The 144179-nt window shown below is 42.6% G+C and overlaps 3 protein-coding genes and 2 long non-coding RNA genes across 9 annotated transcripts; 2 read left to right on the plus strand and 3 right to left on the minus strand.

Moving 5' to 3' along the window:
- Window positions 1–5543: 5543 nt before the first annotated feature.
- On the minus strand, window positions 5544–9004 carry LOC145554817 (uncharacterized). The gene is made up of 2 exons (XR_014090826.1): window positions 8895–9004; window positions 5544–7997 (listed from the first exon to the last, which is right to left on the minus strand). It is a non-coding gene; the product is annotated as an uncharacterized LOC145554817 (long non-coding RNA).
- Window positions 9005–9006: 2 nt separating this feature from the next.
- Window positions 9007–48498, plus strand: larp1 (La ribonucleoprotein 1, translational regulator). 4 transcript variants are annotated; one of them, XM_081615417.1, is made up of 21 exons: window positions 9007–9705; window positions 23081–23145; window positions 23998–24063; window positions 28595–28666; window positions 31782–31932; window positions 33649–33783; window positions 33869–34021; window positions 34784–34946; window positions 36714–36858; window positions 39450–39618; window positions 40472–40638; window positions 41913–42008; window positions 42270–42596; window positions 43678–43801; window positions 44043–44248; window positions 44318–44424; window positions 45127–45284; window positions 45364–45508; window positions 45574–45683; window positions 46185–46312; window positions 47462–48498. In XM_081615417.1, the coding sequence occupies exons 1-21, from the start codon at window positions 9336–9338 to the stop codon at window positions 47681–47683; spliced, it is 3279 nt and encodes a 1092-aa protein (XP_081471543.1). In that variant the 5' UTR covers window positions 9007–9335; the 3' UTR covers window positions 47684–48498. The 4 variants fall into 4 exon arrangements, with proteins under 4 accessions (XP_081471543.1, XP_081471545.1, XP_081471542.1 ...); XM_081615416.1 differs by having other exon boundaries at window positions 9008–9705; window positions 23078–23145; XM_081615419.1 differs by lacking the exon at window positions 28595–28666.
- Window positions 48499–49888: 1390 nt separating this feature from the next.
- faxdc2 (fatty acid hydroxylase domain containing 2) lies at window positions 49889–63369 on the minus strand. Its single transcript, XM_008401950.2, has 9 exons — window positions 63210–63369; window positions 62247–62290; window positions 59678–59775; window positions 55915–56018; window positions 54248–54369; window positions 52103–52308; window positions 51610–51715; window positions 50752–50918; window positions 49889–50360 (listed from the first exon to the last, which is right to left on the minus strand). The coding sequence occupies exons 1-9, from the start codon at window positions 63226–63228 to the stop codon at window positions 50204–50206; spliced, it is 1023 nt and encodes a 340-aa protein (XP_008400172.1). The 5' UTR covers window positions 63229–63369; the 3' UTR covers window positions 49889–50203.
- Window positions 63370–64578: 1209 nt separating this feature from the next.
- Window positions 64579–78475, minus strand: LOC145554819 (uncharacterized). Its single transcript, XR_014090828.1, has 3 exons — window positions 78331–78475; window positions 64872–64934; window positions 64579–64788 (listed from the first exon to the last, which is right to left on the minus strand). It is a non-coding gene; the product is annotated as an uncharacterized LOC145554819 (long non-coding RNA).
- Window positions 70907–97755, plus strand: macroh2a1 (macroH2A.1 histone). Of its 2 annotated transcripts, none has more exons than XM_081615432.1 (9): window positions 70907–71070; window positions 73352–73552; window positions 75081–75187; window positions 75280–75471; window positions 80577–80681; window positions 84705–84795; window positions 86746–86835; window positions 95808–95982; window positions 96421–97755. In XM_081615432.1, exons 2-9 carry the CDS (start codon window positions 73381–73383, stop codon window positions 96584–96586), a joined length of 1098 nt encoding a protein of 365 aa, XP_081471558.1. In that variant the 5' UTR covers window positions 70907–71070; window positions 73352–73380; the 3' UTR covers window positions 96587–97755. The 2 variants fall into 2 exon arrangements, with proteins under 2 accessions (XP_081471558.1, XP_081471557.1); XM_081615431.1 differs by lacking the exon at window positions 84705–84795 and adding an exon at window positions 82083–82182 and having other exon boundaries at window positions 70909–71070.
- Window positions 97756–144179: the final 46424 nt, after the last annotated feature.

Here is a 144179-nt window from a genome sequence, read left to right on the forward strand (position 1 = left end):
ATTGACATGGAATCATAATTTGATTTGGTGTCAAACTCCATAAAGTTTCCTTCATTTTCAATATTTAAATACTAAGTATTACAAAAAACCAGGAGAAAATCCCAACCTGTGTGTGATTGGCTATAATAACATCAAAATGTTATTGATTTTATGTGAAACGCCAACAGATGATAACAGATAAAAAGAAATGAGAACATGTGCTGCATCTGTATCTACCTGCTCTGATCGATAACATTGATACCAAAGTATCGGTATCAGGTTGATACTAGCATGGTAAAATCAATAGTTTAGTATTTTTCAATTTTGTTTGATTTTTGTTTTGTAGTTTTTCAAATCTACCTCAAAAATGTTTTGTTCCTATTTGCTCTCAGTGACATTTTTTGCACTTTATTTAGGAAAAAAGCCCATAAATCATATTAAAGTATTATTTGTAGACATCTATAACTTTATTCCAATTGTGTTCAAGGTTTGAAGAAAATAATTCAAAGAAAAACCACAGAACCAGCTGAAGGTCAGAAGTTTGATGATACATCTAATTTAAATAAAAAGGATTAATATGGACATTAAAATTAACTTTTATCATAACTTTACTGCAAAATTACAACGTATTTTTGTTTGTTTGAGTATCTGAATTCACTGGAAATAAGATGAAACTAAATTATAAAAACTTGTTTTAATTCTTTAATATTGATTTAAAAAGTTCCAATTCTACAGTCAGGTTATTTCACGCCGTTGCCTAGCAACCCCAGCCAGGCCCAGCCCGTTGCCTAGCAACCCAGTTCCAGTTCTACTGGCAGGTTATTTCCGTTAAAACTCGGGGAAAATGTTTTGTTCCAGCTGAAATAATGTGCCAGTGGAACTGGAACCGTTGATTTAAAACGGGCTGTAAAGTCGTTTATAAGTCAGTTTTTCCTTGTTTTAAGTGAACTGGGACATTTGGAGTAGAACTTAGTAGATGTAATGTGTTTTTGCAGTGCGTTTGTGAGCTGATAATGTGACAGATGTTTAATCTGTGAACCAAAATAAAAAAGGAAAAGAAACAAACTGAAGGTAAAAACTCAGTTCATCTATAAATGTGTTTTTACAGTGAAATTTACAATCCAGCAGATATTCATCTGTTGCTGAAGCTGCTGCTTTTTATTTATTTTTTCTTTAAAGTGGGAATCCTCACATGAAATATCATAATCACTCTTCTTTTTTTAACTTTGTGACTAAATTTGTGACGCCATAAATCAGTAAAGCTGCGAGTCACTTCCTCATGTGTATCTGCTATGAAACAAAAGTGAGAATCTTTGAGCTCATGATGTTCAAACCGTTTCTGCATTTCTGAGACGAATCCTGAATGTGAACTTTGACCTCTGGTTCCTGATGAAAATGAGGCCTGCACAAAGGCCCGGCGCGTCCCGCTTACGCTGCAGATCCACCGTTTAACGGCTTTCAGCCGCGATTTGCTGACCAGCTGCTGATCCGTGTTTTCTGGGTTCTGCTAAAGAGCCGAACAAAACACCACAAACAATCAGCTGAGCACGTTTACAGCGGCAGGGAGGGGTGTGTGTGTGTGTGTGTGTGTGTGTGTGTGTGTGTGTGTGTGTGTGTGTGTGTGTGTGTGTGGGTGTGTGTGTGGGCGTGTGATGGCTATAATAAAAGACTGTAGCGATGTAATTCAGATAACAAATGGTTACTGTCCCACAAGTCAAGCTCCAAACCACGAAGCTAAGACCAGCAGGGATGCCCAAAGTGCGGCTCGGGGGCCATTTATGGCCCTTTGAAGGATTTTGTGTGGCCCTCCTGACCTCGATTCCAGAATTAAATAAATCTGATACACAAGTTGCTGCAGATCATTTTTCATCTTTTAGGGAAAAAGCTTTGACAGATAAATGAAATAAAAATAGATTCCCAATGATTAACGATGTTTCTGTTTTCGCTTTGAAGAAACCAGAATCACAAACATCGACTTTTACTCAAACATAAATCATCTACAGGCCAAATAAGAAAATATGTAACAATGATTCACAGATCTGTTTTCAACAAAAATCAGAATATTTTGTTGATTTACATCAAATGTTACGTTTTTAGATTATTATTGAGCAGATGAAGTTATAACAAGAGAAAGGTAGCATAGCTAGCATCAGTGTAGCTATAAAGCTTATTATAAGATAAAATCTCTTAGGAATATCAAAGGAGCTTATTAAAAATGTCTTTCATAGTTTATTTTGAAATGAATCTTAATTTAGACCAAATTTCTAGCTAGCTACACACTAAGGTAGCCTTGGTCAAATTAATTTTGAAATTAAGATTAATTTAGTGTAAACCTGCCAGGAAAAATTAAACTTTCTCAACCTTGACTCAGTTACTGAAATACACCTGAAATAAGCCACTGGCTAATGTCAGGCTACATGCTAACGGCTTCTCACAACAGCAATAAGCTAAAACTCATCTGAATGTTTCAGCTCATTTTCAAATGAAGTTACATTCAGAGTGAATCTGAACAGAATCTACCTCACAACCCAAACATTCACTGCAGCTTATAAAAGTAAAAACTAGCTAGCTGCGTTCTGATCAACAGATGTCAAACTGATAAAGATCTCTGTGTTTTTGGCTTCTTTGTTTATTTAGAGGAAATATTTTACTTTATCACACAAGTCTGGTTCAGTTGCTTCATAACAACATTAAAACTAGCTACTAGTTAGCCTAGCTGTAGCCAGCCACTGGCAGCATGCTACAAGCTAACAGCATACCCTCATTAGCTTAAAAATGAGGGTATGCTCATTTTTAAGCTAATTTCACCAGATTATTTTAACGTCAGAGTTTGTTGGGAACCTGAGGAATTAAAAAAATGATTTAGAAATGCTGAGAATTTTACTTTTGAAAGTCTAAATTAATGAAGAGCAAATAAAATAGCAGAAAAACAAAATGTTTATGCAGATAACCTTCAAATGTCCTGCAGTTTTTAAGTCATGGTTGATACAGAAAAATATTTTTGGGTTTTGTACTGAAAAGGAAGCAGAAAGTTTTCAGAGCCGATGTTAAATAAATCAGCTCTGATGGGATTTGGAGATTTGCCTGATTGGTGTGACGGTCAGCTGAGGTGGCAAAGGTCAGCATGAGGACGGCTGTCAGCCTGTTTAGGATCCCAGTGTCTGAGGAACGCTGCAGGTAACGTGTGGAGCGAGACGTTCTGGTCTGACTGGTTCTGCTGGTTCTGACCCAGCTGGTTCTGGTCTGGCTGGTTCTGGACTGGCTGGTTCTGACCTGGCTGGTTCTGACCCGGCTGGTTCTGCTGGTTCTGACCTGGCTGGTTCTGGTGGTTCTGACCTGGCTGGTTCTGGCCTGGCTGGTTCTGACCTGGCTGGTTCTGATCTGGCTGGTTCTGACCTGGCTGGTTCTGGTGGTTCTGACCTGGCTGGTTCTGGCCTGGCTGGTTCTGGTCTGGCTGGTTCTGACCTGGCTGGTTCTGGTGGTTCTGACCCGGCTGGTTCTGACCTGGCTGGTTCTGACCTGGCTGGTTCTGACCTGGCTGGTTCTGACCTGGCTGGTTCTGACCTGGCTGGTTCTGACCTGGCTGGTTCTGGTCTGGCTGGTTCTGACCTGGCTGGTTCTGGTCTGGCTGGTTCTGGTCTGGCTGGTTCTGACCCGGCTGGTTCTGACCCGGCTGGTTCTGACCCGAGGTCAGCTCAGGTTTTGCTGTGCTGGTGAACTGATTGTGTTTCGGCTCTATAGAAAAAGAAATCCTGCGCTGACCTGGAAAGCGACCCGGTTCTGCTGCAGCCGAGTCGTCCAGGTGGATCAGCGGCTGATCACACTGAACATTATGAGGATGTTCTCATGCAGGAAGAGATGAAACGTTTATGACGGAACTTTGCTAAGAAAATAAAACTAATAAAGTTGAAATAACATGAGGAGAAAGTCGCAGTATTTTGAGAATATAGTTTCAATATTATATTAAAATCATATAAATAAAGTCTGTATAAAAATGTGTCGCACAGTGGTGCAGTGGGTAGAGCTGTTGCCTTGCAGCAAGAAGGTTCTGGGTTTGATTCCCAGTCTTTCTGCATGGAGTCTCCATGTTCTCCCTGTGCATGGTGGGTTTTCTCCAGGTACTCTGGTTTCCTCCCACAGTCCAGAAACATGTCAGGTTAACTGGTCTGTCTAAATTCTCCCTAGGTGTGAGTGTGTGTGTGTCTCTGTGTTGCCCTGCGACAGACTGGTGACCCGTCCAGGTGACCCGTCCAGGTGATCCGTCCAGGTGACCCCGCCTCTCGCCCAGAACGTCAGCTGGAGAGGCAGCAGCTCCTCCTGACCCACTGAGGGTCCAGGTGTTAGAAGATGGATGGATAAAAATGTGTCGATGTATTAATTTATATACTATATTAATAAAACCATATTAATATTCTGTCATAATGTTTCAACTTAACTTTCTGTAAATCCAAAGTGTCAGAATGATCCAAATCTTGTCAAAATTCTTTTGTATTTTCTTTCTGATCGTTTCTATGGAAGACCAAAACTGACATAATTAAAATAAAAGCAGAAATCTATTAATGTTGCAGTAAAAAATAAATATACTTAAATGCTCCAGTTAATTTAGAAAAGCAGAACTTTTCGTCGCTTAGTGATTTAATGTTGGTCCATCTTGGCTCTCTATGGAAACCCAAACCGTGTTTGTCTGCAGATGAAGCCCAGCAGAGGATCCAGAGTGTTTCTGTAGCTGCAGCGCCCCGTGATCAGGAGAGCAACAGCAGCCGGAGCTCGGCGGCCGGCGGTTGGAGCTCGGCGGTCGGAGCTCAGAGGTCGGAGCTCGGCAGCCGGTCCCGTCTTGTCCGCTTCGCCCCGTTCGCCTGCCGGATCGTCGTCCTCCAACTGTTGAAGTCTCACAAACTTTCTCACCTTTTTCTCAGGTTTGTTGCTGAAATGATTTCTCTGCAGTTTCTTCTGTGATCCACCGGAGCGTTCCTGTAGATGGGAATGTTTCTTCACAAGCTCCTCGCAGCTCTTTAAAGGTGACCCGTTATGCTTCTTTTAACCGCCTGCGGTCTAAACAAAACCTGCTCATCACATTTTTACACTGAATTATTCTTAGATAATGAGATTTCAGTCAAGCTTCTGCTGGAAAATGAAAATGGCTGCAAACAGACGCACAACTATACAACTGTACATGATTGAAAAGCATTAGCGGAGCCTCCTGCACAACCAATCAGAATGCAGCAAGTGGTTTCTGGATACTCCAGTCTTTTCCAGCAGCTGAAGGTGTTGGAGCTTTTCTTTGGTTGCTAGGTAACGGGCCGGGCTCAGCACAGGTCGCTGGTGTGTTTTTAAAAGCAGCTGAGACCCAAATGGAAGAACAAAAACCTTCAAAATGTGAATTTTGCAGATCAACAGATCAACTTTACAGTGCATGTCAGAAAATGAAATTAGGCTTCAGATTCATTCAGACGTTAAATTTTACTTCTGAATGAGATGAGATCACCTTAGATGATCTCATCTAACAGCTGATGGCAAACTAAATTCAGCTTCTCAAGAAAATTATCTAAAAAAATGGATACAAATATTTTTATAAACCTTTAATGTTATTTGTGCTGTATGATGCTCTGCTACATCATGTTATGCTATGCTAAGTTATGCTATGTTGTGCTATCTAATGCTATGAGCTATGTTATGACATACACAATCATAGGTGAGTCTGTAATACACTTTTTCCTTCCACTCAACTTTCTGTTATATGTGATAACAAGTCAACTAAAGCAAGTAAAACATATTTCAAAAAGCAAAAATCAGTTCCAAGGACAAATTATTTATCCCCATTATGCTGAAAAACAATAAAACTAAAACTTTAAAAAATTCATTGGTCTGAATGAAGTTTGTCAAACTTAAGTTGATTAATTGTGGAAAATAATAATACAAAAATATATTTCACCTGTTCCCCTGTGAACAGGTGAAATATGGACAGAGATGTGGACAGGGCACCAAACTGTCCCCAGCCCAGGGCCCACATCCTTGTAAATCCGGCCCTGGGTAGAGTGAGTGACCTGGGCAGGAAAAGGAGACAGAAATAAAAAACAGACATCGGAATATAGAAAACAATTTGAGAATAAAGTGCAGCAGTTGTGAAAATAATAGTTTAAAAAGAACAATGTTGTAAAGAACATTGAGTCAAATAATAATATGAGACTTTTAGAAAACTGAGTTAATGCAGCTGAGGGTGGAAAACTGTATTTATTATTATTATTATTATTATTATTATGATGATTCTTGGTGTAAAAGACGTAACAATGACTCTAATCTTAGAAACTCACGCTGGCTTAACGTAACGAAAGGTTCAGTTTCTCACCTGGTGGCAGCAGATTCCTCTGAAATATGCAGAAACATGTTTGTTTTAAATACATAATGCGTGAAGATGACTCTTCTGGTAAACTTGCTAAACATCCAACAGAACTGACGGCTCAGAAAAACACAAAGTCTGGCCAGGTATTTATTCTCTAAACGTCTCAAATAAAACACAAATAGTCGCTTTTCAGCTTTAGGTCAACAAGTCCTTGATATTAGAAATCCTGCTTCACTGGCAGATGTGTCCATGTAAGTAAAATAATCTGCTTTTTAAACAAACATTAATAAATCATTGACTTAAAATAAGCTCGTATATTTTGCTGAAAGCTATTTAATTCAGATGCTCTGAGATATTTTCAGATAAAAAACCCTACATGGTAGGATTTTGTGTTTTTACAGTGCAGCTCTTAAAGTCGCCACATTGGATCAGGAGAAGCAGATTTGCTGCTTGTGCAAACATGGCCGCCGTGTTTTGCAAGAGCTGAGCCAACCTGCGGTCCAAATGTAACGACTGGGTCTTCACCAGGTTTAATTTGATAATCCCAGCATTGAGCAAAAGTATTGAATCATCATGCAATTTTGTTTCCAAGCAGCCAGGCGGCCTTAAAGTTTTAGTTCCTGGTGGAGATGCTGACGTCACCGTTTGGCTTTTAATTCAGAGTAAACATAAATAATTGACTTTAACTTTGGTCTTTCCAGACAGACGGGATGATCTCTAAACTCTGAAAACATACCAGCTGCTTTAACACGAAACCTCACACACAGGAAGCTCTCTGCAAGTTGGGGCTCCACGCGTGACGAGGCACGTGCAACTTATGTATGGACTCGTGGAGTTTTAGGAAGGGGGTCATTTTTGTTTCCCCACCTGATATTTAAAGAGACAGCAGCACTAAGACACGGAAGCTAACTGCTAACTGACATACATGATGCTGCGGGAAAAAGCGTTTTCTGACCACATGTTCATGAACTGACGGTTCAACTGGCTGAGGCCTACGTCACACAAGGATCTACGGTGCGTTCACGGTCATCAGAACATTTCAAAACCAGAATGTGAAACCGTTCTACCCATAGACATAATATAAGGATAGACGCCTCATGGCCGCTCTCGCCTATTGTCGCTGACGAGATTTAGGGCGGCCATCTTGGAGAGGTCCACCACTCCACTCAGCGTTATGTGTTTAGCAGCACAATGACGTATCAGCGCATTGAATCAATCATAACAGCTGTTTTGTTACTGGAAACCATATTCAATCATCTATCAAAGCTACATTTATAAACAATTGTATTATTTAGTATGTTTTTAATACATAGTTCAGCATATTTAAATATGCTTAGTGGCTATAACAATAGAATAGGAATGGAATATTCTGATATTGATGAATGATGAGCAGATTACAAAGCACACAGCCGTTCATCATTTAATACATTATTTAGGAATATGAATACATATTTATATAACTATACAAACAAATAATGATTAATACTGAATAATATATATTGGATACATGTTGTATATACATACATATATATAAATATCTATGTTTTCCAGCCGATGAGTTCTATCTTCAGAGATTCAGCAGCTGAGATTGAGTCTAAACTCCGATGTGAGATTCATCAGTGAATCCGTCTCTTTATAGATTCTCCCTCTTCTTCCTCACATCGTGTCTTTAGGAAACCTTCAAAACAAAAATGGAAGATTTGGGATGTATCTTACTAGTGAAAGAATTACATATAAATAATAGTCTTTACCACCTGTGTAAACTTTGCTGGTGAATGTTATAACACATAATATAAGTTTTATAATATGTGTTAATTGTTTTTGCAGGCACAAATGGACACAGTCGTGGTGAAACTGATCCATCTAATCTAAATTTCTCCAAGATCTGAGACGTTCAGGTTATTTACTGAAAAAACATTTTCAGAGCAGTTATTAAGCCAAAACTGTACAAAATATATATCCATTTTGCATTTAAGATAACAACACATTTGTCTTTAAATATGTTTTAGCCAAAACTCCTCAAGTGGCATTAGCTTCACCCAGTTCAGATTTATTAATGCTGTAGTTTTGCATTTTAGACAATAAAATTTTTATAGGAATTTAATTATTTATTTGCATCTTTTCATGTATTTTTAGTATTATCTACAAAGGCATAAATTAAAAATATCCCTCAAGGACCATAAGACCCCAACAAATGAATGTGTTCTTTTTAATTCATATATGACAGAGAAATTAGGGCCACACAATGAAATGTAATTTATTCTTGCAATTGTAAAATTACAAGAATAAAGTCATAATATTACAGAAATAAAGGCAAAATATTATGACTTTAATTATGTTATATTTTCACCTTATTCTCAAAATACTACGGTCTTTAACCTCATATTAAAATCATAATATTTTGAGAATAAAGGTTTAATATTACGACTTTATTATCATATTATTTCGACTTTATTCTAACAATATTATGAATTTATTATCGTAATTTTATGACTTTATCGTTTTATTTTCTCTTATACGACGAAACTTTTTATTTCATCGCAGTGGTGGAAATGTGTTTAGTTTCCGACATCACCTGAATGCACCATCCCGACCTGAACCCTGGAACGCGCTCCCGACGTTTACGTGGCTACTCCTCCTCATCTACACCGTACGTGCGCGCACCCGTCTGTCGCGTGGTGGGGATCATCCATATTGCTGCTAGTGGAGCTGATAAGGTTGTAATCCTGAGAGGCCGTCGGGCGCGTTTCTTCACGGTTTCCCCCGTGTTTTTCCCCGGTGTTGACCGCTCCGCATCCCGGGCCGAAGCGCCTTGGCTCTCGGAGCGACAGAGCAGCGGCAGACCCCGCGGAGCAACTTCACACTTCCCCGAAATTGAAGGCGGATTCGGACTAGCGAGGGAGAGAGAGAGAGAGAGAGAGAGAGAGAGAGAGAGAGAGAGAGAGAGAGGGGTGGGGGGAGAAGGAAGGGGCCGTTAAATCCTGAGAAGGGGGCAAAGAAAGACGGCGGAGGGGAAATGGCCACTCAGGTGGAGGCCCTCCTACCCGGCAACCCGCTCGCCAAGGCGGAGGAGCACGGGAAAGTGATCCGCGGCGAGCCGGTAGAGGTGGGAGAGGAGGAGGAAGAGGAGCAGCAGCGGGCCAAGCGGCAGCGAGGTGCCGCCGACAGCAGCGCCGAGATGGGAGGGACCACCGGCGGCGAGGAGCAGACCTCCACACGGGCGGCGGAGTTCCAGGAGGACGGCTGTGACAGCGAGGACAAGCCGGGAGAGGAAGGGGTTAAAGGCAGGAAGGAGTTTACGGACGCTCCCCCGCCCAAGGTGAACCCGTGGACCCGGAAAATGAACGCGGTGACCGTGGTCAGCGTGAACGGACAGCCACACGCAGGTAGGTACCGCTCCAGCACCGGCCTGTCAGTGCTCCGGTACCGGCCTGTCAGTGCTCCGGCACCGGGCTGGCACCGCTCCGTTACCGGCCTGTCAGTGCTCCGGCACCGGGCTGGTACCGCTCCGGCACCGGCCTGTCAGTGCTCCGGTACCGGCCTGTCAGTGCTCCGGCACCGGGCTGGCACCGCTCCGTTACCGGCCTGTCAGTGCTCCGGTACCGGCCTGTCAGTGCTCCGGCACCGGGCTGGTACCGCTCCGGCACCGGCCTGTCAGTGCTCCGGCACCGGCAGCTCCGTTACCGGCCTGTCACCGCTCCGTTACCGGCCTGTCAGTGCTCCGGCACCGGCCTGTCAGTGCTCCGGCACCGGCAGCTCCAGTACCGGCCTGTCACCGCTCCAGTACCGGCCTGTCAGTGCTCCAGTACCCGCCCGGCACCGCTCTGCTGCGGCTGCCTTAGCATTTCTAAAACCACCGGGGACAACCGGGACCGTCAGGCTGGTTGTATTTGGACCCAGCCCCTCCGTGTGCTGCAGGCTATTATTAGGCATCGTGGGTGCCGGTGCCCCAGTGGACCCACCCTTTAAAACACTTAAAATGCTCGATCCGTTCATGCTCATGTAAACAGATGGTTCTGCGTGATTTACGCTCTTAATCACATCTCAGACCTACAATTTAGTGGTTTGGCTCTAAAACTGTCTTTTTGTCTTGTGTCGTTAGAAAAACTGGCTTCACTTTGATCCATAACTATAAAAACATATGTATTTTTAGCCGTTTCTCTTTTTGCAGTGTCACCACTGCAGTCAGGCTGCAAACTTTCTTTCACACCATGTTTTGCAGTCTGATCAGACGCATTCTGTGGACTTGCCAAACATTTAAAGCAGTCTCTGTTTTTGTTTTCATGTTTGTGTTTTGGGTCGGCCAGCCACGCCGAGCGTTATGCCCGTCTCTGCATCAGTACGGCGGAATAAAAGCCGGGCTGTGGCTGGCTGTAGCAGCTTAGCCGGGGCTAACAATAGCACACACTCCCCTTGGGGCCTAGTCAGCCTGCCGAGCCCGCCCCATTAGCCCGGCTCTGCCGTGGTTCCTGCTCACGTCCTTTCGGGTTCTCCATCGAGAAACATTGGCCACCATGAAAGCAAGAGCTTTAAATCGCTAAAAAAGCGCAGGTTTGTTATGAGACGTCACGTGTTCTCTCCACGTGTTCCCCGAGAGAAAAAGCATGGCGGCTAGCAGGCTAGCTGGCTAGGTTAGCAGCCTGTCTGCGGTATTTTAGCGGATAAATATCAGCTCCGGGCGTCCAGGGTGTCCAGGCCCGGGTCACTGGCCACCAGGGGTCCGGTTGTCTTGTACTGTGTTTGCTGTCAGAGCCAGGAAAGCTTCCGCATGGCTGTTCGCCCTGGCTAGCTGCTGTTAGCATGTAGCTCTGAAGCTAATCATCACTGCAGGTTCTAACAGGTGATAGGAGTCCAATCTGTGTCTCAACGTTTTAAAAGTCCTTTAGTTTTTAATACAAAATATTCAAATTGCAGTATTTTAATTAAATATCTTATTATTTTACATTCCAAGTTGTTTTATTTGCTAGCTAGTGGAACATTAGCATTGGTTTGAACAGCCATATTTACAGCCACATTACAACAATGAAAGATCATGGAGATGGGATGGAAATTAATAATATTGCTGTATTTTAAAATGTGACCCAGAGTTGCCATGTGGTTGAAGCGTCTGCACTCCTGCAGATTTTGGTGTAATGTTTTGGATCAAGCTACATTTAATCAGTGAATTTAAAGAGCAGTTTCAGATGAGCATTAATGTTTATAATGGAGAAGGAACTATCCAAACCAAATGGGTCTTATGGAATAAGAGACGAGTAATTGCCCCCTTGTTTCACCTGTGCGGGCAACAAACACCATCATGTATTAGTGATGAGAAATTAAGGCTCACTTTCCTGTTCTAAATTGTTTTAATCCAGCCATATTGAGAGTTTTTTATTTAAAACCTGCCTGTAAAATGTCCTGCTGAAACATCTCAGTTGGATTAAGGTCTGAACTTTGGCTGCTCCAAAACCTTCATCCATTTATTATGAGTTTTCTTTTTGAGCTGTTCAGAGGTGGTTCCGGTGGACTGGCTCTTAGCAGTCAGTCGCTCCACCACCGTGTTTGGTTTTAATTACAAACGGCTGCATTTGTTTTGGACGCTCAGCTTCTAATCAGACCCTGAAGTGTTGAGTCATCAAAATGGGTTTTTATTGTCAAACGTGAGATTGGCCTTTTTGTTTTATTTTATAATCCACGCTGGTGTTGGCCCTCAAACTTTCATGTAGAATAAATATCCAGCTTGGTTTGGAGAGCTTTTTTCTGCTTTTATGAGTTCAATCTTCATTTAAATGACTTTTTTAGATTTATTCAAGTTTTCTTTGATTTTAAAATCAACTTCATCTCGAATATTGAAGTGTGACAGAAAAATCCCAGAATAAATGTTAAAGTGAGTGAAACTTTTCCGCCTCAGACTGATGTGGAATAATTTGTTGGTGTCTGTGACGGAGCGGCGGTGGAATCATGATCAGGTCTGTCACTCGCAAATATTACTGGATGAAAATTATTGATAAGTTATAACACTGTCACTTTGACACCCTGGTCAACTAAAACAATAATAATAATGGCATACTAATGCAAGTACATATTTAAAACTGGATATTGACTATTCTGACGATTAATTACCGTATTTTCTGGACTATAAGAGACACTGGATTATAAGGCGCACTCTCAATTATGGCGTCCATTTCTGTATTTAACTCGTACGTAAGGCGCACTGGATTATAAGACGCAGGCTAAAACATACGGTCAACAAAACAAAGGGAACAGAAACAAAGCAGTAAGTTCAGTTGAACTTTATCCGACTATGTAACAAAACACTCACGTTATTTTTATTCTTCTTCCTAAAATCTTCCTCCTCTGTGTCTGAACTGAACCTCAGACATGCCCGGTTCCCCCTCATCGTTGTCGGAGTCGTTTCCAGGTTCAGCTACGATGCGGCTTCAGCGAAGCTCTGCTAACAGTGAGGCAGATCCATCAGCCCAGGCATCCAGTCCATCCACACCTGGCGGCGTAACTCGCCCGGCGCCGCCGCCCCGTCTCAGTAAACGTGTGTTCAGTCTGTCGTCCATCGCTCCCTCGCAGCGTCTGTTTACACCGATGTCCAGCGGTTGGAGTTTTTTGTTAATCCTCCCGGAATGACGGCAAACATTAGTTTGCTTCACTTCCTTTCCCACAGCAGCAGTGAGATCAGCGGCATGGAGTCTCAGATGAAGAGAGACGGTGATGATGGAAAAACCTGTCTGGTTTTTACCGAGGCTGCAGAACTCGGACAACAATCCTCTGATCGGTTCATCGCTGCCAGCGAACTGCTGAACACGTTACGTCCTGCTGTACACGTTACGTCTCTGTCGGGGACAGATGTTGGATTTCAGTCCACACATCAGGAGCACCGGGTTATAAGACGCACTGCTGATGTTTGAGAACATTTAAGGCTTTTAGGCCCCTTATAGTCCGGAAAATACGGTAATTGGTTAAAAAATGGCAGATTTTTAACAACTTAGTAATTTTTGTACAGTATTAGAAATACATAAAACAATGCAAATAAATAATGAATGTTTTAATCAAGAAAATACAAATTTTATTCCCTACAATACAATACAATAGCTTTCCGTTAGCAAATCTGAATTATGCCACTAAAATAAAAGGCATTTACAGACAAAGGTGTTTTCACCTTAAATGTACAATCTAAATGTTTTTGTACAGCTTTAAATAATGTTTCTTGATCCAGTATTTTTTATTGTTTTTTATACAATAAAATCTCTTTGGCTTGTTTCATTACATGCATCAGCAACATTAAAACAATAAGAACACGATCTACTGAGCACTAAAATAAAAAGGCCTTCTGTGTCCAAGTACCTCAGTTAACGGTTAGCCTAAATGGCTAAGTGATTAAACACGATTAATCGTTTCCGCCCCACACTGGGACTGGAAGACATTTGAAATATCTACAATAAATAAGCAAAAGAACATTATGAAGTTTTTTTTAACCAAAGTTGCATTTTAAATATTTTAATGAAAACTGAAGTACCAGTTGGGATTTTTGTAAAATAAATAAAGTGCAGACGAACAAGCTGGAACTTTGTGTCAAAAGTGTTTTTAGCAATATTAGAAGGAAGAAACTGGTTAGTGATTGTCTAAATGGAAAATATTTAGCTAATTTTAATTTATCGATTGATGCTTTGCTTATTTTACATCCATCGCTTCAGAGTTCGCTGACAACGACTGAAAAGGGTGGACGGTTTCCGTGGGGTGGACGGTTTCCAGGGGGTGGACGGTTTCCAGGGGGTGGACGGTTTCCGTGGGGTGGACGGTTTCCGTGGGGTGGACGGTTTCCAGGGGGTTGACGGTTTCCAGGGGGTGACGGTTTCCAGGGGGGTTGACGGTTTCCAGGGGGTGGACGGTTTCCGTGAGGTTGACATTTTCAGGGGGGGTTGACGTTTTCAGGGGGGGTTGACGTTATCAGGGGGTGGACGTTATCAGGTGGTGGACGGTTTCCAGGGGGTGGACGGTTTTCAGGGGGTTGACGGTTTCCATGGTGGGTTGACGGTTTCCATGGGGTGTTGACGGTTTCCATGGGGGGTTGACGGTTTCCATGGGGGGTTGACGGTTTCCGTGGGGGTGACGGTTTCCGTGGGGGTGACGATTTCCATGGGGGTTTGACGGTTTCCATGGGGGTTTGACGGTTTCCATGGGGGTTTGACGGTTTCCATGGGGGTTTGACGGTTTCCATGGGGGTTTGACGGTTTCCATGGGGGTTTGACGGTTTCCATGGGGGTTTGACGGTTTCCATGGGGGTTTGACGGTTTCCATGGGGGTTTGACGGTTTCCAGGGGGTTGACGGTTTCCAGGGGGTTGACGGTTTCCAGGGGGTTGACGGTTTCCAGGGGGTTGACGGTTTCCGTGGGGTTGACGTTTTCAGGGGGTGGACGGTTTCCGTGAGGTTGACGGTTTCCAGGGGGTTGACGGTTTCCAGGGGGTTGACGGTTTCCAGGGGGTGGACGGTTTCCGTGGGGTTGACGTTTTCGTGGGGTTGACGTTTTCGTGGGGTTGACGTTTTCGTGGGGTTGACGGTTTCAGGGGGGGTTGACGGTTATCAGGGGGTGGACGTTATCAGGGGGTGGACGGTTTTCAGGGGGTTGACGGTTTCCATGGGGGGTTGACGGTTTCCGTGGGGGTGACGGTTTCCGTGGGGGTGACGGTTTCCATGGGGGGTTGACGGTTTCCGTGGGGGTGACGGTTTCCATGGGGGGTTGACGGTTTCCGTGGGGTTGACGGTTTCCAGGGGGGTGGACGGTTTTCAGGGGATTGACGGTTTCCATGGGGGGTTGACGGTTTCCAGGGGGTTGACGGTTTCCGTGGGGTTGACGGTTTCCGTGGGGTTGACGGTTTCCATGGGGGGTTGACGGTTTCCAGGGGGTTGACGGTTTCCAGGGGGTTGACGGTTTCCGTGGGGTTGACGTTTTCAGGGGGTGGACGGTTTCCGTGAGGTTGACGGTTTCCAGGGGGTTGACGGTTTCCAGGGGGTGGACGGTTTCCGTGGGGTTGACGTTTCCGTGGGGTTGACGTTTTCGTGGGGTTGACGTTTTCGTGGGGTTGACGTTTTCGTGGGGTTGACGTTATCAGGGGGTGGACGGTTTCCATGGGGGGTTGACGGTTTCCGTGGGGGTGACGGTTTCCATGGGGGGTTGACGGTTTCCGTGGGGGTGACGGTTTCCAGGGGGGTGGACGGTTTTCAGGGGATTGACGGTTTCCATGGGGGGTTGACGGTTTCCAGGGGGTTGACGGTTTCCGTGGGGTTGACGGTTTCCATGGGGGGTTGACGGTTTCCATGGGGGGTTGACGGTTTCCAGGGGGTTGACGGTTTCCTTGGGGTTGACGGTTTCCGGGGGGTTGACGGTTTCCATGGGGGGTTGACGGTTTCCAGGGGGTTGACGGTTTCCGTGGGGTTGACGGTTTCCAGGGGGGTGGACGGTTTTCAGGGGGTTGACGGTTTCCAGGGGGGTGGACGGTTTCCAGGGGGTTGACGGTTTCCAGGGGGTTGACGGTTTCCAGGGGGTTGACGGTTTCCGTGGGGGGTTGACGGTTTCCGTGGGGTTTGACGGTTTCCAGGGGGGGTTGACGGTTTCCAGGGGGTGGACGGTTTCCAGGGAGCTGGTTGTTGCCTCCCAGGCTTGTCTGATCCCGGCCCGGTCTGCGTGCTTTGTGTGAACCGGCTGCTGGTTTGGTTGCGCTGCTGCTGAACGTGTTTATTGGTGTTTTAGCAGCTTTGGGGCCGTGGCGCGTACCCAGCATCAGAACCGAGCCGTGTGTCCGGCTCGCCATGTGTCCGGCTCGCCGTCAGAACCAAAGAGCTTCAGAGTTTCCAGGTGAAATGCAGACGCTCGCTCAGCCTGCTGTCGGCTTTGCACTGCTTTAGTTTTCTTCCAGTAAACCTGAACGTTTCCTGCTGTAAGGCCCGAGTGGACCAGGACAGAAAACGGGTCGCTAACAGAGAGGAACTCGGATTAACTCCCGTTTTTATTAACATTCTTTAATCACTAAAATCATTTTATCTTAAATGTCAAAGTTTATTTAAATAGCAGATTTACGGCAACCTCTCCTGGCCAACAGCTTCACAGCGAGATAAATGATGAAACAAGAAATAAAGTTTGATTAAAAATAATAAATTGGATAAAAGCGGATTAAACAGGGCTGGTGTGAATCTACCATAAATGCCCTTACAATCTTAATTGTGTTTTTAAATATGTGTATAAATTTGAGATTATGCTAATTTATTCCTCACCAGTAATTTATTTTAAAAAAGTCATACAATTATTCTTTACAAGCTCTTATATATTGTTTTGTTGTATTGAATTTTTTTGCACTTTTTCAGTTCATCTTAAATTTGTCCAAATATTTACATGCATGGAAAATGTTTAAAAAAGGCGCCGTAACATTTCTACATTTCTGTTTGATGCAACACAAACTGAATGCAGAAACTCTGTAAATAATTTTATGGGAGATGAAATGTGAAGCGTCTGCAGGGCCGAGTTTACCAGCAGGAGTGAAGCGGGGCCGACAGACACGACTTCTGACTGATTGTTTTACCGTAACGCCGCAGAAAGAGGATAAAAGCAGCATTTCAAATTGAACCTGAACTCACCGTGTCTGTCCCTTTAAAGTCCAGTCATGACTGAGTCACAGGAAGTGATGTAATTTGGTGCTGCTGCCGTTGAGCCGTAGCCGTAACGTGTGTCTGTGTGAAATCTGATAGCGGCCATTTTGTTCCTGCTGGTCGCCCCTCATTGGTGACTTCTGGGTTTTTGTTTCTCACAACGTGACAAACTCTGAGTTTTCTGAGCTCTTTTTCATAACATGAAATTTTAAACAAAAATCCTCCAAAACAAACTGCAGAGGAACATTTATAGTGGCCTAGTCAAAGTTCGGGAGTGGATCCAGTCTACATGCTTTGACATGAGGTGGGCGATGTGGACTTAGAGTTTTACCTCATTACTTTATGTTACTACTGTGATGATGATTGTAACTGAGGATGTTAGAATATGATTAAATGTTAAATGCAGTTAATTTTTTCAGTGCAGTGATATTAATCCCACTTTAAGAAAGTTAAGACAGATTTAAATGGGAATGTTTTTCTAAAGCTTTAGTGTCTGAGGGGCCATGAATGCTGATTTTTACTGATATTTTCTGATTTTTATTGATGCTATTGTGGAACAAACTGGAGAAAAATGTGAAAAATTACATTTATGATGCGAGTTTTTTTTTTAAATTAAAGTTTAGTAAAGATGTGCCGATCAGGTTTTTTTCCTGCCGATACCGATCACCCATGAGGGCCGATCACCGATACCGATCACATAATTATTATTATTATTATTATATATTATTATTATTTTAATGAAGAACTGAAAGGTTCTTCATTAACTTCCTCTGATGGAAATAAACACAAACACTGAACTTCCTCACAGCTGCTGCTTCTGCAGGAGTCTGGGGTTAAAGTCTGGCTATTCTAGCCATTCAGGTTATTTTAGACATTTTGAAGAAAAATAACCGCCAGAGAATCTACATTTGTTTGAAATACTTGCTCCTTTTATTTGCATGTAGAGTTAGTCCCGTGTTTCTGTGCTTTTCTTTTACCCGGATGCTCCAGTTTTATCCCACTACATGATGCCGGATGTTCATTAATTTATCAAATTAATGAACAGAGCAGAGTGTTGCTTTACAAAACCCACCAGACGTGATCGTGGATTTCCTGATGAATTAAAGTCAAATTAAAGATTTTATGTTAAATTTGTAGTAAATAAATGATTTTAACAGCCAGTGTTTATGGCTGCAGAGCCGACGTGGCACAGAGTTTATTTATAGAGCGGCAGCTTTTAAAGCACCCTGGGAATTTCCTTTCTTCTGACTGTGTGTGTGTGTGTGTGTGTGTGTGTGTGTGTGTGTGTGTGTGTGTGTGTGTGTGTGTGTGTGTCAGGTTTTCTGATTAAAGACACAAACTGGAGTTGAAGCTGCAGCTTGTGCTGGATTACCTGGAGAGTTTAGAGAGGAAAAGGTTCAATGTTTGATTTTAAATCTATAAACTGAGAACTGATGATGGTTCTGAGTTTCTACTGGACGACGCTCAAAGCAGCAATTTAAGGTTTAATAAAATAATGGCTTTAAAATTATCTCACCATTCTTGCTTTCCAAGCAGAATGACTGCTGATCTATTCGTTATAGTTCTAGTTCTGCTGCCAATGATTATTTTGGTGATCAGATTAGAAGACGGACTCGTTCTGTTTTCAATTGATCCATTTTTAAGAATATTAGAAATGCATGAATAGCTGTGGAGGTGCAGCGGTTGGGCACGGCCCATAGCTGGAGGCCTTGGTCCTCGACGCGGCCGTCGCTGGTTCGATTCCCGGCCTGGTGACCTTTGCCTCATGTCTCCCTCATTACCCCATTTCCTGTCAGTTCACCATCGATCAAAGGCCACTAGAGCCAATAAAACAAACAAAATGTACATTAAAAGATGCAAATAATTCTGTCCCTTCTGTTAAATGAGAAAATCCACCTGGGTTGATTATTTGATTTACCAATTAATGGGAACAGAAAACGTGATGAATTATTTTTTCTTTGCAGAATTTGAACCAAAACCAGGAAATTTTAGTGCAACATATTTACAGAGATGTTCTTCAGTGGAAAATATTTATTTCTGTTAGTTTTTGATTAATTGCTGCTCCAAGTTGTTCTTTTAGCACATTGTTTTTTGAGTTTAAACATTCCAGTTATTCATTGATTACATAAATATTTTACTATTATTTCAATAATCGATTAATAACTTCATGCCTAAATATTGTCTGAATTTCTTTTATTTTTTAAATTGGATTCATGTATTGGTGCAGATGCAGTGGATGAGTCCAATTTCTGCTTATATTGGAATGAGAACACCTGAATGTGTTGGTTAAATATTGGTATAGTGGCATATTTATGGTGGATCGCTCCGTTTGAATTTCTCTCGTTACGTTTCCCCCACAGCCTGCTGCTGTAAATATGATACAAATCATTTCTCTGCTGTTTTCCGTTCTGTTCTTCTTAAATACGCACCTTATTTGTCCTCTGGTTATTTTTAGAGAAAGTTATCAGAGCTTCTGTACATTTGGACACAAAGTGCTCAGATAAGAGCCAGCGTGTTTCAGTCACAACGTTTTGGGTATTTTGTGATTACAGAGCTTTCAGAGAAATACTCACTACAAAAATAGGAAAAGAAAGCTGGCGGTTTGTTAGCGCGTTAGCAGGCGGTTTGTCTGCGCGTTAGCAGGCGGTTTGTCTGCGCGTTAGCAGGCGGTTTGTCTGCGCGTTAGCAGGCGGTTTGTCTGCGCGTTAGCAGGCGGTTTGTCTGCGCGTTAGCAGGCGGTTTGTCTGCGCGTTAGCAGGCGGTTTGTCTGCGCGTTAGCAGGCGGTTTGTCTGCGCGTTAGCAGGCGGTTTGTCTGCGCGTTAGCAGGCGGTTTGTTAGCGTGTTAGCAGCCGGTTTGTTAGCGTGTTAGCAGCCGGTTTGTCAGCGCGTTAGCAGGCGGTTTGTCAGCGCGTTAGCAGGCGGTTTGTCGGTGCGTTAGCAGGCGGTTTGTTAGCGGGTTAGCGGGCGGTTTGTCGGCGCGTTAGCGGGCGGTTTGTCGGCGCGTTAGCGGGCGGTTTGTCGGCGCGTTAGCGGGCGGTTTGTCGGCGCGTTAGCGGGCGGTTTGTCGGCGCGTTAGCGGGCGGTTTGTCGGCGCGTTAGCGGGCGGTTTGTCGGCGCGTTAGCGGGCGGTTTGTCGGCGCGTTAGCGGGCGGTTTGTCGGCGCGTTAGCGGGCGGTTTGTCGGCGCGTTAGCGGCCGGTTTGTCGGCCCGTTAGCGGCCGGTTTGTCGGCCCGTTAGCGGCCGGTTTGTCGGCCCGTTAGCGGGCGGTTCGTCGGCGCGTTAGCGGGCGGTTTGTCGGCGCGTTACTGCTGACTTTCAGGCCTCTCTCCTCAGTCTCTCCGCTGACCTTTAGCTCATCATCTGATAAAGACAAACACTGAGGAGCCGTGTTTGCGATGCCATGGTGGACGACTCAGCTGATGGTTGCAACATGGCTCTACAAACCTGCTCTTGATCCTGGAACAACAGCTGATTGTCCGTTTGTTGGGCTGTAAAATGTAGTTACCTCTCAGTTGCAGTAGCAAGAAGTGATTTTTAATGCAGCTGGAGTTTTTATAACTTAAAGTTTCTGCCTCACAACCTGAATTATGACTTTCTGTTTCTCTGCCATAAAACATCTGATGTAGGGCTGAAACAATTAATCAGGTTAATTGATAATAATTGATCAATTGTCAATTAGTTGTTAACTGGTTACAAGTTAAAAGGCCATTTGCTAAATAATATATGAAATATGGGAAGGTTTAATATTTATTGGTATAAATTAATTGATTACTAAATTAAAGTATATTCAGCTCAGTTCAATGAGCTAATTATTGTCTCAGTAATTGATTGATCAGAAATAAAACGATTAATCGTGATTGAAGCTGCAGTCATCGGACTGGTTTGGTTTGTAAATCATTTAAAATAATTAAATGTAACTGTTGGATCGACACTTTCAGCCTCAGTGGTGAATCTGATGACGACGCCGTAGCAGGAAGCTGCTGTTGCTGCGTCGTCATGGCGACCTGATGGCGTTCCTGGATCCGCCTGTTGTTCCCAAACGAAGCCAATCGGTTAGAGATGTTGGGTCGGATCAGCGTTTGAGTTGATTTCCGAGGTGATTAGAGTTAAAGCGGCTGGAATGTGTTTTACGTTCCTCTGCTGCTCATCTTGGTTTGTTTTTGACTTTCAGTGTGGAAAGTTGGAGGAATTAAATAAAAACGCTCGCTGGTGACGTGGGAAGTTGCTGAGATTCTGACTTTGCTGCATAATTTCATCTGAGACGATTCCAAGTGATAATGGATGGATTTCACAGTAAATTAAAGGAAGAGTAGAGATCAGATTACATTCGTTCTGTAACTCCATCCATCCATCCATCTTCTTACACCTGGTCCCTCAGTGGGTCGGGAGGGTTGCTGGTTCATCTCCAGCTGGCGTACCGGGCGAGAGGTGGGGTCACCTGGACGGGTCACCTGGACAGGTCGCCAGTCTGTCGCAGGGCAACACAGAGACACACAGAGACACACAACCATGCACACACACACTCACACCTAGGGGCAATTTAGAGAAACCAATTAACCTGACAGTCATGTTTCTGGACTGTGGGAGGAAACCGGAGTACCTGGAGAAAACCCACCATACAGGGAGAACATGGAGACTCCATGCAGAAAGACCTGGAATCGAACCCAGAACCTTCTTGCTGCAAGGCAACAGCTCTACCCACTGCTCCACTGTGCAGCATTATTTCTGTAACTTCAAAATGAAATCTGACAATAAACAGTTGTGTGTCTCTTTTATCTGTGTTAGCTAGTTGCAAAGCTAAAGGAAATGACGTGTTGGGAAACGTCTCCAAGCTGAAGGACGTGAGGGACGGAAACTTTAGTTTGAAGCCATTTTGTCCTGCTGGCTCCTAAAGGGGGATGAGAAGTGGCCCCGCTGTGTTTCGCTGTTGATGGACACCGACTCTTCTTCTGCTGGACGCATCAAGAACTCGGCATGCAGACGGTTAAACCTGATGGAGCTGAAGCTAACTTCATATTTCAGTCATGAACCAGTTTACACCAGGGCTGCAGCTAACAATGTGATATAAAAACATTTACACAATATTAGAAATACAAGATTCAAATAAACTTATTTTTTAATTTAAAAAATACACATTTTGTTGCCTAACATGCAACAACAGAGAAACTCTTTACGAGCTCCTGAAAATTAAACTTGCACATTATTTAATTTTACCTGAGAGAAAAGTTAAAGGGCATCAAAAGGAGAATATTATAATATTATTTACAGAAGTTTGAAAAAACTAAATGAAGCAACTGCAAGTTTCCAGCATCGGGAGTTGATTCCCCTTTACTCCATTTCTCAATGCTGAGCCGCTTAGAGTTCAAAGGTCAAGCAAATGCTGCAGCCTGCAGAAACGCTGCTTCGCTGCAGCCGAGGCAGAAAATGTCCCGAGTTCAGATTCCTGAAATTCAACCAGATTAACACGGATTACGTCAGTTTAACCAGGATTCACCTGAGAGAATCCACACAGTGGGAACGAGCCGTTGTTGATGACTGGATTCACTCCGTTAAGGAAATAAATACGTCTTACCTACGGTGAAACTCTGAGTCAATCAAGAACAAATCAAAATGCATTGTGATGATTATTAAGGTAAGATGGAGGCCCAGGCAGGGCTGGGAGCAGCATCCCACCAGCTCCAGTTACCTCACAGCTCTGGTATTTGACCTGCAGACCCTGGATGGTTCAAACCCAGTTCAGAAATACTGGTTTTCTTCTGTACAATGGCTGCAGGAAAACGGAAGAATTTAGTTGTTGCTGCATTCTGGTTGGCTGTGCAGGAGGCTCCACTAATGCTTTTCAAAGATATGGACGGTTGTATAATGGTGCATCTGTTTGCAGCCATTTTGTTGTGAGTGTAAATGTTTGGATTTAAAGTGACTGAGCATGATTTGAATAGGCCGATCCGAACCTGTTACAAACTGAATCGCCTTTGAGTTTCTAACAAAAGAAAAACTGAGGTTTCTAAACAAATGTGTGTTTGGTGACTAATTCTTATTTTCTTTCTTTTGCGTTTGGATTTTGTTTTGGAAAGCAGAAATCCTGTGGATCCCGTTTTAATGTCGGCCATCTTTTGTTTTCCAGCAGAGCCGAGCGGCCCGGCCAAAGTGGTGAGAGCGGGGAATCCACCCAAAGCCAGGCGAGGAGGAAAGGTAACGTGTTTAGAGCTGAGAGGCAGGACAAATATATGAGAAACGCCTCAGGAATGGAGCTGCAGCTCCTCTGGTTGTCTGACCTCTGACCCTGCAGCCCAGTCTGACCGCCGTCAGGCTCTGGAAACGGCCTGGAAACCTCTGGAAGCCAGAGGTTTGGTTCCAGGAAGCAAACAATATCTGCTGCTCCACTTCCTGTTTCTCTTCCTGTTTCACTTGCTGCTCCACTTCCTGTTTCACTTCCTGCTCCACTTCCTGTTTCACCTTGTTTCACTTCCTGCTCCACTTCCTGTTTCTCTTCCTATTCCACTTCCTGCTCCACTTCCTGTTTCTCTTCCTGCTCCACTTCCTGCTCCACTTCCTGTTTCTCTTGCTGCTCCACTTCCTGTTTCACTTGCTGCTTCACTTCCTGTTTCTCTTCCTGTTCCACTTTGTTTCACTTCCTGCTCCACTTGCTGCTCCACTTCCTGTTTCTCTTCCTGCTCCACTTCCTGCTCCACTTCCTGTTTCACTTGCTGCTCCACTTCCTGTTTCACTTGCTGTTCCACATAGAAGTCGTATATATTGTAGGGTTAGTCTAATGTTTTCATGTTTTCACCAGAATAAAGTTAAACTATCAGAACGAAGGAGTAATTTTATGAAAATGATTTTCCTGTCGTAAATATTTAGATGTTTTTCTGGTAAAATTGCATTTTTATTCTAATATTCTGACTCTGTTCTCGTATTTGAACTCAATGAATCTCAGAATAAAAGCCACTTTTTAAAATATTTTATGTCACTTTTATTTGTGTTTTATTGTAGATTTGTACATTTTCTGATATTTAAAATATTTCTCTCTTGTTTTTGTTTCAGGTTGGAGATTTTGGCGACACCAACAGCTGGCCGACTCCAGGAGAGATCGCAACAAAAGACATGCAGGTAACGCATGCTGGGGATGAAGGGGCGGGGCTACAGAGGGGGCGGGGCTACAGAGGGGGCGGGGCTATAGACCCCCTGCTGACAGTGAGCCGTTGGGCCGTTTGTTGTTTTGAATTTTAACTTGGTTTGTTTAGATGAGAATAAGAATAAATTTCAATAGAAACTCGGATTAAAGTTTCTGGTTTCTTGACTCGTCAATTCGAGTTTGTGTCGACTTGGCTGCCCTCTGATTGGCCGCCGCCGGTCGGCCGGCCCTCTGATTGGCCGCCGCCGGTCGGCCGGCCCTCTGATTGGCCGCCGCCGGCCGGTCGTCCTCTGATTGGCCGCCGGTCGTCCCTCTGATTGGCCGCCGGTCGTCCCTCTGATTGGCCGCCGCCGGCTGGTCGGCCTTCTGATTGGCCGGTCGTCCCTCTGATTGGCCGCCGCCGGCCGGTCGTCCTCTGATTGGCCGCCGGTCGTCCCTCTGATTGGCCGCCGGTCGTCCCTCTGATTGGCCGCCGCCGGCTGGTCGGCCTTCTGATTGGCCGGTCGTCCCTCTGATTGGCCGCCGCCAGCCTGTCGTCCTCTGATTGGCCGGCGGCTCTTTCTGCAGTCAGAGATGTGTCAGATGAACAGAAATGAAAGAAAAGTTAAAATCTGAGCCGTTCAGAAATGATTTTTCAGGTTATTTCTGCAGATGAGTATCCGACCTGCTGCCAGTCAGAGCCCTGCAGTGAAAACATGAGTTGTGTGTCATTAAGCAAATGGTGTAATTATTTGGCAGCTGGTGAGGACGAAGCCTGAGAAACGTGTCGTGCTGGTTAGCTTCTTGCTTTAGCATTCGCTGCAAAAACAACTATTTCTGTCCAGTTTCTCCTGAGAACATCATGAGATGAAACCAGCTGAAGCAGAGGTGGGGAGTAACTTTTCCTTTAGGAACTTTCTGGACAAAATGTACTTCCAGGAGTTTTTTCACTCCACTGTATCTTTTGTAAACTCAAACTGTCTCATTGAAAAACGTGAGTTTTTATGTGTTTTCCTGCCTGCGGTTTGTGTGATTACTGGGCTAACAGACGCTAGCTGCTGGGATTCTCCTTCATTTCTTCCTCTGAGTTTCATTTACTCTGAGCAGCGCCGCGTGTTGCCACGGTAACCGGCTCTATTCTGGGCGGCCCGGTGGCGCTAACAGGCCGGATCAAGTCGTCGGTCCCAGGAATAACCTCCAGGTCCGGTGGCAGAACGGAGCGGTCCGAGGCAGGATGTCCTTCTAGGGCCACCGTAGGGAACCGGCCGGTCCGAGCCGCTGCTATTCTTAGTGCTGCCGGGCCGCGGCGTCCGTCACGCCGTAAATCAGAGCCCGGCGGCGGCGAGCCGACGCGCTGACAGACGCTCAGAGGAACCCGGAGTTGCTCCTGCCTGTCTGGGGTCACGGCTGACCTTTTACTGCACATTTAGACATTTTCTCAGGTTGTTTCAAAAAAGAATCGAGGTGGTTCTGGTTCCTCAGTCCAATTCATCAGAATATTTCAGCAACGCAAACGGCTTCACACAGTAACCAGTCATGAAATGAGCAATGGATGATCAATATTTAATTTATTATTAACCAAGGCAGCTCCAACCAGTGGGGTATTAAGTCTGGATTTACAGGAACTCGGTGTTTCGGCTGTGTTTCAGTTTTCTGGGCGTTTGCTCCAGATCTGTGGATCATAGAAGCTGAAAGCTTCATTTTGTGAAGACGCTGCTGCAGGAATCGATTTCTGTGATCTGAGACTTTAGTCTGAAATGTTCTGCAGCTGCTAGAAGGAAAACTGTGGAACCGGAGGGTCAGAGGTCAGAGGTCAGCCTGATCTCTAGTTTACAGCAGGAAGAACTGAAGTAGTGCTGACTCTAGATCTATAGCTCTAGATTGTTCCTCGTTAGGTGAAAACATAACATTTTTGTTTCTCTGGAGAGAAAATGAAAACTTTCTGAACTTCTGCTTGGACCTTTGACCTCTTCCACCCAGCGGAGCCATGAAAGCTAAACTCGCTACATGCTAACGAAGCGTTAGCGTTCATCATCTTCACTTTCAACAGAGGTGATTGTTTTCCTTTAATCGACAAAATAAAGTTCAAACGGCAGATAAACCTCAGTATGGAAACGTTCAGCAGAACATCGAGGCTCATCTCCACTGTGGGCTGCAGCCAATCAGTGGCAAGGAAAGCAAGTCCTGCTCCTGGATTGGCTATTCTGCAAACACCATCCAGTCGCATCGCAGCTTCCAAAGATTAATTTACTTTAGATTATTTTAGATGAGCTCTGTTAAAACAATCAGAGTCTGACTGTAAACATAAACTACACGAATGAAAAACACGTTTTATAAGTCATGAAGTTTGAACTTTCTATTTAGTCGGATGTATTTCTGACACTAGAGTTAAAATAAAAAAGGAAAAACAGGAAAAATGTGTGTATATTTGATCACAGCTGTTTCTGCTGACAGCAGAAAATGATCCCAGCAGAATAATATAATATAAAGTGTTTTTATGATCAAATCCGTCACAAAAACTCGTTACCAGATCATGAATTGACCCAGAAGTTATGATAAAACGAGGCTCCGCTCCATGACTCAGCAAAACGAGGCTCCTCTCTCTGTGACTCGGCAAAACGAGGCTCCTGTCTGCGTGACTCGGCAAAACGAGGCTCCGCTCTCTGTGACTCAGCAAAACGAGGCTCCGCTCTCTGTGACTCGGCAAAACGAGGCTCCTGTCTGCGTGACTCGGCAAAACGAGGCTCCGCTCTCTGTGACTCTGCAAAACGAGGCTCCGCTCTGCGTGACTCGGCAAAACGAGGCTCCGCTCTCAGTGACTCGGCAAAACGAGGCTCCGCTCTCTGTGACTCGGCAAAACGAGGCTCCGCTCTGCGTGACTCTGCAAAACGAGGCTCCGCTCTGCGTGACTCGGCAAAACGAGGCTCCGCTCTGCGTGACTCGGCAAAACGAGGCTCCTCTCTCTGTGACTCGGCAAAACGAGGCTCCTCTCTCTGTGACTCGGCAAAACGAGGCTCCGCTCTGCGTTTTCTTTTCTCTGTTAAATTCAGAGAAGCCGACTGGAGGCGACCGGCTCTGATTCGGTTTAGGAACGTCTAGTTGTTTCCTCTGGGGGATTTTAACCGTTACGCCGGCAGACGCTTCGGCTCCCTGTTATGGAAATTTCACTCATCAAAGAATGAGAATCCGTTTCCATGATGAGGGAAAGATGAATCTTTGTCTTTAAGTTTCTTCATTCAAAGGTTGAAGACCCGTCTCACTGAGCGCAGTCAGGAGAAGAGCCCTGAACATCACATACAGGAAAACACCCAAAGTCTGATGGACCACAAGACCATCCTGACCTCCTCGTGATCCGTCCCTCGCCTCTTGCAGGCATGATTTATGGCAGGAAAGGGAGCCCATATGATCTCAGGAGAAACTTGTAACTCTTAGTCATGGTGTCAAATCAGGGGACAAACTACATTCCACATGTTGGTCCGTTTAATTTCCAGGTTAAAGTTTTACTCTTCTGCCATCACAGCTGCAGAAACATCTAAACATTTTCTGGAATCGTCTTTGATGGACAGACATGTTGCACAAATACAAAAACACAGCAGATATAATCCGTAAATAAATGGTAAAAAGTGTCATCAGTTCCATCAAAGATTAAATTAAAACTACATTTTCTATTGCATCTGGTAGCTTCTGTAACTCTGACGTGGCGTTTTGGAGGAAATGTAACTCCGAGACTCGCAGCAGCTTGGTGTGTGTGTGTGTGTGTGTGTGTGTGTGTGTGTGTCTCTGTGTCTCTCTCTGTGTGTGTGTGTGTCTCTGTGTGTCTCTCTGTCTCTCTGTGTGTCTCTGTGTCTCTCTGTGTGTGTGTGTGTGTCTCTGTGTCTCTCTGTGTGTGTGTGTGTCTCTCTGTGTGTGTGTGTCTCTGTGTCTCTCTCTCTCTCTGTGTGTGTGTGTGTCTCTGTGTGTCTCTCTGTCTCTCTGTGTCTCTCTGTGTCTCTCTGTGTGTGTCTCTGTGTCTCTCTGTGTCTCTCTGTGTGTGTCTCTCTGTCTCTCTGTGTGTCTCTGTGTCTCTGTGTCTCTCTGTGTGTGTGTCTCTGTGTGTGTGTGTGTGTGTCTCTGTGTCTCTCTCTGTGTGTGTGTGTGTCTCTGTGTGTCTCTCTGTCTCTCTGTGTGTCTCTGTGTCTCTCTGTGTGTGTCTGTGTGTGTCTCTGTGTCTCTCTGTGTGTCTCTGTGTCTCTCTCTCTCTCTGTGTGTGTGTGTGTCTCTGTGTCTCTCTCTGTGTGTGTGTGTGTCTCTGTCTCTCTCTCTGTCTCTCTGTGTGTCTCTGTGTCTCTCTCTCTGTCTCTCTGTGTGTCTCTCTGTCTCTCTCTCTGTGTCTCTGTGTCTCTCTCTCTGTCTCTCTGTCTCTCTCTGTGTGTCTCTGTCTCTCTCTCTCTCTGTCTCTGTCTCTCTCTGTGTCTCTGTCTCTCTGTGTCTCTGTGTCTCTCTCTCTCTGTGATCCTGTCTAAACTGCTCTTCCCTCCCTGTGTCCAGATGGAGGCAGTGGGACAGAGCGCGTCCGGCCCGCCGCCTGTCAGGCAGGTCAGAGACTCGTGGAGAATCGCTGTAAGTTCAGCTTCTTGACTCACCATGAGGCCAGGAAAGAAAAACCCTCCAGGCAGGAGGAGAAGCTGCTGCTTTCCCCTGATTGTGCAACACTTGACACACATGTTGAACTAACAGAGAAATCGATTCAGGGAACGTTGCTGTTGGCAGAGCACCGACCCAAAGAGCCCGGCAGATAAAACCCGTTTCAGGCCAAAGGTTCACATGCAGGCTGTTTAAATCATTCACTCTGAAATGTCTGACTCCATTTTTAGATCTTCACAGACCTGCTTCTTTGGAAACGGTTTGTTTCAAATCATTTTCATTAAATCTCTTTCTTCTAGAAACCTTAAAATCCAGATTTTATAGTTTCCAGCTGGTTGGACTTTAGTATTTGTGACCCTTTAAAGGAGATCTGTAATGAAAAATTCATATTTTTCACATTTTGGTCCATTTGAGTCTCAGCAGAACAAACATTTTAAATAATACCCAGAGGTTTTTGGGCAATAAGGTCATGATTGTTGGTTCTGGAAAAACGGCTGCTTTAAAAAAAAACAAAACAGAAAAACTGCGCTGTTGCCTAGCAACCCCAGCTGATCTCCAGCGTTTGGTCAGCTGGTTGTTGTGCTCTGTACAACGGCTGCTGGAAAAAACAAGAGTTTAGTTGTTGACTTGCTGCATTGTGGTTGGTTGTGCAGGAGGCTCCACTAATGCTTTTCAAGATACGGATGTGTAATTGTTCGTCTCTTTGCAGCTGTTTTGTTGAGTGTAAACGCTGAGTTGGGGGCGTGGCCAGCAGCAGCTCGTTTGCATTTAAAGTGACAGAGACCCTGAAACAGCTCAGACTGAATTATCTGAGAACAGAGGAAAGAATATAATGAACAGGCTTTGATTAGGCCACATGCTGCTGTTTTAACTTTACAACTGTAATATTATTTATAGGGACTTTAATTTATACAAATAATAAAACAGGAAAAGATAAAAAATATTTAAGCAGCTTGATTTTATTGCACATAATTTTTAACAGCAGTTTAATTTGTCTACAGCTTGTTATGAATTAAAGGTTAACATGTGAGGGAATTTAAAATAAAAACATGTTGTCCTTCTACCCTCAGTGGTTTGGCTGCTGAAATAAGATTCAAATATATTCATCTTTAGTTTTTTGACTGTAAAACAAATAGGAGATCATTTTATTTGAAAACAAAGATTATTCAGACTTTTGGTCCCTCAATATGAAAAATGTCTTTAAAAACTGGTAAAGTTGTTTGTTCAAACATTTCAGATTCAGAAAGTCAACAAATCTGAAGGTTGAATATTTAATCTGCTCTCGGCAGATTTTGTGTTCAGCTTCATTTTCAATTATCTTGTAAACAATTAAATCAAAAGGCCGAAACTGACGGAGGATCAGATAGCAGGTAAAGCAGCACAGCTACAAACACTCACCCGGATTAGCATGACGGTCAGAAAGCTAAACAAATAAAATGATTTAAGTCTTGGAGCTGCGATGTAAGACGCTGGTTCTGCTCTCGCTGTTGAACCGCTGCTACGCTACAGGTAGTAATATTTCACAGACGGAGCGCCGCTTCTGCTCCACCTGGTAGTGACTCTCACACCGAACCTCAGCTTAAAGCTGCAGCATCTAACCTAAAAAATACATTTTACATACGTATTAAAACTTTCGCTGTCCTAACATGAGACAGATAATCTCTAAAAAATAATCGATCTCCTCCCTGCTCTGCATAATTACTCCGCTCAGTCAGAAACAGCCACTCAGAACTAGCAGTAATCAGCTAGCCGCCATGCTAACAGGAAGTTTTCATTCAGTAACTCTGTTTATTGTAATGGATCCTGTTTTTGCCTTTGAATGTTAAGTTTTATACTTTAATCTTTTGGCAATGTTGAGGTTTTATTTTGGCTCTTTGCATCATTTAGCCTCTTCAGAGCCTCCATATGTTATCAGTCTGTTAAAGATAGTTTTACTGATAGCAGGACAATTTGCACAATGTCTGTTTTGTTTAGTTTTCTTCTTGGAAAAAGTTGTTAAAAACAAGTTTTTGTCTAAATTGAGGTGAATTCATGGTTCCTTTTTCCACATAATGTAACCGGTAGTGTTTATGATAAAAAACATAATAATAATGTGATCAGTATCGGTGATCGGCCCTCATGGGTGATCGGTATCGGCAGGAAAAAACCTGATCAGCACATCTCTAGTTTACAGTTTTCCCTTTTGCTGTGAGTTTTTCCAGCTGGTTCTCGACTCGTTCTTGGATGCGGCGCATGAATCCAAAGCGTTCTGGGTGTGTGTGTGTGTGTGTGTGTGTGGGTGTGTGTGTGTGTGTGTGTGTGTGTGTGACCTGAGACGCCGCACCGTTTTACGGTCGCCATGTTTTGCTCAGCTGCAGCCAAATGTTCTGAACTCATGTAAATCCTCCTCTGTCCGACTTTAACGAAACATTTAATTCACTTTCTGCTCATTTGGCTCCATATTTGGTCCGTATGACACAGGAAGGTCGTACTACTGATTTCCTTTGTGTGTATTTGTGGAGTATTTAGTCTGTAGAAACTGACTCTTAAATGAAATACCTCTGTATTTTATTTTTCATAGGCAGATTTTACCTGGAGTTGCTGCTGATTGTTTTAGCTGCTGATTCTCTGGAAAGATTTTCTTTGTTTTATGGGAACAAAACCAGCAGCTTGTAAATCTTATTCAAATAAACTCCAGAAAATGTCAGTAAATCCGTTTCTACCGCTGCTCTGCTCGGCGATGGCTTCTCCATGGCTGTTCTGGACAGACGGTGGGACCTTCAGAAAAGATTAAACTAAATAATAAAAAGCAACATTTTGGATGATTGCAGTGGAGTTTAGTTCTGAACCCAAAGTTTAACCTTTTTTCCGCTTCTTCATCTGGTTTATCTGCGTTGCTGTAATCGTTGCTTGGTTTGGATGTTTGCATGTGGATGAACAAAACGAGCTTTGAGTTGCTGCTGTTATTAACGCTGAAGCTTCACTTTGGCATGGAGGAAAGCTGCTGCATCGTTCGGCTCTCTGCTCTCGACACGTTTCGGCTCTAAGGTTTGGATCCCGGATCCCAGCCGTTCAACACAAACTAATTCTGCACACGGTTTCTGTTTTTCAGGGTCCCAAAAGGTCGGCGGCCAAGAAGGAGTCGAAGGACAAGAGGGAGAGCAACGAGGAGAGCAAGGAGAACCTGAAGGCCAAATCTGACGACTCGGGAGAGGAGAAGAACGGAGACGACGACCCGCAGAAAAACGGGCCGAAGAAAAAAGGTGAAAGGCTTCAAATACTCGACTCGGAACCAAAAAAGACTTTAAAATGTTAGCTGAAGCTAGAATCTTCACATCGATTCTCGCGCTCGGAGAAGAAAAATCCATTAAAAGCTAAAACCCAGCTGAAGTATGGTGGTGGCAGCATCATGCTGTGGGGGTGCGCGCTGCCCTTTATAAATTAGATGACATGAGGAACGAACACGATGTCGACGTGAACCAGGAAGTTAAATTTGTTCTTCCAGATGAACAAAAACAAAGTTCTTCAGATTAATCTCATTTTTAAGATCCAATTTCTGGAATGAACTCTTTGGGTTTCCGTAGTTCAGAGTGATGTCATCGCAGCAAGAGCCACCATCTTGTTTCCATTTATTAGGCCCAGATTCTGATTGTTTTTGTTTACAATGTTAGGAGAATAAAGCAGACATAGAAATTATGTTTTAACACAAACTTCACTTTATTATCAGCAGGTCTGGAAATGTTTGAACATGAACTGAATCAGTTTGGACAGAATCACATGAACTGAACTGATCATGTCTGAATACTGAGAATCTTAGGAAGAAAACTGAAAAACATTTAAGAAAAAATTTAATGCAATTTTACCAAACTTCTGTTATTCTGACGTTCTGTAAATAAAAATAATTCAGGAAAAGTTTTGGCTCAAACGAACATTTTCTCTTTTCTGCGCCGTCCTTTTTCTTCTGTTTTTCATCTTTTTAATTCAACTTCCAGCGGCTCTCTGCTGCGCCCTGCTGGCCAGCTGAGGTACTGCAGCAGCATTCTGCATTTGAGTTTTTCCTGAAATCTGATCCAGAAACTGATTCTCCTCCTCAGAGAACCCGCTCTGAGTTTTTCAGAGTTTAGGATATTGGGAAGAAAAGTGTTGTAAACCTGAACTTGAACCAATCAATCAATTAATTAATTAATAGCTAACTGGAGTTTAAAGAAAAAAGACCACAGGATGATGAAACACTGCCAAGCCAAGTTTATTTATCTAGCACTTTAAAACAGTTCCACTGACCAAAGTGCTGCACAGCCACAGAATTAAAACAAGTGAAATAAAAATTAAAAGCACACTAACACCAAAAATACAATCACTTAAAATGAAGACACACAATGCAATACAAGAACATACCCAAATATGCAGTCATAATAAATATCACAATAAGTAATCTAAAAAAACAATAAAAGTAACTAAAAGTAACAGCAGCTCAAACTGAATCAAAGGCCAGCCGAGTCTTGAGAGCAGATTTAAAAGTTGCCAGAGAAGTGGCCTGTTTTTCCGACATTGGTTCCAAAGTTTAGCAGCTGCCACAGCAGACGCCCTGTCCCCTCTGAGCTCCCTCAAAGTCCTCGGCACCTGGGGGCAGGAAGTCGGCTCCAACATCTTTAATCTTAAATAAAAACCTTTATCTGTAAATCTGCTCCACCCAGAACTCCTCTGGTTCAAATTCTGCAAGATAAATCTATAATTAGTCACCTTTTATTAATTGGTTAATTGAAAACATGTCGTCTGCGTTGATGTTCAGATTCTTGTTTGGCTCCAGATGGTCAAACGTTTCACTAAAGGGTCGTTTAATAAAATGTCTTTTATAACAAATGGGATGTTTATTATTGACGTATTTCTAATATTGTATGAAAAGATGAAAGTTCTGCAGGATGTGATTCATTTATTACTTGCTGATTCGTCGTCGCATTAACTCCACGTTCCCCCAACAGGAAACAAGCAGAAGTGGCTTCCTCTGATGATCGACGTGAAGCCTGAAGGGCCGCGGGAACGCTCGGCGTCCCGCAACAACAGCCGGCAGAACGAGCAGCCGCGGCTGGCGCCCAACGCCCGGAACGACCTCAGAGGTCAGCCGGACCGCTCGGCCGGCTCTCGTGGCCAGGAGAGGTCAAAGGTCACCACTGATGCGGCTGGTTTGCGTTTGTCCGGCAGATTGGCACAGTCAGAAGTACGAGCGGGAGTGGCGCGACGACCACGACGAGGTTTCCAGCGTGAAGAGCGAGGGGGCGCCGTTCCGCGGAGGGTTCAGAGGTCGCGGGCGTGGCAGAGGAAGGGGGCGGGGCCGAGGCCGAGGCGGCGGCAGAGGTACAAACACACATTATTCAGTTTTATCCTTCAGTCTGAGTCTCTGCTGCTTCTGAACATGGAAACATTCAGACGTTTTTCTGCATCGGTTTGTTTATGCTGACTTTAAAACTCCTGCAGGGTTCGGGTTGGGATTTGACCTTCGGGTTGGGATTTGACCTTCGGGTTGGGATTTGACCTTCGGGTTGGGATTTGACCTTCGGGTTGGGATTTGACCTGCTGTGGGTCCAATAACCTACATAACCATAAACAATCAGGATGTGTCTGGATGTATCCAGTTCAATCAACCAAACTTCAGCAGGTTTTACCAGTTTAGCTTGATGGCCGTATGTAAACTTCTGAGCCTTTTTTCCTCGTTTGGTGGGGCAGAAAAAGAACGTGGGATCTAATCGGGTCACAATAAATAATTAAAATGAGCTCAAATATTTCCACTTCAGTTGTTACAGAAATATCTTTAAAAAGTTGGAAAAACTAAACACCATCTGGCCACTAGCTTTATTTTTTATGACCTAATGTGTTAAATGTTGCAGAGAATTAATTATTTTGAATATTTAAGATGTTTCCAGATCCAGGATTAAATGTTTTTTCAAGCTTTTATCTTTTGAGGCTGTGCGTCAATTAATTATTTTATTATTATTAGCTGGCTGGGTTTAAAACAGAAGTATTATCATTTATTGTAATAATTTCTGGAACTATATTTCTGCGCTGCACATCACTTCCTGTTCAGACCAGTGGGAATAAGCCCCGCCCCTGTCTCTGCAGGTCACCATGACTACCACTACGGCTACAAGGCGTTCGACGGGAAAGACGCGCCGTACGGCCAGAAGTTCAGCAACACGGTCACATATTACTACGACAACCTGAGCAGCAGCGAGCTGTACGCCGCCGACCAGGAGCTGCTCAAGGACTACATCAAGAGGCAGATGTAAGCACACGACCAGCGACTGATGACGATTAACGATGATTATTAACGATTAATGATGATTATTAACGATTAATGATGATTATTAATGTTTAATAATGGTTATTAATGATTAATTATGGTTATTAATGTTTAATGATGGTTATTAATGATTAATGATGATTATTAACTATTAATGATGATTATTAAGGATAATAAGGATTATTAAGGATTAATGATGATTATTAATGTTTAATAATGGTTATTAACGATTAATGATGATTATTAACGATTAATGATGGTTATTAACGATTAATGATGGTTATTAACGATTAATGATGGTTATTAACGATTAATGATGGTTATTAACGATTAATGATGAATATTAATGATTAATGATGATTATTAATGATTAATGATGATTATTAGCTATTAATGATTATTATTAAGGATTAATGTTAACGATTACTGATGATTAAGGATTAATGATGATTATTAACTATTAATGATGATTATTAACGATTAATGATGATTATTAACGATTAATGATTATTAATGATTATTATTAAGGATTAATGTTTATTAACTATTACTGATGATTATTAAGGATTAATGATGATCTCATCGCTGTTAATACTGTGAGCGAGGTAGAGATATGAAACGCAGGAATATCGGAGAAGACAAATAGTCCTCTCATACGCTTCAAATGGTTTTCAAATACGTGTCACGGTTCCCGAACGGGAAGGAGTTGTTCAAAGTGCTGTTTTGGTTAGAAAACTGGCTGGTTTGAAGAGGATTTTCCCACATTTTGGCTGCCACAGCTGCAGGGGATTCATTAATTACCATAGCAACCGAACACAGAGCCTGGATAATTACCATAGCAACAGCTTTGAGCTAATTGTTGTACTTATTAACCATGTTTTCTATATTCAATGGACTAAGTCAATGACAGACAACATGCTAGTGATGCCAAACATGCTACTGATAGCAATCATGCTAAGATTAGCATTTGGGCTAATTTCACCTTATGCATTAATTTTAACAAAAGTAATGGTCCAAGTACAGCTTCGTCAACATGTTTCTGACTCTCCACAGGGTTTTGACTACAATTTAGCTCAGTTTAGCATTGATGCTAATGCTGAGCATCAGAACGCTTTTCTTACTTATTAGCAATGTTTCATATACTGAATGGAGTAAGTAATGACCGACATCATGCTAGTGATGCTCCACATGCTGATAGCATTCATGCTAAGATTAGCATTTTGGCTTATTTTACCTTATGCAACAAACACAATGGTACAAGTACAGCTTAGTGAACATGCTTCTGTCTCCCCGCAGGTTATTGGCTACTTTGCAGCTTTCTTTAGCATTATTGCTCATTTGTAGCATCAGAACGCTTTATTAAAAATCCTTTGGCAGGCCCCATAAACTTTCTGCAGGAATTTTCTAGTTAAATGTTTTTTAGCTCTTTAATTCAAAGTCTTCAAAGAGTTATTATTGTTTATGTGAAGAATCTACATTTGATGTGAACTGAAGTCGGGTTTCTTGCCGTTTTGTGTAAAAATGGTTCTGCAGAAACACTTTAAGTCTCAGGCTGGCGGATCTGAGAGAATCAGGTCTTTAAAAGCTGAAACGCTGGACCTGCAGGTCCAGTTTGAGTCAAAACGGAGATCAAACATCAACCCGACCAAATGGATCATAAGGAAACTGCTGATTATTGTGATTCAGGTTGATTCTGATCCAGATGTTGTTGGTGAAGCTGACAGCAGATCAACGTTTTGTCTCCTGCAGAGAATATTACTTCAGCCTGGAAAACCTGCAGCGGGACTTCTTCCTGCGCAGGAAGATGGACGCCGGCGGCTTCCTTCCTGTCGGACTCATCGCCGGCTTCCACAGAGTCCAGGCGCTCACCACCGACGTCGCGCTCATCCTGGAGGTCAGACTCACATGTTCACACCACAAAACGGACAAATTAGTCTGAGAGCAGCTCAAAACCAAACATTTCTACTGATTAAAACTGTGAAACTAGCCCGTTTATGACATAAAATCATTCATATGGGTCTGTTCTGAGTGAGTTCAGGTTTAGGGGCCTCATGCATAAAGCGACGTGCGCAAGAAAAGGTGCAGCGCCATATTTTATGCACAAGTCGGCATGTATAAAAATTAACTTTGCGTCAAGGTTTGCATAAATACACACATTTTTTCACTGGGTGAAAATGTGCAGCAGCCAAAAAACGTTTTCTGTGGACAATATGAAACTACAAAACTCACATAGATGCACTGAAGTCTGACTACATTCAGTTATTCAGACCAAGACGCACCAAACCCAGAATATTAAAATGATTTTAATATTTTATTACTTAAACGATGAAACTGAACCAGACAATGAGCCAACTTAACGCTAAATAAAGAAAATAATGTAAATGATAATGTAAATAATAGTTTTCCTCAGTTTTGGTCTCTCGTTGATCTGTGAGCCGAATCTTTGGGGTAATTTAATTCTCACTGAAGGAATAAAACGGGGATGGATGAGCAGATTAACTCCAGATTATTTCTAAGTGTGTATAATCACAGCAGCTGATCCAGGTGAGCAGCTACCTGTGGAGCTTCGGCTCTGATGGAGAACAACGTCACTGGGAGGATTGATCACAGAGCATATTGATCTGCTGGTTTATTGGTGTTTAGATTCATCCAGACGGATCATCCTGGATCTCTGAGCAGAACTGAAGGAGCCGGGCGGTACCGGTACCGGTACCGGTCCAGCTGCAGCCATCCTTCAGTGGAGCCGCCAGCTTTGTGAATTATGGACATAAAGCATCTTTATTCTGTAAATGTACAACTTATGCACGTGATTCTACTATTGATAAACGTCCAGTTTCCCCCAGAGACCCTCTGACTCTCTGTCTGCCCTGCTGAAGGTTCAGACATTTATTCATTTGTTTTTTCTTTAAAATTTATTATTTTTATTTTTGTGAAGTGACCTTATGTGTCCTGAAAGCACCTTTTAAATAAAATATATAATTATTATTATAAATGCTATTCTGCTACAAACAAGGCCGTTGCCATGGTTACTGCTTCTCCTGGCGACAGACTTCCAGGTATTTATGCTAATTTACATTAATATGTATTTATGGAGGCGACGGGCGGAGCAGCAGCTGCTCTGCTCACTGCTAATTGGGATTAATAAAGGAAAGGTGCGCAGCCACCTGCGGCTTTATACACTTTAATTTCTTTGACTGCCGCACTTTTCTAAAATGTTCTATACGCCAAGTTTTAGTTTGAAAACTGAGCAGCGTTTTCTGCATGAGGCCCCTGAGCTTTAGGGGAGAAAACTGAGATTAATGCATATTAGGGCTGTTGTAAACGATTATTTTAGTAATCGAGTAATCTATAATCTTACGATTAATCGAGTAATCGGATAAAAACAATTATGAAATAAAATATTGGTGAATCTTCCATAACACCAGTGTTACTATCGGATATCAACATCAGTCTATTTTTTCCACCTTTGAGCTTCCCTACCAGTTACTGTTTTGTAGACCGGGGGAGCAACACGGGATATTTACGGCTCCTCCGTTCAGAAACTCATCTACCAGCCATGTTCCGCCTCCCGTTTGTTCAGACCGGGATGATATAAGTTTATTGTGCGGTTCGTCCGTAAAGCTGCTCTGACCCTGTAAGCATCAACCCTCAGCCGCCCGCCGTGTTCAGTCTCTCCGCTCACCTGTAGAAATCCTCCTCAGCTTCTTCCCGCCGTTCAACCAGCAGCTCCGGAGCAGAAAGGCTGCCGAACTCCCGGCATCGCGCCGGTCATTTTAAGGATGTTTATTGGTCCCACAAAAACGATGAAAACCCGGAATTATCACCAATCAGTAAAATCCCCGCGGGCCGAACCTGAAGATTGGACGTTATGCCGCTAACACGTAGCTTCCGTCAACAACTCAGAGGCGGAAGTCAGAGCTCCGCGCAACGCAGATAATGTTCCGGCTGAAACACGGTGCGCTAAATGATAAAACATAAACTAACGAAGCTTCGAGGCAGGTCAATTTTCTTCGAGGGATTTTAATAATCGAGGTTCTCGAATCACTCGAGGAATCGTTTCAGCCCTGATACATATTTCTTCGAGATTTTTATAACTAAACATTTGATGATTTGACAAGAGAACTTATATTTTATTTCACATTTAGCTTGAAGTTGAAAAGCATCAACATTTTTCCTCTGATTATCGGCAAGAGTTTAGAGAAATGGAAAAATGTTTTTCTGCCTCTTTATGTGAACTAAGTTTATTGTAAACCATTAAATTAATCTTCTTGTTTTCACTGTTTTAACTCCACTACTGATTTATTGCTTTTTGTTTCATCTATAAAACATTACATTTACATTTTGTTGTGCTTCTGTGATTAAATGATTTTGATTCTGATTTCAGTTCCGGGATAAAAAGTGTGAATCTAATCAAATCGATGTTTGTTCATGTTCAGCTGAATTAGCAGCAGAAACTGATTCCAGATCTTTATGTTCTGTCTAAAGGCTCTGAAGGACAGTAAAGAAGTGGAGGTGATCGACATGAAAATTCGCCGGAAGGAAGATCCCGGGAAGTGGCCTCTTCCGGGCCTGATGGCGCAGAACCACACGGACTTTTCCCAGCTCATCAACTGTCCTGAGTTTGTTCCCAGGCAGATGGCGGAGGAGTTCAGAGGTCAGCAGAAAAAGATTCATCCAGCATCTTCTTTCTCCTTTGGTCAGATTTCTGTGGAGATATAAACCTGAGATTTCATTCATGGTGGCCTTAAAAAGTCTTTAATTCATTAAAAACAGAAAGTTGGCCTTAAAAACGTTTATCTGTCTTTATTTATTTATTATTTATTCATGCTCTTTAACTGCAGGCGCTAACTAGCTGCTAATATACCCTTGCTAACTAGCTAGCTAGTTTTATTGCGTCTGTCATGGTTATGTGTTAGTTTGACTCGTGGCTGGACCAAAGCTCTTACATTTCTGTGGAGATATAGGTCTTAAATTAATTCATAAAAGTCTTAAAGGTCTTAAAAAGTTTAAATTTTATGTATCTAAAATGTCTTCAAATGTCTTAAACTCATTAAAACTTTGCCTGAATATGTCTTAATCTGTGTCTGCAGGATTTAGTCTCATATTCTATGTAGTTTATTTTCCTGTGGCTCATTTCTGTCGGGCGAAAGTTTGAGTCGCACGCAGATGCTAACTAGCAGCTAACATAGCTAGCTTTTCTTGTGTGGTCTCGTATATTTAATGTAGTTTGGTTTTCTTTGGGGTTTTTTTGTTCTGTGGCTCAAGGCAGTTGAGGCTATCGCTAACTAGCTGCTAAAATGCCCATGCTAACTAGCTAGCTATGGACACAATAAAGCTAACTAGCTAGCTAGCTAGCTCTTTTTGTCCATAAGTATAAATTTATTGCCGGCTGGATAAAGTTTGATTTGGGGAAACCTCCAGGAGTTGTTAGTTTATAAAGTATTTGATGAAAATGTTCATGATGTGATATTTAAACAATAATGAACCTGACTGTGTTTCTGCTGCAGGATCCTCCAGATCTTCCACTCCGGTGCACCAGCAGAGCAAACCTGACGGAGACGTGTCCAACCTGAAGACGATGCCCAAAGGTCTCTCAGCCAGCCTGCCCGACCTCGACTCCGAGTCCTGGATCGAGGTGAAGAAGAGACCCAGACCTTCGCCGGCCAGACCCAAGGTAATAGACATGATGGGCTCCTCCTTAACGAGCTCCTTAACGGGCTCCTCCTTAACGAGCTCCTCCTTAACGGGCTCCTCCTTAACGAGCTCCTCCTTAACGAGCTCCTTAACGGGCTCCTCCTTAACGGGCTCCTCCTTAACGAGCTCCTCCTCAACGAGCTCCTCCTTAACGAGCTCCTTAACGGGCTCCTCCTTAACGGGCTCCTCCTTAACGAGCTCCTCCTCAACGAGCTCCTTAACGGGCTCCTCCTTAACGAGCTCCTTAACGAGCTCCTCCTTAACGAGCTCCTCAACGAGCTCCTCCTTAAGGAGCTCCTTAAAGGGCTCTTTCTTAATGAGCTCCACCTCAACGAGCTCCTCCTTAATGAGCTCCTCCTTAACGAGCTCCTCCTCAAAGATCTCCTCCTCAACGAGCTCCTCCATAACGAGCTCCTTAACGGGCTCCTCCTTAACGAGCTCCTTAACGAGCTCCTTAACGAGCTCCTTAACGGGCTCCTCCTTAACGAGCTCCTTAACGAGCTCCTCCATAAGGAGCTCCTTAAAGGGCTCCTTCTTAACGAGCTCCTCCTCAACGAGCTCCTCCTTAATGAGCTCCTCCTTAACGAGCTCCTCCTCAAAGATCTCCTCCTCAACGAGCTCCTCCTTAACGAGCTCCTCCTTAACGAGCTCCTCCTTAACGAGCTCCTCCTTAACGAGCTCCTCCTTAACGAGCTCCTTAACGGGCTCCTCCTTAACGAGCTCCTCCTTAACGAGCTCCTCCTTAACGGGCTCCTCCTTAACGGGCTCCTCCTTAACGAGCTCCTCCTCAACGAGCTCCTCCTTAATGAGCTCCTCCTTAACGAGCTCCTCCTCAACGAGCTCCTCCTTAACGAGCTCCTCCTTAACGAGCTCCTTAACGAGCTCCTCCTTAACGAGCTCCTCCTTAACGAGCTCCTCCTCAACGAGCTCCTCCTCAACGAGCTCCTCCTCAACGAGCTCCTCCTTAACGAGCTCCTCCTTAACGAGCTCCTCCTTAACGAGCTCCTCCTTAACGAGCTCCTCCTCAACGAGCTCCTCAACGGGCTCCTCCTTAACGAGCTCCTCCATAACAAGCTCCTTAACGGGCTCTTTCTTAACGAGCTCCTCCTTAACGAGCTCCAGGACTCTCATGCTCTAATCACATCTATCTATCTCTTAAAGAGTGAACTCAAATCCTCCCATGTGTTATTTGTCATTGTTTTCCATAAATCCAGGTGAGTTTTTGTCCTTCATCTCGTCTCCTCCATGTTTCAGGCTCCCTCGCTGCAGCAGAGGGAAAAAGACGATTCGCTGCGATCGCCGCTGCCGCCGTCCGGCTCCTCGCCGGCGCCGCTGACCGCTGGAACCAAGGTGGGAAATTAATAACTAGCAACTGGTTTTAATGGCTGACCACTGGGAGGCGACGACGTGAAATCGGACAGAAAAGATTTCTCATTTTCTGAAAAAGTTTGTAAAAAAGAAAAAGATTTTTCCAGATTCCCAGACAAACATTGCTCGACGACTCTCTTTTCCTCTTTGTCTCTTTCTGTTTTTTCACATTAACCTGAAATGTATTAAAATGTGAAAACGCGTTGTGAGCATTCCGGATGTTTCCTGCTGGTCCCGCATCAGGACGGCGCTGAGCCGGACGAGCCGGAGGAGCTGGACTTCATGTTCGACGAGGAGATGGAGCAGATGGACGGCCGGCGCAACACCTTCACCGACTGGTCGGACGAGGACTCGGACTGCGAGCTGGACGACCACGACGTCAACAAGATCCTGATCGTCACGCAGACGCCGCCGTACCTGCGGAAGCACCCGGGCGGCGACCGCACCGGCCACCACACGTCGCGCGCCAAGCTGACCAGCGAGCTGGCCAAGGTCATCAACGACGGCCTCTTCTACTACGAGCAGGACCTGTGGGACGACACGTACGAGCCGGAGTACGCCACCATCAAGGTCAGCGCCGCTGCCCGCAGCCGGGCCTGCGTTCTAGAACTGAGACGTAGACGAGGTTCCTTCATTACAGGTTTACTGATCCATTTGTTCAGCCTGGCGGGAAACTGATCTGCATTCTCATTAGGTTTATATAATCAATACTTTCACATTTTCTGCTCCTAAAAATGAACCAAAATATGAAAAACCAAAACTACTAAACTAAACTAAACTAAACTAAACTAAACCATGCTTAACTAATAAAGAAAACAAACTAAACGAAATACAACTAAACTGTGAACTGGTGAGCAATTAGTTAAACTGATTAATCACATTTTTATTTTTGAAGGTTTAATTTTTGGAAAATGTGCATTTTTTTCCTGGGTTTCCATAGATACAAGTGATGTCACACCCAGGGCGGCCATCTTGTTTGTTTGGACTGCATGCGGGTCAGAATCTGATTATTTTTATTTAATTTTCCAGAAAAAGTCTCAACAATAAAGTCAGAGAATATTTCATGTCCTCATTCAGGACAAACCTGAAATCAGGAGAATAAACTTTACATGAAAAATAATCGTAAGCATCTTGTGAAGTTTTATAAATAATTAATGCTTTTTAGACATAATTCATCTAAACACGTCAAATTATCAGCAGCAGGAAATGATTGAGTCTGTTTGTGACATCACATCCTGGTAAGCGTTTCTCTAATATGATGTTTTCATGATCGGATGTTTCCTGCAGCCGTAACGCTGACTGAGCGGAAACACAAACCAGGTTCAGGGATTCCTGCCGTTTGAAATTCCCCTTTTAGAAACGAGAGAGAAAGCAGAAAGTCTTTTATTTTGAAGCTGTTCTGTGTGGAGGCGTTTCTGCCGCGGCCCAGATGACTCTGTGGATGACTGGCTGAAACCCGGAGCGCTGCTTAGTTCTGCTTTGTTGGCCCATTGTGTGTCCGCCACGTGTTCCCGCCGTACGTCCAGCGCCCCACGGACCAGAGGTTTATAAGCCGCCTGTGCGGCCCGGAGGCAGGCCGTTCAGCCGGGTCGGGTCGGGTACCAGCTGATGATCCTGTCTGAAATTCATTTTTTGTGTCGTATTTTTGCAGCAAGAGGTTGAAAACTTCAAGAAGGTTCATCTGATCAGCCGCGAACAGTTCGACTGCCTGACCCCTGAACCCCCGGTTGACCCCAACCAGGAAGTGCCGCCGGGGCCGCCCCGCCCCCAGCAGAGTAAGAACCCGACTGCCCGGGTTTGGGCTCATTCACTTTTCATATTGTTTATAACATTTTAGGACAATAAATTCCGACTTTTTGTTGGATTTTTCTGTCGGAATTCCAATGTTTTTCCTGAGAATTGGGACTTCTTGGAATTTATTTTTTTTTAGAATTTGGATTTTATTTCCCAGAATTAACCATTGAATTCAGACTCGTTTTTCCAGTGACCTCACTTCCTGTTCCTCTCCGTTTCCAGTCCCCACAGACGCTCTGGCAAACAAACTGTTCGGCGTTCCCGATCCGTCCTCCACGGCGCGTTCGCTGCCCACCACCGTGCCCGAGTCTCCCAACTACCGCAGCGCCCGGACGCCCCGCACGCCGCGCACGCCCCACAGGAAGGACGCCGCCATGACGCCGCGCTTCTACCCGGTGGTGAAGGAGAGCCGGCCGGTCGACGCCAAGGCAAGACGAAGAAACTCGGAGTTTGACGAGGAAACGTGATCCGAGTCTCACGGGTTTGGTCTGTTTCAGACGCCGAGGAAGAGGAAGACCCGGCACAGCTCCAACCCTCCTCTGGAGTGCCACGTGGGCTGGGTGATGGACTCCAGGGAGCACCGCTCCCGCACCGCCTCCGTCAGGTGAGACTCACGCCTGCTCAGGTACGCAGGAAGTGCCGGCTTTACAGAGAGGAAACCAAAGCTGTTAGGTTTCCATGGAAACGAGTCAAAATCCTGCAGACTGGAGTTTAAAGCTCAGAAAATATGGCTGTGAACGAAACTCAGTCTTTCTGTGGTTTGTGTTGCTGGCTGTTGCCCCATTCCTGTTGTTGCCCCACCCCCGTGTTGTTGCCCCACCCCCGTTGTGTTGCCCTGCCCCTGGTGTTGACGGCTGTTGCCCCGCCCCCCGTTGTGTTGCCCCATCCCCGTTGTTACCCCTCCCCCGTTGTGTTACCCCGCCCCCTGGTGTTGACGGCTGTTGCCCCACCCCCGTTGTGTTGCCCCACCCCCGTTGTTACCCCTCCCCCGTTGTGTTGCCCTGCCCCTGGTGTTGACGGCTGTTGCCCCGCCCCCCGTTGTGTTGCCCCATCCCCGTTGTTACCCCTCCCCCGTTGTGTTACCCCGCCCCCTGGTGTTGACGGCTGTTGCCCCACCCCCGTTGTGTTGCCCCACCCCCGTTGTTGCCCCACCCCCGTTGTGTTGCCCTGCCCCTGGTGTTGACGGCTGTTGCCCCGCCCCCCGTTGTGTTGCCCCATCCCCATTGTTGCCCCATCCCCGTTGTTACCCCTCCCCCATTGTGTTGCCCCGCCCCTGGTGTTGACGGCTGTTGCCCCGCCCCTCCAGCTCCAACGCCAGCCCGTCTGAGGGGACGCCGGCCCTCGGCGGCGTTGGCTGCACGCCGCAGTCTCTGCCGAAGTTCCAGCATCCGTCACACGAGCTGCTGAAGGAGAACGGCTTCACGCAACACGTCTACCACAAGTACCGCCGGCGCTGCCTGAACGGTGAGCCTCCCTCGCCGCCTCCCTCGGCGTCGCCGCCGCCGCCTGGCGATTAGCGACCTGAACGCTGTTTTCTTCGCAGAGAGGAAGCGGCTGGGAATCGGCCAATCGCAGGAGATGAACACGCTGTTCCGGTTCTGGTCGTTCTTCCTGCGGGATCACTTCAACAGGAAGATGTACGAGGAGTTCAGGCAGCTGGTGGTGGAGGACGGCAAGGAGGGCTACAGGTAGCGGTCGCTCCGCAGCGCCTCATTGGCTGGCGCGGCGCGTTCTGATTGGCTGTGTGCTGCAGGTACGGCTTGGAGTGCCTGTTCCGGTACTACAGCTACGGCCTGGAGAGGAAGTTCAGACCCGATATCTTCAAGGACTTCCAGGAGGAAACCATGAAAGATTACGAAGCAGGTCAGGAAACGATTAATCGCGATTAATCGATTGATTTAGTTATGGATTAATCATTAACTGGGGCAGAAATAAAAACATTTTGCATTAAAAATGAAAAAAATCTTTGTAAAGATTTTCCACCAAAAACTCTTCAAATGACAAATTTATCTTCATTTGGATCAAATTGTGATTAAAATAAATCTTTTAATCCAATAAATAATCCCAGATAATTTCTCCACTGGACTCTCGTTTTCTCAGGTGGAAATATTTTTAGGTTCATCTTTTGCTACAAACATTCACTAAATGAATATGTGTATTTTATCAAATAAAAAGTTTTATATTGTATAAAATAATTAAATGCTGTTAAATCTGCTAATGTGACCATTTCTAATCAGATTGATCGATTGGTGGAATAACTGTTCAGAACAATTAAAAAACACGTATCGTTTTCAGCGTCGCATTAAATCCCATGAAATGAATTTATCTAACGGGTTGTGGACTCTGTCCTCTGCCGGGTCGCAGGTCAGCTGTACGGGCTGGAGAAGTTCTGGGCTTTCCTCAAATACTCCAAAGCCAAGAACCTGGAGATCGAACCCAAACTGCAGGAATGTCTGAGAAAGTTCAAACGCCTGGAGGACTTCAGGATCGACGTGAGTTAACGGCAGCAGCAGCAGCAGAAGAAGAAGAAGGCCAGCGCTGCGCCTGTGATGGAGGGAAATTAGTTTAATATCATGCAGATCAAAAAGAGCAATGATGGAAATGTTTTCATCTTAAAGAAGGAATTTAATAATTTACCGACATCCTCTCATCCTTTGCTAGCATAACTGGCTACTAGAGAATGTATCCAGTTAATCCCCAGAATAATCCAGAGAATACAATTAATCACCAGAATAATCCAGAGAATACTCCATCAGCTTGTCTCTGCATCCTGGAAAAGTATTAAATTCATGAATTTAAAATGGAGGCCTTAAAAAGTCTTAAATTCATTTTCAAGTTGTCCTTAAATAAATTAATCACAGGTCTTAAACTTTGTCATGGCAGAACTATTACTGAAGTATTACTATAGTATTACTGTAGTATTACTGCAGTATTACTGTAGTATCACTACAGTAATACTGCAGCTATTGCTAGCTATTTGTATTGTCTTGCTAGCTATTGCTAGCTATTTCTATAGTGTTCTGGATAAATAATTTCATGTGTGTAATGAGCTGTTTTGTAGATTTCTGTTGTGATTTGGGTCTTAAGTTTCATTCAGTCTTAAATATTATGTTTTATGTTTGTAAATTAAGGCCTTGAAAGGCCTTAAATTAAGAATAAAAAAGATAAGTTGGCCTTAAATACATGAATTACAGGTCTTAAATTTTGAGATGGCAGCACTGAGGTCTCCAGCATTTTTTGACTGATAGCAACTAGCTGATATAGCCCCGCTAGCTAGCATTTTTACATTTCCTGCTAACTAGTTTTATATATATATTTATTTGTAGATTTGTTGTGATGCGCGTGTCTTTAAAAGTCTTAAATTCATGTTGATAAAGGTCAAAACCTTCATCACAGGTCTTAAATTTGGTCAGGATTATTTAATCTCTCAAGTATTTATTTATTTTCTTTGTCTTCAGGTAATAAAGGCTACTGTTAGCATCCTGCTTGCTAGCTAGCTTTATATACATCTGCTATTTTGTACAGGTCTTGAATTTAATTAAAAATGCTGTTAAGTGTCAGATTTGAGTTGCTGAAGGCGGCAGAAACCCTGAATCCTGAGTCTTTTCTTCACTTCCTGAAGCGTTTCTGTCCTCTTCCAGCCTCCGATGGACGACAGCGGACGCAGGAGACACCCGTCCAGCGGAGACGGCCGGCGCCGCCACCCCTCCCAGCCCTCCAGCCGGCCCCACAGCCAGGCCAACGCCGCCGCCCCTCCCACACCCGTTGCTGCTGCTGCTGGCTCCTCAGCCAAGGACGTTGCCAAACCCACCAACCAGAACCAGAGAGGCGCTTCAGAACCGGACGCCAAAACACTGAAGTAACTGTGGCGCGGTTCTACAGGGACCGAGCCGAGCGGGTCCGCCTGGCGCCGGAGGGGAGGGGCGCTTCATTCGTTCACCTGATCAGTTTCAGAACAAAAACCGTTGATTTTGATTTCTCTCTAGAGGTTTAAATTTGTGGATAAATCACTGAAGAACGAGTTTCCCCCCCGCCGCTCCGTCTGGACTGTTCTGTCTCCTCGTCCCGGTTCGGACCGGACCGGACCGGACTGGTTCCTCAGCCTGAGATGAATCTGATTCACGGCCAGATAAAAGCAGAGACTCGCTGCGCCAGGCTGTGAACGTTGCCTTATTTTGATGGTTTTTCTGTCGCCTCCTCGCTGTTACCATGGTTACCACGGTGGCCTGTTCCAGCAGCAGCCACCAGGTGGTGCTGCCGGGTTTCCCATCCGTCTGAACCGTCTTCCTTCTGTTACTGAGGTTTAAAGATGGCCGCCTTCTGGCTCCTCCTCCTTCCATCCGTCAGCAACGCTAAGCCACCGGAACCAGAACCGGAACCAGAACCGGATCTGATGTCGTCGTCGTGTAAATGTGAACAGATGACCATCAGCAGATTCTTTATTTTCCGTGTCTTTGAGTCTTTAGTTTAAATTTCTTTTGTTTAATTTGCTCTGCTTTGGTTAGAACTGAGGAACTTTAACACAAAAGGGAAAATCGACTTTTCGTGATCAAATCTGATTATTTTAAGTTAAAACCTCCAAATGGGTACAAAAGTAGCAGCAAGACAGACTAATTATTAGATCTGCAGATCATTTGTTTGGTAAATTCTTTAAAAAATAAAGAAGTTGAGGTATGAATTAGATTTGTACATTTTTGTGAGAAACATAAAATGTTGACAAAAGGAGCAAATTAATAAATTAGAATATGATCTTTAATGTGATTCTAAAAGTCCAGATTCATTACATGCAGTGACACGTTTTAACTTTTTGTGGCTCAGAAAATTTAAAGATTATATTGGAGCTATTTAAAAAAGAACATTTTTAATTTTTATGTGAATTTTGTCTCCGTTTACCGAATCAACAGTCCAGACTCCTCAAACTGCAAAGGATAAATATAAATTTACATCCCAATCAAAAGACGATTCTCCACAATTCTCTGAAATTATTTTTAAAAATCTGCTGCACTTTTTCCTTCCCCATGACTTTCCATTAACATGCTTGCTTACAGCAATCAGAATCGTTTTTTGTTTTTTTACTATTTAAATTTCCTGAGAAGCTGAATTTTTGAATAATTTGTTTTTGGCTGTGACCTTTGACATCAACCGGATTAAACTGCTGAATTTCCCCGTTTGTGTTGAATCTGGCAAAAGCAGAGACTCTGTCCTGATTGGCTGATTCCTGGTGATGAAGGTCATTCTGAAGGTCACGTTCTGTTCTACCGTCGATGTTTTTTTTTTCAGTCTCTGTTGGACGTAAAATGGGAAACCTTCCTCTTCCTCCCAGCTCCTCTTCCTCAGAGCCTCCCACTAATGTGGCGAGAAGAATCCATCTGCTGCTAGCCGCCCGCCGGACACCAGGGGGCGCCGCCCGCCGGACACCAGGGGGCGCCGGACACCAGGGGGCGCCGCCCGCCCGCCGGACACCAGGGGGCGCCGCCGCCCACCAGCTCAGTCGGTGTGAGAACAAAGACTGGAGATCCAGACAGAAAACTTGGCTGCTTATGAGACTGAAAAGGACAAAAGTTTCCATGAAGCCATATGAATAAGAACTACCTGAACCATCTATTATTTCCTTCGGCTTGTTATGAGGAAAAAAATATGAAAACGAGGATAAAAGGAACAAAAAAAATATATAAAGTGGAAAAAAATGTAAAATACTTGAATGAGAGCTTGTATTATAACATTTAATATTCATAATATCTGCTTTGTAGGCTGACGTGATTCGCTATTAGTGTTATTTGTAATTTGTAGTAATTATGCTTTATCCTTTAATAAAGAAAAAAAAAACTGAAAACGGACAAAAAAACCCTGAAAGCGGCTCAGGAGTGATTTCTGACGGAGCAGGAAGTTCCTGCTGCTTCCTGCTGATGAATCCACATCACTGCTGCGTCTTAGATTTAAAAAGTTCACAGATGAACTTTGAACTCTGCCTCAGGCCGAGATGATTCCTCTTCAGTTATGACTATAAAGTCGTACAATATGCAAAATGACACAAAGTTAATATAACCAGAAAACACAGAAAGTGGCACTGAAACCGAAATAACGTGTTTATTACCTGCATTATTTTAAACCTGTTGTTTCAGCCGCTTACAGATTAAAATTCTCCACTAAACGTCTGAAACGTTTTAATGTTTTACTGAAAACATCTGGATCCGAAATGCAAAACGAGACGAAGTTCTGCTGGAACCGATTTACTGGATTCATGACCAAGATGGTCGACGTTTCCTTCATCAAATGATCAACATGTTAACAAATCAAAGCGCTGCAGCAGCTGCTGACGCCGGGGTCAAAGGTCAAGGCTCCCACGATGACCGGGCCCTGCTGAGAGGGGAGGTCGGAGGTCGTCACTGGCCCTTCTTGTGGTTTTCGGGGATGCTGTGGGTGAGCGGGGTCAGGCTGGTGAGCAAGGTGTGCCGCTCGTACTGCTTCGTCTGCCGGAACCGGGAGTCGGTGCCGTGCAGCCGGTCCAGAACGCCGAACACGCCGAAGCACTGGTTGAACCTGGAACCAGGAGAGGCAGGGATCAACTACCGGCCCGGGGGCCGGACACGGCCCGCCACAGACATCCATGTGGCCCTCCAGACTATCAACCAACACTGAGTTTATTCCAGATTTTCTCTAGAAACGGTCAAAAGCGTTAAGTGATGCTAACTCCCACCAGCAGGGGGCAGCACTACTGCTGTCTGAGCCTGAACTCCCCTATCCTCACAAATATAGCAAAATGTTGCCAATATTTCTAAATTATCTTCACAGAAACAGATTTTGATTAAATCCTGGAGCGACCAACATGAAGAGATGCTCCTGAGGCGGACGTTAACGTTTCATCCCTGCCATGACTGAGTGAAGGGAACCGTATGGGTCGGCCTGTCGGGGTGGGCGGAGTCAAACTGACCGCAGGTGGTGGAAGTCGTGGAACTCGGGCGAAGGCAGGAAGGGCAGGTGGTAGCCGCAGTGGGAGATGGTGGTGCTGACCAGAGCCAGGCAGTACCACACGCTGGTGGTGGTGATGTGGGACCCCAGCAGGACGGGTCCGATCACCACCGGCAGCATGTTGGAGATCTGATGGAGACACAAGCAGAAGCTGCTGTTGGCATGGTCCGGCCGACCCGGTTCCACTGGGACCAGAACATCTGCTCCACCTCCAGCTGCTGTGGTTCTGAGTCGGAGCAACGCATCGTGTTTCCATATCGATGTTCATGTTTTAAATATCTGGAATCTTCTCAAACTGGTTTTCACTTCCTGCTGGTTATTGAACAGGTTGTTGCTAGGCAACCAAAGAGCAAAAGCTCAAGCGGCTAAAGTCTTTCCCTAAATCTCCCAGAATGCTTTGTGGTTCTGGATCGGAGCTCAGTTCAAAACTCTATCAGATGTATTTCCTATTGATCATGGATCTATCCTGTATTATTGATTATTTCTCCAGTCTTAGCATGTTAGCCTAGCGCTAGCAGCAGAAATGGCTCCTGGTCTTTAGCCTAAAGAGAAATCCTCCAACCGCTAAAATCCTCCATCTTGTTTCCATCTGGTGAAGAAGGAAGTTGCTCTCAGTGTCTTCAGAGGTTTTTGTGTCGTTTCCTTCAGTGGTTCTTGGTGCAGCGCCCCCACAGGCCAGGAGGGGAACAGGTTGGTTTGACTCAGAGCAGCTGGAGGTGGAGCAGATGTTCTGGGTCCAGTAGAACCGGGTCGACTGACTGAAGGAGGGAAACGTCCTGAGTGAATCCACAGCAGTAAACAGAGAAAATGGCGGCTGTACCACGTGCTCCAGAGGATGAGCGTAGATGGAGACGACGCCGATGGGAGCCGTCCACTCATGGTGCTGCTTGTGGAAATGCTTGTAGAGGCTGGGATGGTGGAACAACCTGAGGATGGACAGACAGATCAGCAAACGTCCCGCTGTGTCCCAGTACGTCCCAGTATGTCCCAGTGTGTCTCAGTGTGTCCCGCTGTGTGTCCCAGTACGTCCCTGTGTGTCCCCATACGTCCCAGTGCGTCCCTGTGTGTCCCAGTATGTTCCGCTGGGTCCCAGTGCGTCCCTGTGTGTCCCGCTGTGTCCCGCTGGGTCCCAGTGCGTCCCTGTGTGTCCCGCTGTGTCCCGCTGGGTCCCAGTGCGTCCCTGTGTGTCCCAGTGTGTCCCGCTGGGTCTCAGTGTGTCCCGCTGTGTCTCAGTGTGTCCCAGTACGTCCCAGTATGTCCCGCTGTGTCCCAGTGCGTCCCGCTGTGTCCCAGTGTGTCCCGCTGGGTCCTGCCTGTGTGAGTAGTAGAACAGGATCTCCTCCAGCATGGAGAACAGGGCGAGCTCCATCAGGCCTCGGTGGAAGGTGGGCAGCTCGGGGCCGCAGGGCCGGCCGGTCCAGCCGGTCAGCAGGTAGACCAGAACCACCATGGGCCCGGAGATCAGCACCTGGTTGAACAGGACGGTCCGGACCGCCTGCCGCAGCTTGGCCGGGTCCACCTGCAGGAACGGACACGGTACCTGAGGCTGCTACAGACTGGAACGCTGGAACAGCGCCACCAGCTGGCCAAACATGTCAAAACTTTAATCTGAGCAGAAACTGAAGCAAACTTTAATTATTCAGTTAAAATAAAAAGTACAATAAGAACAGAACGTAGAACTAGACAGAGTAGATCTGCACCAATATAGATATCGACATATTAGATCAGTGAACATTTTAAATGTTTCACGATTTTCTGCTTAATGCAGATTTTTCTACTTTTATTCACATTCAAAATCATTTTCTATGTAATGAAACGATTCTATTAAAATAAATTGGTCTCAGCATCAAGAATAATCTGGATTATTTTTCTTAAACTGTTTTACTGCATCGACTGATTGTGACGTAAAATCAGATCCGTTGGTGAATTTCAGTCGGAATCATTTTATTTCACTTAAAAACCTGAATTAAAGTAACAATTAGTTAAATGGAGTCGAGTTTCTCACTAATCTGATCAAAACTTATTCTGATCATGTCACCATTAAATAAACTAAATTAAAATCACATAAATCGTTACAGAAACACAGCAGCATCATCACTTCCTGTCTTCTTCTTCGTCTCCAGCACAAGTAACTTCCTGTTGATGTGAAATTGTTCGGTGTCTAAAACCTTTTTATTGAAAAACTTGACTTTTTTAAATTTAATTCAGGAAATGTGAACCTGCAGACCAATCAGGTGACAGGAAACGCAGCAGCAGACATTTTGTTTTCTCCGTGGCTGTAAATATAGAACCTGCAGCTGGAATCGGCATGTTCTGGATCTGATCGCTGATCAATAATCATTAAAGTTTTTATATCTGTGAGTCGGACTTTGCTCAGAGGCAGAGCGACGAACCGACGCCACGCTCGGCCCCGATGTCCTTTCTGATCATCTGAGAACGTTCTAAGATTATCGTTTGATCCAATCTAGAATCTGAAATCTAGAATGGTGATTGTTCAGCCATGTTGGATCGTCTTGGATTATCACATCCTACGGTTTTTCCCCGGCAGGAGTGAGAGAGCGCCGCCTGCTGGATGTGACAGGCAGCCAATCAGGAAGCGCCGTAACGTAAACGCAGAGCTGTTACCATGGTAACCCAGAGTGCGGCAGAGATCGGAGACCATCAGCGGAAACGAGTTGATATCCAGCTTCATTAGCGGACGGTAACCATGGTAACCAGGTTACCGTCCGCTGACTTTGCTGTTTGTAGATAAATTTAATTAATTTTACGCTCAAGTTGCTAAATGTTTTCATGAGAGAGAAAAATCTTAGTTTTATTTTACATTTTCAGTTTAAGAAATAAAGTTTAAAGCAGTGGAGCCCAGAGCGGGTCCTGGAGGTCCGCCATGTTTTATTCTAGAAACAACCTGCTCAGCAGGTCCATGCTCCTCTTAGGCCTCCAATTGGATCCAGATCCAGATCCAGGTGCGTTGAACCAGAACTAAAACATGCAGGATGCCGGGCCCGGTTTAAACTCTGGTTTAAACTGTTGGAAGCTGCAGTCACAGGGCCGCACAAGTTCATCCAAGGGCCACAGACGGACCGCGGGCCGCACTTTGAGCCCCCCGAGTTGGACTGTAGCTCTGACTGGTAAAACTGCTGTTTGGGTCAAACGGTTTAAACTGTATCTGTCATTTTGTGCTCGTTCATTTCAGTGGAATCAGAAAAACTTGAATCATAATTAAATGTGGAACAAATGAAAATAATTTCACTTCAACAGATCGACTCTCATCTCGTCCCGTCGCTCTTCAGTCCAGAACTTTCTCTTAAATGAATCAAACCGTCGGCCATCTTTGTTTAGACGCTGCTGAGTGAAACTGGTTGGTGCGGCTGGACGCCTAAACGGACGGCTCTGGTTGTTTCGTGGGATTCTGTGCGGTCCAGTCCAGAATCTGAAACGGGCCTTAGAGAGGAACCTACCGGATCATTCCTGCCCTCCTGGATCCGGTACCGAGTGATGAAGGACGGTTTCCCAGACGTGTCCACCAGCAGCAGCAGGCCGTTCAGCATCCAGAACACCGAGGTCGGGGCCAGCATGGTTCCTGAAACGGACCGGGTCCAAACGTCAGAACCGGGTCCAGACGTCAGAACCCAAACTGGGTCCAGATGTCAGAACCAAACATAACTTAAACATAAATCAGTTTGTAGAATTTGATTTAAACCAAATATCAGGTTTGGTTGAAAACAGGTCAGTGAATCATTGTAGATATTATTATTATTGTTATTATTATTATTATTGTTATTATTATTATTATTGTTATTATTATTATTGTTATTATTATTATTATTATTGTTATTATTATTATTATTGTTATTATTATTGTTATTATTATTATTGTTATTATTATTGTTATTATTATTATTGTTATTATTATTATTATTGTTATTATTATTATTATTGTTATTATTATTATTGTTATTATTATCTTACAGTTTCAAACTGATTATTTTCTGATGTTGCCTGGAGATGTTTGATGTTTGATGTTCTAGTTTCTCTAATAAAACTGAATTATTGGGAATTTATTTTTCCCTCATTTTTATTTCGTTTATTTCCCTAAAAGATGGAAAATGATCCACATGCAGCATCTTGTCCTCCAGACTAGAGCTGAGGTCAGGGGTCAGGAGGGCCGCATAACATCCCTCGGTGGGCCGCCACCGGCCCGCGGGCCACACTTTGGACATCGCTGGTTTAAAACGTTTGAGAAAAACTAAAACAAATTCAACAACAACAAGAATCCAAACCCTGTAAATTATCAGAAAACAGGTTTAATTCGCTGTGAATTATGTTTTTCAGTGTAAAGAGAACAAAATGAAGTTACTATAAAAAACTTTTCAATAATATAATTAATTAAACAACATTAAATTATAAACTGAATGTTTTAAATCTGTGCAGCTGATCAAGTTTCTGCTGCTCAGATGATACAGAAATATTATATATTATAATATAAAGTAAATGCTTAGAAGAAAATATGAGTTGAATATTTAAGCAACTGTTTCAGACAGAAAATGCAGAAAGTTTTTGGGTCTGACCTTTGACCCAGCTGACCCTCACCGGACCTCCTTACTTCACAGCCACCTTCTGACCCCTACGACCCCAAGCCTGTAACCTTCTCCACCAACACTAAGGATTATGGGTGATCAGGTATTGGCTGTGGCTCCTCGTCTATGGAACTCTCTCCCTGACGACTTTATAGCCCCGTAATTATTGTCCGATTTTAAAACCGGCTTGAAAACGTTTTAGACGAGAATTCTCCACTTTTAAACAACTTTTTATTGTTGGTTTTAGCTGCACCATGTAGCACTTTGAGATTTTTGTTAATGAAAATGTGTTATAAATTAAATTGATTATTATCTGAATGAACCGGTTCTTGAAGCCGCAGCGACCTTTGACCTTTCCCTTTAGACTAACCCTCATTTACTCCTGGGATTAAATTCTGTTTCGTTTCGGTCATAAATCTGACGGACGCAAATCGGTGGAGATTCTCCAACCTGAAGGTTTCACAAACCGACGGTAAAATGATTCATTTCTGCCTCGGATCGGTGACCTTTGACCTGGAGTACTGACTGTCCAGCATGAATCTTCTTACCTACGAAGAACAGCGCAGCATCGTGACCTTCAAACAGCAGGTAGACCTGCGTCCACAGCTTCTGCCAGAAATCTCCTGAAGCTCCCCAGAATCTCTGAAGATGCCTGGAGCCAGAGGTCAGAGGTCAGAGGTCACCGCTTCTTTTTTTGTTTTTCCTCTTGACGAGGAAAACCTGATTTATATCTAATAACTAAACCATAAACAGTTAAAGCATCACAATATTCATAACGAAAAACACCTGCAGTAGAAAACATCAATAAAAATCATATTTAATATTTAATATCTAAATATTGATTCAGTCTGGATGAAAAACATTTTAACTGAGGGAAAATTTATTACCAGCATAAAAACATAAAACCTGTTTATTAGTGATGCTGATTATGATAGAAATCATTTTTGTTAAATAAAAATGATCCACAGAACCAAAACTAAACGGATTCATGTAAAAATGATCAGTTTTTATAGAGACATTCTCAGCCCAGACCAGAGGGGGCGCTAGACTCCTGTGTTCTGCGTCCAGACCAGAGGGGGCGCTAGACTCCTCTGTTCTGCGTTCAGACCAGAGGGGGCGCTAGACTCCTCTGTTCTGCGTCCAGACCAGAGGGGGCGCTAGACTCCTCTGTTCTGCGTCCAGACCAGAGGGGGCGCTAGACTCCTTTGTTCTGGACAGCATAAAAAATCCGTCATGTTGTTTTTAACGTCAAATTATAATCATTAATATCGACTGTTCAGATTCACCAGAACCTGAATCCAGATCCGGAATCCAGATCCGTCACATCAATATTTTCTCCTAGTGACACAAACAAACCAGCCCTCCAGCAGCAGCTGATCCAGAACCAGGAGGCGTTCTGGATCAGAACCAGGAGGCGTTCTGGACCAAAACCAGGAGGTGTTCTGGATCAGAACCAGGAAGCGTTCTGGACCAGAACCAGGGGGCGTTCTGGTCCAGAACCAGGAGGCGTTCTGGACCAGAACCAGGAGGCGTTCTGGACCAAAACCAGGAGGTGTTCTGGATCAGAACCAGGAAGCGTTCTGGACCAGAACCAGGGGGCGTTCTGGTCCAGAACCAGGAGGCGTTCTGGACCAGAACCAGGAGGCGTTCTGGATCAGAACCAGGAGGCGTTCTGGTCCAGAACCAGGAGGCGTTCTGGTCCAGAACCAGGAGGCGTTCTGGACCAGAACCAGGAGGCGTTCTGGTCCAGAACCAGGAGGCGTTCTGGACAAGAACCAGGAGGCGTTCTGGACCAGAACCAGGAGGCGTTCTGGACCAGAACCAGGAGGCGTTCTGGATCAGAACCAGGAGGCATTCTGGATCAGAACCAGGAAGCGTTCTGGATCAGAACCAGGGGGCGTTCTTGTCCAGAACCAGGAGGCGTTCTGGTCCAGAACCAGGAGGCGTTCTGGTCCAGAACCAGGAGGCGTTCTGGACCAGAACCAGGAGGCGTTCTGGACCAGAACCAGGAGGCGTTCTGGATCAGAACCAGGGGGCGTTCTTGTCCAGAACCAGGAGGCGTTCTGGTCCAGAACCAGGAGGCGTTCTGGACCAGAACCAGGAAGCGTTCTGGATCAGAACCAGGGGGCGTTCTTGTCCAGAACCAGGAGGCGTTCTGGTCCAGAACCAGGAGGCGTTCTGGTTCTGGACCAGAACACCTCCTGGTTCTGGACCAGAACGCAGCTGCTGGAGTTCTGGATCAGAACCAGGAAGCATTCTGGTCCAGAACCAGGAGGTGTTCTGGTCCAGAACCAGGAGGTGTTCTGGATCAGAACCAGGAGGCGTTCTGGATCAGAACCAGGAGGCGTTCTGGACCAGAACCAGGAGGCGTTCTGGTCCAGAACCAGGAGGCGTTCTGGTCCAGAACCAGGAGGCGTTCTGGACCAGAACCAAGAGGCGTTCTGGTCCAGAACCAGGAGGCGTTCTGATCCAGAACCAGGAGGCGTTCTGGACCAGAACCAGGAGGCGTTCTGGACCAGAACCAGGAGGCGTTCTGGTCCAGAACCAGGAGGCGTTCTGGACCAGAACCAGGAGGTGTTCTGGACCAGAACCAGGAGGTGTTCTGGTCCAGAACCAGGAGGCGTTACTCGAGAAACTTTTTAGGAGTACTTTTACTACACTGTACCTGAGTCATTTTACTATAAAGTACTTTTACTCTTGAGTCAAACTTCTGGATTTTCTTCCCACTGAATGAAAATCCAACATGTTTGAACCAGACAGACTCAAACCTGCAGCTTCTGTAAAGTTTCATCAGTTTTTATTCAAACAAACTGATTTGGAAACATTCTTGTTTTGGCTGATTTCATTATTTTTTGTTCTTTATATGATTTATTGTGGTTTTGGTTCTTAAAATACTAAAATTTAACTTATATTTTGGTCCGTCTGATGATGTAATTTTTAAAGATTAAATGATCAGTTACTCAGTACTTGAGTCGACATTTTACCAAATACTTTTGTACTTTTATTTGAGTAATTGTTTGTATTCTCCATCCTCCTCTGGTCTAATTGAATATCTATATTTTTATCTATTGTAAAGATAAAATATTGATTATTTATGTAAAAAGGTGACAGACTTTAGCCTCTGGCTAATTTCCACCTCCTGTCCCTATAAATTTATTATTATCATCTCAAAAGTGGAAGTAAAAGTAGAGATACTTCCTAATAAAATTACTAAAGTAAAAGTAAAAAGTCCAGCGCAGTAAAAATACTCCTAAAAATAATTTGTTTTCAAAAAAGTTACTCAAAACTTCCTGGTTAACTGTAACTAGTTACTAGCCAGATTCCTACCATCAAACTCCAAACCTTTGCTTGTAATGTTTATGTACAGCAGGCTTACTTTGACTAGACCAACCCAATGTTTCCAGACTCAGGATTCTGGTCTTTCCTGCTCCGACCCGCCCAGCCGTTTTATTTCTGTCATGATTCGTTCCCTGCTTTTGTCTCCTCTGTTCATTATTTTACCACTCAGTTAGCCTGGTTAGCCGTTAGCTCGGTGCTGTGATTGGCATTAGTTAGCCTGGTTAGCCGTTAGCTCGGTGCTGTGATTGGCATTAGTTGGCATTAGTTAGCCTGGTTAGCCGTTAGCTCGGTGCTGTGATTGGCATTAGTTAGTCTGGTTAGCCGTTAGCTCGGTGCTGTGATTGGCATTAGTTAGCCTGGTTAGCCGTTAGCTCGGTGCTGTGACTGGCATTAGTTGGCATTAGTTAGCCTGGTTAGCCGTTAGCTTGGTGCCGTGATTGGCATTAGTTAGCCTGGTTAGCCGTTAGCTCGGTGCTGTGACTGGCATTAGTTGGCATTAGTTAGCCTGGTTAGCCGTTAGCTCGGTGCCGTGATTGGCATTAGTTAGCCTGGTTAGCCGTTAGCTCGGTGCTGTGACTGGCATTAGTTAGCCTGGTTAGCCATTAGCTCGGTGCTGTGACTGGCATTAGTTAGCCTGGTTAGCCGTTAGCTCGGTGCTGTGACTGGCATTAGTTAGTCTGGTTAGCCGTTAGCTCGGTGCTGTGACTGGCATTAGTTAGCCTGGTTAGCCGTTAGCTCGGTGCTGTGACTGGCATTAGTTAGCCTGGTTAGCCGTTAGCTCGGTGCTGTGACTGGCATTACTTAGCCTGGTTAGCCGTTAGCTCGGTGCTGTGACTGGCATTAGTTAGCCTGGTTAGCCGTTAGCTCGGTGCTGTGACTGGCATTAGTTAGCCTGGTTAGCCGTTAGCTCGGTGCTGTGACTGGCATTAGTTAGCCTGGTTAGCCGTTAGCTCGGTGCTGTGATGGTCGTACCACGTCAGCGAGTTTCCAAAAGCAGCCAGGAACAGGATTCCAGATCCGATGACAAAAGCAGCTTTCTTCACAGAATCCCACAGTCCTCCTGCTGATTCCTGGAAAACAAACCAGCGCTGTGAACAACAGAGGAGCGTCAGCGCTAACCAAGCAAACAAAACACGAAATATCCAACGAGGAATTCTGCTGCAGATTACAGAGCAAACATATCTTAGTTCACTGGAAATAAAACACAACTTACAAATAACAGCAAGAGCTTAACCTAAGTTAATAATTCCTTAATATTGATCAAAAAGTTTCAGTTCAAGATATTTCTGTTTTAAAGTGAAATAATCTGACAATGACACCAGAACGTTCCCATCAATATTAATGAATTATTAACTTTAAACAGCTTCTCTATCTTGCTGAATTGTAACAGTTTCGTTTCATTTCAAGTGAGGCAGACTAAACCTACTTGGTCAGATTTTGTGTTTTTACAGTGCATAATGGAGATCAACTGTAAAACAAACGGCTGCCAACAGTTAGTCCAGCGGTGCGTTCACAGACAGTACGACATTCTCCCTCTCCGCAGTGGGAAACGGGAGCCGTCCAGTCAGCAGGGATTAAATTCGAGTCGCATTCCTCAGGCTTTCGCCTCGGCCACCTCTACCGTAACCATGGCAACCGCGGGAACGGCGCCGCACGCGACGCCTCGGTTGTTTCTTCTTGGTTCGAACAGAAACGTTTCATTTTCACCAAATTAAACCATAAACGTCATCATTACACTGTAAACACTCATCATTCAGTCTCCGTGAAAACACTTTAAAATGTTACTCGTCAGGTTGAGCTTGTTGTTGTGAAACAAACTCGTTAAAATGCAAATAAAGGCCTGTAATAATCAGACGGTTTGAATAGTTCTGGGTTTTTATTACAGCTTAGTTTTATTTTGTTGTGACTTTTTGTTTTATAGAGTTTTAATTGGTTAAATATTATTTAGTTTTAGTTGTTCTTTCCACACTTTGGTTCAGTTTTAGGAGCAGAATTTAAAAAGCTCAAAGTAGTGTGATTATGTAAACACTGATCGGGTTATGAATGTTCAACAGAAGAAACTACTTAATAAAAATATAATTATTGTTGAACTCTGGAGTTTTCTAACAACTTTTGTGACGTAAATGTAATTTACTGACAAACTGCTTGTTTGAGGGAATAAAAACTAATTTCACATTAATTTGAAACAATCACTAAAACGAAGGATAATATTTCCATAATTTCAGTATGTTTTATAAATGCATGATAGTTCCAGTTAGTTTTAGTTTTTCCCCCACTAACAATCACATTTTTATTTATTTAGTTAATAAAAATGTTTTTCTTTATTTCAGTTTTCCTTATTTCTTTAGTTTTAATAACTAATAACTTTGCTGAATAGTGACGACATAAATATTGATAATTTAGCTGAAAATGAAGTTTTTCAATGTATTTTTTATAAAGATTAATAAATGAAGACAAGGCAGAAATAAAGATGGTTTATGTCACAAGCTGAACTTTTACAGCTGCAGAAACAAAAACATAATTGATGCACCTTAAATATTTCAGCTGGTTCTCATCCCTCATAGAAACTAAAGTTTTATTCAAACTTACGATGAAAACAACACAAACTCCACCCAAAGACAAAAGGCAAAGAAATAAAAACAGGAGTTCAGGTTAATGACTCAGCCTTCTGTCAAACTCATGATCTGCTTCTCAACTTGTTACAAAACTGAAGATTATTTTATTGATTTATTTCACAAAATTCATCCAACAGTTAAAAATACTAAAATCAGGTCTGAGCACCAAGCAGGAGCCGACTTCATTCCTCACAAATCACACAGATTAGATATAACGCTAAAATACATGACATTAAATAAATTATCGCCACAGTTAGCAAACTGCTAAGCAGCAAACTGTTGCCTAGCAACGGGAGCAGTTAGCTTGAAAAATTAGCCAGCTAACCGAAAGCTACAGAGCCAAAAGTAAAGAAAATGTAATATTCTGAGTACATTGGTAAAAACCTTTTTATCATTTTTACTAAATTTAACATTTTTATTCTACACTGCAAAAACTCAAAATCTCACCAAGTAGTTTTGGTTTAGTTTGGTGTCAATACTAGAAATAAAACTATTTCTAGTGGATTGAAATAGTAATTTTTCATCAGCTAATATTGATGAAAAATTACTAATATAAGTGAAATAACAATATAACTTATAATATGGGAAAAATGTTTTGTTCCACTGGAGATTATTTCACTTATAACTAAAACGTTTTCATCAATATTAAGGAAATATTGACTTGAAACAAGCTAAAAGTTACTTATAAGTGAGTTTCATGGTATTTCAGTTGAACCAAGATGTTCACACTAGAAACTAAACCAAAAATACTTGGTTAGATTTTGAGTTTTTGCAGTGTACTTTCACCAATCTATATAGATTAAATTATTATACTGTAATAATGATGTAGCATTTTATCAGCAGCAGCAGCCATGAGAATAGTTGTTTTTCTGTGTGTTAAACTTGTGGTTTTACTCAGGACTTTGCGGAGATGCGCTCTCTCTCACCTGTTGGCCACTGCCTGCTGAGCTCTTCTCGGCTCTCCCCGTCTCTGCAGACAAACAGAGACAGTGTTTCAAACTGGGTCAGTTTCACAACAGCATGAATGTAGGGGACAGGGCTACCGTGTCCACATGAAAACCACAAGACGGAGGTCTGCAGCCGCAAGATGGCCGACAGCAGAAGACTGAGGGATTATTCTTAAAGTCTGAACTTAAAATCGCCAAAAACATGTTTTAGTTTATGATTTTAATGCCATTCTCCTGGTGAAGTTTAAGGGAATAAAAATACATTTGCAGTATTTGCTACACCCAAAGACTACCTGTTATTGTCACACAAACATGTGACTTGATGCTGTCACTTTATTATTTTAATGTCCTCAAATATCTTTTTTCATCTATTCATGGTACAATAATCATCTAAGTGCTGTCTGGAAAAAATCAGAGCAGGATTACACATAATCCAGTTATAATCCGTCTTTACAGTGAATGTGCATTTTCCCATCACTACAGAGTAAAAATGAAGCAAAAAGCAGCTAATGATAGTTTTTAACAACAAATCTATGAAATAATGATCTAAAACATCAACTACCACTGAAAAACAAACCGCTGTCTTTCTCCACACAACAGGTTTATGTCAACGCTACAAAATGATCAAGAATGAACGTTTATTAACTGTGACGCATTTCCAGGCTTCATTCCTGATGGAAAAATTTATCCAATGGGAAATTCAAATGTCAAGTAAATTGGATTAAGCCTAATAAACCAGATCTAATTTATTTTTGTCAGTGGAAGATGTTTAAATGTATTTTTAATGTTACAGAAAACAGAAGCACGCGGGGCGGAAGGTATGATTCCGTTTCTATGAGAACAGAATCATAGAAATCCATAAACAAGCCCATAAACGCCGCTGAGCTTTTATTAAATAACTTTCAGGCGGATATTATGATGGCGGGTTGGACAGAAACTCACCGCGGCTCTCCGTCTTCATGTTTCCCTGCGGGTTTTCCTCTCTGCTCCTCCTGCAGCCAGCTGACACATGAACCCACAGCGGCAGTTTATTTACTTCTGAAGGACGCTCCTGATTGGCTGCTCCCTGGTCAGCTGACACAGGCCGAACCCGGAAGCAAGCTCCCGCCTCTCCCGCTGTGTTTTCCTGCGGGTCACAGGTAAAAGGTTGAGCTGCTCACTGTCTATAAATGATTAGAGAACGTGTAGGGGTCAAAGGTAATGGAAAACAACGCTGTAATCATTTTAATAAATACCAACTTTCACACTTAAGCTCCAAGTATGCAATGAAGGGAAATAATTATTCGGTCTTCTGCTGACTCAGACTAATTATTTGATGATTCTTCAATTTAATGAAGCAGATATTGTGTCTCTAAAAGATACAGATTTTTTAACATTATTAGAGAACAAATCATAACTGAACTGCTCCAACTTGCAGCACATTTTGACAAATGTTATGGAATAAAGATGTGAGCCATCTCTGGGATTATTTTTGGGATTGCTTCATTTAAACAAAATTGTGGGGAAAAGAAAAAAAATATAATTTTGTTCTTTAGAAACTGAACTACTGAATTTTTTAACAAAAAGTTGTTTACTAATAAAGTGATAACATCAGAAAAAGCTTAAATTTATGTTTCTAGATTAGAAATATGAAAGTACCCAGCTAAAGAAAGAAATGCTACGTATATGTAAAAATACTGAGTCACTTTGCTGAAGGTAAAACTGAATGTGTGTTGGGGTTAAGAAAACTTTTTACCAACTGACATAAAAAACCGACTGCAGTGTTTTATTACTAAACTGAACCTGATTGAACTGAACTAGCTAGCTTCAAGGCTAGCTAGTTAGCTAGCTGTTTATTTATATCAGTAAAGCAAACATTTGTTTTTTTAAAGTGCATTGTGGCAAAAATGTTGTTGCTGTATAAATAAAGATAACAAAATTAAATAACATATTAAACCATTCAGTTGATAAAGTCTTTCAGAATCATTTTTATTTTCCCTCAACATCTTTTGGTCTTTGTCTATAAAATGTTGTTTTTGAGGCCCCAGCTGCTGACTTCAGCCAAAATATCAAAGTATTTATAGCATTTAACATGCAGCCAGTCAGAGACGTGATGTCTGAGGCGTCAACGTTGGTGTTGTGCGTCTCAACTATCAGCTGCCGCTCCCTGAATGTGCTGAACTTCAAGCCCATCCGGTGCTGCGAACACACGTGACTATTATCAGTAATAATCAATGTTCTCTCTTTAATTGTTAACATAACAAGACTGGAAATTGTTTTTGAAAACAATTTCAAAAACATCTTTAAACACGCCTGCAGAGCAGAGCTTAACTTTTCAAACAGAATTCATTTTCACAGGTTAAATTTTAAATTCCAGCAGTCGGATCATTATGAAAACTTTTATTACTCAGGTGCTGCACATGTGGCTCCTAAACGATGAAAGAACAACGTGTTGCATCAAAATCACTGACTGACACTTTAGCCGTTTACCTTCACTCCTCTGATCAGATAATAGAAACACAACACCTGCTCAACTCTGGACCTGCCAAAACCAACAAAGCAAAGGTTATTGCTTGTCCTAGTCAAAGTTTGGACTGAAATCCCATTGAGAGGCTTTTTAATTACCTGAAGGAAACGTGATGGATCTAGAAAATCTTCTGGTTTGACTGAAGAGTCGACCAAATTCCTCTGAAAACATCGACTGTCATTTACTGATCAACTCCTTCGGTTTGGGGAAGGAGTTGAGTTATTATTATTATTATTATTATTATTATTATTCGCTGATCGTTTATTTATTGTCTAATATAAAAAAATAGTTTGGTGCCAACTGTCATTGAGGAGAATTATATAATCTGCTGTCAGAAAATCTGCCTGACCAACAGATTTACACAAAAATGTGTTGAAATATTTAACATATGCAGAGTGTTATAATGTTATGTTCATTTTAACACATTGTGTGTTAAAATGAACACAAAACGTGCATTAAAGGTTTGGGTTAGGGTTAATGGCCTGGCACCCTGCTGTGCCAGGCCATTATCCTCAAGAGTTGCTGACTCCCAAGTGCAGATTTCAGCCTTGGTGATATGTGACCAGCTGAACTGTCTGCAACGGCCATCAGCTAAGCTGCATTCAGCCGTAAAGTTTGTTTTTATTCAAACTTCAGTAGTTTTCTAGTTGTTCTGTTGAGGTAGTGGCATCAATTTCTGACATCAGGCAAAGTGATGTCACAAAGGGTGATGCATTGATGTCACAAGGCTGCAGTCTTGATCTCTATGGTCATTGCCATTGCAGACGTTGCAGAGCAAACAGAAGGAGCAGAAACGAGCGAAACATTGAACAGTTTTAGGATTTTATTCCCCAAAATGAGTCAACACAGCAACACGTCATCTTTGGATTCTGGAAACGAGGAAACCATCTCAACACCCCTTTATCAGACGGGCTCAGCAGCTATTTGGGATTTTGAAGAAAGTCAGGGTGTTGTCGTCAGTTAACGGACAGACTCGGACTGAACAAAATGAGAATACGATTCAAATTAAAAATATGGAGAAACCGGCACCTGAAAAGGACAACCTGCTATTGGAGAAAGACGAGGAAATTAAGAAAATGTCCAATTTAATAAGAACACTCACGGAGAGGAACATCACACTGGAGCAGAAAAACACTGCCCTGGAGCAGATAAACACTGCCCTGGAGCAGAAAAACACTGCCCTGCAGCAGAAAAACACTGCCCTGGAGCAGAAAAACACTGCCCTGGAGCAGAAAAACACTGCCCTGGAGCAGAAAAACACTGCCCTGGAGCAGAAAAACACTGCCCTGGAGCAGAAAAACACTGCCCTGGAGCAGATAAACACTGCCCTGGAGCAGATAAACACTGCCCTGGAGCAGAAAAACACTGCCCTGGAGCAGATAAACACTGCCCTGGAGCATAAAAACACTGCCCTGGAGCAGAAAAACACTGCCCTGGAGCAGAAAAACACTGCCCTGGAGCAGATAAACACTGCCCTGGAGCAGATAAACACTGCCCTGGAGCAGAAAAACACTGCCCTGGAGCAGAAAAACACTGCCCTGGAGCAGAAAAACACTGCCCTGGAGCAGATAAACACTGCCCTGGAGCAGAAAAACACTGCCCTGGAGCAGAAAAACACTGCCCTGGAGCAGAAAAACACTGCCCTGGAGCAGAAAAACACTGCCCTGGAGCAGAAAAACACTGCCCTGGAGCAGAAAAACACTGCCCTGGAGCAGATAAACACTGCCCTGGAGCAGAAAAACACTGCCCTTCAGCAGAAAAACACTGCCCTGGAGCAGAAAAACACTGCCCTGGAGCAGATAAACACTGCCCTGGAGCAGAAAAACACTGCCCTGGAGCAGATAAACACTGCCCTGGAGCAGAAAAACACTGCCCTGGAGCAGATAAACACTGCCCTGGAGCAGAAAAACACTGCCCTGGAGCAGAAAAACACTGCCCTGGAGCAGAAAAACACTGCCCTGGAGCAGATAAACACTGCCCTGGAGCAGAAAAACACTGCCCTGGAGCAGAAAAACACTGCCCTGGAGCAGATAAACACTGCCCTGGAGCAGAAAAACACTGCCCTGGAGCAGATAAACACTGCCCTGGAGCAGAAAACACTGCCCTGGAGCAGATAAACACTGCCCTGGAGCAGAAAAACACTGCCCTGGAGCAGATAAACACTGCCCTGGAGCAGATAAACACTGCCCTGGAGCAGAAAAACACTGCCCTGGAGCAGATAAACACTGCCCTGGAGCAGAAAAACACTGCCCTGGAGCAGATAAACACTGCCCTGGAGCAGATAAACACTGCCCTGGAGCAGAAAAACACTGCCCTGGAGCAGAAAAACAGCACCCTGAAGGTTAAAAGCATTACTCTGGAGCAGAAATGCACTGTATTGGAGCAGATTAACACTTTCTTGGAGCAGGAAAACAGCACCCTGGAGTAGAAAGGCACTGTCTATAAGCATTTAAACACTGTCCTGAGGCAGAAAAACACCACCTTGCAGCAGAAAAACACTGTCCTGGAGCAGAAAAGCATCACCCTAGAGCAGAACAACAATGCCTTAGAGAATGAAAAGACCACTCTGGAGCAGAAAAGCACCATTTTGGAGCAGATAAACACAGCCCTGGAGCAGGAAAAGACCGATCTGGAAATGAAAGGCACCATTTTGGAGAAGACAAACACTGCCCTAGAGAAGACAGGCACTATCTTTGACATATGTACAAAAACCTGCAGCTTGAAATGGGAAATGAAAGAGTTGAAGAAAAAGCTGAGCGACACAGAGAAGCAGCAGAAATGGCTGCGATATCCGTCTTATATAACCATCACAAAGACAGACAGTCCTTTTTAGACCAGCCACAGAAGCAGCCACCTGTATTCAGACGTGTGGTCGGAAACTCCACTACACTTTAGAAATGCAATATGCAATACACTTCTCCAGGGCTCCATAGCGAGTCCCATTGGTCTCCAGGCTGACCTCAAGGGCTTCATAGTGAGTCCTGTGGGTCTCCAGGCTGATCTCAAGGGCTTCATAGTGAGTCCCATTGGTCTCCAGGCTGACCTCCAGGGCTTCATAGTGAGTCCCATTGGTCTCCAGGCTGACCTTAAGGGCTTCATAGTGAGTCCTGTGGGTCTCCAGGCTGACCTCAAGGGCTTCATAGCGAGTCCTGTTGGTCTCCTGCCCGACCTGTAGGGCTTCATAGTAACTGCATGGAGTTTGCATGTTCTCCCCATGCATGTCTGGGTTCTCTCCGGGTACTCCGGCTTCCTCCCAAAGTCCAAAAGCATCACTGTTTCCTGACGATCCTACCCATGGGATCACAGTTCGATAACATGAAACATTCAAGCATGAAAATTTTCAGTCATCCTTTAATAGTTAAAACTTCAGCATTTTACTTCAAATTCTTGCATAATAAGTTTTCCTCTCATTAACACAGATTTATTCTGTCTATAATATTTCTGTTTGTTATATTTTCATGTCTTCAGCTTCTCTTCCTCACTCACACTAAAGGTCAAAATATCATCTGAGGTCATCAGTCAGCCTTTCATCACTCCTGAAGCTTTGACTCCAGGTTAAGTTAAATTCTGATGTAATCCCACTTTTTTTTTATAATTTCAATTTGGACAATTTTAAGGGTCAGATAAACGCAGCCAGTGAGACAGTGGTGAGGTCACCAGTGGTGAGGTCACCAGTGGTGAGGTCACCAGTGGTGAGGTCACCACTGTCTCACTGGCTGCGTTTAAAATTGTCCAAATTGAAATTACAAAAAAAAAAAAAGCATAATGAAAAGGTGCCAATTTAAAAAAAAAAAAAAAAGATTTTTTATAAAAAGTTTTTGTGTGGGGATTTTTCAGATGTATGGAAATAGATTTATGAGACACATGATCACTACTACTGGCAGAAACGCAGAAGAAGACGACAGGAAGTGGAAGCATGACGATGTTCTTCTTTTATGTAGCTGGCTCCACCATAACTCTATAATCTATAATTTTTCTATAAAATGGCCGACTCCACTTTCCTGAAAACGCTGCATAGCTACTCCCAAGTAGGCGGGGCTTGTGGCCAACATCTCCTCTGATTGGCTGATAGATAATGAGCGCTAGTTGCTGAATTATGAATACATTTCATGTAACTATTAACATCGCTGATTTTTAATACCTTATTGTGTGAGCAAGCTTATTCATGTATGAGTTTGATTTAATTTCTTAATTAAAGGAAACTGATGGTTTTCGACATTAACTGAACGTAGAAGGAGGCTAGATGTGGAAATTTTTTAAGTGGGATGTTTAAACTTTTAGTTGGGGTTGAATCCTTTTAGCTGCCCAGGGTAAACAACTGCCCTTAGTCCCGCCTTTGCTGCTCCATTGGTTAGAGTGACAGTCAGTCACACAGTGCACTTAAAAAGTGCTACATTTAGCAACCATGTTGTGAACTGATAGACCAACCACGTTAGTTTATAGTATTTTTATCTTTAAATTTGCATTTTGTGCGGTGTGTATTAGATGCACCAGCAGAAGACTGGAGTTAAATATGCAGCTCAGGTGAGACCCCTGGTGGACATCTGGTGTCACTACACCCGGAATGCTGAGAGGGAGAGTCGCTGTTTTGTCTTATTTTAAGAAGATTTAATTATGTCTTCTGAAATTACATCCTTTAGGATATATTTAGATAATTACAAATCTGATTAGAAAGAAAATATGCATTTAGTAATTACTTTTAGACCTAAGTGTAATATTTAAAAATAATTAAACCTTTTCCTGATTCTAATTAGTCAACAAATTAGCTGTATGTTGCTTCTTTACTATTATTATTATTTTAGAAATATTTTTGTTTTTGCTACTGTTGGCTAATGAAACTTTCCCAAACTTGTTCAGATATTTTTTGGCAGACTGAGATGTGTTTTGTTTTTTTTTACATTTTAAATTTGACTAAAGATTACATGTGGAGTTCCTCAAGGCTCTGTTCTCGGGCCACTCTTACTGAACATCTGCACGCTCTCCTAATTCAGACAATGGAGTTTTACAACATCTCTGAAACCAGCTGCTATGATGAATAACTTTATCAGACTGTGTCGCCACATGATCACTGTCCCGTAGGAATAAGATTTTATCCCAATTTAATGCAGAAAATACAGGAATAATTGATTTTGGTAAAAGAAAATTGCAACATTAGAGATCAGTTCCCGGCTACAGGCTTGATGTGGCTAAAGATCAGATAGCATGCCAGAAAATTAGGGGCTGTTATCATCTCAATACCAATAAAATATTATCCAATTACAGCGAAAGAGCCTGCTGCCGTAGCACAGCTGCTAAAAAAATGAACACAGGAAACATTTTTGTGTCTCTTTAAGACAATTTTTTTCCAAATATTGATTCCTAAAAAGTCAGGCAAAACGAGTCCTAAAAGCTCCAAAACATAAAAGTCATAATTATTTTATTAATTTTAATCAGTATAACAAACTGATCACTGGCAGCCGCATTAAAGCATCTGAAGTTTTCTTTACGAACCACTTAGGGACAGAAAACGTTGCTCTGAGTTTTGACTTCAAACAGAGAAAGTTGAATGAGATAGAAATCACCAGTCAGGGAAAATTCCTGCAGGAAAATGAAACCTATACTTCTAGGGATGCGTTTTCTCCTGAGTTCAGGTGTTTCTCTTGTTCACGAGGAACACCTTGAACCAATGTTCAGGAACGACTCAACAATGACTGTTCCAGGCTCAGTCCACCCAGACCTTTGAATGGTCTTAGCTTGGGTATCCCTGTTGCTTCCTTCTTCCTTCCACTCAACTTTCCACTCTGTGGAGCCATTTTCCTGAGCACTGACCCATGGAGGCCGTCAGCTGGACAGCTGTCACTGACCTGGATCTGTTTTCTGGGTCTGAACTTGGAAATTCCCCTTTGTACACCAGTGACTAGTGTGTTCATGTGTCAGCTCTCCTAAAGGTCATGGGGTTGGGAGTTGTTTTTGTTTTAACAGATGAATCTCATTTACTCACCATGATTACATTTCATTGCCCTGATAAGCAGCGGAGTGAGGGAGAAACTTTACCACACTTTGAGACCTTAAATGTAGAATTTGACAACATTGTGGACACTGACTACCTCGGCTGAAGCCGTGTGTTTTGAGGACAAAGTAAAGGTACAAAGGGTTAAACGCTGAGCTTTCGCAGCTCCGGTCGGGCTCCGCGGGCAGCGCTGGCTGCCTCCGATATTCCGGCTCGCTGTGGATTCTGGGAGTCGGTGGGGGACACTGCCCAGGCTGGTTACCGGGAGAACTGGGAGCGGATTTGTTTTTACCCCGCTACCTTGCTTTGTAAGTACCCGTCCGTGTCGCCTCGCTTTGTGTGTTTCATCGTCCCCTGTCGTCGGTCGAGCGGGAATCTGCGCACCGAGCGGAGCCGTTGAGGCTGCCATGTTGTTTCCTCTTCCCCCTCGCGCTGCCATGGAGGCCGAGAGCGGAGCCCGGGCTGCCGGAGCTGACAGGCAGGAAGGGGAGGGAAGGAGGAGCGGGGCAGCCGCCGCCGCCGCTCTCCGCCGACCTGTAGCGGGGAAAATACGGCGTTCATCGGCTGACAGAGGCGGTTATGCGATCAGCTGCGGCGCTGACGCCGAGTCGGGGCTTTAAAACGCCTTTTGGAGCCGCCGGGCTGGCTGTTGACATGCGGAAATGGATGTCAGCGGGGAGAGAAATGCCCACCGTGGCGGAGAGAAACCCACCTACACCTGGCCGCAGGAAGAAATGCCGCAGATGTTCTCAACCAGCATATGCGGGGTTTTATATCTCCGCTGGAACTGACCACCGTTGCGCTAACCGTGTTTGATTCAGAGCAGAAATTAAAAAAATAAAATAAAATAAGAAAGAAGAAGAAGAAGCGTGGCCTATGGTGGCGGTAATTGATTCCCAGTGACAGACGAGATAATTGGAGTCTACATCTGGTGCAGAAACATTTGGTTATTGCGCATTTCATGACATAATAAACGCGCTAAACTTTGATTAAGTTTGTTCCTAATATAAAATGCATTAAATTATTCTTTAATGAACGAGCATTCCGGGGTCCATAATGCCATCTGTCATGAATAAAACATGTCTTTGCACAGGGGATCTTATGGTAATTGACATCTTCCTGCACAGTGAGTGACATTTATGCTGCTTTTTAGCATGAGGGTGATATTAACAGAAAGCCTCTTGTGTATGTTGAGTAATCACCGGCAGCAGATTGTTCTCCTGTCACCTTGGGTTTGCTGACAGATTTCATGATCCCATGTGGAAACACATCATCTCTCTCTGCTCAGTTTCATGTTGTTTTTAATCAGAGGCTGGATTCAACCTCCACATGTTTATTTACTCATTATCCAGCAAAATGTCTTCAAATAAAGTTTGTTTCTGTAAAAGGTTTAGCTCAACAATCCACAAATACATCAGAACACATTAAACATCTGCTAAGGTTAGATAGATTTAGTTAACATGACAAGGTAAAAGTTGGTAGGAGAAACTCAGTAAGTTTTCCCTTAAATCTTGTTGATATGAAATCTGCAACCGATACCAGATTTTGTTACCGATTGTTGAATTTACAGCCGTCTGAGCTGCTCAGTGATTTTAGGTGATAACGATTTTTCTTCCAGAACTAAAATCAACAAAATAGTTTAATACTTTTGTCTAGAGATGTGCCGATCAGGTTTTTTCCTGCCGATACCGATCACCCATGAGGGCCGATCACCGATACCGATACCCATCACATAATTATTTTTTTTTTTTATCATAAACACTACCGGTTACATTATGTGGAAAAAGGAACCATGATTTCATCTTAATTTAGACAAAAACTTGTTTTTAATAACTTTTTCCAAGAAGAAAACTAACAAAACAGGCATTGTGCAAATTGTCCTGCTATCAGTAAAACTATCTTTAAAACTCCGTCCAGTATGGCATTGTTTATATGTCTATTAGCTTTGTTGTGTTGATGCATTTTGACCTGCTTCAATTTTCCGCCGCAACACACAAACGTTCCCATTCACTCAGTGCGTCATAGTTATAGTTCAACATGCTTAGGATTTGTTGCTGCGCGTTTGCAGAGTGAAGGAAAGAGGAGACCAGCTGCACAGGCAGGCTGAGAAATGAGATGCAGGTGATCGGCAACAAGAGCCAATGATCTGCGATCACACTACCAGGTGTAGTAATCGGCCGATTTTCGTGAAAATCGGCCGATTATGATCGGTCACCGATCGATCGGCACACCTCTACTTTTGTCATATTAAAAAATAAAGTCCTACCTACAATTTAATCATTTACAGAAACTTTCTCTGTGTCACAAAAATGTTAATAAGTAACACATTAATTAATAAATGATGGAGTATCTCCTTTTCTCATACACAATAAGATTTACTTAGTATTTTCTCCTTCTACACACCTGAAAGAGAAGAATTGCACTGTATCTGAAGACGGATTAATGTTGAGAGGAAACGGCTCAGATTTACTGAAATGTGTTCATATTGGAACCAAATGCAGCGTCAAATGGAGCGGAGCCAAATACTTTTCTACTCTCAGTTGAGTATGATCCTCCTCTGTGTAACAAGCGGTTCGTTTTCCTCTGCAGAGCCCAACGCCGGTGGCACTCGGAGCGCCATGTCAAGCAGAGGAGGAAAGAAAAAGACGACCAAGACGTCCCGGTCCACCAAGGCCGGCGTCATCTTCCCTGTGGGGCGCATGCTGCGCTACATCAAGAGGGGGCTGCCGAAATATCGCATCGGTGTGGGAGCGCCGGTCTACCTGGCCGCCGTCCTCGAGTACCTGACCGGTGAGCTGCACTGCTGAAGAGAAAAGTTTGGAAACTAGCGGTGCACCGATTTATGGGCCAGACGATTTATGGTCCAGACGATTTATGGGCCACACGATTTATTGGCCACATGATTTATGGGCCAGACGATTTATCGGCCACACGATTTATGGGCCAGACGATTTATCGGCCACATGATTTATGGGCCAGACGATTTATGGGCCACACGATTTATGGGCCAGACGATTTATCGGCCACACGATTTATGGGCCAGACGATTTATGGGCCACATGATTTATGGGCCAGACGATTTATGGGCCACACGATTTATGGGCCAGACGATTTATCGGCCACACGATTTATGGGCCAGACGATTTATCGGCCACATGATTTATGGGCCAGACGATTTATGGGCCACACGATTTATGGACCAGACGATTTATCGGCCACACGATTTATGGGCCAGACGATTTATCGGCCACATGATTTATGGGCCAGACGATTTATGGGCCAGACAATTTATGGTCCAGACAATTTATGGTCCAGACGATTTATGGGCCACACGATTTATTGGCCACATGATTTATGGGCCAGACGATTTATCGGCCACACGATTTATGGGCCAGACGATTTATCGGCCACATGATTTATGGGCCAGACGATTTATGGGCCACACGATTTATGGGCCAGACGATTTATCGGCCACACGATTTATGGGCCAGACGATTTATGGGCCACATGATTTATGGGCCAGACGATTTATGGGCCACACGATTTATGGGCCAGACGATTTATCGGCCACACGATTTATGGGCCAGACGATTTATCGGCCACATGATTTATGGGCCACACGATTTATGGGCCAGACGATTTATCGGCCACACGATTTATGGGCCAGACGATTTATCGGCCACATGATTTATGGGCCAGACGATTTATGGGCCACACGATTTATGGACCAGACGATTTATCGGCCACACGATTTATGGGCCAGACGATTTATCGGCCACATGATTTATGGGCCAGACGATTTATGGGCCACACGATTTATGGACCAGACGATTTATCGGCCACATGATTTATGGGCCAGACGATTTATCGGCCACATGATTTATGAGCCAGACGACTTATCGGCCAGACGACTGCCTTAATTTTCGATCGATACTTATATGTGAAGCGGATCTTTTCTAAAATCAGGCGCTGACATCAGCTCATGTCCAAACCTTTGCGGTCATCAATAGTCGTCCTGCTGTTACCAACTCAGCAACCTTTTTGCTATATTTAACAACATTTTAGACAAAAAAACCTGCTAACCGGCAGAATCAGCAGATCAGGCTTTTTAAGATCGATAATCAGCCAGAAAACTGCATTCACTGCATTGAGAGCAGTTTTAATTACTGCTCTCAATGTGTTAGTCTTTTTTTAGTTTGTGCACTCCAGTTAACAATTAACCGATTACTAAATTAGTTGACGATTATTTTACCAATCAATTGATCATGGTTAATCATTTCAGTTCTACTGAAAATGATTCTTATGTTTTTGTATTTAGCTGAAATCTTGGAGCTGGCTGGCAATGCAGCGAGAGACAACAAAAAGGGCCGAGTGACGCCGCGGCACATCCTGCTGGCCATCGCCAACGACGAGGAGCTCAACCAGGTGAGCTGCAGCTAAACCTGCGCCGGACGGTTTGGGTTGCTCCTCTCAGCACCACCACGGCTGAAACCGTAGAGTTTGTCGTTCTGTGGCAGCTGCTGAAAGGCGTGACCATCGCAGCAGGTGGAGTTTTGCCCAACATCCACCCGGAGCTGCTGGCTAAGAAGCGAGGCGCCAAGGGGAAGCTGGAGACGCCGGTGTCGCCGGCGCCGGAGAAGAAACCCAAGACAGTGAAGAAGACTGCAGCGAAGAAACTGGGTGGGAAAAAGGCTGGAGGGAAAACCAAGGTGAGCCTGAAGCCGGCTGGGTTTCCACCCGCTGCGTTCCCATTGGCCGTCGGAGTGTGGAACAGAAACGCACCCATTTCTAAAAGCTCTTCTTTCTGGATAGAACGTTTTTGCGTTGGCCTGAGATGGTTTTTGTTTTTTGGCTGAATTGATATTTGTGCATTTAGCAAAACTGCAACAGAAACACTTTTATCGCATCATGAGCTTAAAGTAAAACAAATCCTGAGCCTGAAACTTATAGTTATGATAGAAATTTACTATAGCGTTGCTATGGCCACAGTTGAATAAAAACTGTCTTTGAATAGTGCAAACAATTAAGCTAAACAATCCAACTTAAATAAGACTTCAGTTCATTTCAACTCAAAACAAAATGTAAAGTGTCTGAGCCCTAAAGGTTTGACTTACAGGCAACAATCCCTCAACATTATACAAGAGCCTTTCAGTCAATGTAACCTAGATCATGCAACATCACCAACTAGACCAGTGTTTCTCAACCTGTTTCAGCCCAGCGCCCCCCCAGCCTTTATCCAGGTCCCTCACCGCCCCACCAAAGAATCTGCAGGCTACTTTGCACTGATTATTATTTTATCACTAATATTACTATCGCTATTGTAGATGTTTTGATTTTTATGCTTGTTTCTGTATTTATCATCAAAATTATTTCCCAGAGAACAAAAAAGTCATGGGAATAGAAATTATTTTTACAGGCGTCTATGAAAAATGTAATGAACATTCAAGTTAAAATCGGTAACAGCAGCCAATCAGAATGGAGAATATATTCTTATTTTGTGCCATTTTCTAGTTGTTAAATATTCCACAAAATGACCAGATTAAAGATGTTCAACATGCCAGTTTAAACTCTGATCTATTTGCAAACGACTGAGCTGCAGCATTAAAACATGGATAGAACTGTAACTACATTAATCAAAGCTCTTCTTCTCTTCAGTGTTTCTGGTGGTGCAGCTCTGTGCTGCCTTCAGGAGAATGGGACATCAGAGCATCATCCATAAAACTTCATGTGGCATTTATTGTTCAAACCAGAGCTTTCAGTGGAAAAACTAAAGTTCCAGGTCCTTTTAATGCCATACAAATATGAGACAGAAACATGGATTATATCTTTATATAGACCTGTCTATTGATTATAGATTAATAGTTTTACTGGACAGAAATTACAAAGAACAAATCTGGTTCTTAATCAAATCCTAATGAGTCAAAGTGTCATGGAGTCATCAGCCTCATGACATTAACACTGACATGAACAATAATATTGAAGAAATAAATATATCAAATCTAATTAAAAACATAAATAAGTGATCAGTTCTTTACTGTTATGGTCTGTAAGATATATTTATCCTCAGTACTAGATGTGGTCTCAACAAACCCATGGCACTAAAACAATATTATTTTACCTTTTATCTGGAAATAGTGTCTGTTTATTCTTGCCATACAGTCTCTGTATTAATTATTGCTCGAAAGGTCTTGCCATACCAGTTTATTCCTCTGTATTTACTTTAGTTTCTTAGTTTATTCTTGCATTTTGTTCTTCATTCATTTCCATTTAGTTTCATTTGATTAGTTTTATCCTCTTGGTTTATTGCTATGTCCACTTTAGTTTCTTTCCTGTTTTCGCAATTTACCGTCTATTAAACGAGTGCCCCCCGGATTAATTACACTCTCTGCCAGAGGTGTGACCACGTCACTGTGTGGCAAGTCTCAAGTCTCTGTCCTCAGTCCGAGTCAAGTCTCAAGTCAGAAACCTTTCATTTCAAGTCAATTAGTCGTTTTTATTTTTTTTATAATTTGCAATTATACTTAAAATTCAAATAATAGACCATTTGTTCTTTTTAAAATCTGTATTTATCTCAAATGATAGAACATGTGCAGCTGAACACAAAGTATAAAAAACATTTTTAAACTGGACCTCTTTATTGCGCAGTTCTGTTAAACTTGATATTCAATAAAAACAGTTTTCAGAAAATGAAATAAGTATATATGAAGTTATCACAATAAACTCAGGAGGTCTGGTTATTTTTCTGCTTTTATTTCTAAGTATGTTAGTTTCAGGCCTCCGTAAATATGGGCCAGATATTCTAAACACAACATTTATTTGGGACAGTCACTGTATTTGGTCTGTTTTAACAAATAAACCACATGAAAAATCTAAATCATTGCAAATAAAGTGGAGTGGTTTTGAATTTGGATGTGATGGTAAAATAAATATCTGTCAGGCCAAGTGGGTTAAATCTACAGCCAATTTCACATCAATATTGATAAAAACATGTTGTCAGAATCACTAAATAATGAGCTCATTATTTTATGTCTTACTCAGTTACTATCCCACTTAGTGTTTATTCAGGGTCAGTCAGATTGAACAATTTTTATTTTTACTGAAATCTTTGAAAGATGGCCAAAAAAACCCGGGATTTTTAAAAATGTGTTTTTCCAGCAAAGCTACTTGGAAATGGGTTCTGTGGACAGTCAGTCAGAGCATTAAGTCAAAAACAGTTGATTTAATGCTCTGACTGCAGTAAACAATATAATTTCCCAGCGTAGATGTCTTCAGACACACCAACCATCCTTAGATGCTACTGGACCGGCTCATCATCATGATGGACAGAGAGACTCTGTTCCCTGAGTTCAGGTCCAGAATCTGCTTTCTGTCCCGGAGCCCCGCTCACCATCCACCGGCTTCCTGAGCTAATAACACGGTGCACAGACCGGGTTTATGGTAAACCATCACCATGTTAACCCGGAGTACACATGCTAACACGAAGTTAGCTAAAGTCAGCTATCTTACACATGCTAACACGAAGTTAGCTAAAGTCAACTGGCTTACAGCAAAAGAAAAGCGCCACCTACCGTCTCTGTGAAGCTTCAAATGCGGACAAAGTCGGTGCATCTCCATGCGATATTCTCTTCTTACATGTTTTACAAGCTGCAGTTTGTTTTTTATTCCAAAGTTCATAACCTACGTAGCCAAAAGAAATTACTCGCATATTCGAGCCGTTATTTCTCTTTCGTTCCCTGAGCTCTGCAGCGTCACCGCGTTTTTTTAAAATCCTGTTAATTTGATTGGTTGAGCTGCAGCTACGCACACATGCATACATGAGGAGAGGAGAAACAGAGGGACGGTCTGCGCATGTTGATACGGAATGAGTGAAATTAATTAATGACGCCACTTTATAAATAATGTGTTTTACATTTTAAGACTGAGTAAAAAATATCAAGTCTTTTCAAGTAAACAGCTTCAAGTCGAGTCAAGTCCCAAGTCAATGGCATGAAAGTCAAAGTCAAGTCCGAGTCTTTCAGCATTTTCTCAAGTCCAGTCTCAAGTCGGGATTTTAACGACTCGAGTCCAAGTCATGTGACTCGAGTCCAAGTCATGTGACTCGAGTCCCCACCTCTGCTCTCTGCAGCTGTGACGTTTCCGTATTAACCCGATATTTGCTGGAAAGTGCAACGTCTCCCCTTTCAGAAACCGTTGTAATTCTTCAGATAGCGCTACGTGTGGCGGAATTACGGTACTGCAAATTTAGATGTGTCGCCGCCGACTCCCGGTCTAGGAGGGTCCGGGAGACTAGAGTTTGGTTGAGGCGGACCGTTTGGTCAAAAGCCGGAAATCCGGCCCCCGGCCAGAGCTCTTTAAGCCATGCATGAGTCACATGATCAACAGGAAGTTACTACTGGCAGAAACCACGAAGAACAACAAGACAGGAAGTGGTAGGAGGATGATGGCGCTGCTTGTTTTTTACTGATTTATCACATGAACAAACTTATTCACATGATTTTAATTTAGTTTCTTATTTAATGGAAAGTTTTGAGCATATTTGTATCGGAAACGCAGCTCTAGTCAGGTCATCAGGTCATCTCCATTTTACTCTTTATGCGACGAGTGGCACCACTTGGCTGGACCTGTTGGATTAGGTCAGTCACTTTTAACGCAGTCGCTGATTTCATCTTAAATATTCTGCAGAAATTTGCTTTTATCTCGAATTTAAAGGGTTTTTTGTAAATAGTTTGTTAAGAAAAACTAAACATATTGTTGGTTCTGTTGGACCTCAGTGTTGATCATGTCACTGAACCGCCTGGAGAGTCGGATCGGACTCTTTGGTCCAGAACTCAACTGGTTTGAATCTTACATAAAGAACTGGGATTACTTTGTTTCAGTCGGAAACTTCTCACCAGAGAGGTCAAAGGTCACATGTGGGGATGCAGATCAGAGAAACTCATCCAGGATTTTAAACACATTGATTCCTGCAGCAGCAAATCAACCGTCCAGCTGCAGCTGATCCAGAAGCTGCTGCTGTTCTGACCAGAACCAGGAGGATGGAGACATGACACCAGATCTACACCACCTAGATCTACATCACCCAGATCTACATCACCCAAATCTACACCACCCAGATCTACACCACCCAGATCTACATGACACCAGATCTACACCACCCAGATCTACACCACCAGATCTACATCACCCAGATCTACATCACCCACTTCTACATCACCCAAATCTACATCACCCAGATCTACACCACCCAGATCTACACCACCCAGATCTACATGACACCAGATCTACATCACCCAGATCTACACCACCCAGATCTACACCACCCAGATCTACATCACCCAAATCTACACCACCCAGATCTACACCACCCAGATCTACATCACCCAGATCTACACCTGTAGCTCAGAGGACAGACTGTAAAATCCTGATAGTTTATGAATCACTGGACGGATCAGAACCACATTAAAGATCTGCTGCTGTTCTATCAACCTGCCAGACCCTCAGGTTCTGGTTCTGGTTCTGGATGCAGCATTCAGCTTCTATGCACCACAGATCTGGAACAAACTTCCAGAAAACTGAGAAGCAGCAGAAACACTGAGCTCCTTTCCATCCAGACTAAAACCCTCCTGGTTGGTTTTATTAGAAACGTGATCAACGTATCGACTGAATGTGACGTTTTACTGCTGATTCTGTTTGTGACGCGTTTGAAACGCCTTGATGCTGCTGACCTGCTGCTCTCACCACGTTTGGCTGGTTGGTTGGTATTGAAGTTGACAGATACTTTATTGACGTCTTGCTGCTGGTCTGGTCTCTGCAGAGAGGAGAGGTGAGCAAGTCGGCGTCGGCAGACAGCACGACGGAGGGATCTCTGGCCGACAGCTTCACCGTGCTCTCCACCAAGAGTCTCTTCCTGGGTCAAAAGGTCAGAAATCTGCTCCACCCAAACACAAACACAGCATCAACTAATGACTATCAGGAGTTCATATTTTTGCATTTTTCTTGAATTTTTTTTACAAATGTTGATATAGAGTTGTTAAAAACTCATAATTGATTCATATATTGTTTTGTGCTAAAGGTAAGTTCAGAGAATATTTATCCTCTTCGCTTCGGTTCCTGTAATAGTTTCACAAACTGAGTACAATTTGCTCTGACATAAATTATCACAATTTCATGAATTGGTGAAAGTTTTCTAAATAAAACCAGCTAATTCAGAAAACTTTGAGTTTTCCTCTGCCGTTCTGTCCTGCTGATCTCTGTCTGTCTCTTGCAGGTGATTTTCCTTCCTGTAGTCAGACTTTCCATGTTGTTTTGTTGGTGAAATAAAAAGTTTCATGTCGACGTTGATCTGCGCTGATTTGGTGTTTCGGTTGGAAACCTTTGAGGAATACCTTGAGATTTTGGCCCCGTAAGAAAAACAATGAAAATGCCAGCATGGTTTTAATTTAACGCAGATTTTCTGGTTTCACTTCATCTGAAAGAAACTTTTGAATTTAATTCACACAGAACATTAAATTAACAGACATATTTAAGGTAAATGCTTTTGTCCCGTCATGCATCAGGATTAGTTCTGGTAAAATATTTAGGGTTTAATTTAATGCGCACAGCTTGCATAGTTTTAGTTTCACACATGCTAAGCTAACAGTTTATGATGATGAGAATGAGGGAAATCTGGATTAATCCTAATTTAGAGATCTAATCTGAGCTTCAGACTAAACTGATGAAATCAGAATCGGTTATTAAAAATGGATTTTGATGATTAATCAGATAAAAAGTTGGCACATTCTGCAGATTTTTCTTTGAACTTTTACTATTAAAAATGCAGAGAAATAATTTTATTCTTTTAAAAATGATAAAAATAAACATTTTATTGTCTAGAAGTGAATAATCTTTTATTCGTTAGTTTTTCATGTTTGATTCTTTGTAGCTCGTTACAGTGTAGAGCTGATCAGATGATTATTATTGATTAACTGATTAATGATTGCACAGAGGAAAGTGTTGAATGTGAGATTTTATATTTGAATTTAAAACCTGAGGAGTTTTTGGTGAAACATGTTGAAATTGATCTGGTTTTGCTCCAGATTTCTGTTGTTATCTCAGCTGATCGATTACCAAATTAGTTGACGATTAATTGAATAATCTGATTAATCGTTTCCGTCCTAATGGTTCATGCTTGGTATTATCAATGAAGGTTATTGATCAGTGATCGGTTTGGGCTCGGCCCAGAACTTCAAGGTATTCCTGTGATCTGCAGAGTGCGTCTGGCTCTAACGCTCTGCCTCTTCATCGTTCTGCTCCTCTTCCTCCTGTGCATGCGCCTCCACAGCTCAACCTCATCCACAGCGAGGTCAGTAACTTGGCTGGCTTTGACGTGGACGGGGTCATCAACCCCACCAACGCCGACCTTGAGCTGAAAGATGACCTAGGTGAGACCCGCCCCCCACCGGGGGATTTCAGACGGAGATCCTTGAACGTCCAGCAGCTCAGCAGATCGGCCTAGTCCAATCACGAGCGTCCTCTGTTTAAAGATGATCTTCATCAGTTGGTTTAATTGAAGCATCAAAGGAAAATCTGAGTTTCGGACTGAAAAAGTTTAAATTTTGAATTTAAAATTTTACAGTTTTAGAAAAATATGATCATCCATCCATCCATCCATCCATCCATCCACTCATCCAACCATCATCCATCCATCCACTCATCCATCCATCCATCCATCCACTCATCCAACCATCATCCATCCATCCATCCATCCATCCACTCATCCAACCATCATCCATCCATCCACTCATCCAACCATCCATCCATCCATCCACTCATCCATCCATCCATCCACTCATCCATCCATCCATCCACTCATCCAACCATCATCCATCCATCCATCCATCCACTCATCCAACCATCATCCATCCATCCATCCACTCATCCATCCATCCATCCATCCATCCATCCATCCATCCATCCATCCATCCATCCATCCATCCACTCATCCATCCATCCATCCACTCATCCAACCATCATCCATCCATCCATCCATCCATCCATCCATCCACCCATCCATCCATCCATCCATCCATCCATCCACTCATCCATCCATCCATCCATCCAACCATCCACTCATCCATCCATCCATCCACTCATCCAACCATCATCCATCCATCCACTCATCCAACCATCATCCATCCATCCATCCACTCATCCAACCATCATCCATCCATCCATCCATCCATCCACTCATCCATCCATCCATCCATCCATCCACTCATCCAACCATCATCCATCCATCCACTCATCCAACCATCATCCATCCATCCACTCATCCAACCATCCATCCATCCATCCACTCATCCAACCATCATCCATCCATCCACTCATCCAACCATCCACTCATCCATCCATCCATCCACTCATCCAACCATCATCCATCCATCCACTCATCCAACCATCATCCATCCATCCATCCATCCATCCACTCATCCAACCATCATCCATCCATCCATCCATCCACTCATCCAACCATCATCCATCCATCCATCCATCCACTCATCCATCCATCCATCCATCCATCCACTCATCCAACCATCATCCATCCATCCACTCATCCATCCATCCATCCATCCACTCATCCAACCATCATCCATCCATCCATCCATCCACTCATCCAACCATCATCCATCCATCCATCCATCCATCCACTCATCCAACCATCCATCCACTCATCCAACCATCATCCATCCATCCACTCATCCAACCATCATCCATCCATCCACTCATCCAACCATCATCCATCCATCCATCCATCCATCCACTCATCCAACCATCCATCCACTCATCCAACCATCATCCATCCATCCACTCATCCAACCATCATCCATCCATCCATCCACTCATCCAACCATCATCCATCCATCCATCCACTCATCCAACCATCATCCATCCATCCATCCATCCATCCATCCATCCACTCATCCATCCATCCATCCATCCACTCATCCAACCATCATCCATCCATCCACTCATCCAACCATCATCCATCCATCCACTCATCCAACCATCATCCATCCATCCACTCATCCAACCATCATCCATCCATCCACTCATCCAACCATCCATCCACTCATCCATCCATCCACTCATCCAACCATCATCCATCCATCCATCCATCCATCCACTCATCCAACCATCATCCAACCATCATCCATCCATCCACTCATCCAACCATCATCCATCCATCCATCCATCATCCATCCATCATCCATCCATCCATCCATCCGTTTTTCTGTATAATTAGCTAATTTAAGTTTTTTACTCATATTCTTATATAATTATTTCTACTTTTATTCTTTGTGATCAGAGTCGATCTGAATATAAAACATTTATTTTTGTTATTTTTCCACATGAAATGTGTGAAAGTAAACGGTTGATCAGATTATTAATCTGGTTTTATTGGAGGAAAACCTCCAGAAATACCAGAAGCTGCTTCTCCACCTTCAAGGATTTCCGTGCCGCCGTCGGTCAGCGTCCCGCTGAGCTCCGGTCCAGATGCTCGTCCTCAGCCTGCTGCTGCGCCGCCTGCAGCTCCTTCTGCTTAAAACGCCGTTTCTCAGAGTAAAATCCAGTTAATCTTAATTGCAGCCTGACGGACGGAGCTCTCACCTGGAGTGCGATCGTTAAATCCAGGACTCACAGTTGGACAGAAACAGTTTTTCTCTAATTAGAGCTCAAACACAAAGATCTATTTGGTGTTTTGGTGATCATCGTCCTGTTTTACTCTGGTCCAGCTGTGGCTCCTGCTTCCTGTTTCGTCTCTAACCTCTCTCCTCAGCCAATCAGGAGCGCTCACCTGTCCGTCTGTCCTCCTCTCATCACGCTGCTCATCCTGTTGCCAGTTGCTCACTGTGTTTTTACCTCCATGTTGTTGCCTGTTGTCTGTCACCGTTGTCGTTTGTAGTTGCAAGTTGTCCAAGCCGACATTTCCGCGGTGGAGAGCGACGCAGTCGTTCACCCGACCAACTCGACCCTGTATTCAGGTGGTGAAGTAGGTAAAGGAACCCGACTGTCTGCTGCTCATGTGGACCCTCGCTGCTGCAGTCAGTGGACCAGCAGCACCAGCAGCTGCTGCAGCAGCTTTTAGCGAGGGCTCATGCTCCCGGCTTCCTGTGTTCACTGGAGCCGGATTTTTACTGGATCTGGAAAATAACTTGTCATTTCTAGTCAGTAACTTTTATGTTCTGAATCTACAGAGTTTATTATTATTGATGATTGTATTTTAGGGCTGTTGGCAGTTATTGTAGCAACCTATCAATTATTCTGATCATAAAGTTTAAATTTTTTTACCTTTTCTGCTGCTTCTAAAAACAGGACAAGCACTTAAAAACATTCAGCTGCTTTTTGTCTATAAATTCATAATCCTTTTCAAAAACCTCCAGAATGTAACGTCACAAAGCACAGGAACTGCCCGTTACCTAGCAACCCCGGCAGAGCTCCGTTACCTAGCAACCCAGGCAGAGCTCCGTTACCTAGCAACCCCGGCAGAGCTCCGTTACCTAGCAACCCCGGCAGAGCTCCGTTACCTAGCAACCCCGGCAGAGCTCCGTTACCTAGCAACCCAGGCAGAGCTCCGTTACCTAGCAACCCAGGCAGAGCTCCGTTACCTAGCAACCCCGGCAGAGCTCCGTCACCCGTTTCCTAGCAACCCAGGTCGTTATTGTAAATAGGAATTTGTTCTTCATAACTCACCTGGTTAAACAAAGATGAAATAAAAATGGCGCCCCCTGCTGAGCTCCCGTTGTTTCAGGATTATTGTTGCGGTGTTTACTTGTTTATTATTTGTTCTGATCCGACTCTGGACGCTTCCTCTGCTCTGATAAAACCTCAACGTTTCTGCAGGTTTCATCTATAAATGAGTCAAAACTCTGAGGTTCAGGTTTTATTTCATGCTCACCTTCATGCTGCTGCTGCTGCTCGTCTCGTTCCACATGACTGCAGCATCGACGACGTCCTGAGCTCTCACCTCATGTGACCTTTGACCTCTGTAACCAGGCTGCCAGCAGGCAGGCCCACACAGCGTCTCAGGAACAGTTTTAGTTTCTCTGAAGACTCGGAGCGTCTCCATCGCTTTGTTTCCAGTCGCTGAATTTAAAGAGATTTTTTTTCTACATTTTATTACACAAATAATATCAAACCGTTTTTAACATTTCAGCTGAATTGTTAAAGGCCTTGCAAAAAATATCCACATTCTTGGGTTTTATTCAGTTTGTGACGTTGAAACTTCAGTGATTTTTCCTGACAGACCAACAGCAGCGAGTCGCCGCAAACGGAGAAATAAAGCTTCATGTGTGAAGCATTTTCTGAAAGGTGTGGCAGGAATTGGCCTTCAGGTCGCCACCTTTCTTCTGTGACACAGACATGCTCGCCTCTTGCTCTGATTGGGTTAAGATCCGGGCTTTGACTGGACCGTTCTGATGGTGCTTCACTCATTCAGGTTTGACTGGAAACAAACATCAGGAAGGAAAGATTAAAATAATAATGAACACTTTGATTTCTACTCAAACGAATCGATTCTCTAACGAGCTGAAGCAGCTGGGTTTTATTTATAGGTGTCAGAATAATGGGGTATAAAACTAAGCAGATCACACTGTGAGAATTTATTATTTTCAAAAACAAAAATTAATACTTTAGAATTTCGTGCTTATTTTTGTTGATCACATAAAATCCCCAAAGTTTTTCCTGGAGTTTGTGATGAAAGAGTTAAAACATTTTATCAAACTTTACATCTGAATCAACTCATTTAAAACGTAAAACTGGGCTTTTATTCCCCAACTGAACCTTCTGGACTTTAACTTGAATCTTTGCTAAAGTGACGCTGCTGAGTTTCTGCCCCCCTCATGTCGTCCTGCCTGCCCGTCTGTCTGCATGACCTCTGACCCTCCGCCTCACTTCCTGCCGTTCGTCTATTTATCCAGGATTTATTCTCTGCTTTCCGCCTGCAGGCTCCGCTCTGGAGAAGAAAGGAGGGAAGGATTTCACCGAGGCGCTGCAGGAGCTGAAGAAGAAGAACGGCCCCCTGGAGGTGGCTGGAGGTCAGTGCAGCACCCAGACTTTACGGTTTATCAAACCGCGTTTCTGTGTTCGAGTAACCGGATCCGTTTCTGCGTTGTGATGGTTGTCAAGTGACACAGTTTATCTTTCGGATGATTCTCGGTTTATTTCTGACCAGAATACAGACAAACAACCGTGGTAAAGGCTCCAAGTCCGACACCAAACAAAAGAATAAAACTAAATTAACTTAACAGATCTGTAAATAAACTGAATGTATTTAGATTAGATGGAAGAATGAAAAGCACTCACCGGCAGGACAACATGACAAAAGGGGCGGGGCTATGGGGCAAACAATTTAAAGACAATACCACAGAAGAAGAAACAAAAGGAACAGAGGTGTTTCAGTAAGATAAGGAACAAGACAAATAACCAAAAAAAACATTTTGTGTAATTATAATAAAAGAAAATGAAAAATGAAAAACAGTTAAAAGACACTCAGTACCATCACAAAATAGTTTTTTTTCCTGCAACAGTGCAACACATCAGCATAACAGCTACCCTACAATAAGGTCAGGAGACTAGAGATCGCTCAACAACTAGCGAAATCTCACGGTATCCTATGGACAACAAGAGGTGCCTTTCACACCCCATATACAGAATAAACATATAGATGGTACTGAAGCTTAGGCAAACAAAGAAAAAGACAATCCTAGACAATGGCAGGAATTATACAACAAGAACTTGGAGACTCACATCAATAACAGGCTGAACATCATCCTTATCATAAAATGCCTCAATGACAGCCATGGACTCTATCAGGCGACAAACTGGTCTAATAACCTCCCAAAGCGTGAAGTTAGGCGGCGAACAACATCCCCTCCCACACTGTCTGGAGGATGAACAGAGCCAGCATCATCAGGAAGATGAGGTAAGGAACCAGCAGTCGCCAGCACTGCAGTGTCCATAGAGGAGTTTTCAGAGTCATGAGGCAGGTCACTACTTCCACCTGATGGAGCTGAGGACACATCCTGAACCCATGAAGCAGTGCGGTCCCCCCCATCACTGCAGGACAGGGAGTCAGGTAGGGTAGGCTCAGCAGGAACAGCACTAGGAGCCTCGCTAAAACTTTCTGTTCCATGTAGATCAGAAACCGAGGGGACTCTACCCACACTGTCAGCATGGCGGTTCACATCGCCATCCATGGTCATTCCCACAGGTAAAAAGTTCACATCAAGCAGGAGGTTGCGATGCACCACACGCTCATTGCCATGACGGTCTCTGATTCGATAAATGTGGAGAGCAGATTTGGATGCAACCACCGTGTACATCACAGGCTCCCATTTATCAGAAAGCTTCCGCTTTCCTCTGGCTCCCTTGTTCGCCACCAGGACCTGATCTCCAACTGACAGAGGGAGACCCTGGGCTCTCTTGTACTGGTCACGTTGGTGTTTCTGCTCTGTACTGGTGCTCTTCTCAGCCATTAGCATAGCAGCACGCAGATCTTCAATCAGTGATTTGACGTAAGAGTGGAAGTCGCAAATGGCATCGTCATGAAGAACGTTCCAAAAAACGAGGTCAACAGGCAGCCTGGGAATCCTCCCGAACATCAGATAGATCGGTGCCAAGCCAGTGGTCTCATGAACTGTACAGTTGTAGACAAAGGTCAGAGACTGGACCATCTGAGGCCATTTGTGCCTCAGATGGTCCAGAAAAGGATCCGGGTCACGGCACCAAGTGTAACCGGATCCGTTTCTGCGTTGTGATGGTTATCAAGTGACACAGTTTATCTTTCAAACAGATGATTCTCGGTTTATTTCTGACGAGAATACAGACAAACAACCATGGTAAAGGCTGCCCGATCATTAAAAGATCATTAAACCAGGTTACATTCGGTTCATTTTCTCCACAATAATCTGAAATTTTAAGGTTAATCTCAGAAATATTCTGAAAAAAACAACAACAAAAAACAAACATTTCTGTTTGAAAAGTCAAAAATTAGCCGGAAAAAAAAAAATCAGAAAAGACTAGAAGATTTCTGGAAGTTATTTCTAAATTTCTGAGTTTAAGAACTTGATCTCAAATTTTCAAAAAAAAAAAAAAGATCAGCTTGAATTTTTTTAAATTTTAGTTTTGGTGGAAATTTAGTAATTTTCTCCGTGTCCAGCGACCCTAACAGACTGTAGGCTTTAGTTCAGCTGTGCTTTGTCCAGATAAAAAATTAATTTATGAATTAATTAAAATAAATTAATCCGCTGCTTGTTGTTTCACCTTTAAAAAAATAACATCTGCAGTTTATTGGCTGTTTTTCTTTCTTAATATTAAAGGACAAATTAAAGCCAAGAAGCTGAAACTGGGTTGGATTCATGTCTGAACTTGGGCTGAAAAATAAAATCTGATATTTTTCAAATCAGATTCAATTTCTGATTTTAACCTTTTTTTTTTCTCTGAAAAGAAAAAAAATATTTTCAAAAGTGTTTTTTGTTTTGATCACCCCTTCTGTGGATCATCAGGGCCAGGCTGATCCAGTCCCAGTTCCACCAGTTCAGCCCAGTCCAATCCCCAGTGTGACCTCTTGACCTCTGCTCAGCCACCAGATCAGAACTTCGCCTGGATGTTCAGAATAACTGATCAGCTCTGACATTTTCTGGGATTCTTAATTATGGAAACTGGATTATTTCAAGTTATTTTCAGCTTCCCTGTTGCGTTTTTAGCCACTCCGTTAAGTTCTGGAGAACCTGCGGCCTTTGTGAGGCTGATCCAGTGAATCCCTCTGGACTTTGTTGGAGGGAGTCCGTGTTTCTCTGCAGAGATGTCGGCTGCAGGTCCAAACTCTTTTTCAGTTCGTCTGATCCTGGCAGACGGTTTCACCTCGTTACCTCGCTGAAATCAGACGCTAATGACGGGATTTCTGCTGCTACGCCACCTCGCCTCATGGCTCCAACAGTTCTGGCTCTCTGCTTCTCCCCATGCTGATGTACGGGAGGGAAAAGCTGCCAAAAAGTTTAAAGTCTTCCCTTTGATAGGAGGATTTGGCTCTTTTCTGGTTCCTTTTGGCAAGGCAGTAATGGACCTCTTAATGAGGACTGGCTTCAGTCCAACGTCTGCTTCAGAGACCAGAGGAAGCCGTTTTAGGGCGTCATGCATGCAGGATCCCGCCCCCAGCTTCCTATTGGAGGGAAAAAAGCTGCTTGCCAACATTGGCTAGCTTTGGTTTTAGCTGTCAAGTTGTCAACATAAAGCGCTAAATCTTAAACATATGCCTGATATATTAAATATGAAGTGCTTTGCTGCTAATTGTCAATATTACAACAACTGGGTGGGTTAGGAAAAAGTTTTAATTAAAAAAATAGCGAGGGAGGGAAGTAGGTTAGCTATGCTAGCTTGACTATGAAAACTAACATCAATCAATCAAATTTTATTTGTATAGCACATTTCAGCAGCAAGGCATTTCAAAGTGCTTCACATAATTAAAATAAAAACAGCATGTGACATTGAATAAACAGTGAGAAAGATTTTGTAGATGTGCTGCAGAATTCTGTTTCACCAACTCTGACAGATCATCAGTAGAGCAGGTGTTTAAATGTGCAAATTAACACCGCTGTTAGCTTAGCTAGTAGCAGCAGTAGCTAGCCTACCACCGCTGTGTTAGCTTAGCTAATAGCAGCAGTAGCTAGCCTACCACCGCTGTGTTAGCTTAGCTAGTAGCAGCAGTAGCTAGCCTACCACCGCTGTGTTAGCTTAGCTAGTAGCAGCAGTAGCTAGTCTACCACCACTGTGTTAGCTTAGCTAATAGCAGCAGTAGCTAGTCTACCACCGCTGTGTTAGCTTAGCTAATAGCAGCAGTAGCTAGTCTACCACCACTGTGTTAGCTTAGCTAATAGCAGCAGTAGCTAGTCTACCACCACTGTGTTAGCTTAGCTAATAGCAGCAGTAGCTAGTCTACCACCGCTGTGTTAGCTTAGCTAGTAGCAGCAGTAGCTTGTCTACCACAGCGATCATTATTAATGATCACAAAACAAACACGGAGCCTGAAAACATGAAACTAACCGACTGAATGTTCTGCTCTGTGTGGGTTTTTTGGTGCTGAATCCTGAAACGTAAAGTGATGTTGTTGTCAGTTGCTATGGCAACAAGTCCGTGTGCAGCATTGCTGACAGTGTGAGAAAAAAGTGGAATACTAGTGGTTTGTAGTTCTTTATGGTTTTTCTGCATTATTTCCCCTGTGTGGCTCACTCAGCTGATTTCATACCAGCTTCGTCTCCAGGCTCATTTAACGTTTCTACTGCGACAGAAATGTGGATGGAAAGGAAACGAATCGTCTTTTCACAGTCCAGCGTTGGGCGCAGGCTGGACACTTCTGGATATAAACAATAACGTTCTGCGGGTCTTCAGGCTGTGAGACATTTTAAAACCTGAAATGTTTTTATATTTGAGTTCAGGATTCTAAAATGTTTGGGTTTCACTGAAAACGTGTGCAGGATTATTTGTGTTTTCTCTTAGAAACAGTGAAATGACAGCAGACTCTTCCACTCCGACAGGTTTTGCAGGTTTTAGAGGAAACGTGTTTTCTTTGAGCTGTTGAAGTGACAGAAGGAGAAACGCTGCGGCCCGGTTCCCCTCTGGACCACACGCTCTCAGACCCGCTGCTGGCTGACGCGCCTCCATCTTCTCTGGGTTTTCACCATCTGGAAATGAGCTGCGGCTCGGCGCTGCCTGCAGATCCTCTCACACGCTCTGCTGCCTAATGAACTCCGACTCACTTCAGAGTCTCCGGCTCTGGCTGAGCTTCACGTTTCGCAGCTGCTGGACTGATGGAGGCCTTCACTCCTCCTTTATTCCTCCTCATCCTCAGATCCCTGGAGAGGAGACTGCAGCGCTTTGGGCCAACCAGCTTAAGCTGCTGCAGATTTCCATTCCAAAGAAAAGTTCTCATTTAGCGCCTAACGTCTCCAAACTGGATGAGATGATGAGGCTTTTAAAGCTGAATCGTTACAGATGTGAGAAAGTTTCTGCAAACATTTTAAAAAGTTTTAAACATGTCAAATAATAATAATAATAATATTCTATTTATCTGCTATATGTAGGAGCTTATAGATCTCAGGTCATCCACCCTAAAATCCTTAGAGGTGATTTATCCTGCTTCCTTTAGCAGGTTAGCATCGGCCTGCAGCCAGGAGTGAAAATAGTTTAAAATTATTGGGAGTATTTTGACGAAAAATAAATAAATATATATATATATATATATATATATATATATATATATATATATATATATATCAGTGACGTGCGGTCAGGGTAGGCAGGTGAGGCAGACTCACCTGTCATCATGGAAGAATAGTAATAAAATCATTTATATTGCTATTTTCACCCTGTGGTTTGTACTATAAAGTATCTATTTTTAACTTATCTTAACCGATTCTCATTAGTTTTTTCTTCAAAATCGCTGGATTGTCGCATTTTCCCATTCAAATCCTCAGAGTCTCTGCCGGTGTTGCGTCAATCCGCGTTTCCCCATCAGATGCGGCTCCCCCCGCGTCTTCTTGGCTCCGCCCACGCGGCAAAATACGCGCGTGCTCGTGCTGAGCTCTGAGAAAGCACGCGCGTAGGGAACTACGGACACCGTGAAAGGTCAGACAACATGTTTCGGCAAAGTTGTCACTTTCTTCACGTTTTAGCGGGAAACTAATAATAGCAATAATAATAATAAATAATAGTGATATAAATACATATGTCACATATATATTATAATTATTATAAATGTATATATATGTTTAGTTATATATATGTAACGGTTGGTATTAATGAGTCTCCAGTGGTCAATCAGGTCTCGATGAAATCCTTTATTCTGGAGAGTAAAACCAATAATCAATCTCCTGTTCAAACCTCCTGCACTCCAGCCCACAGCAGCGCAGAACAGCGCTGTCTACTAACTGTTTTATTCGATTCAACAAAAATAAACAGCAAAAAAAGAAGAAATCTCACAAAAATCATAAACTAAAAACGAGGAGAAAAACGCCACCTGGTGGCCACAGCAACACAATACAGTGGGACAGAGTTAAATAAACAGAAAAAAAGGATAACTTAAGATAAAAACACATACCTGGAGGAGAGTAAAACCAATAATCAACCTCCTCTTCACTCCCTGAACTCCAGCCGAACTGGGCGGGATTAGCACCGGTTGTTCGCGCCAAAATAAAAGAAAGGAAATTATAATAAAACTGGTTATAAAAACCCACAATGATGGTAAAAATGGCAAAATAACACATTAACAAACAACAATAAACATCATATGGTAAAACTTCAACATAAACAACATCCTACAGAAAACAAACAGCAGTGAACTTTCCTGATTACCCACAGCAGCGGAACAAAGCTGAGGGAAAAGGCGGAAGCCGAGATGCTATGAGGGCCGGACCGAGCTACGGAAGCCCAGGAGACACAAGCGAGGCAGAGTGCAGAAAGGCGACCCCCGCAGGCAAAAACGACAAATAACAACTAAATAAGATAAAATTCACAATTCTCAATATGAAATTAATTAGAAATTATAATTTTAAAAAAGTACATTTGTAACTCTGTTACATATATATATTTATGAAATAAAAACAGAGCAATGTATTTTAATGCTCAATATTACCCATCAGATACCGTTATCAGATATATATATATATATATATATATATATATATATATATATATATATATATATATATATATATATATATATATATATATATATATATATATATATATCTCAAAGCTGGTAGCTCTTGAATTGCTACAAAATAAAGCTGTATTTCCTCCTTCAGCCCACTGGCTGCCATGTTGACACCTTGAGATGCCATGAGACCTAAATCCTGAACATCATGGCATGGAGAGCATCCCAGTTTTCCATGTCTGGCATATAACCATTCATTTTATCTGTTAAACTGGTTCTATTGGTCCTGTGTCCAGACAGAGGGATAATCAGTAGCCCAGCATCAGGACCTGTTTGTTCTGAAGATCCTGCAGCTTCTCTTCCTAACATGGCGCCTCCTCACCCTGACTCTCATACTGACAGGAGGAACCACAGAGCTCTGTTAGGTTAAAGCTCATCTTCTGAAGTTGGGATGTTTTTCCTCCAACAGGTTCCAGAGGAATCACCTCAAACCAGATGTTGGACTGGATTTTATTTCATTTGTGAATGTTAGAGTTTCAGCAGTGGAGCTATAAAGGTTGAAAAAGGTTATTATTCTGGAGAAAATCTCATCAACATCAATATTTCCACTAAATAAGAGGCAAAAAACAAAATAGTTTGATAAAGTAAAAGCCTCTCAGACTCTGAGCCCAACAGAACCAAACTATTTTTTTTATATCAGACAATTAATTTAATTTCACATAATTATGGCGGTAGAAGCCATTAGTTTGTTAAATACTTAATGAAACATATTTACCGTGTTTGATGTTTGTAGTAAATGACTATAGTCACACAGATCGAGGTAATTAGTCCAAGTTTGTCGTTTATTGAACGTTCAGAAACTACAGCGGCTGTGATGAGACACAGCAAAGGTAAACGAAGGTAAAACAACCTGAACAGGTGATCAACTCTAAACCAGAAGCACCTTTTTACTCTCTCTCTCTCTCTGTCACACCCGTTGCCATGGCAACCTGCTGCGCTCCACAAGCCGACCAGAGATTAGTTAAAAACATTCAGTCCGTTACGACATCAGGTTTTCAGGCTAGATATTTATTTAGCATCATTAATAACCTCATGAACTCAGAGGTGGTTGGTTCATTTTAATCTCCTGATCTGTTATTTTGGTTGTGGAACCGAAACGCACAGAATTGCGCAACACCTTGTTGAAACAATAATCACTGAGATTATTATTGTTGTTGGGTCATTAATTTAAACACGTTTTGTTGATTGTTTTGTTGTTGTACTTTAATAAAGTTATTAACGTTTTAAGCCAATCAGAGGACCTGCTGCTCTCAGCCAATCAGAGGACCTGCTGCTCTCAGCCAATCAGAGGACCTGCTGCTCTCAGCCAATCAGAGGACCTGCTGCTCTCAGCCAATCAGAGGACCTGCCGCTCTCAGCCTCCTGCTGGTTCAGTTTGTCTCCTGATGCTGAGACTCTAAACCTTCTGCGATCGACGTGTCGCTCCGCTGCTCTAGCAAAGCACAAACAGTTCAGAAACATGAAATGAGAAAAAAGTTATTTATTAACTGATTAAGTCTGTTTTAGATTGTTCTTGAAAAACTAATCAGTCACGGCTGCACAGTGAACCGTTGATGTTTTACAGATGACAGCTGCTCCTCTTGCAGGTACAGCGAACCCAATCTAAATGTTTAGGGGTAGCAGCACCTGCCGGCCCCCCTTACTGTCACCCCTGCCTGCGGCCTAAACAAAACCTGTTCATCATGTTATGCACTAAATCATCTGAGCTGTTTCAGGGTCTCTGTCACTTTAAATCCAAACTAGCTGCTGCTGGCCACGCCCCCAACTCAACATTTACACTCACACAAGAAAACGGCTGCAAACAAATGCAAAATTATACAACTGTACACCTTTGAAGAGCATTAGTGGAGCCTCCTGCAAAACCAGCCAGAATGCAGCAAGTTAACATTAAAACTCTTGTCTTTTCCAGCAGCCATTGTACAGTGAGAAAACCAGCTGACCAAACGGTGGAGATCAGTTGGGGTTGCTAGGCAACGGGCTGGCGTTGCTAGGTAACACCGTAGCTTCTGCCAATTGCGACTCGAACATTTGAAGGTTTCTGAATCGGCTCGTTTTCCAGACACAACAAAACATGAACCTGCTGCCAAAAAGCAGCTGAATAATTTTTTACTATATTTTATTTATTTAGTCTGTTTTTAGAAACAGTTTAAACCCAAACAGAAAAACAAAAACATGCAAAGTGTGAATTTAGCATATCAGTTCCCCTTAAATAATCTTTCAGTGTCTTGATCTCCTGGAGTCAAACCGTGTCGGCGTTTTGCTGCAGTTCTAACTTCCTGTGTCCGGTTCTCCTCTCAGCCCTTCTGACCGGCGGATTCGGTCTGCCTGCCAAGTACGTGATCCACTGCAACAGTCCAGGCTGGGGCTCTGAGAAATGCGAGGAGATGCTGGAGAAGACGGTGAAGAACTGCCTGGCGCTGGCAGACGAGAAGAAACTCAAGTCTGTGGCCTTCCCCTCCATCGGCAGCGGACGGTAGGAGCCCTGAGAGCCTGATGCTGCCGGGCAGACAGCAGCATCACTGCTGCAGCACCACTGCTGCATGATGCTGCAGGAAGCTGTATGATGTTGTAGGAAGCTGCATGATGCTGCAGGAAGCTGCATGATGCTGCATGATGCTGCAGGAAGCTGCATGATGCTGCAGGAAGCTGTATGATGCTGCATGATGCTGCAGGAAGCTGCATGATGCTGCAGGAAGCTGTATGATGCTGCATGATGCTGCAGGAAGCTGTATGATGCTGCATGATGCTGCAGGAAGCTGCATGATGCTGCAGGAAGCTGTATGATGCTGTAGAAAACTTGCAGAAATATGTTTCGATATTAAATGATAATTGGATCAGTTCTTAGCTTTATTAATGTTCATATTGTTTGTAATTTTTCGTCTGCAGTTCTAATGTTGTGATGTTCCTGCAGGAACGGTTTCCCCAAGCAGACGGCGGCCCAGCTGATCCTCAAGGCCATCTCCAGCTACTTCGTGGCCACCATGTCTTCCACCATCAAGACGGTCTACTTCGTTCTGTTCGACAGCGAGAGCATCGGCATCTACGTCCAGGAAATGGCCAAACTGGAAACCAGTTAGAGGACTGGCCGCTCGCTCTGCTCGTCCCTCTGCTTTCTGTTTTCTGTTGGAGAGAGGAAGAAAATCACAAGAAGAAGAAGAAGAAGAAGTGTAAAGGCCGGGAACTTGGTTTTTGCATCATGTTTGTATGTTTACTCTATAGTTTTATTCCTTATTTACTCGTCACTTCTGGTGTTTAACTGTAGATGTGCGCTTTTTTTTTTTCTAAGATCTTTTTACTCAAACAGTGCAGCACAATACGAAACCAACAATTCCCATTTAGTTTTCAGAATATATATATAAATCCAGTATAATCTGAGCGGTTTGGCGATACGGGTCGGTGCATGTGAGGCGGTAAAAACGGCTCTTCCTGTTGAGCTCGGTTCACTTTAACTGTGTCGTAGTTTTGGGTTTGGAGCGTCTGTCGTACTGTAAAAAGAAAACGGTAAAGATTTGTTCCGTCTTTAGGAGACTCCAGTATCGTGTTCTAGAACCAGTTCTTGTGTTGTGTGTTGCTAATTTCACTTTTCTTGCCTTTTGTTTAGACAGGCAAAGTATTTTCTCTGTGCACTGCAAAAACGTAGAAAAGTTGTTCCAAGCAGCGTAAATTCATCCGTTTCCGGCTGAAAACTGGAGGTTTTTGCAGAACTCCTTTTGTTTCTCTTCGTGGTCCTATAAGTGTTCATATAGATAGGAGTGTTTGTGAAACATTATGGACAAATATTAAACTGTAACAGAATTTTATTTGTTTTAATTTCCCGTGATTATAAAATGGCACAAAGAGTTGGAAGAAAAAAAGTCGTGTAAGATTGTTTTGTGTGTGTGTTCCTCTTTTTGTTTGTTTTTGTTAAGCCATAAAAGATATTACTGCTGGAACCGGAGGCTGCTGCTGCTGGCGCGGCCGCCGCCAGGGGGCGCTCTGTCACCAGACATGGGCCGGTCCGGTCCGGTCCGGTCAGCCATGTTTGTTTGCCTCAGCAGCGCAGATGGATCAGATTTGAGCGGATTGGGGAGCGAAGGACATCAGACATGCAGGTCTGCATTTGGACTTTTCAGCAGCTCAACTTTCTTATGAGAAAATAAAATTGTTAAACGCTTTCTAAAGAATTGCTACAGTCTGATTATACAAAAAGATTTAAAAAGGTCTGTATTCACTCCAGTAATAAAAATCCTTTAAAAACGTCAGAGAATTCGTCACATTATTTTGTGAATTATTCATGGAGGAACCAGAAATCATGAACTGAAACGTGTTTAATAATTAAAAAGAATCTGTTCAAACATCCAACAGGTTTTTATTTTCAGACCAGAGGAGAGTCAACAAATCAAGTTAGGCAGATTATTGACTTTAGGTTAATATTTTTCACCATAAAGATTAAAATAATTTGTTCAGATTCTGACAAACATTCACCCTGAATTGTGTTTTTTTCACCTTTACACTTTGAAATGTGGCGTAAATAGATTATAAAATCTGTTTATTTTAATTCACAGGTTCTGTAAATTAAACCTTTCTGTTAGTTTTATTTACTACACTGTGGTTTAAATGAACCGTTTCTTTATTCACAGGTTTCCTTTATTTGGTCAGACAGGAAACAGGGTGATGAGACAGAGGAAGACCTGGGTCAAAGGTCATCAGGCAGGTTCTGGACCAGCAGGCGGAACCAAAGACTGAAGAGAAGGTCAACCATAGACCAACCATAGACCAACCATAGACCGCTCAGTGTCTTCAGAGGTTGTTGTGGTTGTGGGCGCAGCGCCCCCACAGGCGAGGAGGGGAACAGGTTTGGATCGGTTGTCCCGAATCGAAGCGAGTCTACCGGAACCGGACACCAACCGTCCGGGGCTGGGAGGCGAGCACTGCGGCCATCAGGCCACCTTATCAATAAAACGTGCAGACATGAGATCAATTAGTGCTAGTTTCACTGGCAGACGTTTATAACAAGACATTTTTTACGTTAGGGTTAAATAGTCTGCGAACTAGAACTGGGTTGCTAGGTAACGGGCTTGGTTTGGCCGGGGTTGCTAGGTAACGGGCTTGGTTTGGCTGGGGTTGCTAGGTAACGGGCTTGGTTTGGCCGGGGTTGCTAGGTAACAGGCTTGGTTTGGCCGGGGTTGCTAGGTAACAGGCTTGGTTTGGCCGGGGTTGCTAGGTAACGGGCTTGGTTTGGCCGGGGTTGCTAGGTAACAGGCTTGGTTTGGCCGGGGTTGCTAGGTAACGGGCTTGGTTTGGCCGGGGTTGCTAGGTAACAGGCTTGGTTTGGCCGGGGTTGCTAGGTAACGGGCTTGGTTTGGCCGGGGTTGCTAGGTAACGGGCTTGGTTTGGCCGGGGTTGCTAGGTAACGGGCTTGGTTTGGCTGGGGTTGCTAGGTAACGGCGCAGTTCCTGTGAAATAATCTGGAACAAGAACTTTTTCATTAATATTTAGAAATGATTCACTTAAACTCAAATTTCTTGCTGAAAAGTTCTCTGAGTTGTCTGTAAGTTTCGTCTGATTTCAAAGTGTAATATGTAGAAACTAAAAATGACTTGGTAAGATTTGGTAGGTTTGCTGAGGACTTTAAAACCGCATGATAACGTGATAAAGATGGAGTTCATGTCGTCCTGATGTGGTCAGGCGCTGCAGGAACAGGGAGGACCACAGAGTCAGATGGGGGTCAGTTTCCCAGCCGCGCCGGGAGGCCGGGACCCCAGACCTCCTCTGAGGGCCCATCTGACGCCTAATCCCAGGAAATACAGGCAGGTTTCACGGCCCTACCCACCGGCCCGCGAGCAGGCAGAAAAGCCCAGCAAATTCAAAGCATCTGTACGGGCAGGGGCCAATCCGAGGGCCGCCTTTCCCAGAGCCCGCGCAGATGAAATTTTATTCTTTGCACGAAAAACTGAGAGGGGGGAGGCTGGTGGAAAAACAGAAATGAAAGCAAAGCAAACAAAGTGGAGAGATGAAGGAGGAGAGGAGCCGGTCGGCAGAGATCAGCGCTGCTTCTCATAAGGACGGGATTTTCTGTTGGTTATGGATCTGAGTCTGACTGGAGCCTGACAGCAACAACAATCTGCTGCCGGCCGGGAAGAACCAGAGCTCTGTGCTGAAAACAGGGCAGCTTCCCACAGCAGAAACATCAAGTCAGGAGGAACGTTGTCACCCAAATGGTTAAATCTTTAAAGGTTTCACAAATCTTCACTTGACTTACACTCAATAGGTTAGCATCAGTCTATATGGCCTATACAAAACCTGCTCATCACATGTTTTACTCTAAATCATTCTCAGATAATCAGATTTCAGTCTGAGACGTTTTAGGGTCTCTGTCTCTTTAAATGCAAACAAGCTGCTGCTGGCCACGCCCCCAACTCAACAATTACACCCGAAACAAAATGGCTGCAAACAGATATGCAATTATGCAACAGTGCATCTTTGAAAAGCATTAGTAGAGCCTCCTGCTCAATCAACCAGACTGCAGCAAGTCAACAACTAAACTCTTGTCTTTTCCAGCAGCCATTGTACAGCGCATAAAAACCAGCTGGCCAAATGTGCTGGGACTCGTTTTGGGTTGCCAGCTAACAGGTGGGACTCTGCTGGGGTTGCTAGGCAACGGTTCAGTATGACTCGATTGTGAGGTTTTTAAACGGCTCTTTTTCCAGACACAAAAAAATGTGAACTTATTGTGAAAAAACAGCTGAGTGTCTTTTAAACTATTTTCATAAGCAGTTCAGGCCCAAATGTGCAAAATAAAAAAGAATTTTATGTAATAAATCCCCTAAACTCTGAAATGTTACTGAATTAAAGTGAATCTGTGACGAAGTGGGTCGTCTGTGACCAGAAGACGGACGTTTTTGATCTTGTTTTATTTGATTTAATTTAATTTCTTCCCTCCACGAATGAAAAATAATTCAGTGTGTTCAGAATAAGTTTGAGAATATTGGTCACATGACAGGCGGGTCGATTAAAAACATGAAGCTGTTGGTGAACGAAGAGCAGCAGAGAACTGGAGACAGTTTAACCCAAACTACCACATAAAGACTAAAACTGAACCCGGAGCATCAAACGTTTATTAAACTGGAGCTGCAAATTAAAAAACATTCATTTTTAATAAAACATCTTCACGTTTTCATCTCCATTCAACTGAAACAGTTTTGTCTGTTCAGCAGATTTCACGTTTTTCACCTTCAGCCAAATGAATTATTAGGTTATCATGAAACTCAATAAAACTTTATTTCTGTGGTCAAAATTCAACAACATGCAGAGAAACTGTTTATGAATCAATTTAAACAGTTTGCTGTAAAAAATGATGTTTTATTTGAACAGTTTCTTATTTCAGTTTCATTCTGTTTGTCACAAACGTTTTTCTAACAACTTAAAGCAAAAGTTTGAAGATTCACAAACTGCAGGATGAATCTGACCAAAGACCAACTCAGCCTGACTGATGGTTGGTTTGGGGTTGAAACGTGAAAAACGTCCTAAAGATTCAAACTGAATGTCATAAGAAAATGTAGAAATAAGTTGATTGCAGCAGATTTGCCAACATGCAGCAGATGATACTTTAATATCATCTTGAATATTAAATATATTAAACTGTTCAGCATCATGAAGACCAACTCTGCAAAAACACAAAATATCAACTATTTGGTTTAATCTGTGATGCAAATATTTTAGTTCACCTGAAATATTTTACTGAAATGTTAAATTAGTTTTATCTTATTTCAAGTGAACTAAGATATTTGCACAAGAAGCTAGAAACTAAAACTTGGTTTTGTTTTTTGCAGTGAAGGAGCACAGATGAGGTTATGAAACAATATTTCTGTAAGCGTCTCATAAAACGTCACTAATCTGAACTTTATGGGTAAAAACCGGTTTGTCAGCAGAAAGATGAAAAATGACTTCTGGTTGGTTTTCATGCAAATAACTGAAAATGAATCTGAACAGTTGAAACACGGCGGTGACAGCATCATGCTGTGGGGAGGAAAAAGGAAACTGATCGAAGACGGACACAGAAAAACGCCAAACTGGGAAGAAGGAAGAAGAAAACAATCAGCCACTGGATGAATGAATGAATGAATGAATGAATGAATGAATGAATGAATGAATGAATATACTTTATTAATCTCAGACAGAAATTCAGATGTGAAAAAACCTGCAGCTCAAAATGTAAAATTCCTGAGGAGGGGAATCGAACGTCCAATCAGAAGCTGCTTTTCCATTCACTATAAAACTGATTTTATAAATAAATCAGCTTCATGGAAACATTAATTTAATAAAAAATACGTTTCATTACAGAGTTTTTGCTAGTAATGAGTTGGTTAAAACTACAGAAATCAGTTTATTACAGAAACAGCTTGTTGGCAGCAGGAAGTTACTACTGCTGGAAACCACAATTTCATTTCATTTATTTATTTATTTATTTATTTATTTATTTATTTATTTCAAACAGACATTAAAAACAGTCAAAAAAGAAAAAGAAAACAAAATAGAATGAGACAAACTTAAGAAATAAAATGTAAAACAAATTATTTTGCCCATGTGACATGAAATTTTATATTTTCTGTTCGAAAAGGAGCAGGTAGAAGATGCATCTTATAATATCCTGCCCCTTTCATACTTGTCGATGTTTTATCAATTAACTTTCTGCTGGAAACCACAAAGAAGAAGAAAACAGGAAGTGGCAGGATGAAGACGCTGCTTGTTTTTCATAATGTGAACACATTTATTCCCGTCTGGTTTGAATGGTTTCTTATTTAACAAAGTCGTGTCAGTAAAGGCGTAGCGGCCGCTGGCGGTGCGCTGGTGTTGCTGCCTCTGATGCCGCCTGTCACCTTGAAAGGGTTAAATGTGGATCCAGGCTGGGATCGCGCTGCTGGCCCGTTTGGAGCAGGAAACCTGATATTTTGGTTCCTTTTGATGGCCTGATTCCCAGGCTTTAGAGAATAAATTAAATGCAATCCCTTCCTCGGCCTCAGCTGCAGCGGCAGGGCATGCTGATTTAGGATTTTCATCTGGGGAGCTTTTCCCTCCCTTCCTGCTCTCCTCGTCCGCAGCCCCCTTCTTTCATCAATCTCACTGAGAAAAAAATGGTAAATATGTTTTAAAATGCGGCTTTTGGGAGGCAATAATAAAGGCTGAGCGCAGCTGTCAGTCACAGGGAGCAGAGGAAGGTTGCAGAGGGGACAGCGATGGGAACGAGTCACCAGGTGGCTCAGGAGCCTAAATATTCCGTCCTGATCCTGAACGCCCCGCTGCTGCTTCAGCAGAGCTCTGAGCATCAGCAGCAGAGAGGGACAAAGCCGCTAATCTGCCTTCAGACGCTCATCTGGGAGTCAATGTGGCCTGGAGCCTCCGCCTGGATTTACAGGAAAACCCAACAACAGCAGCACGGCAGCCGCAGCGGACGGAGGATCTGCTCAGGCGGCTCTGCTGTAATCGCTGAGCGACGCTCAAATACGCTTTAATGGATGATGGAGTTCAGTGACAGCGTGACACCAAGATGGCTCCTCAAACAGACATTCATGTGTTCATCAGAGCCTGCAGAGGTCTGACAACAGCTGAACTCCCTGACAAAACTGCAGAGACTCTGAAAACCAAACCAGATTTTTACACATCTTAACCTTTTCATGGCAGAACAACCAAAACAAACTCTGTGGCCTTTTCCAGCAGCCATTGTACAGCAGGAGATCAGCTGGGGTTGCTAGGTAACAAACTGACTCAACAGTCAGGAAGTGTTTTAAAAACGGCTCGATTTCCAGAATCCAGAAACCAAACTGAGTGTTTTTAAGAGTCTAGGTTGTTTTTTAGAACAAAATGTAAAGATAAAAAATATGAATTTTCCATAACAAGTTGCCTTTAAAGCTGTTCGCACTCAAACAAGCAGGTTATTGTCAGTCGGGGCTTCCAGGTGCGTCTCACTTCAACACACCTGAGTCAAATACTGAGGTCGTTAGAACCGGACTGGACCGAGGAGGAGATCAGCTGTTGGACCAGGGAGACACTAAGAGCTGCAGGACTCCGGACCTCCAGGACCTCCAGGACCTCCAGAACCTCCAGGACCTCCAGAACCTCCAGGACCTCCAGGACCTCCAGAACCTCCAGGACCTCCAGGACCTCCAGGACCTCCAGAACCTCCAGGACCTCCAGAGCCTCCAGAACCTCCAGAACCTCCAGGACCTCCAGAACCTCCAGGACCTCCAGAACCTCCAGGACTCCGGACCTCCAGGACCTCCAGAACCTCCAGGACCCCCAGGACCTCCAGAACCTCCAGGACCCCCAGGACCTCCAGAACCTCCAGAACCTCCAGGACTCCGGACCTCCAGAACCTCCAGGACCTCCAGGACCTCCAGAACCTCCAGGACTCCGGACCTCCAGGACCTCCAGGACCTCCAGAACCTCCAGGACTCCGGACCTCCAGGACCTCCAGAACCTCCAGGACCCCCAGGACCTCCAGAACCTCCAGGACCTCCAGGACCTCCAGGACCTCCAGAACCTCCAGGACTCCGGACCTCCAGGACCTCCAGGACCTCCAGGACCTCCAGGACCTCCAGGACCTCCAGAACCTCCAGGACTCCGGACCTCCAGGACCTCCAGGACCTCCAGAACCTCCAGGACCCCCAGGACCTCCAGAACCTCCAGAACCTCCAGGACCTCCAGGACCTCCAGGACCCCCAGGACCTCCAGAACCTCCAGAACCTCCAGGACCTCCAGGACCAGGATTTGCCCAGTCCTGTTGTAGCTGCTTCCAGTTTTCTCTTTGGTCTGTTTAGGACTGAATTATGGGACATGGTGGACAAAGACAAGATGGCGGACGGCGAGTTCTGCTGGGAGGAGGGCAGCAGGTCAGCACTGCGTCACCAGTTGGTCGTAAACGGCTTTATTGGTCTGGTCAGGGTCTGGAGGTCACACAGAGGTCGTCAGAAGAGCCGTGATAATCTGAGGCCCAGGTCAAAGGTCGAGTCCAGCTGATAAACTCCAGCTCTGTGTTTCTGTAAATCATTAAGCCCGGCGATTGGCCACAGCTCGACGGCTGCCCCAGAGGATTCTGGGACAGAAAGGCGGACAGTTTGCCGGAGGTGAAACTCAAGGTGACCTTCAGCTCTGACAGAGAAACAAACTCAGACATTCAGCATCAGCAGGGTGAGTCCAATCAGCTGCTTCGGATCCTCTGATTGTCACGGCAGCAGGAAGTGACATCACAATCAGACAGAGACTTGAATCCTTCCTGATCCTGGAGGAAAATCTCCCAAATGAAGAATCTGATTTTCTTTGGAAATGAACAGTTTGGGTTAAAACAACCGAACATCTCGACTCGTCCACTGCGACCTTCAGCTTCTTAAACTTGGAAATAAAAATGGAGGATTCATGGAATCAGTTTGACTTTTTCAGTTATGAAGCAAATAGTGACAGAAAAGTAAAAAAAGCTGAGAAAACTGAAAAATGTGACACAAAAATCCATCCATCCATTTTCTAACACCTGGTCCCTCAGTGGGTCAGGAGGAGCTGCTGCCTCTCCAGCTAACGTTCTGGGCGAGAGGCGGGGTCACCTGGACGGGTCACCTGGACCCGTCCAGGTGACCCGTCCAGGCGGGTCCAGGTGACCCGCCTGGACGGGTCACCTGGACGGGTCACCTGGACGGGTCACCTGGACGGGTCACCTGGACGGGTCATCTGGACGGGTCACCTGGACGGGTCACCTGGACGGGTCACCTGGACGGGTCACCTGTCTGTCGCAGGAGACAAACAAAGAGAATAAATGAAACAAGGAGAGAAACAGACGACCAAATCTAATCATCCAAAGAAGAAAAATAAATCCATTAAAATTAGAAATCAGATTTGGAACAAAAAAAAATCTGATATTTTATTTTAGATGGAGATGTGGTGCAGCAGCCCTGCGACAGACTGGCGACCCGTCCAGGTGACCCGTCCAGGTGACCCGTCCAGGTGACTCGTCCAGGTGACCCGTCCAGGTGACCCGTCCAGGTGACCCGTCCAGGTGACCCCACCCCCGTTCGCCCGGAACGTGAGCTGGAGAGGTAGCAGCTCCTCCTGACCCCACTGAGGGACAAGGTGTAAAGAAGATGGATGGATGGATGTGGTGCAGCACAACAACACTGTGTTGTCCAGCAGCCATTGTACAGCAAGTAGAGCAGGAAAACCAGCTGGGGTTGCTAGGTAACGGGCTGTTGAATGTGAATCGTTTCCAGAAGCAAAAACATCTGGATGATTTTTGAGCCTGGATTGTTTTCAGAATCATTTCAGACCCAAATGGAAAAATAACAAGAACCAAAATATGACTTTTGCATAATATTAAGAGCATTATTGATCATATTTTGTATAAATATGATCAGGAAGTCGATTCTGAGCCACTTTAGATCCAACCTGGTAAAATGGTTTCATCTAAACCTGAAGATGAAAATCTCCCTGATCCTCTGCTGGCTCTGCAAACAGAGACCTGGAGGCAGGAATCCTTCTGATGAGCTGAATGTCTGCAGAATCCGCTGGGCAGAAAACGTTGCAGAAGGAAGACATGAGCTGCAGCTTGTTGCTGCTTGAGTCGCAATACAAGAGCAGCTGCTGGATGGAAACAAGTCATCAACGCTGACAGGCTAAACGACGGGCATCAAAGCATGGAGGAGGTCCAGAGCAGAAAGAGACGGGAAGAAGAAGAAGAAGAAGAATGAGTGAGTTGATGAAAGGCGGCGTGACGCTCTGCAGTGTTAGCACACTGAGCTAAAACAACAAAACTCACAAGAACTTCATTCACAGCCCATGTTTACTGCTGTTCTATCAACCTGCCAGACCCTCAGGTTCTGGTTCTGGTTCTGGATGCAGCATTCAGCTTCTATGCACCACAGATCTGGAACAAACTTCCAGAAAACTGAGAAGCAGCAGAAACACTGAGCTCCTTTACATCCAGACTAAAACCCTCCTGGTTGGTTTTATTAGAAACGTGATCAACGTATCGACTGAATGTGACGTTTTACTGCTGATTCTGTTTGTGACGCGTTTGAAACGCCTTGATGCTGCTGACCTGCTGCTCTCACCACGTTTGGCTGGTTGGTCTGTTTGACAAACTGACCAGAAAAACAGAAAAAGTTTCCAGATTCTCACCTTCATCAGGAAGATGTTAGCTTCTGGCTAACTGAGACGTTAGCATGTTGTTGCCATGGCGACCGTTGCCTGAAGCTGAGCTGTGGCAGCGTGACTCGGGTTCACCTCAGAGTTTCTTTGACCCGGCCTGTGAGTGTGTGTTCAGACACACTCCTGTGGCGGCAGGCCGGCGTGCCTGAGCTCAGATCGCTGCTGATTCCCACGCAGGCGTGTGAAGGCGGCGTGACGCTCTGCAGCGTTAGCACACCGAGCTAAAACAACAAAACTCACATTCACAGCCCATGTTTACTGGTGGCTTTTTTATTCTACTGACAGACAGCAGTTACATCACATGCCAAACTGAAGGCCTGAGGGCCAAATCCGGCCCGCCACAGCTGTTTCTGTGGCCCTCGAGGCTCAAAAGGCCAAATTTCAGTCATGGAAATTCACCCTAATGCAGGATTATGAATTTATTGAGAATTGTTTTGAGCAAACATGGCTAGCATCAGTTTACGTGATGCTAACTCCCTCCTGTAGGTGGCAGTATTTCTTATTTTTACTGCTGTCTCAGCCTAACTTGATGTCAAGGTATCGTCTGATTGATGAAACAAAATGTCACATTTTACGTCGTATAAAAGCACAAATATTCCAAAATTAACTGATTTTGATCACAAAACAATTGTGAAATTCTGGAAATTTACTTTACTTTTCTTATTTTTTTACACATCAACTTCCCAGAGAAGAAAACATATCCGTCCTGTTTTCCAAGACATTTGATATTTTTGTTGATTTAAAACCTAAAAAGAAAAGTGTGACTTTAAAAATGACACATTTTGTTTTTGCTTGCTTTGGTGTGAACGCTAACCGACCTCTGACCTCTGGTCCTCCAAACCGAACCAGAGTTTACTACAACAGAACCCAGACTGAGGTTTGAATGTGAACACCAAGCGTACCAGAGACCACTCCAACAGCAGGAAGTGACTACAGCGCAGGGCATTCTGGGTAAATCCAACCAAAGCTAACATGCTAGCCTAGCGCTAGCAGCAGAAATGTCTCCTGGTCTTTAGCCTAAAGAGAAATCCTCCAACCGCTAAAATCCTCCATCTTGTTTCCATCTGGTGAAGAAGGAAGTTGCTCTCAGTGTCTTCAGAGGTTTTTGTGTCGTTTCCTTCAGTGGTTCTTGGTGCAGCGCCCCCACAGGCCAGGAGGGGAACAGGTTGGTTGGACTCAGAGCAGCTGGAGGTGGAGCAGATGTTCTGGTTCCAGTAGAACCAAAACGGACCGTCTGAAGACAAAAAGCCTTTTTAGATTTTTCTTTGTGATTCTCTGAACGGACGTTTGTCTGGATGTTCCTGTGGGAACTTTTCCGCCTCATGCTGACATTTTATTGCCTGGTTGCACCGTTTCACTGGTGCAGCAGCATTGTTTGGGTTGCTATGGAAACCAGGTATCTTGCTCTGTCCTGTAGCAGCTTGCCGTGTTAATGACTGTGTGCGTCATCACGTTGTGGTGTAGAAACATTCATTCATTCATCGCTCCTCAGCATATCACTTCCTCCATCATGTCATCGGTTGTTTCTGTGGTTTGTGAAGCAGGTGAACCAACAGCTGAGGATTATTTATCCTCTGATTGAATCACATCACAAATCAAAGGTTTTTACGGCTGAATGAATTCAGCTGAACAGCCTGAAGCTGCAAATACAAGCAGGAAACGATCCGATCTTCACTGAACCTATTCCAATAATACATCACATTTATGAAAGCTGTAAAAGTCTCCTGAATCTTGTCGAACAGCACAGACTGCCTGCTCATTTAAAAACACATTTTCTCCATTTACTTTGATTAGTTTGAGTCTTTTTATGTCTGTATTTTGTTTTTATTCTTTCAGTAAGTTCGTCACTTTGGCTTTCAATCTAAACACTCGCAGCTTAAGGAGAGAAAATGAAAAAGTCTTTTTAACATTTTGAATGAGATTATTTTGCATCTGAAGCGTCGTCATGCAGACATGCGGCTCCTCCAGGTAAGAAAACACCTTTTGGAAAGAAAAGGAGCAGATCAGAGCGTCACAGGATGGATTAAACCCAACTGGGTCGGATGAGGTTCCAGGGGTTGTGTGTGTGTGTGTGTGTGTGTGTGTGTGTGTGTCTGTCATGTTCTCAGGCCACACATGTTCTCCTTTGTGTGTTTTGGGTGTCAGGGTCTTGACACTTTAAGTCTTGTCCTTTTGTATCATCAGGACCTGAGGCTTTCCCCGCACACACACACACACACACACACACACACACACACACACACACACACACACACACACACACACACACACACACACACACACACTGAGCAAACAGCAGCCTGGGTGTCATCTGTAACCCTCAGAGTTCAAAGTCCAGCAGAACAATGAGACACAATTAGCAGCTTACAGTCGGATCTGAACTTTTCTCTGCCGGGTCGACAGACGGGATCAGAACAAAATCTCTGCTGGTTTATTTCCTTTTTGCCTCTTTTTCAAAATCTTTTCTCATGTTCTAAGGAAGAGGTGATTACAATGAGTCTCATTATGTGGAGTGCTGCTCAGGACTCATTACTCTGATGAACAGATTCCTCTGGTTCTTCCTCTGGTTCTTCAAAAGTTCACCGTTTAGATGTTTGTACGAGTTTTCGTTTCTCTGGATTCAACGTAGAAGCAGGATTGTAAAGATTGAGACATTTTGTTTTTATATTTGCCACGAATAAAAACTAAAAACATTTTATTTTGGGCTGTTTGGCATCAAACTGTCCAAATCTCCACCTGAATGAAACAACAGGAAGTGACACCTGAACCATCGACTCACATGTTTTAATATCCGCTGTTTTCATTCCAGTTCGTTGAGTCCAGTCGGTCACAAACATCTCAACTTCTGCAGCACAAACGCAGCAAAACGAGAGTTTTCTGCGTTTGGTTTCAATCTCCTCAAGATTCTAATTTATAATCTACAGTTTTAGAGAAAATAAATGAAGTCTAAACTCTGCCGGCGTGTCGCCGTTTCATCCTGCATTCACATCAAAAACAACAACACAGTTTTAGGATATCTATCACTTTTATAGGTGCTGTGTTGATATTAGAATATTAATATTTCTTGACAGGTTTAACGTCGAATCTTTTGGAAACTTTCATGTAAAATATTATGAGATCAATAAATTTGATTATCACAACAATTTATATGATTCAAGATTTCAGGGAGAAATTCTGCAGATCCTAAAATTAAAGGGACAGGACGGTTTTAAAGTGGGGCTCTGTGGAGCCGTTATCAGCAGTCAATATCTTATTAACAGCAGAAAACGCAAAACAGGAAGATATGCTTTTTCAAAATAAAAGTATGGTAAACGTGTGGAATGAAATTATATTTTCATCATTGGAGCTGAATTCAAACCATGTGGTTAAAACTGATGAATAATCAAACCAATAACATTTTATCTGCTTTTCACAGAAGAGGATGAAAAAATCTGATTAATTTTTTTCTCAGATGATTAAAGTCAGACTTTGGTTTTTGACCCTACTCTCCTTCGGTAGCTTTGATCTGCTTCATGCTTTAATATCCAATAATTTACCACCAGAAAGTGAAACAGTAGCTGGACTCAGAGCCTCTGCAGCAGCGGCTCCTCCACCCACTCCGCTTGTCGTCCATGGTGTCCCTCTGTCCCTGTGAGCGTCCACTGCAACTGGAGACCAGTCTAGACTGGCTGGCTGCAGCAGCTAATCCCCTGAAACATGCAGCTGAATTCACCTGAAACCAGAGAGGCGGCTGTCGGCCTGTTAGCGCCGCAGCAGCACAAACACTGAGCGAAACTACTGCAGGTGAAACCTGCTTCTCTAAACTGTTACCGCTGGAACGAAACTAAAAAACACAGAAGATATGAAGCTGTGAGTCCGTCCACAGCCGGACCCCGAGGGATGATGGAGGACAGGTGAAGGGTGGAGTGACCATCAGACATGGCGGACGGCGGTGAAGCAACTCATCTGTCTTCAGAGTTTCGTCTCTGCTGGTTTTCAGAGCAGAGATAAATCTGCTACTGAGGACGGTGTGTAACTGAGACGCCGGAGCTACATGCTGTGTGACGGATAGCAGAGCAACTGTATGAGGCATGACAAGGTCAGGAGAAGGTCACTGGAAAACTGCCTCCAAATACCACAGTCTACAGTTTGCTAGATTTTAAACGTTAGCGGCGCTGCTGCAGGAGAACCGTTACCTAAATGAAACCTGCAGATGAAGCTGGTATTAATTTAGAGCAGAGCGCCGGAAAAAGAACGCAGAAAAACCATTAAAGAATAACTAAAAATCACTTATATATTTACATGCAAGCTTGTTGCCGTAGCAACCGACAAATATATCAGGATTCAGCGCCAAAAAACACTCAAACGTTTCCACACACAGAACAATGAGTCTGTAACAGTCTCATGTTTTCATAATTAGATTAGCTACCGCTGCTACTAGCTAGGCTAACACAGTGGTTTTAGATTAGCTAATTTAAACTCCTGCTCTACTGATGATGGGTCACAGTTGGTGTTTAGGTCAACTTGTTTAATTTGCAACTGAACTGAAAACAGAATTCCTCAGCACATCTGGTCACATGACCAGGTCTTCATAGTCAAGCTAGCATAGCTGACCTGATCCTTTTCCTTCGCTGTTGTTTCTTAATCAACCTGATCTTGTCGTAACGTTGACAAGGCATCAGAGCACTGTGGCTGTTTTCCTTTTACATATCAGGTGGACATTTAAGATGCTGATAAAGCTGAACCAAAGCTAGCCACCGTTAGAAAGCAGCTTTTTGCCCTCCAGCAGGAAGAACACTCAATCTAAATGGAAGCTACATCAGCAAAGTGTGAAGGTGCAACTCAGAGGATACGAACAGAAAGAAATATTTATATCAGTGACCCAATTTAAAAAGTGCCCTCCAGCAGGAAGCTCCCTGGGGGCGGGATCTACCACAACAAGTCTATATTATAATTATTATTATAATTATTTATGCGCATTATGCATTTCTGATTCAAGAAACGGTTCCAGTTGGTGAGATTTCCGTTCAAACTCTTGCAGCCTCGAAGACAAACATGGATGAATTCACTCCAATTTGGTCCGCATCGACCCGACTCCGGTCCGCATCGACCCGACTCCGGTCCGCATCCACCCGACTCCGGTCCGCATCCACCCGACTCCGGTCCGCATCGACCAGACTCCGGTCCGCATCCACCCGACTCCGGTCTGCATCGACCCGACTCCGGTCTGCATCGACCCGACTCCGGTCGGCATCCACCAGACTCCGGTCCGCATCCACCCGACTCCGGTCCGCATCGACCCGACTCCGGTCCGCATCCACCAGACTCCGGTCCGCATCGACCCGACTCCGGTCTGCATCGACCCGACTCCGGTCTGCATCGACCCGACTCCGGTCGGCATCCACCAGACTCCGGTCTGCATCGACCCGACTCCGGTCTGCATCGACCCGACTCCGGTCTGCATCGACCCGACTCCGGTCGGCATCCACCAGACTCCTGTCCGCATCGACCCGACTCCGGTCCGCATCGACCCGACTCCGGTCCGCATCGACCCGACTCCGGTCCGCATCGACCCGACTCCGGTCCGCATCCACCAGACTCCGGTCTGCATCGACCCGACTCCGGTCTGCATCGACCCGACTCCGGTCTGCATCGACCCGACTCCGGTCGGCATCCACCAGACTCCGGTCCGCATCGACCCGACTCCATCGACCCGACTCCGGTCCGTATCCACCAGACTCCGGTCTGCATCGACCCGACTCCGGTCTGCATCGACCCGACTCCGGTCTGCATCGACCCGACTCCGGTCGGCATCCACCAGACTCCGGTCCGCATCGACCCGACTCCATCGACCCGACTCCGGTCCGTATCCACCAGACTCCGGTCCGCATCGACCCGACTCCGGTCCGCATCGACCCGACTCCATCGACCCGACTCCGGTCCGTATCCACCAGACTCCGGTCCGCATCGACCCGACTCCGGTCCGCATCGACCCGACTCCATCGACCCGACTCCGGTCCGCATCGACCCGACTCCATCGACCCGACTCCGGTCCGCATCGACCCGACTCCGGTCCGCATCCACCAGACTCCGGTCCGCTGGCCTGGAAAGCCCGGTTCGGTTGAGGACGTGTGAACACGCAGCAGCATGACAGAGTTTTAGTGATACAATGAGAAAATAAAAATAACAAAAATTTTGAGAATAAAACTATTATTCTTATAATATCATAACTTTACCCCCAAACGACTTTATTCTTAGAATATTACAAATATTTTCATAAATCTAAAGGTAAACAGAAAAACAGGAATAATCTTGTGGAAATAATGAAATGTTTCCATGTTTGGATCAACTTCATGTTTTAAATCTATTTTTTGATTTGGATATATACTGTTTTCATCATTCCAGCCTGGTTTTAGCCGCGGGTGGTTCTGGACGGTCCGGACGTTGTTGACTCTTGGTGAATATTTACCTCGGTGCGTTTTGTTGCCACAGGAATCCAACCGCGGCTTCTTATCAGGCCGCCGTGTAAAACGGCTCGGCTGTCCAATCAGAGGCCGGCGCCGTTGTCATTAGCAACATTAGCAGGTTATTGATCAGCTTAATGAGCGACATGCCAGCAGAGGGATTTAATCATTAATGAATCGCTTTAAACGGATTAAATGAAGATGTTTTGTTGCATTTTGATATTTTTGTTGTTGTTTGTAGATTTTAGTTTTTTGTTGGATTTTTTATTTTGTCTTTTCAAACCGTTTTCATTGTGTTGAAGAAAAGTGTCCAAAATCTGCTAAAGAAAATATATTTATTACATTTTGAGTTATCATCTTGTTTAAACAAAGTTGTAAGAGTACATTTCCACCAAAAATTAATTTAACATATTTTCTTAAAAAAACATTTTCTGACCTCAAAGTCAAAATTTTTCTGATTTTGAAACTGAGAAATTTCCTCCCCTGATTTTCTCACAAATTTTTCAATTTAGGATCTCAGAAATTTCCATGTTTTTTTTCTAAAACATTTTTGAGATGAATCTCAAAATGCTGAATATTTACTCATGTTTTCCATCTTTAATGGTCCTAATGCCTCATTTTTCTTTTTTTGGCTGAAATCAAAACATTTACTCTACAAAATGTCCCATCAAAAACATTTTTTAATCCAGATTTAATCCCATGTCAATGTCATAAAACATTCTTTAATTTAATTTAACCTGGGATCACCAGATTTATTTTTTGTCCACCTCTCTTCTTCTATTTCTTGTAGTTTTTTCACACAGCAGATGAAATAATGACGCTTCAACATGTCTGCCCGTGTCAGAGACTAAAACCATATTATTATATAAACAGGTTTTTGAAAAATCATCTTATTATTGTTTAATTCAGTAAAAAATATTGGAGTTAAGTTCCTGTATTAACCATTAGTGCTAAATAATTCTAGAAACACAATATTCACTGTAAATATTTTAGATTAACATGTTAAAAGTGGAGGAAAGCGTAGAGACGTTGGATTTGGATGCAGTGAAATCAGCAGGTTGATGGCCTCCATGTGACGCTGCACTGATGCAGCAACTAATGCAAAAGGAGCCCCAACCAACCGAGAGCACAGAAACGAATCTACGTGTTTAAAACATTGATCTTCTATTGATCTGATGCAAACACTGAATTCAACTTTTGATCTCTGTCACACTGTGTCACAGACTCTCTCTGACTAAAGTCTCAGTTTGTGGCTTCGCCTCGGTGTTTTCACAGGAAGGTTCTGGGCTCGTCGGGTCAGAGGAAGCCGCTGCGTCCGCCCAGATCCTCCCTCAGGTGATGAGAAGAAGCCGACATGTTGGAGTGACAGCAGAGGCGTCAGGCAGGGAACCGGCGCCGCGGGGCGTCCGGCGGCCGCCCGCTCCCAAACCTGGAGGCAGCAGCTCACTTTGAGTCTTTGTTCAGGGAGACAGACGGGACGATGAAATGTGAGCGTGAGAAAAACCTGCAGAGTTTGGAAATGTGAAAATGACTCGTGGAAAACTAACTGAGACGTTGGATTTTTGTACAAATTTGATTAAATAAAAGTCTGTTTGCTCGTTCACACAAAAATAAAACCAAACGATCACGTAACACACTGAAAAACACTAAATCATATCAAGTCAATTTGCCCAGTTTCTAGTGCAAATATCTTAGTTCACATGAAATAATAGAAAACTAACTTATAGGAAACTTTGTAGGCAGAAATAGGAGCTTATTGAACTTCTGCTGAATATTAGTAAAAAAAAAGTATTATTTCTGCTGGCAGGTGATTTCACCTCTAATGTAAAAAATGTTTGGTTAGAAGTGAAATGATTTGCCAGAGGAAGTAGAACTGGGTTGCTAGGCAACGGGCTTGGCTGTGGTTGCTAGGTAACAGCGTGAAAGAAGTTAGTAACTCAGCTGCCTGGGTGACCGAGCCGTTCACTAAAATTAAATCATGTCTGTCAGTTATTCTGATGATTAATCATACACTATCAAAAATAATAATAAAAAATAATTTGAATCTTTTTTAACAAGGAAAACGTTTTATTCCCTAAAAGTTGACAACTTTTCAGTCCTTCAGTGAACAAAAGAAAAATCTGCAGATAAAATCTTAAAACATCAAAATGAGAAAAACTCAGCTGCTTCATGTTAATGTCTGTTTTTATAAAGCTTTATGGATCATCTGAAAAGCAGAAAACATTGTTTTGAGTGTAAAGTTTAAGTAAATATGTTCTGAATATTAAAATTAATTTTAAAATGGTGAAACATTAATGATGAAATAAACTGAATCTGTTCGTTGAAATGAGTTTCATGTGAAATGAAATAAAGCCGACTTAACATGAAAAATAAAGTTAGTGATAAAAAATTGTCAGTTGTTCACTCACTGTGGCAAAATATGTTTACAAAATAAAGTGTCTCTGAAAAACGTATTACTGATGTTCTCCCGTATGCGTTAGATAACAGAAATGTTTGACCCTGATGTTTTCCCGTATGCGTTAGATTACAGAAATGTTTGTCCCTGATGTTTTTCCGTACACGTTAGATAACAGAAATGTTTGACCCTGATGTTCTCCCGTATGCGTTAGATAACAGAAATGTTTGACCCTGATGTTTTCCCGTATGCGTTAGATAACAGAAATGTTTGACCCTGATGTTCTCCCGTACACGTTAGATAACAGAAATGTTTGACCCTGATGTTCTCCCGTACACGTTAGATAACAGAAATGTTTGACCCTGATGTTCTCCCGTATGCGTTAGATAACAGAAATGTTTGACCCTGATGTTCTCCCGTATGCGTTAGATAACAGAAATGTTTGACCCTGATGTTCTCCCGTATGCGTTAGATAACAGAAATGTTTGACCCTGATGTTCTCCCGTATGCGTTAGATAACAGAAATGTTTGACCCTGATGTTCTCCCGTACACGTTAGATAACAGAAATGTTTGACCCTGATGTTCTCCCGTACACGTTAGATAACAGAAATGTTTGACCCTGATGTTCTCCCGTACACGTTAGATAACAGAAATGTTTGACCCTGATGTTCTCCCGTACACGTTAGATAACAGAAATGTTTGACCCTGATGTTCTCCCGTATGCGTTAGATAACAGAAATGTTTGACCCTGATGTTCTCCCGTATGCGTTAGATAACAGAAATGTTTGACCCTGATGTTCTCCCGTATGCGTTAGATAACAGAAATGTTTGACCTTGATGTTCTCCCGTATGCGTTAGATAACAGAAATGTTTGACCCTGATGTTTTCCCGTATGCGTTAGATAAGAGAAATGTCTGACCCTGATGTTCTCCCGTACACGTTAGATAACAGAAATGTTTGACCCTGATGTTCTCCCGTATGCGTTAGATAACAGAAATGTTTGACCCTGATGTTTTCCCGTATGCGTTAGATAAGAGAAATGTCTGACCCTGATGTTCTCCCGTACACGTTAGATTACAGAAATGTTTGACCCTGTTGTTCTCCCGTATGCGTTAGATAACAGAAATGTCTGACCCTGATGTTCTCCCGTACACGTTAGATAACAGAAATGTTTGACCCTGATGTTCTCCCGTACACGTTAGATAACAGAAATGTTTGACCCTGATGTTCTCCCGTACACGTTAGATAACAGAAATGTTTGACCCTGATGTTCTCCCGTATGCGTTAGATAACAGAAATGTCTGACCCTGATGTTCTCCCGTACACGTTAGATAACAGAAATGTCTGACCCTGATGTTCTCCCGTACACGTTAGATAACAGAAATGTTTGACCCTGATGTTCTCCCGTACGCGTTAGATAACAGAAATGTTTGACCCTGATGTTCTCCCGTACACGTTAGATAACAGAAATGTTGGACCCTGATGTTCTCCCGTACACGTTAGATAACAGAAATGTTTGACCCTGAGGTTTGAAAGTTTGCTGACTTTTCAGCAAAGTATAGGTGTTTGTTTTATTCCAGCCTGTTGCCTAGCAACCCCAGCCAAGCCAGCCTGTTGCCTAGCAACCCAGTTCTAGTTCCACGGGCAGATTATTGCTCTCATAACAAAACATTTCCCTTGTTATAATTTTCATTATTGACTTAGAAGAAACTTTTCAGGAAGATACAGGAGATTATTTTAAATGAGTTTTATCTTATTTCAAGTTTACTATGATATTTGCACCACAAACTAGACTAAATTACTTGGTAATATTTGATGTTTTGCAGTGTAGATGAATCTGAGCATCTTGTGTTCTGGTTTCAGCAGGAAGCTTCCTCTGCCTGTTTCTATCAAATGATGAAGTTGACATTAAAACAAGTTGAAACCTGAACAGATTTTCATCTGAATGAATTTTTCTTCGAATCCCAAAGAAAAAAACTTTCTGTTTGTTTGGCCAGATTTCAGCAGCAGCAGCAGGTTTAATGCTGCGGCTGTGGAAACAGTGAAAATGACAGTTTGAGGCAGGTGAGTGTTTCTTTTAGTGAACTGAAGGTTTAAAAATGTTTGGAGGAGCCAAGAGGTCAGAGGTCAGAGGTCAGCTCTGTAGCGGTGCAGACAGAAACAGAAGCTGCTCTGTCTGCAGATTCAGAGTCGGATCCTGAATCAGATTCAGGATCCTGTCCAGTCTGAACAGGCGGGACACGTTCAGGTTTCCGTAGAAACAGCTCAATGTCCCAGTTTGAATGAAATATCAAAACAGATTTAAAATCTGAAAGAAAGAAGATCCTGCAGGTTTTCTGTAAACTCAGCAGTTCTTCAAACTGTCGTAACGCATCGATAATGAAGCAGGAAAATCACACAGATTTAAACTTTTTACGCTTTAATGTTCGACTTGGATCTAAACTAGACACATTGGGAAAAATAAAATCCAGGATTTGAATCATGAATAAAACCCAGTGGAATCTGTAATCTGCAGTTGATCTCTAATTTATCCTCAGTATTAATCCACATGTTGATGAAGATCTCAGAGTTTTACTACAGAATATTAATGAGCAGCCTTCAGCTTCTATGATCCACATATCTGGAACAAACGTGTAGAAAACTGTAAAGCAGCCGAAACCCTGATTTGAAACCAGCTGGTTTTGGTTCATAATAACTGGAATATTGATCCATAATTGTGATGGATCAATATTAACAATTTTAAAGATGAGATTTGACAAAACATAATTGTTTCATAATTGATTATCGTTTTATGTTGTTGTGATGTAAAGCAGGTTGAACTGACGGGTTCCTGAAATATGTTTGGAAATAAACTTAACACAAAGTTATGTTCTAAATAAATCCATCATCTGAACATGGACTACACTGTAAAAACACTAAACCGAGTATTTTAATCGAGTTTTCAGAGTAAATTTCTTAGTTCACTTGAAATAAAACTAAACTAATTTACTGGTAAAGTTTGTTTTAAGTCAATATGTTCTTAATATTGACAATAAACTTTAAGTTTCTCTGTCAGGTTATTTAAATTAAAACATTTTTCATGTTATAAATGAAATTCAGCCAGTGGAACCAGAACCTTCTGAACTTAATCTCCTTTATCTTGTTTTCTCTTATTTTAAGTGTAATAAAATATTTTCTCTAGAAGTTGGACATTGTTTTGTGTTTTTGCAGTGATGCAAAGCTTTTCACATTTAGGTTTAAAATATAATAATAATAATAATAATAATAATAATAATAATAATAATAATAATAATAATAATAATAATAATAATAATAATAATAATTTCTGTTCTGCTTCACAGAGTTTCTGTCAGTCCATCTGATAAAACTCCAATAAAAGCCTGAAATAATAACGGAACAAAATCGATCCAGAAATCAGGTAATCAGCTTCAGCAGTGATTACCTGAGTCTGGAAGGTGGAGGGCAGAGGGATGAAGGCCGGCCTCCTCCTCTTCCTCCTCCTCCTCCTCGTTAGTTAGGAATTTGTTTACCCTCTGTCTCAAGCTGTGACCTGTAATGGAGCACCGAGCCTCTGGTCAACACTGGATTACCCAACAGCCTCTCCACACACACACACACACACACACACACACACACACACACACACACACACACACACACACACACACACACACACACACACACACACAGAGTGGAGCACTTCCTCTGAATACACAGTGTTTCTTTAGAAAACAAAGATCTGGATTTAACTTTTCAAACTGAAGAGAGAAAACAGGAAATGATCAATAAAAGTAAAAGTATTTATTTCAAAAAGTTACTCAACTAAGCAGAACTAGTTACTATCCGCCTTTATTTGTTATAACTAAAATAATCTGTCAGTCGAACTAGAACTGGGTTGCTAGGTAACGAGGGGGCTTGGCTGGGGTTGCTAGGTAACGGGGTGGCTTGGCTGGGGTTGCTAGGTAACGGGGTGGCTTGGCTGGGGTTGCTAGGTAACGGGGTGGCTTGGCTGGGGTTGCTAGGTAACGGGGTGGCTTGGCTGGGGTTGCTAGGTAACGGCACAATGCCCGAAAAACTGGGCCTTTTTTTATTAATATTAACAAATTACTGACTTAAGTTAGTTTTGTATAAATTCAGCTGAACCAAAAATCCCAGGTTAGATTAGATTTGGTGTTTTACAGTGTGTTTCTGTTCTGCAGCCGATGGATTCATCAGGTTCTGATCTGTTTTAGAAAACCGGCCGCTGAAAAAAGGAACAACAGGTTTATAGTTTAAACCAAAAATCAAATCAGCATTAAATAAAGATAATCAGTGAACACGGCCGGATCCGACATTCTGCTGATGATTCAATGTTTCCCGACTTTCTCCTCGGAGACGGCGGAGCCGAGTCGTCCTCCAACATGGAGGGAAACCCGGAGCTGCTTTTGGACCCGACCGGAGCCGAGACACACCTGTTTGAAGAACGGGAGTTTCTGGCTGTTTCTGGCTCTGCAGTGAAAACTCTCTGCAGCCACCAAACCTGCAAACATGTTCAGGAAAACGGCAAAACGTTCTGGTCGATGGAAGAATCACAGAAAATGGTTCAGTCAGTTTAAACAGAATGGATTTTAGATTTCTGCTGATTTTAAAGGAAACTTGTTATACAAAATTCACATTTTGCTCATTTTTGTTCTTCCGTTTGGATCTGCACTGTTTGAAAACCCCAAATCGGTTCATGGCTGAGTTCAGCTTCTCTGGTGTCTGGAAAAACCTCCAACTGTTTCAGTCGCCATTGACTGGCACTGCGCCTGTTACCTAGCAACCGCAGCTGATCTCCACCATTTGGTCAGCTGGTTATCCCCCTGCTGTACAATGGCTGCTGGAAAAGATAAGAGATTTGTTGTCGACTCACCATCCAGAAACCACTTGCTGCATTATGGCTGGTTGTGCAGGAAGCTCCACTAATGCTTTTCAAAGCTGTACAGTTGCATAATTGTGAATCTGTAAACGTTGTGTAATATTTTTTCATTTTAAGAAGTCCTTATCCTTATTTATTAATATTTTAGCAGCTTGCTAACGGGTTTTATCAGTATGTCCTGGTGCATCCGGCCCTTTAAGAACATTCCTGACCTTGATCTGATCCAGAATGAAATGAGCTTGACGGACGCAGGTGGATGTAAAGCAGAGCTGAAAGGTGCGGCTGCAGAGGAGTGGGCGGAGTCACGTGATGACAGCGCAGAGGAGCTGATGAATTATGGGTCTTCTGGCATGAAGACGGCTCGTACGGTTGCACAAAGTCAACTTCTGAGGAGGGAGTTTCCTCCAAAACGTCGCTCACTGGAAAAACACGGCGGCTCTGAAACAAAGAGCAAACAGACGCGGATGAATAGACGACCTCCCTGAGCGTCTGGCAGCGCCGAGGAGTGGCGAGTGAAAAGCAAAGAGAAATATTCGCTCTGGCATTTTCTACTGTGGCAAAGTTTACTGTCCTATAGAGGCAGCAGGTGAGACCAACGGACGGGACCGGCTCACGTTTTCACCCACAGCGCCTGAAGGCAGCACGACGACCATGAGGAACACTGCAAAACACCAAATGTTACGTTTATATGGTGAAAAATCAGCAAAAATTATTTACAATGAACTTTTCAGTAAATATGGGAGCTTGTTTAAAGTCAATAATTTCTTATTGCTAATAAAAACAATTTCACTTATAAGATATTTTCCCATTTTATAATGAAATAATCAACCAGTGGAACTAAAACTTTTTCTCAGTATTAAACTTCTTCTGACTTTATTTTGCTGAAAAGTTACTTGTAAATTATTTTGTCCTATTTCAAGTCTGTGAAGATATTTGATGTAAAAACTAGACAGAAAATTCTTGTTACATGAACTGAAGACTGAGTGACGAAAACAGTTGATTTTAATGTGAAAGTTTAGATAAAAAGTGAAACGTTTTGGTCTGAAATCCTGGAAAACGTTTCGCTGATCAGCTTCAGGTCCTTCTGTGAGAACCGGCCCGTTGATTACAGAACCGGCCCGTTGATTACAGAACCGGGTCGTTGATTACAGAACCGGGTCGTTGATTACAGAACCGGGCCGTCGTCACAAAGACGGATCGCTCTGTCGACATGACTCTACCTGTCGACCCACCTTATTTATTTGGCTGTTGCCATGACGACAGCCGGGCGGCCATGATGCGCAGGGCGGCATCTTTCTCCACTGTGACGTTGGGAGGAAGATCTGTTAGAAACATGGAGGTTTCTAATGCAGAAAACTTTCACAAAAAGAGAAAAAAAAACTGAAAATTAAACTTTAATTCATTTAAAATAATATACAATATACACTGACACTTTAGCAAAAATTCAACAGTAAATTTGAGTACATCTGTTTTTGATTTTAACAGGAAAAACACTAAATTGTACCAGGTATTTTTAATATGATTTCTACTGAAAATATTGCAGTATACTTTACATAAGACAAAATTAACTTAAAGTAAATTTTCAGGAGGAAATATCAGCTTGTTTTAAGTACATAATTCCTTAAATATTGTTAAAAAAAAGTTCCAGTTGTGGCTAATTATTTAAATGGTCAATGTCAACATGGTTGAAGTTAGCATGTTAGCATTAGCTTCTGCTAAGCACCATGTTGTTGTGCCACAGAAATAAATCACCTGTTAATGTTTATGGTTATTATAACCGCGTGTTTAGTTTGCGATTCTATGATTCCCTTCCTGAAATCTTTTCTGATTCATTTTGATTTATGACCGGAAGATCATTGTTTATAGATTATAGAATAAACACAAATGTTGAGATTTAACCAATCAGGAGTTCACAAAGCTATGACATCATCATCATCTGGGCTTTCCCAAATCCTTTAAAGGGACAGTTACAGTATGTTGGTTCATTCATTTGATCTGAAAATAATAAGAAAGTTGTTTTTCCTATGAATATTTTCCTGACTGACCCAGAACAGGAAATGACCTGATTTCCATCTGACAGAGAAAAATGATCTTTTATATATATATCTACGTCCAGTTTATATGAAATTAGCACAGAGGGAAAATGTACAAATGAAAAACGGATGAATAAGATGATGTGATGGAAGTTGGTCTTTTTTTTTAGCCAAATCTGTGTTAAAAAAATTGAAAAACAAAAAAAAACCTTGAAAATTGTCCAGATTGAGTGAATAAAGCTCCTCAGAGCCGAGTCTGTTCCTCCAGACTCCTTCAATGTTTACATCACGTTTTATAACACTGGGCTGACAGACATGAACCTCTACAGTCCCAATGGTCTGTGCGCACACACACACACACACACACACACACACACACACACACACACACACACACACACACACACACACACACACACACACACCCTCCCTCTCTGGTGTCTGGACAGCATCAGTAACACGTAAAGTGCAGGATCCCCCGTTTTACAAGCCGTTTTGGGCCACATCAAAGCGTTTCTCTGCTCCATGAATCTCAGCGATCGAAGCGCCGCAGCGCTTTGGGTCGGATCTGGAACCTGAATGTCTACGCTGCACAGATCTGAACCCGGTTCTGGTTCTGTGGTTCCACTGAAACACTTTCCTCTGATCTTTAAACTCATTTTATCAGCTTTCTAAAACTCTTCATGCCTTTCTCTGCAGTTCTTTCACACAATCAAAACCAGAAGTTGTCGTGTTTCTATTGACCATAAAATTATGCAAATTGGAATTATGGAAATAAACTTAAAGCTGCAGTTTTTAACTTTATAAAGAATAAGATTTTACATATGTATTCAAACTGTCTCCATGTTTGTTATGAGACAGATAATCTGAGAGCAGATCGATCTCCTACATGAGCTAATATTACTGTCTGAAGAAATGAACCAATTAGAGCTAGGAGGCGGGGCTTAGCGCTGTCACTCATTCTCATGTACTCACTGCTAAATGTGCTAATAGAGGAGAAACAGCTTACCATTTATTTGCTACACTAGCATAAAACAACATGGAGAAGGAGAGATGGGATGAGCAGCGCCACCAGGAGATGATTGACAGCACTAAGACCCGCCTCCTGGCTCTGATTGGTTGTTTCTGTTGGGACAAAACAAAAAGTTTGAGTTTTTTCTGAGATCATCTGTCTCATAAACTGGTGACATATGTAAAAATATATTTTTAATAAAAGTTACAAACTGCAGTTTTAATGGAGACACAAATAAAAAAAATCATTAAAGAAGTTTTTGCGCTGAGATCAGAGGGTTTTCGGTCGTAATGAAATAAGTTTGTTTTGTAAAACTTAAAGGAAACAGTTTGTACTATAGACATAATATAAGGATAGACGCCTCATGGCCGCTCTCTCCTATTGTCGCTGACGAGATTTAGGGCGGCCATCTTGGAGCGGGCGGCCATCTTGGTCCACCACTCCACTCAGTTTATGTGTTTAGCAGCACAATGACGTATCGGCGCATTTAATCGATCATAACAGCTTTTTTGTTACTGGAAACCAAATTCAATCATCTATCAAAGCTACATTTATAAACAATTGTATTATTTAATATGTTTTTAATACATAGTTCAGCATATTTAAATATTTAAATATGCTTAGTGGCTATAACAATAGAATAGGAATGGAATATTCTGATATTGATGTATGATGAGCAGATTACAAAGCACACAGCCGTTCATCATTTATTTAATAAATTATTTAGAAATATCAATACATATTTATAAAACTATACAAACACAAATAAATAATGATTAATACTGAATAATATGTATTGGATACATGTTGTATATACATACATATATATATACATATATATATGTTTTCCAGCTGATGAGTTCTATCTTCAGAGATCCAGCAGCTGAGATTGAGTCTAAACTCCGAAGTGAGATTCATCAGTGAATCTGTCTCTCTTTATAGATTCTCCCTCTTCTTCCTCACATCGTGTCTTTAGGAAACCTTCAAAACAAAAACGGAAGATTTGGGATGTATCTTACTAGTGAAAGAATTACATATAAATAATAGTCTTTACCACCTGTGTAAACTTTGCTGGTGAATGTTATAACACATAAGTTTTATAATATGTTACATTGTTTCATTTCTAATATAGACTCTTGTGTCAGATAATCTAAGTCAATGTTAGAGAATAATTAATTATTTTAGATTTACAGAATCTCAGTTATCCTTCATAGCGGCTGAACCCGTATTACACCGAGCACTGTAGCTAATATTAGCTGGTATCTGACCAGTGGACATAAATACAGTAAAGTAATATTCTAATGACAATATATACACAATAATATGTCCATCTTACTTGTGAAATGTTGTCTGTGGATCAATAGTCCATCGATCAGAACAACAATATCCTCAGTGCTGAGGTATCTTCTGCTGTTTTGGTTGAGCAAAGTAGGAGGGACGACCTCTCCAAGATGGCCGCCGTATTTCCTGCTCCGCAGCAGCCAATGCGGGGTCTACTCTTATATTATGTCTATGGTTTGTACACATCATGAGTCACATGATCAACAACATGAAGTTACTACTGCTGGAAACGAAGAAGAAGAAAACAGGAAGTGGTAGGATGATAGAAAGAAAGTAAAAATATTCAAATATCTTTAAAGAGAGCAAAAGAGGAAATACAGAACAAAGACATATTTAACATTCTTTTGAAACTAATCCACATTTTCTGAGCGATGGATAGAAACGATTTGTCTGGATGTGAAACTTTAAATATGAAGAGTGAGATTTTAAAATGTTTGGGCAACAAAACGGTTGAAATATTAATCACATAACATGTATAAAAGCGTTAAACAGGATCAGTTTTACCCTGCAATGCATTCTGGGTAAAGAATAAACCAATGTGAGGAAGCAGGAAGGCTGCGTCAACAGTCGACCATTTGTCCAAACATTTGTGCAGGTTTAAACGCCATGGAAACGTTCGGCCATCTTGGACAGGTTCTGGTGCTGAACTCGTGAATCAAACCCAGAACTAAAGAGCTGGTTCTGATCCACGGTGACGAGTCCGACATCTACTGAAGGACCAATCAGCAGACAACATGCAGCAGAAGCACGAAAACAGTTTGCAAATGTCACCTTGAGATTTTATTCTGAGCTGTGATCAAACTGAAAATCTGAAGGAAAAATTGGGAAGATGCCATTAGCAAATAAAATAGAAAATATAATTTAAACAACATTTAAATAAAAACTGGCTTGCAAAGGTGTTTTATAAATGGTCATAAAAACATCAAGAAATCAGAACAAAGTGAGTTAAAAAGATTTAAACTTCAATGCTTTTTAGTTATACAAACATCTGATCTCAGTGAAATGGTGAATAATCTAATCTGAAACTAGAGATTAGGGTGATGACCAGGAGGCTTTCCAATCCCAAAGACTCTGAACTTGTTGCCAAGTTTGACCCAATAAACATCATTTCTAATAAAAAATTGTAAATAAAAACACTTTTGTTATTTTGTTATCTTTCGCCCAAGTTTCTTTAAAAACTAAACTCACAGTTTCCTGTTTTCTCCGAACGTTTGGAGAAAGAAGATCAGATGCAGAACAAAAAAAACATCTAAAAAAACGAGACAAACTTTCTAAAACTCTGTAAATTTAACAGAAAAAAGCTGCAGACTGAAACAGAACGTTAAATAAAAAACTTCCTCAGCAAAGCCAAATATGTAAAAGAAATATTTTTAAGATGTGCTGGATATAAATATATATAACATTTTATTAAAAATGCTTCGCTAATGCATCGTTTTTACAGTGAACTGTAAAAATGCAAACTGACACTTTAAACTCTGAAGCTTCATTAAAGCAAAGCTGTGCGGAAAACAAGAATTTGTAAAATATTAAATAATGTGTTAAGTGGAAAAAAATGACCCCAAAATAACTAGAAGCTTATTTAATCATTTCAGTTTAAGACATTTTTATTTTTACTTTGTGTTTTAGCTGCTTCTAAAAGCAAACTAAGTTCTAATAACGAGCCATTTCAAAAACCTCTGGAATGAAAAGTCACAAATAACACCCGTTGCCTAGCAACCACAGCTGATCTCCAGCACGTTTGGTCAGCTGGTTTTCCCCCTGCTGTACAATGGCTGCTGGAAAACATGAGTTTGTTGTTAACTCACCATCCAGAAACCACTTGCTGCATCCTGGTTGTCTGTGCGGGAGGCTCCACTAATGCTTTTCAAAGATGTACAGTTGTATAGTTGAGCATCTGTTTGCAATTATTTTCACATTGAGTTGGGGGCGTGGCCAGCAGCAGCTCATTTGGATTTAAAGGGACAGAGACCCTAAAACAGCTCGGAACAGGCAGAACTGATCAGACTGGAATCTAAATGTGATGAACATGTTTTGTTTAGGCCACAGATCGATCCTAACCTGTTACAGGAAACAGAGTCGGTCGCCTTTAAGGTGCAGAGGCAGAAAGACGTAGAGAAAATGTCGGTTTGTGTTTGTACTTCCTGCAGGCGAAGCGACACGTAGAGCGGTGAATCTGACAGATGCTCTAATGCTTAAGCTAACGGCTATCATGCTAAATTACACGCGGAGTGTGTGTGAAGCACACGGGGGAATCCTTTATCTGAGCAATCAGCTCAGCAGAGATAAAGAGTTGTTACTGCAGGCATAAAACTCCTCATTAAAAAGGGAGTCGCTCCGCCGCTGGTTTCTTAGATCCACCAGGTGAAAATTATTCATTCACACACGAGTCACCAAACAGGCCAGAGAGCAGAAGCAGAAGCAGAGCGAGTCGAGAGTCTAGAGACGGATTGCTGGGAGTTTGGTGTACTTTGGCAGGGAGCCGCGCTGCAGAGCGTAGATCACCGAGGTCAGGGCCAGTGCAGCTCACTCTGACGCTGATTGTCAGCATCCATCTGACCACTTTATAACTCTTGGCTGTTCCTGCTAAAGGTCCTAATGCATTCTCTTTGACCTCTGAGGCGTAAATCAAATATCTGGCCTCAGATCTCACCAAGCTGAGATTCAGAGACGGAGCGCAAACCTGAGAGAGTCGGGAGAGAAAAGGATCAAATTAAACCCGAACGGTTCCTGCAGAAGAACCAAACAGCCGGGAAGAGGAAGGCCCAGGACCGGACTGGACCGGACCGGGTCAGGAGGAACCGGGACAAAATGCAGATTATTACAGCTTTTATGTCAGCCGATCAGAACAGATGATCGTTTCCCTCTGCTGGGAGGAAGAGATTTCCCTCCACTGTCGCCTCATGCTTGATTAGAAGACAATAAACATCTGCAGGTTTTCTGAGTTAAACAGCTTTAAACCAGTCAGTAGATTATAATCTGTTGGATTATTAAAATGCATCCAGATTACATTTACTGGTGCAAACTAAACTAAACCAAGCTAAACTAAACCAAACTAAACTAAACTAAACTAAACTAAACTAAACTAAACCAAGCTAAACTAAACCAAACTAAACTAAACTAAACTAAACTAAACTAAACTAAACTAAAATAAACTAAACTGAACTAAATTGAATTAGAATAATTTGAACTAAATTCAAATAACTGAATCTCCTCTGAACTGAATTAAACTTGAATATAATAAAAGTTAAATGGACAGAAGACAAAGTTCTGCATTATTTTAACTAAAGTGAATTTATAGTGAATTTTGTTTCAAAATAAAAGAGTTTGTTAAAATGAACGGAAACAAATGAAATGAAATTAAACTGAAGTTAATTTTGATTCAAACTAAATTTTCTTGAATTAAATTGAAATGAAATAAACTGAAGTGATTAAAATTCAATGGAACCGGAAACTGAACTGTAAATAAAACAGTTTATTAAACTAAAATTAATTGAACAGGATATAATTTTATCAACCGTAACTGAACTGAAATAAATTAATCTAAATTAAATTCATGACATTTGATGGAACCGTGGCATGAAATGTAAATTAACTGCATCCTTTATTGAACTGAACTGAAGAATTGAATTTAAATAAATCCAACTAAGATGAAGAAAGTTCATTTTGACAGATTTATGAACTGAACTGAATCATAAATGAATCACTTTGTTCTGAACTGAATTGCCAGTTAAAGTGAATTGAAATGAACTGAACTGTAAAAAAGAATCTGAAGGGAAACATGACAGAAAATAAAAACAATTTAAAACTCACCCATAAAACAAATAATAACAAAAAAATATCAACTTGAAGCTAAACATTTATCATAAATGATGAGATTATTTCAACGACTGACAAGTTTTCAAAGTGCCACAGAAACAGATTAAGATGTAAATCTTAATCTCAGTTAATCTAAATGGTTCATTTTGTAGTAAATCTCATAAATCTCAGAACGTTAAAGCTCATCTGGTTTTATCATTTTAACGGTCAGCAGGAAGCTGCGTGTTTTTACAGTGCATCCCGGCGCTGCAGGTGTGTCCAGCAGATTTATTCCCTCCTGGACAAACATGGCGTCCAGGATCCGTCCTCCCGCATGAAATACAGCAGGAAGGTCGCAGCAAATCCATCACAACAACACCGAGGAAGAATGAGATAAATAAGAATCATAATGGCGGCGGCCTGCTCCGCTTTCTGGATGCTCCGTGTCGTCGTGCCGTGATTGCCAGAAACTCCGCTCTCAGCATTCCCAGCATTCCCATGCAGCTCTTGACCCCTGACAGCCTTAAATTATTAACATTCCCATATGGGATAAATCCCCTGATCGCCGCTCGCAGCAACGTTTTCATGTGTTTCTCATTCCAACCAGGAGAGAAATATCTGATTTCTAATCTGAGTCTGTGTCTGCGCTAAAAGTGCATCACAAATATAAAACAAGTTTACAATTCAGACAGAGGCTCATAGCGCGGTGAGGCCAACAGGGGGCAGTAGTTCACCTCGCCGTGCTGCAGCATTCAGCAGCGTTAGCACAAAACGTTATGAATGGGCCCCAATTCATCTCAATTAATCGGAGGGCCCGGCCCATTAGCTGTCAGGCGCCGGACGAACCGGGCCGTGTGAGAAAGACGGACGGCTCAGAGCGCAGGCCGGTGAGGAGCTGCAGGTCCAGCACCGGCCCGGGATGTGACTCCCATGGGCGTAGGAAGCGGGGGGGACGTGGGGGGACATGTCCCCCCCAATATTGGAGACAGTCACATTCGTCCCCCCCAATAATTTCACTGCAGTTGCGAAGAATTTTAAAATCTTCCACTCGCATGCTTTTATTTTGAACAGCTCAGAGTAAAGGCAGCAGCAGAGAAACTCCATGAGGAAAACTGTCTGTCAGGAATGTTGCCATGAATATCGCTGGTTTATAACATCTGGTTGTCAGTTTACTTTTATAAATAGAACTAAATCTTTTTGGTTAAGCTGTTTTAATTCTGGGATCGTCACATGAACAAAGTTTTACTGCTAACTTTGTTTAAAAGTTAACTAGTTTAGTCACAATGATTTAGAAAGAGACTGAAACAGCAGCAAAATGAGGCTTTTTATTATTTAAACTGAGCAAAACCTGATCATACTGACCACTTAACATGTATTTATATTATATTATATTATATTATATTATGTTATGTTATGTTATGTTATATTATATTATATTATATTATATTATATTATATTATATTATATTATATTATATTATATTATATTATATTATATTATGTTATGTTATATTATATTATATTATATTATTTAGATATTTAGGAGAACAGCAGATCTAGAATGATGTTGAAAGGTGAAGAAGCTCTGGTTGGTGAGATCTTTATTTAGTTTATTGAAATATGTATTAACTGTTTTTTATTTTTAAATAAACTATTTTATTATGAGAGGAGCAGGTCAGACATAGGAGAGCCAGGTGGAGTTTCAGAGTGTGAAGATATAAACATTATATTAATTATAATAAAACCAGAAAGGAGAACATGTGGAGACTGATGTCAGGTTGATTTATTTCAACGTTTCAATATTTTGTTCTTTATTTCCACATTATAAGGTTAATGGTTAGGAGGCAATAAGAAACGTGCTGGAGGAGAGTAACTATTTGCTACACAGTAAATAGAGTTGAGATGTATAATAATGTAAACATCTGACTCTGTGCATCACTGTAGTGTCTGTAAATCCATGAATCCAACTTCAGGCTGCAGAGACTCAGAGGAGGCAGAGACAGAAACACATATCTGTAGATATTTCAGTTAAATGTTTGTGGCTGAAAATGACAGGAGAATAAAAACATTTAGTCTTTTTGCTTCAGTGTTTTTATGGTTCATGTTTGGTAAGTTACTGAATGCAGAGCTGGAAGTGAGACTGAGTTAACAGTGAGGAGCTGAAGGTCTGTTAGACGTGAAAAGAATCATTTTTATTTATTTTGTAGATCAAACTGTTGCTCTGATGTAGAGATGTTCAAGAAGAACTAAACTTGTTTTTTAGATTTTAGTTTTGTTGGTCAAACTGCTGAGTTTAAAACTGCTGAGTTCTATTTTATGAGCTGTTTTCTACTTTGGTTTTAGAAAGAGGTTGAACCTGTTCAGTTACTAATTTATATCAATTTATATCAATTTATATCAATGTCTTTTTACCAATAAGATACGTCAGACTCTGGTAGCCTGTCTGTGCTACCAGATTATTTATCTTGCTAGTTGTGAGGCAAATGCTAAAGTGAGTGTTCATCCTGGAATGACGGTCATTATAATAACTTTAATCTGATTATTGGATTGTAAATAACAATGTGTTAGAATACTTGTTACTGAAACCAGAGTCAGATTAGAGTAACGTGTTACTGATGGTTTAATAGTTTATGACATTTCTGCTCCAGCTATTTACTGATCTGTCAGGTTTCCGATATGCTTCCCCCCCAATGACAGACTCGTTATACGCCCTTGACTCCACATCCATCCGCCGGCTTCGCTTTTGGACGCTTTAAGCATTTAATATTAGCACTAGAATTACTTGGTAAGATTTTGTGTTTTTGCAGTGTGTGAACGCTAACCGACCTCTGACCTCTGACCTCTGACCTCTGGTCCTCCAAACCTCGGTCTGCGTTCGGTTGAAGTGAACTCTGGTTTGGTTTGAATGTGAGATCGCTAAAGAAGCAGGAAGTGGACTACAGCGCAGGGCATTCTGGGTAAATCCAACCAAAGCTAACGTGCTAGCCTAGCGCTAGCAGCAGAAATGGCTCCTGGTCTTTAGCCTAAAGAGAAATCCTCCAACCGCTGAAATCCTCCATCTTGTTTCCATCTGGTGAAGAAGGAAGTTGCTCTCAGTGTCTTCAGAGGTTTTTGTGTCGTTTCCTTCAGTGGTTCTTGGTGCAGCGCCCCCACAGGCCAGGAGGGGAACAGGCTGGTTTGACTCAGAGCAGCTGGAGGAGCAGCAGATGTTCTGGGTCCAGTAGAACCGGGTCGACTGACTGAAGGAGGGAAACGGAGTAAATGCTCAGAATTAAACCATAAATGAAAGCTTGAAGGAGGATTATAAACAGACTAACATTTTAGAAATGTTAAGGTTTGAGTCAAAATGTTCATTTTAATTTTAAGGTTAAACCTCAAATTCTGAATTCAACACATTTTCTTATTACTTGGCAGAATCGTCTTTTCTGACTTGAATCAAAGTCTCAGGGTTTTGAATTTTCCTGACAAAACAGGCTGTTAGATTTTAGATCTGAACATTTATTTCTTCTGAAGATGTTTCTGCAAAACTTTAATTTAATTAATATAAATTTGATTTGGTGGAACATGAAGGAATATATTTCTACTAACCTGTAACTCCCAGATGCTGCTTCAATATTCCAACATGATGCTCTTCCTCTATGATGATGTCCACACATACATAGATCTGTAAGTTAGAGTGAATTCAGACATTTGCATTCAATCAAACCATAAAAAACTTAGTAAGATTCTGTTTTTGCAGTGTAGACGTTTCCTCCCCCTCACTTATCTGACAGTAATGAATCTAATGATTCATATTTTCTATATTCAAAGTACAAGATAAAAATATTCAAATATCTGAGGCCTCTTTCTGTTGTAAAATTTTTTTTTTGCGCGTGAGAACAAAGGTCAAAGTTCAGAAGTGTTCAGACACTGACGTTGTCCAGAGGATTTGAATATTTCTGCCACTAGTGGAGAATTTATTTTTAAGTGGGATGAATGTCTGAGAAGTATTCAAATAGCTTTTTCATTTCCATACTTTGAGCTTCATGTTCATGACGCTTTTCCCGGTTCTGGATGGAACGTGTCCCGCTCCGTTTGGAGCCGGTTCTGAAACAACTTCAAACTCTAAAATCCTCTTCAAACAGAAGAAAATCTCTTCTTCTCGTCCTCCTATCCGTTTCTTCTCTTCTCTCTTTCTGCTCTGCCATCTCAAACAGCTCCTAATGGTTTCTGGTCGATCAGGCCGCGGTTCCGGCGCCGCCAAGCCAAGCGCAGAGCGGCTCCTGAAGTCGCCTCGGCCCAAACAGACAGCTAATCCTGCTGCTGCGGCGGCCGGGCGCAGCGATCAGCTGCAGCAGTGGAGGAGGGGGGCAAAGGTCAAATCTACACAAGGATTTGAGGCTTCATCATTATCACGAAACAGCCGCACTGAGAAAACTCAGAAAATTCACTAAATCTTCATCACGTCTGAATTTTTTGTTTTATTTAAATAAATGATAATTTTATCAAAATGCGACACAGAAACTTGTGTGGGATTTAAATGACAATCTGGTGATAAAGTTCTTTTGATAGGAATCTTGATTTATTGTTACAATAAACGCAGATTAATCTGGAACAAACTAAAGCGTCTGAAACACTGAGCTGCTGTAAAAACTCACCTGGTTAGATTTTATTTTGCACCATAAAAATGAAACTAACCAACATTTTGAAGTGTAACGACTTGGGGAAAATATAACATTTCAATCACTGGAGTTTTTATTTTAGAATGTAAAGCATTTAAACTGCATTGTTGCTGGAATGTTCAATACTAATAAACTTGATTGATTGATTGATTGATCAGCTGTTTTTATCCGGCTCCTCCCACAGGAACGCTCGCTTGTTTTTCCCATTTTGAGGAAATGATGGAGGATGAAATAAAATGAACATTTATTTTATGCTAAGTGTTAATGATGCGAAAATTATCAAATTTTTTTATTACTGTGGGATTTTTCCAAAATACTGACGTGCAATAAATTCATATTAAAGGTTTTATGTTTATGGTTAATTAAGAACTTATTTTATTGTATTTTATAAATTCTTTAGTAAAAAATGCTAATGTTGCTAACGGAGCTGTGTTATGAGTTAATAGTCAGTTTTCTGATAAACAGTAGAAAGAAAATCTGATCCTAAAAATAATCCTAAAAATAATAACAAACATTTAAATGAGACTTGAAAACGTTCAAAACAAAAAGAAAAAGGTTTTAATGAGTCACTTCTTTCTTTACCGAGTATAAAAAAATACATTTGGTTTTAATTTCTTAGTTTTAGTTAGAAATGAAGCTGCTGTTGCTAGTGAGGCAGCTAGCTGCTAACCTGCTAACATGCTAACATGCTAATGACAATAATTTATTAATGAGGAATTTTCTCCTTTGGATTTTGATCCGGTTCTGCTTTGCTCGTGTTTCTGGGCCTTCCAGGTCCGGTCTGGTCCGGGCCCAGATCCGAGCTGCAGCTTTTAGACCAGCAGGAAATGCTAAATGTTCCAGGAGCCACTTCCTGTTTGTGAGGATTTTTATCAGATAATTATTTCCTTTTGACACGAGAACGCTCCAGAAAATCCTCCATTTATTCCAGAAAGGCTGAAAGAATAAAACTAAATGTTACTAATCTGCATCTTTATGTTGCTGCTCTGAGCAAATCTGCTGGATTAGCTCTGGATTATTCTGTTGCTTTGCCAACAGATCATCTAGTTCTGGTTTCAGATCTTTACTGAATCATTTTAATAATTTTCCTTTTAAACCTTCGTGTTACCCAGCAGGAAGCAGACGGTTTGTTTCTGTCCGGATCAGATATGAAGGAGCACAAACCTCCAGGTTTATGATGAACTAAACTAAACTAAACTAAACTAAACTAAACTAAACTAAACTAAACTAAACTAAACTAAACGTTTCATCAGAACTGGAGTGAAATGGAAAGGTGAGTTGCTCCTCTGCACTTTTTCATGCTGGGATGAAATGTTTTTTTTTTTTTTTGGATGAGTTTAAAACTGTTTAAGCTTTAAATCGTTTTCACATCAGACTGATTTCTCCCAGGAAAAATACTTTACTTTGCATTAATTTGTGGGAATCCTGAAATATCCATTAAATAAAATGCATCTGTTTGGAAAACAGAAAATGTAAAAGTTTGAGTTCAGTGCAACTTTTATGCTCATTAAAAACGGAAGTTATTTGCAGTTTTTGGTCGCTTTTATTTTGTACCAAAATGTGTTGAGGAAAGGAGAAATCCTCCAGAACATATTTTATATTATTACCTGCATTAAAAACACTTTCAGCATTAAAACATGAGAAAAGCGAGGAGCAGAAAGTAAATCCTGCAGAGATTAAGCCGCATCAGGCGGACAAACTCAGGCCGTTTGTTCATCTTCTTGGTGACAGCGAAATGCGGCCAAACTGCTGCGCAACATGTGCACAAATTTGATGAAAACTGCGCAGCCAGGCCGACCGCAGAGATGCTGGCAGGAACCGACAGGCCGTGAAGGAGCCGAGGCTCCGCAGCGGCGAGAATCCCGCAGCAACAAGCGCAGTTAGCGGCGGTTCCTACCGCCTGCTGCAGCAGCGCAGTGTGTGTGTTCATCCGCCACACACACACACACACACACACACACACACACACACACACACACACACACACACACACACACACACACACACACACACACACTCTGAAGCAGCGCAGTGTTTTCTCTGCTTTATGAAACAACAAAAATCTCGATATGAAATTACATTCAATTATCAATTATTACGCAAATCGATAAGGCAAAAAGTTTATTTTTTATCTATTATTTTCTAATAAAACTACAGAACAAGAAATGTTCAAATACCAAAAGTTTCGGGTTTTAAAATAAAAACATTTTAGAAAAAAATCCGAGATTAAAAACTGATTTATTTTAATAAGAAAAACGGGAAACAGCAAAACTAATGCAGCAAAAACAAGTTATTAAAAACATTTTACTTAAAAAAATAAAACAGATCCGAGAATTAAATTCATTTTTCTCATTTATTTAGCCTTTATGTTTTATTACTGTTTATTCCCATTGCTTTATTTTTCATATTTATTTATTTTACGTTAAGTGTGAAACAAGTTATAATGCATAAATATAATAATTTTATTATGTTATTTACTCTGTACAAATTCATGTTATATTTTAACCTAATCCTTAAATTTTAAACCATAATCCTAAAAACATAATAATAATAATAATAATAATAATAATAATAATAATAATAATAATAATAATAATAATAATAATAATATTGTTTTAATCATTTGATTATTAACTCTAAGCTGATTATTGTTTTTGATTTCACAGCAAACTAAATAATTTAATAACAGCTTAAAGTGTGGAAATATTTTATTATCATTGTGTTAAAATCAATAATAATGAGTTGAATCTAAAATGAAAATCTGTTTTCTGACGGACAATAATGATGTAAAATATGCTTTGGTTTCCATGGCGACAGCAGAGAAGGCGGGAACGGATCAGAGATGAAATGTGATCTGATTCCAGGAGTCCAGACTGCGGCCCCTGAGGATGGCGGGCCCCTGACGGGTCCTCCAGGGCCCATCGGGGCCCATCAGGGCCCATCAGGGCCCATCAGGGCCACGAACTATCCATCATGGCGGCGCGGCGCTTCACGTCACCTGCTGATGTCATCATGTGAACCAAACTGTTCAGGAATCCTGAAAGATTCTGGACATCATATTTATTATTTAGGGTTTTTTATTTGAATGATCTAATAATCTAATGATCTAAAGGAGGAAATACAGGAAGACGGTTTATATATTTGATATTTTGTCCTTAGTAAATACAATAAATGATCAAAACTTAAACTGTTCTGTCACATCAATAAAACTCTAAATTAAATGTTTTATTTATATTTTTATAATTATATGTGTGAAACTATAATTTAAGACAAAATGTGAAAAAGCTTACACACGCACACGCGCGCGCACACGTAGCTCTTGTGACGTCATACTTCAATCAAAGTTGATTCTTTTCAGACAGTAGAAATATAGAAACAATGAAATGATCAAAACGACCAAATCAGGAAATTATTAGATAAAAAAAATAGGAATTAATAAATAAATCAGTTTTAGTGGATCAATTTTTCTCTATTGTAATATTAAAATTTAAATCCTGTCTTTGTAATTACTTTTAGATTAAGATTCACTATTTTGTCTCTGAAGGGCCTTTAGTGTTACAGCAAGAAAAAAAAAAAACTAAATATCAAAAAATAGGCATTAAAAATCTGAAAGGGAGAAAAACATGTAAAATGATCATCTGATTCAGGGCTAATAATTGGCTTGTAAAAAGAACAAAATTCTGTAAAAAATGATTGGAAGTAAAATGATTGTTCAGACATGCATCTGAAATGAAGCTCCATTTATTCATTAAATGAGATTAAATATGTAAGAAACCCAGTTTGTGCTTCATAAACTGTGTTTCTGTGTTTTTCGTGGTTAATTAATTAGTAAAAAAATAAAGCGCTGCACACTAAGGGCTGATTTTGTTTCGTCAGGTTTTTGTTACAAACAGATTTAATGCAGAACAAAACGTTCAGGGGAAGTCCAGGCCGGAAAATCTGATCCAAAATAACGACCCTGCAACGTTCAAATCTGAGAACCTGTTTTTCTTCGTTACCCAGCTGGGTTTTTATGTGGCCGTTCATTCATTAGCAAAAAAAAAAAAGGATAAAATGTTTATTTTTTTATAGTTGGACCTCAACCCAATCCACATTTGACGCTGATTGCCCTTTAGTTCGGTACAGAAAGTTCCAGCACACGCAGATAAAATGTTTTGTTGGGTCTCTGTGTGGAAGCTGGAAGCTTTGAAAGCGCCTGAATAAAATGTTTTTATTGGAAACAAGTTCAGGAAACACTTTTGAGATCTGGAGCAACAAAAACACGATAAACAAATAAAAAAAGGTTAGCGACCGTCATGTGGAGTCTGCAGGAGAGACGGCACTGCCGCTCCCGGCTAGCAGGCTAGCAAGCTAGCAGGCTAACAGGCTAGCAGGCTAACAGGCTAACAGGCTAGTGTTTGGGTCTTAGAAACACTGGCAGGCGTTTTGCTGGGCCAGTTGAGCCGAACCTCCCCCCCTCACACACACACACACACACACACACACACCCCGGTTCGCTCAGTGAGTGTGTTTAGCAGATGTGGGGTCAGCGCCCACACTGAGCCGGGCTGATCTTTACAGCATCGCCGCGATCCTTAATTGGTCTCCTATTAAAGCAGCAATTATCCACTGAACAGGAAGGTCTTGATGAGATTAATGAAAAAGCTCTGCAGATTAGCCGAGGTTCTTTATTTTCGGACAGAAAGAAGGCGAACATGTAGTGGAGATTTAAGGAACTTAATGCACACTTTACTTGAGTTCCTCGCTTTAGGTGAAAGGATACAGATCAAGTTTCTTCACACAGCCATAAAACTACAAACTTATCCTCAGCAGGGAATTTTTTAAAAAGCTTTTCTGGCAATTTTTGGACACAACAACTAAGCATTTTGAATGCGGACTCATAAAGACAAAAAAGAAAAAATAAATCCCCATTTAGATGTTATTTAATGACTGATAAAAATCTAATCTCTCTATAAATCTGCTGCCACCACATGCTCTGTGGCTTGCCCCGCATTAGGCTGCATTGTTCAGCAGTTCTGCATGTTTCTGCTCCTCAGACTGAAATCAGAAGGTAAAGCTCTGCTCTGACTGCAGGGAAGCTAAAGCTGCTAAAGCTGCTAAAGAGGCTAATTTAAATGTAATCCTGTGATGAAGCATTGTCTCAGGGAGATAACAGAGCTGCTAATGAGGGGGGAGTAAAAACTGGCAGCTGAACGGATCAGGGACAAAACCGTCATTCAGAGCTTTTAAAGGCGAATTTAAACCTGCACTACAACAAAAATATGTTTTTCACATATTTGTTAAAATTGTCACCGTGTCATGACAGTTTGTTATGAGACAGATAATATGTGAAAAAAAAAATCCTCCCTGAACTCTGAAGAAATGAACCAGAAACAACCAATCAGAGCCAGGAGGTGGGGCTTAGTGCTGTCAATCACACTCATGTACTCGCTGTTTCATGTGCTAATGACTGAGAAACAACTTATAATAACAAGGAAACCATTTATCATCAGAAAAGGCCTTGGTAGCAGCAGCGTAGCAGAGAACCAAAGGGGGGAGGGGAAGTTTGAAAGGTTTGAGCAGCATGCACACAGCCATGATTGACAGTGCTAAGACCCGCCTTCTGGCTCTGATTGGTTGCTTCTCGTTAGCACTGAGAAGCATGGGGGAGATTCATTTTTCTCACAGATTATCTGTCTCACAATTACTTAAAAACATGTTTCATAAAAGTTACATAATTCACATTTTTTAAGACAAAACTCTTACTTTACCTTTCAAATACCAGCTGTACCAAAGTTAGTGTATTTCACAAAGAGTAACAATCAATAAAAATATTATTCAAGAAAAGGTAAAAGGTGCAGGCAGTGAAAATAGTCCTGAAAGTACATTCTGTCCAAAGTTTCTGAAGTGACTGTGAATATTTACTCCTCATCTCTACTTTAAAATTATTTGCGGGAGAAACTGGACAGAAATAGTTGGTCAGATTTTGTGAACGCTAAAGCAAGAAGCTAACCAACGTTCACGAGCCGCCATCTTGAGACTGAAACTCATAGCTGTGTTTATATTGAACAAATAACTGCACAAACTGGAATTACAAAAAACAATTGCTTAATGGAAAAACTGCAATTTTGAAGAATTTGGGTTTTTGATAAAAACGTTTTTATGCTACTAGTAGGAGGTTTTTCAGTCATATCTAAATTACGACAAACTTATTTTTCTCATGAGTCACATGACCAACAACAGGAAGTTACTACTGGCAGAAACCACAAAGAAGAAGAAGGCAGGAAGTGGTTGGATGATGACACTGAATGTTTTTTTACTGAACAAATTTATTCATGTGTGTTTTTTATTAAATGAAAATATGTTTTTTTTCAGCAGTGATAAAGTTTTGTGAACATTTGAAACGCAGCTGCTGCTAACTTCAAGTTGTTTCAGTCAAGGTCAAAGGTCATGTGGTTCAGCTTACTTTAAAAGTCTGTGCTTAAAAGTAAAAATTCCCTAAATCAGTCAAATAATGACAGACTGCTGAAGGTGTTTGGTCTGCAGAGCGTTACTTTGACTCGTTTTAATTATCAACTTCAGTCAAAAGTGGATTAAAATCTTAAATCTCTTATTGAATAAGTTTGATTTTCAGTCACTGAACAGCTTTAAGACCTCAGATTAGCATGTCCTGCTAACTCTTCTTGCGTTTTGTTTTCGTCCATCGGTTTTCATCCTGAGCAGGTAAATGTGACCGACTGCAGCCACTTCGACTGTTTCTGAGAAACTTTCAGTTCCAGCAGTCATATTCCAACTCGCAGAGAGGAAAAAAAGGCCTCTTTAAATCTGAGTAAAATGCCTTAAAACATGTAACCTAAGCTGGGTAATCATCCTGGGAGTGCTTACAGGCGCAGCACTGTACAATCAGGAGAAATTTGTAGGAGCGGAAAGCCCTGGCAGGGCCGGGCCCCTGAGATCATGTCTGTTTTATTGAGGGATAAATGTTGCCATTGACTCTGTGGATGAAGGGGGGGGGGGGGGGGGGGGGGGTGCGCCAGGCTCTAATTGGCTGCATTAGCCTAAAGCCTGCCCCCCCCCCACGCAGCTCGCGCCTGATTGGCTGTCTCGGCATTCCACTGCAATCTGCAGCAACCTCAGGGAGCGACTCGCTGGGCGGCTCGTTCTCTGCCAACGAGAAGCAGCCGCCGGGCAAGAAGCCCCCTGAAAACAGCCTGTCTGGATTCCAGAGCAAAAGTCCTAAAGTAAAACAAAACCAACTGTACAGACCGTCAACAACTCCTTAACACTGATCAAAAGTATCATTTCACCTGTAGCAAAACATTTTTCACATAAGTGAAACAATTTGCCAGTGGAAGTAGAACTGGTTGCTAGGTGACGGGCTGGGCGTGGCTGAGGTTGCTAGGTAACGGCACCTGTTAACCTGCCAGTGGAACTAGAACTTTTTCATCCCACAAGTGTGAAAAGGAAGTGATCGGCGCCATCTTGGTAGGCAAACGCAGCGCAGCAGACCCGAAGCTTCAAGACCAACAGAAAGAAAATATGTGTGAGGAAAAGATCCATGAACAAAATGGCTGCTGTCAGGATCGACCGGTGGTGAGGTTGCTAGGTGACGGCAATCTGCCAGTGGAACTAGAACTTTTTCACCGTTAAGGAATTATTCACTTGAAATAAGCTGCTATATTTTGCTAAAAAGCTTTTAGTAAGTCAGTTTTGTCTTAATTTAGAATATTTGCATTAGAAACTGGACCAAAAATAGTTAATATTGTGTGTTTTTGCAGTGTAGGTGTGTGTGTGTGTGTGTGTTGGATGTTTGCTGAGAGCAGAAACTCGTCTGAATGAAACCCAGGGATGTGAGACACATTTTGATAAAGCGGAGCAGCAAACAAAGCGATGAATCCAGTCCAGCTTCTGGACTGTAAGCTGATAAACGCAGCAAATGGCAGAAGTACATGAATCTGCAGCTGAGTCAATAAGGCAGGCGATAACACGGCTGCTCGCAAATATGCAGCAGAAGGATTCATTGTTCAGGAATCTGCAGAAAAAAATGTTCTTATAGAAAAGAGACGAGTCGTTTTACATCTTCACTGTAAAAACTAAAAATCTTACCAACTATTTTGTCTGGTTTTTGATGCAAACGTCTGAGTAACTGGAAATAATATTAAAAAATGACATGAAATGAACTTTTCAGTAAGATGTCGTAGCTAATTTTACATTAAAAATAGTTCTAGTTCTTCTGGCAGATTATTTAGTTTTTCCACTTTTTAGTGGAAATATTTGATAGTGAAACTATAAAAAATATTTTTTAAAGTATTAATGACTTAAAACAAGTTTATTTATCTTGCAGAAAAGTTACTTTAACATTATTTCTGTCTGATTTCAAGATGTTTGCATTAGAAACCATATTGGACCTGACCTTTGACCTTAATTTGCCATCATTTAGAAAATGTTAAAGTTCTCTAACAGTATCTGATCCTGTCCATCCTGGCAGAAACAGAAAGTCACTGAAATAAAAAATAAAATACTTCAGCTGTAATCTGCAGTTGTTTGGGTGTAAATATTTGAGTTATTGCTGATTTTAATAAGAATAACTTAAAACTAACGTCAGATTTGGACCTTCACTTGTTGCCGTTTCATATCTCCATCCCTGAAAGTCCTGCTTTGCGTCGGCTGATGCAAATGCGTGGAAAGCAGCAGAACAGAGAGGCGTTTGCTGCCGTGTGTGTCGGATCACGTCATTATTTCTGCTGGTTTGGTGAAATCCTGCTGCTTGTTCTCAACCACATCGGCTCTTTGTCTGCAGGCCAAATAAATACTCCTTCAGAAAAGCAAAACTTGAGATTTCTTCTTCTTCTGCTCACACTCTTGATGTTTGTAAGTGGTAATCAGAGTTTGGTCCAGACTCGGTTTCCCAAGCCGCTGTGAGTGCGACAGATGGTTTCCATGGTGACGGCTGTCCTGCTGAGTCAGCGCCTCCATTAAAGGATTAGGAAGATTTCTGCTGCTGCAGATCAAAGCTGCTGCAAAGCGCCCCGTCGGCTCCTGAACGCCACCTGTCCTCATCACCGGGTTACACTTCATAATCCAGCCGGCCTTAACTCTGTCTGACCTCATATTTAAGATTCATCTAAACTCTGCACAACGTCACATATTCTATATTCTCTTGTGGAAATGAATGCACATAACAAGTTACTGGGATTTTATGTGATGAACGTGAATAAAAACTATTTCATTCAAGTGGTAAGTAGAATCTGCATGTTTGTAATTTAATCCAAGTTTAAATCATGTAATTTCTGTTAGCAAGCGTTAGCTTAGCTTATGTTCACACAGCAGGTCCAGGTTTTTCACGTCGGTCTGAACGGCCCGGTTCTGATCTGTTCACACCCCAACAAAATCAGATGTGGGCCACTTCCACATGTGGAGATAAATCAGATTGTTCCCAAAGTGTCTCAGTCTGAGCGGTCAAAGTCGGATTTCATCCAAATTTTACGTCATTAACGTCAGAAATGCGCCTGAATACAGAATTTATATTTTTCAGTGTCAGGAAAACAAGCTGTTTCAGAAAATGACCAGTTATTAAGTCTACCTAGCAACCAAGCCTAGCCCGTTACCTAGCAACCCCAGAAGAGGTCCAGCATGTTTGGTCAGCTGGTTTTTATGCGCTGTACAATGGCTGCTGGAAAAGACGAGAGTTTTTTGCTGACTCACCATCCAGGAACCATGAAATCTCATTATCTAGGAGAGATTCAACGGAAAAATGTTTTGTCACCTTTAAGTTGGAGAACCCCCATAGCGACTCTGGAGGAGCTGCAGCTCCGTGGCTCAGGCCGTCCACTTCACAACTCTTTACTGGAAAGAAGGAAAACAATTTTTAAAAAGTCCCTGCTAATGCAGCTATGCTTCCATTACAAATGTGAGCAAAACTTTCATATTACACTAATATTGGAAAAATAATTTAGCAATTTCTGTTTCCAGTAAATAAGAAATTCAGCTAAAATGGCGTGAATAAGTTTGTTCACTCGATTAGTCATTAAAACACACACAGCGCCATCTTCCTCCTGCCACTTTGTTTTCTTCTTCCTTGTCTTTTCCACCAGTAGAAACTTCCTGTTGTTGATCACATGACCTGTAATGTGAATAAAGAAATAATCTACTCTTCATAAAACCGCCAGTTCAACCTTTATTTAACCAGATCCTGGAGTCCTGACACCTCAACCCACTGCAGAACAAAAACTTTTCTTTTTAATTCAAGTTTCCATTAAGCAAATTTATTTTCATAATTCAAATTTACACCATTTTAAAAGTCAATGGAACGGCCCAGTCAAAGCCCAGACCAGACAAATCATTTCCTCGCTTTGCCACGTTTTGCTCAGAAACTTAGGAAATATTTTCATTTATAGGTTGAAAACTTTAAAGATTAAAAAAAAAAGCAGATATTACTCATTTATCACGCTACAACTGCACACTGATCTATTCAACGTGACCGAATGTGGAAATGTTCCGGTTATGTAAACACTCTTTGTGCTGTTCAGTCGTGGTGCGGCCTGATGAATCAGTGTCCAGCGTTGGAGTCGTTAATTGTTCTGATTCTGTGGTTTCACAGGTGGAAGGAGGAAAATCGTTGGTAAAGTGTGACGCTGAGTCAGGGAGGATTAACCTGTCTGCCTCCTGCCTCGCCTTTCACCTCCAACAATGACAGACTTAACCCTTTCTGCTGCATGTCTGTCTCAGTGCTGCCCCTTTCTGTGAAGGTGTGTACTGCAGGCGGTTCTACGTTTCCCGGCTGCTTCTCCACCAACACTGGAACTAAAACCAAGGAAGAGCCGCCCCTTCCTTTAATCTTTGGATTTAAATTTGATTGACGCGTTGAGACCATGTGCCACACACACACACACACACACACACACACACACACACACACACACACACACACACACACACACACAC

Source organism: Poecilia reticulata, chromosome 14, assembly GCF_904066995.2.
Source record: "Poecilia reticulata chromosome 14, P_reticulata-male-v2, whole genome shotgun sequence".
NCBI classification, from domain to species: domain Eukaryota; kingdom Metazoa; phylum Chordata; class Actinopteri; order Cyprinodontiformes; family Poeciliidae; genus Poecilia; species Poecilia reticulata.

Excerpts from the sequence above, each read along its gene's own strand:
- faxdc2 (XM_008401950.2), bottom strand. Across the intron at positions 59,776-62,246 it reads CAGCAGGCAGTGGCCAACAG|GAATCAGCAGGAGGACTGTG; the intron begins GTGAGAGAGAGC and ends TTTGTTTTCCAG. Across the intron at positions 50,919-51,609 it reads CTCATCCTCTGGAGCACGTG|ATCTCCAACATGCTGCCGGT; the intron begins GTACAGCCGCCA and ends TGTCTCCATCAG.
- macroh2a1 (XM_081615431.1), top strand. The coding sequence starts at position 73,381 with ATGTCAAGCAGAGGAGGAAAGAAAAAGACGACCAAGACGTCCCGGTCC. Across the intron at positions 86,836-95,807 it reads CCCCCTGGAGGTGGCTGGAG|CCCTTCTGACCGGCGGATTC; the intron begins GTCAGTGCAGCA and ends TTCTCCTCTCAG. Across the intron at positions 95,983-96,420 it reads CCCTCCATCGGCAGCGGACG|GAACGGTTTCCCCAAGCAGA; the intron begins GTAGGAGCCCTG and ends ATGTTCCTGCAG.
- larp1 (XM_081615416.1), top strand. The coding sequence starts at position 9,336 with ATGGCCACTCAGGTGGAGGCCCTCCTACCCGGCAACCCGCTCGCCAAG. Across the intron at positions 40,639-41,912 it reads CTTCGCCGGCCAGACCCAAG|GCTCCCTCGCTGCAGCAGAG; the intron begins GTAATAGACATG and ends TCCATGTTTCAG. Across the intron at positions 44,249-44,317 it reads GCCGGCCGGTCGACGCCAAG|ACGCCGAGGAAGAGGAAGAC; the intron begins GCAAGACGAAGA and ends GGTCTGTTTCAG.